The sequence below is a fragment of the Lycorma delicatula genome, chromosome 9 (assembly GCF_047948215.1).
Source record: "Lycorma delicatula isolate Av1 chromosome 9, ASM4794821v1, whole genome shotgun sequence".
In the NCBI taxonomy this organism is placed as follows: Eukaryota; Metazoa; Arthropoda; class Insecta; order Hemiptera; family Fulgoridae; genus Lycorma; species Lycorma delicatula.
Genome location: NC_134463.1, coordinates 43,979,003 through 44,118,593, shown reverse-complemented (window position 1 = coordinate 44,118,593; position 139,591 = coordinate 43,979,003). Strand labels below are relative to the sequence as shown.

At 28.3% G+C, this 139,591-nt stretch overlaps 1 protein-coding gene across 3 annotated transcripts; it reads right to left on the bottom strand.

The window, feature by feature from the left end:
- Window positions 1-34,276: 34,276 nt before the first annotated feature.
- LOC142330110 (casein kinase I-like) lies at window positions 34,277-132,605 on the bottom strand. 3 transcript variants are annotated; one of them, XR_012757686.1, is made up of 12 exons: window positions 132,418-132,604; window positions 132,207-132,284; window positions 131,971-132,081; window positions 91,284-91,432; window positions 88,975-89,203; window positions 81,582-81,752; window positions 79,385-79,533; window positions 76,675-76,843; window positions 69,463-69,495; window positions 44,588-44,852; window positions 40,054-40,178; window positions 34,277-34,891 (listed from the first exon to the last, which is right to left on the bottom strand). XR_012757686.1 is itself a non-coding variant. In XM_075375185.1 (11 exons), the coding sequence occupies exons 2-11, from the start codon at window positions 132,280-132,282 to the stop codon at window positions 34,858-34,860; spliced, it is 1,386 nt and encodes a 461-aa protein (XP_075231300.1). In that variant the 5' UTR covers window positions 132,283-132,284; window positions 132,418-132,605; the 3' UTR covers window positions 34,278-34,857. The 3 variants fall into 3 exon arrangements, 2 of the variants coding, with proteins under 2 accessions (XP_075231300.1, XP_075231301.1); XM_075375185.1 differs by lacking the exon at window positions 40,054-40,178 and having other exon boundaries at window positions 34,278-34,891; window positions 132,418-132,605; XM_075375186.1 differs by lacking the exons at window positions 40,054-40,178; window positions 69,463-69,495 and having other exon boundaries at window positions 34,279-34,891; window positions 132,418-132,605.
- Window positions 132,606-139,591: the final 6,986 nt, after the last annotated feature.

The window sequence follows — 139,591 nt, the reverse complement described above, 5'->3', positions numbered from 1 at the left end:
GCTCTCGCAAGAGAGTCATGACTTCCTCTTCAGTCAATGTCATAAACTATGACCTTTGGGTGCCTCTTCCTTTTTGAGTCAACCATCATGTCAGACTTCCCAGCTTTTAGAATAACAGATATCACCTACATGGTGTAGACACCAAATAGTGACCGTGTAAGTTGTCAAAGCAACTTTTAAGTCAGAATGTCGGTTCTTGTTTAAATGAGGTAGGCATGAGCCAGAGCACTACCACGGTGTATTCAAGGACCTCTCAGAGAGAGGGTGATTCCAAACAGCGGACAGTACTGGTGAGTAGTTATAGGGAGCATAGGTATCACTATTTTCAATTGTTAGGACGGCTAAGAGACTCTTGACGGTCTTTTGTAAAAGAGCATGGGACAATGGTTCATAGGGTGAAGTGTATACGGTTTTGGGACACAAACGGAAAAAGGATGTTCTTCATTCTGCTCTTTCAACCTGGCATGGTGTGGTTTCAGATATGACTGCTTGACGACTTGTTGCCAGATGATTCTGAGATTAGAGAATCTGCTTACCATATGAGAGTGCGGTGGGAGGTTGCCTCGTTTTGCAAAGATGCACTGTCTTTGGAGATTAATGAGGTCAAGTAATTTGGAGTTTTGTGAGGGCTAAAGCCTCTGGTTTGGATGGAATAACAATGGAGCTCCTTATTCGTTCAGTAGGTGTGTGTATGTGTGTGCACGCAGTCACATGTGTTTTTAATAGGCTTTTGTTTGAAGGATATTTCCAGAGGTGTTGTGAAAAGGGCCTTGTCAAGTTATGTGCTGTAGATCGCTGTTGACTGCGGCACTGTGCTGATCAAGTCAGAATGCAGTGTTAATTTGGTCATTCAATTCTGTTTTCTTATAATAAATTTATTTTAATACTTGATACAGGCCCACTCTTGTTTCTTTGGTGAAGGAATGGGAGTGTTATTTTACAATGCTAACAATATAAAATGGCACTGTTAATTGTAAAGAAAGTTAGTAGGCAAGTTTAATGAAAACATTAATGTGTTTTTAAGATCATTTAAAATAATGTTGTCATGAAAAATTCCGTATTAATTATTTAAATTTAGCTGTGTACATATTTGTTTTTTAAGCAATTTAAAAAAAAAAAAAATTTTTTAATAAACATCAATAGTCATTTGACAATTACTTTAATTTTTCTCAGTTGGAAGTAATTATCATTAAAAACTTTACATCTCCCATTAAATTCGTTCCGGTGAGTGCGTATTATCAAGAAAAGTTTCTTTAAAATTTTAATGGACTTATAAAAAAAATCTTTTCAAAAGAAAAAAATTTAATGTATTTCTATTATTAGCATATCCTAGTATTTCTAAATGCCTTATCAACACAACTGGTGAGCCCTTTGTCCTCTTGGAATCCAGATAAGACCTCGCAGTGACACAAGTCCCACCAGAAAGGGTGTGCGTACTTGCCTCCCATCTTCAATACTCCACTTAGTCTCTTCCAGTAACTGACACTCATGTCTACACAACCCAGTCTTAATCCTTTCTCTCGCTTACGCCACTCTTTCCAGCTGGCATCTCTACTTTTATCCATACAAGATTCCAAAACAAACCCAGCTTATTTTCAAGCAGTTCCCCCATCTACTGTCTTTCCTAAATCTATACCTTCACAGAGGTATGACACCAACTACGTTATGGTGCCAAGAAGGTAGGTCAACTTACCTCTGGGAGCATAAAAGAAACAGTTGACCAAGGTTTCCATTTATGGCAGATCAAGTGGAGTGAATTGTCCGGTGGTAATTATACGCATCCTATTTTTCCTGATGTGAGAAGTATGCAGGTAGTTTCCCCAATCGACATATTACACAGTTTCTTTCTGAAGATGGTGATTTTCAAAATAGCTTGGCCAGATTTGGTTTGATTAATTCAGACTTGTATCTGGAGTAAAGAGCCATTGATGATGTGCACCGTGTCATTGTCTGCCCCAGGTATGAAGTGTAATGTACCAAACTAGCTAGAGAGCTTGCAAGTATCAATTTTGATTCTGATCTGTAAGTTAATTGGAAAACTGAAAGGGAATGGAAAGTAGTTGCTGGCTTCCTTAGGTTCTTAGCCCTGTGGTGAGTGGCTGAGGGGGTCTGATGCTGTTGTATATGTATAGAAAGAATAGCAACCAGGGTAGCTAGGAGCCCATTTGGGTGCATACTTTGCCAAGATACGACGTTTTGGCATTGCGCCCCAGTTAGCTGAGACAGTCACTGTTAGGATCAGTGGAGAATTCTGCTGTGATAGAGCTGCGGTATTGGAAGGCATTGACTCCATTAGGTTGGTGTAGGCATTGGTTCTCGAAGGTGGACCAGAGGAGATAGACGTGGGGGTTATGTTTTTATTAGAGGCTTATTAAATCTGTGAATTTTTTTTCTTGTTTTTTAAGTCAATTAAGAGGACTTTGAGTAGATTGAAATGCAAGACAAAATCAACACAGACAAATTAACACTTGTTTTGTCAGTATAAGGGCAGTATTTTTGGTGTTTAAAGACTCAATCAACTAATGATGTGAGTGCATAGTCTAATTGAAGTTAGATGTAGGAAGAGTTTTTCTGTGAAAGAGGAAGGCTTTTGATTGTGCTTCCATAAATCAGTTAAGTTGATAGTTGAGGGTTGTAAGTTTTGGTAGGTGGTCGTTAGAGGCCATACTTAGGCTACAGTAAGTTGTGTAAATACACTGATGGAAATGTCTGCCGAGGCATTTGCATTGGTGGTATCCTGACAAGAGGCCAAACTGATGACTGTGATGTATTATCGGGTTTAGTCTAAAAGACAACCTCCAGTAAAACCCATCAGGGCTATTAACAGTGGGGATAATGTGGCTTCCAGGATCGTCAGAAGTCTTCCCCTATGGGGGGTGTCAAGATTTCAATAGTAGGATATGCTAATTCTGTATTAGTACATGGTGTTACTGCAGGCTTCTACTGAATATTATTCAAACCAAGTTAATGAAATTTTTTAAAGTTTGACTACATTACTTAATTTAAATCAATACAACTAAAATCTACAGACAATTAAAAATACTCATGATACAAAATTATGCATCTACATATATCTAAATCTACTGTTCATAAATTATTTTAAGCATTTATAAAAAACAAATCTTAAAACAAAATATGTCATGAGTATTAAATATTAAAATCTTAAAAACAGTTAAAAGAGATAAAAATGTTAAAACAATAATAAAAACACGTTTGCAAAACATTATTTAACACTTTAATTTTATTTCTTAACAGACTATATTTTTACAAAAATGAACATACGCCCATTATGTTACATTTCATACACATTTAGGTCATCATAAGAAAAAACTACATTCATACAATACCATGCAGAATGCACACATAACATATGCACAACATTATTGTAAAGAGATTGGACAAAAATAATCCATCAAAATTCTTTTTCATACAATAAACACTATAACAAAAGTAATCGCACGGAAAAAATTTATTAACTGCGATACAGAAAAACATTTGCTTATTATTCACAAGTTTAAAATAATTATTTCTATTTTGTAGAATATAAAAAAAACTTATTCTGTTAATACTGAAATCTTATCAAAATTAGTAATATAAAAATTATGTAAGCTACATAATAATTAATAAAGAAAACATTAATAAGACTAAACTGCTGCTTAGAGGGCATTATCTATAAGTTTAATAATTGTAAAATAAAAAATCAGAATCAGATTGAACAAATTTTAAGTGATAAAATGAATTTTTGTAATTACAAGAAAATATAATGAACAAACATATCTCAAATAAAATTATATAATTTTCTTTAAAATAAAAACAAATTACATTTACAAGCATATAGCAAGTTTAAGCCATTACATATATAAGTCAATTCTTAAAAGTACAGCTGCCGTGGCTACAATTATTAACAACCCGAAACAAAATCCCTAATTTTATAAATTCTGTATGAAAAATTATTTGTTTTTCCTAAACTGTTTGGAACTACATAGTCATTATCTAAGCGATAGCTTGCCTTAAAGGCGAATACCTTTAAGGCAAGCTATCCATTAAGCATTAATGGATGCTTAATATAATATTAATGGAGGAGAAATATTCATAAACATAAAAAATAAACTGATAACTACTCAAAAACAGTTGTTAAAAAACATTTTAAAGTGTATTATAATTATAACTAGTATTTAAAGCATAAATGGTAAAAATTATTGCAGTAAACCTTAGCAAATAGTGGACAATTTTTTGTGTTTGATATTTTCATTAACATTGATTTCTGTAAAATATGTATAGTGCAAAAGAAAATAATATTACTGAGTTTTTCTAAAATATTAATAAACTTAAAAAAATAATTATTATAGCTACATTAGAAGCAGACTCCAGGGATCAGGATATTGCATCTCTTTTACACTGAACTACATATGAAGAGGGTAGCAGATCTAAATACTGTGTTCTGATCTTCAGTAAAGTATTGGATTTCAGAGATATGAAAAATGTAATAAACATCTTAAAAGAAGCACAGGGTTTAGGTGGGAAAAATTCAAAACAATCAATCTGTTTTGGTGGAAAGATCAGTATACAAGAAAAAAAGAATTATGTATCTACAAACTTTAAAAAAAATATAGCAAAAATTTACATGAATCAGAAACTTATCACATTCTTTGCAGACTGTTGCAACTGAAAAAATATCTTTAAAAATTTGGGGATGCATGGATAATGTTGGGGGCTCTGTGAAAAGTTTAATATTAAGTAAAACAATTGTGACCCATCTTCAATCTTATGAAAGTTGAAATAAATTGGTAATGATTTTTACATCCTATTATACATAGGCACATAAAATACAAGTAATGACAAGCATCACACAGACAGAGTCGGGCCAACACGGTTGTCTATCTATATATCTATGCAGGTTTAAACAGGAACAGAATCTCACATTTTTAAAATAAAACAAAATATTAATAGTGTTTTTTGCAAAGAAATAATTTGTTTTATTCTCTTATATCTAAAATTTGTGTCCTTTTTTGTACAGTTAAGAGTATAAGTGAGTCAGAGAAAGAATGCAGACAATATAGTGTTAAATATTTAAAATATGACTATTCCATTACCAGCAAATAGTACTTTACTTATGTGGCTTCTATGCAGTAAAGCACTGTCCAACAAATCAATGAAACCTTCTAAGCTTAAGGAACATTTGACAAAAGTACATAGCAACAAAAAAAAAAAAAAAAAAATAAAGATTTAACTTTCTTTGAAGCAGTCAAAGAAAACTATTTGAAAACATCATCATTGTGACATCTGAGCGAGATGATGACGGACTGCGTGCTTCTTATAAATTTTTTTTTTGACTGCAAAGTCCAAAAAGTTGCACATCATTGGTGAAGAACTTATTCTACCAGCTGTAAGTGAGGTAATACACACCATGCTGCATAAACTAGCTTTTGATATTATAAGAATTATACTGAGTAATAATACAGTACAAAGGATTGAAAAAATGGCTCAGTGTGTAGAAAATTCTTTATGTAAGTATTTAAAAACATCTGAATTCTCTACACAGCTTGATGAGTCAACTTTGGCAGAAAATGAACCTTTACTTTTTAGCTTATGTGAGATTTATAAAAAAAAAATAATTTCTCAAGAATTGTTATTTGCTAAATGTTTGGAAATTGATAGAAAAGATGAAACAATATTTAATAAATTTAAAAGATTTTTTGATGTAAAAGCAAGATAGTTGTTTTACCCTTGAGTAATAAATATCCTCTCTGTTAACTGACAGTGCTCCGGCAATGGTAGGATGACACCAACGCTTTCTGGCATAGTTAAAACAAGTTATACCAAACGTATTATCTGTACATTGTGTCATTCATCAACAACATTTAGTCGCCAAAAATCTAAGTGAATGCTTGCATGACTCGGTAGATTATATCAGGGCAGTTAATAGAATCAAAAGGAATGCCTTGAATGAGATTATTTAATCAATTTTGTTTGGAAAATTATGAAGATTACAATTGTTTACTACTTAACATGTAAGTTCATTGGTTATCTAAAAGTAACCCACCGGGTTGGTCTAGTGGTTAACGCGTCTTCCCAAATCAGCGGATTTGGAAGTCGAGAGTTACAGCGTTCAAGTCCTAGTAAAGCCAGATATTTCTACATGGATTTGAATACTAGATCGTGGATACCGGTGTTCTTTGGTGGTTGGGTTTCAATTAACCACACATCTCAGGAATGGTCAAACTGAGAATGTACAAGACTACACTTCATTTACACTCATACATATCATCCTCATTCATCCTCTGAAGAATTATCTAAACGGTAGTTACCGGAGGCTAAACAGGAAAAAGAAAGGTTATCTAAAAGTAGATGTTTTGTATCGATTTTACATTTTTTGATTCCCTGTTGGAGTTCCTGGAAAGTAGAGGCAATGATTTGTGACTCAATTTAATTAATTTAAAAAATGAAATAGCACAAATTCTGGTAACAAAAGCAGATACCAATTTTATATCCTGCATTATGGGCAAATACAGAAACTGTTGACTGCTTTCCTGTCTTCCTGTTTAGTAGAATGTGGATTTAGTGCAGTTATGAGCCTCATCATGAAAAAAAGAAATTGACTGGAAATTAGTGCTCATGGAGACTTATGACTGTTACAAACATAAGAGCCGTTAGTATTTATTATAAATACTAACATAAGAGCTGAACATAAATAATCTCATATCATCCCATCAGGTTCCCCAATCTAATTGAACAAAAATAAAATAAAAAAATGTGGTTTTGTATTTTAAAACAAAAATTATAATTTGAATACACAATACTTTAAATATCACAATATTTTATTTATACTTTATTTTTACATCACCTTCTAGCATTCAAGACATCAAAGTTAAATTTGTATTTCTATTTTGCAGTTATGTGGAGTTATTTCACAAGGGGGTTTATGGTCAGGTTTTTGCTACAAAAGGGTCCATGGGCATATTAAGTTTGGGAACCACTGATCTAGAGTTACTAATGACAAGCTGGGTGGGCAGAAAAAGTACAAGTTCTAGAAGAGAAAGAAAATAAATCACTTTTAAACTTATTGGATAAAGAGGGAAAAATAAATTAGGCATGTGTTGCATTATCATAATCAATTCTTAATAAATGTATCTGAAGGAAAATGTGGTTTAAGAGAAGCAATCAATGAAGTGTCCCGGAGTTCTATTCTTCAAGAACATAGAGGGAGATGGACTTTATATTATGTTGTATAGCAGTTTGAAAATTGCAGCAATGGAAAATGAGATAGGGCAACATCGTTTTAAATGTTGATACAAATATCTTCTTGTTTTTTTGTTTCCAATCATTGGAATATTGTGTACAATTATTGCATTTTGCAAAAGGTAGGCATTCTGCTAGGTCAAAATTAAAAAAAAAAAAAAAAAAAAAAAAAAAATAGGTCAAGATTCAAATCTGGGACATTCTGATAGAAAGGCTGAGATATTACAATTGACTTTTTCAACAGATTTTAATTTAAACACATCTTATCTGATTTTTCTCAAATATGTATATTAATTTAACATGAATGCTAAAACCTTTGTAAGTGATAAGAGATGAGGCACAAAATCCTCATAAAAATAACACCATACATAGTAAAAAGTATTTTTATGCAGACCTATTAGGGAAAGAGAAAACTGAAGTGGTCTTATAGTTTTTTATCTGGAAAATACACTATTCATATTAGCACGCCTAGCCCTTCAAAGTAGTAATAAGCGACACCTTCCCTTTGATCACCACATGGACTAGATGTACAGTTAACACTACTATAATTATAATTATTAGTAAATCAAGTTCTTGCTTGGAAAAGATAGTCTAAATCAAGAAATAAATTTACTTCTTTCTGTAGAAAATAATGTGTAGTTACAATTACTGTCCACAATTGGTAGAAAAGTTTTTTCAGAGATAAAATATAAAAACGAGTAAATTATTGGAAGATACCACCAAAAGAGTCCATTTAGTAGAAGAAAATAATGCAGCAAGAAATGTGGTTGAAGTATTGCAAACTCATATTTCAGTGTACAAAGACACATGAATTAAAAATAGACAAATTGCTCTTAATTTCTCTTTATTACACTCTTATTATTTCAAATAATAATAATTTTTATCAATTATCTATTAATACTTTTACGACCATTGACAGATTGAAATAACATTTTGTTCTGATAAAGGCAAATTTTAAAACAAAACAAACAAAAAAGATAAAAAATATGCAAGGGAAACATTATAAACGAAGAAATTACTGTATTAATTAGAAATAACCAGCCTTCTGTAATTGCTTTTATTTTTTAATTTTACAAATTTTAAATTAATTTTATTTTTACACTTTTTTCAATTACTTAACAAGCATTACACTGTTTTTAAGAAATGTCTATCAGCTTTCCTAAATGACTTATTAGTATAGCTTCTTTGGTATTAATATTCATTGAAATTATAAATAAAAAGCAGAATTTACAACTTCAATAAACCAAAGGTATCATAAGCTGGGTATTTCAATACTAAAAAAAAAAAAAGAAGTAAGGTTTAAAATAATAAGTTTCAATTAAACATTCTTTCCAATGAGGATATGCGACAACTAACCAATATTTAAAATACAGTAAGTTCTGCTACTTCTTGTAAGTTTCTACAAAACAGAAATAAAAATCAAGTGGTCAAAAAAATGTTAAATATATTTTAAAGGTTCCAACAGAATTCATATTAATAAAATATAATCATACTTACAAAAATGTAATTCATATAATTTATGTAGTATACTGAAGAACATTTATATTACACTAAGTAAATAACAATTTTCATTATTTAATACATAAAAATAACTTTAAAAACTTACTGGATCATGTACTGCTTCAAAAATGTTTCCTCTTGCAAAAGCTAACATTTCTTACATTTATCAATCTAACTGAATGTAATTTATGAAAACAATTACAATTAAGCAAGAATCGCGTAGTATCATATAGTGGACAATATATATATTGTTTATTCAGTAAACAATATAAGAGAATCAATGTGTAAATTTTCATTCCACCCAATACATTATATCAATCAAAATTTCAGTTACAGCAAATAAATGATGGAATCCTATTGGTAATGACATACCATATAATGAATAGCAAGTGGATTTTTACATATTAATTTACCTTACTTTCATAGCATCTCCATTTATCTATACAAAAATCCATAATTTCAAAAATATACAAAAAAGGAAACACTTCTTGTTACCCTATTGCTTTTTTTTTAAAAAAAAAAAATACATTTTCATGCTGTAGAGCATAGAAAAACAAAGGTTCAAGTTTACTAACTCCAAATCAACATATTTTGTAAAATGATTCCTATAATGTCTGCTAATTTAACAAAATTATTTTACTATTTCCAATTTAGATATTTAGGCACTGCATCATAAAATTACAGATTTTTTTTATTACTTTTAATATATTTTGCATATTAAACAATTGATAAATCATCAAGAAATTGACATTTAAAAAAGTAAATAAAAAGATTTTTTTTATAATCAGCTGGAGAGACTTTTCATAACACAAGATATTCCTATTTTTTGTTTCTTCTTGCTCCAACCAATAGCAATTAGCAACCAGTAATTTTTTTTCTGCATTATTATATATAAATACATTTATCGCAACATGATCAGTATTATTTTTAAAATCCATCACATTACTCTTACACTACTAAGTCCAGTCCAGTATAAAGAGGCTTAGTAACATGTAATATATATATATATATATATATATATATATATATATATATATATATTTCATGTCATAAATTTATAAAGGAGTAGTCTATAAAGAGTTTGAACATTTAGTGGGAAAAGTTTCTCCTGATAAAGAGCCTTAGATCTTTTTTAACAATTTCTCTCAACTGCTAGTCTAATTAATATACTTTATTAATTAATAAAATTAAAACAGGCCTATAGATTTTTTACACTTCAACAGTTGAATACTCTAAACCTGTTAACTGGATAAATCTTCTCAACCTTCTGCCAAGGAGGATAATTGTTTATCATAGCAATTAAATATCACTAAAGTACATGAACTACTGGCAAATACCAATAAATAATTTTTAAAGAAGTTTGATCTCATTTTGACATTTTAAGTGATTAACAATTTCTGAAAGAGTATTTTTTCACTTTCTATAACTAAAATTATTTTTATTGATTACAAGCAGTAAATTATATTTTTTATTACTCATCATTGGTGTATTTCTAATCTGTTTCATTCAAATAAAAGATTGCACCTATACAAAACTGAAAAATTATAAACCCCTTAGCCATTCATCCTTTTACCTCAATTTAAGTACCAAGGGAATTGTATGAGGTACCTTCTAAATAACTGATAGGACATCTGCTTCTTTATCGGGGCTCATTTAAGTTACTTTAATACTGTTGGAGAATCTGTTTGACAACTTTCTTACTCCTGCCCAAAGGTGGCACAAAAAGACACACTTAATGAATATTAGAAAGTCATGCCTAACATTCCTTCTAAAATTAAAAATGTAAGGAGCATCATCCTGGATCATCATGAATACTGAAGGATTTGGTGGACTAAACATATTTATGTGAATCAATTTAAATATCTTTCATGATAAATAGACGACTAACATGTTTTTTAATGATGTGTAAAAAAGATGTTCAGATTATTGTTATTTGTAATTCAATTATTTATTAAGAAATATTTATTGCTATTTTCAGAAAACTATGTACTTCCAATTTTTATTTTAAACTTTATTAATCACTTAGTTTCAAAATTTTTCCATTACATACAATGTTTATTACTGTTATCGATGTAAAATAATAGAAAATTGTTTATTAATCATGTGTAAATAAATAAAAAATAACACATCTGTTAAGCATACTTTTTATGACAAATTAAGATTTTATTCATTTAATAATCAATCATTTTGGTAGTTCATGGTATATTATAAGAGTTAAAATATAATCTAACTGAACACATACAATAAAAGAGACTTCACCCCTCATTATAAAACTATCTCTCTCTAGAATAACATAAACAAGATTCAACCTACATCCTCAAGTGAATTAGCACTGCTGGACTATACAAGTACAGTTTCTTTTAATTGGATATAAAAGGTTCTTTTACAGATATACTGACGTCGTTAGTTTAAATTAATGATACTGTTCTAGTCCTGTCCTCCAATAAGTAGTTTAAATGAATCGCTAAACTATAATCAGATTGACAGTCATGTGAATAGTATTAAACAAATTTGAAGCAGCACCCGACTTTTTTCTATTGAAGTTTTATACAAAAACATAAAACTCAATTCACACTTAAACATAATAGTATTAAAACTGATTAATAAGCAAATAATTATCATTATTGTTTTTTATTTTTATTTTAATTACTAACAACATTAACCATACAATTAATAAATTTTGCATACTTAATACTATTATCATTTATAATAAAGTTTTTAATAAAATTACTTATTTTTAAGTTATCGTCACTATTTATATATATGTATTTATTTATATAACTTACTTATAAATGTTAAAATTACACATTATAATTACAGTAATAATAATAATAATAATAATAATACATTATTACTTGTTTAAAAATATATATTACAGTCTATCATGTATTTTTAAAGGCGATACAGTTTTTTTTCTTTTATATATTAAAAATTTTTTACATATAGTCTACATAAAATATTAATAGGATCTTTTTTTTTTAATTAAAGCAATTAATTTTATTTGAAATAAAAATTATTTATTTATGTTATTACTTAGTTCCTATAGTAAACTATTAAAGTACATCTGAGTACTAAATCATCTGACCAAAACAGGTAAAAAAGAATAAAGATTAATAAAATATAAGGTTAAGTGGAAATGTAACAAGATGATATCAATACAAATAATATAAAATAAACAAAGATTAGTGTAATAAATTGATATACATAAGAATGTGTATGATTAGGATGAAGAGAGAAAAATATATATATATACTACAAAATTAAAAACTAAAATATTACGAATAAGGAAGTATTTAAAACTTATTGCTGGTGACTATATATTTTTTTATTTGTGTCTTGCTTTTATACTAATGTTATATGGAGTGATGTAGGAACATAATATTGGTGGTGATAACACTCACTGACTGACTGACTGGTGTAAGCTAATACTATCCACAAACATGATTGATCACTTTGCTATAATTGTTTTTTTTTTTTTAATTTTTTATTATTCGAATTCCAACATGTATGACTAATGTACTGATAGTAATGCATTAATAATTTTGATGTGCACAAGTATGAAATAAAATAGATCACTTATTAAGTTGAATTAAAAGGAATACTGAATTTTTACAGGTCAGATAATTAGAACTCTACTGCATTACAGAAAATTAACTATTTCAGAAATACTTTATGACAGATAAGTATAGGTAAATAATACATACACATATGCACGAGCATCACATTAATATATTTTAACACATTCTGTTTACAACATCGATAACGACTATAATAATAAAAATAACCGAGTATAAGGTTTATTCAGAAAGTAACAGCTGTTTGTATGCAGCAACAGAAGAGATCAATATTGTAAGAACCTCTTAGGTCATTTAATTTCCGTTTTCACACTAATAAAATCAATAGATTTTCTTTTACATTTTAAAAAATGAATAAAAGGAAATTTTTTAAAATTATTACCAACTAATTTATATTACTTTTCAAACAACAGTAAAATATAACGTTTTTATATCCATTTTTCCATACACTGATAGTTTACGATTTCTGAAAGAGTCAGAGTATCTAAAATTGCTTCAAATTTAAAATGTTTACTTTTTCATTCAGTAAAGTGGGATTTATAATAAACACAATAACTCTTTAAGATGTGATGTTATATGTGGTTCTATTTAGGCTTGAGCTTACGCAACTCTTATAGATAGCAACATTAAAAAACAAGATGATCAGTGTTCAAATTTTACTGTAATACTGAAGAGGGTAAAAATGCAAATCATCTTATCTGATCACACAATTAAGCCAACGTAAGGATATGCAGAAAGCTTCTCATTAACGTTTTTTTTATAAGGTATGTCTCATCTACAAGATCTGAAATGATTACTGCTGTAATTTAATGATTAAATGTAAGTTAAATTATATTATTTTACTGTGAGAATTGAATGACAAATTGTTCAATTTTTATTTTTATTTTCAGTAAACAATCTTACTGCACACAGTCAACTTGCACAGGATAAGGATTACAGGTGATTTTGAATATCAGCTGTCGTCAATGATGCACACAAACCGGTATAACTTTCTATATGTTCCTTATAAGAATAATTCTTACATGTATTAATTAAAAAACGTTTACTGAAAAACCTAGGTATATAATAATTGTTATATACTAAAAATAAATTAATCACTAAAATAAAATAAATTGTAACTATTCTAACTAAAACCATTATACACACAAAGAGTGTCCCACACTGAATGTTACTGTGAGCTTAAACTTTTGTACAAAACAAGTTAGATTTTAATATAAAATAAAAAAACGACCATATAAAAAAAGGCAGTACAACACATTTTTACAATATTATGTGAATATAACCTAAGAGGGAGAAAACTTATATATAAAACGATTTAAAAAATAATTTCTATTTACACAACACCTACAATTATCTATACACATATATAAGAACAAAAATAAACACCGATCCACTACAGAAACATATCATGAACCACGTTACTGAGATTAGCACTTTTCTGTGACCACTGGCCTAACATTTGCAGCAGGGCAATATTTGTATTAGGTGGTGGTGATGTATATATAAGGAGGTAAGTCTTAACCCTAACAATGTAAACCCAATTCAGATGACCAAAGAACATCATTAATGTAGACATTAAGTCTGTGTTAACAGTATAATTAAGTAATTATTTTAAATAGGTCTAAATTTTAAAATAGGAGCATTATTATAATAGCTGATGATAACGATACTGTCAAAATGCTGATATAGTAACAGCAGTTTATACAAGCATCTTGCTTTTTTTTTAACTTGCAACAACCCTGTTCATAAACAGGCAAATATAATCCTTTCTATTATTTAGTGAAGTCGCACCCAGCTTTGAAATTTCAGTAATTTATTTATGAAAATAATGTTAAATAATTCTACAAATTATTGGATTACAGCAATATTTTTAATTTCTAAATGAATACATTTTTAACATTATAATAATATATTGTTTGGTGGATACTGTCAATCATAATTATTTATGTAGATCCTAGTAACAATTTTGTATTTAATTTTATAGCAGTTTATCACATAATATAACACTTCTATAATCTGAATTTTTAAAGGATTAAAACAATGACCAGTTTCCTGTATATTAGATACATTAAATAAAATCTCGCATATTAAGTGATGCAGATATCATATAATATAAGCTGGAAGAATAATGGAAAGAGCAATGGCAGGCAGATACTTAACAAGAAGTAAAATATCTTTGGTAAAAGACAAATAGTCTGAACTAGCTTGGAAAAACTGGACAGTGTTAAATAGAATACAAACTGGTTAACCCAGATGGAAAGACTATTAACGTATAGGTGGAATAATCTGAAACCTACGTTTTATTGTACTCATACAGATTTTTTTGTTATACCGACAAAATGATGCATTTCTTTAGAATGAAGATTTAACCCTTTCCTCCGTCAACTATGTTTTAACAAGGTAAAATACAATAAATTTAAGAACGATAAATAATTAGTATATCATACATGGGAACTGAATGTAGGATATTCTTTATATTACTTAGTATCTTAATAAATTGATCAACAATTAACAGAAGCAGCTGCTTGATAAAAATCATCAATATAAAATGAAAGCAATAAAATATTTTGCTTATAATATCCATGAGTGTAGTGTCTTTATCTTTGTTCAAGTTCAAATCCTGGTCTAGTTGACTTTTTCATATATTAAATGAAAAATGTTAAAAATTAAGTTCCCACATACAAGCCTTAAATCTTGAGCTAACATATCAACCAAATTATCTCAAATTATCATTAAAAAAAATTGTTTAAGTTAAAAAGTATCATGACCTTTATACCAAAATAAATGGAAACCAATATAGGACAAAACAATCTGTTGTCAAGGACTTATTTACAGAATTTACAAACTACAACGCTTAATGATGTATTGTATTACAATACTGCTCTTTCTTTATATATATAGAAAGAGAACAAATTAGCCTTTACAAAGAATTTTTCAGTACTTAATGGAGTTATTATTACATTAAGAGAAAAACAAATCTTACAAAGAGAATAAATTGAATTCGGTTATAGAAAGATGAGAAACATGCTTAAACAATTAGTTATATCTCATTGATAATATTCGTTATAAAATACTTAGCTGTATTTTCTGTGGGACACACTTTACACATGAGTATCTGCATGTTTATTAGTTTATACAATCTTCTGAAAACAGTACATTCAAATAATAAATTTTATGATAATTGGTAAAATTAACATCATTTTGTGATCATGAATTTATAACATTTAACATACACAATAAGCCGATAAAAGTATTCTCCTTTCTTATATTTTTAATTCATTTCAAAATTACATTTATAATTATGATTTTATTAACAAAGTTTAAACAAATTAAAAAAAAATAACAACATAAAATTACTTAACTTTTAAATTGAATTTTAACTTGCACACACATAAGTATTTCAAGAAAAAAATTAACAATACTATACAAAAAGAAAGATGTACACTTATTATTTTTTAAATTTAAAAAACCTATACAAAAATTATCGACTTATAATTATTTATCTACAAATTACTGTAATTTTAATTCTGCATAATAAAAAAAGAAACTAACAAAATGTAAAAAAAGCAAAATCAGAATAAAAATTAAACAATTTATAATCAACATTGATTAATAATAAATATAACACATTTCTGCAAAAAAATTTAATTCAATTTTTATTCGCCAACAAATAAACTACAAAATTGTGAAAAAACTGAACCCTATAAAAAAATAAACTCTCAAATATTAAGTGAAAAACTAAAGTTTTATACAATTAACTTAAAAAAATGCGGTTATTCATAATTAAAACTTATTTATATATACATGCAAACTAACATACCTATAAATGCCATTCAAAAGATCTTACAAACATCAACCTACATTCAGTTAAATGTGCGTCTTATGGTAAGATTAGAATAAAATGTAATAATATGTGTGTCTGTGTTATTTTATTATGCTCCAGTAAACACAGTATTAATTGCTTCACACATAGTATTATGCTTTATAATATTTTTATTAAGAATAATATACACTTAATGAAAAAATGTTAATTATTTTAAAAAGAAAATATTACATAATATAATCTACTATTAAAATAGGCAAGCACAATGGTTTGTAATTCAGTCCAATCAGCTACATTTGGAAAAACCTACCTTAATTGTAAATATAAAATGAAAAGAATATAGCATATATGTTACTCTATCAATAAATTCATAAAGTGATAAAAATTTTAATTTATTATCTATGACTTAATAATTTTTTATTAGAAATGAAATTTAATAAGCTTTGCTGGCTTATGTAAAAATAGTAAAACTTTCAGTTCTCATAGTATTGTTTAAATAAAATTCCTCCAATATCATTTTATATTTGTTAATAACTATAAATGAGATCAGATTAAATCATGAAAAAAACTTTGTCAGTATATTTGTCCTGTGTTTCTTGTCACATCAAGAAGCATCTGTATCACCCCCTCTCTCTCGTAATTACTCTCTAATATAAATCTCTCTTACATTTGGAAAACTGACATAAATGCTGCACATATTCAGATTAACAAAAGACAATAGCTACAATATAGTACACCTATCATGGAATGAACATTGGAGGGTGACCTAAAGCACTGGCTTACACAGGCATTTGATTAAGAGAGAACAAAGTTGCACTTCATAAGTGATTTGTGTATAACACGTACGTGGGTAGTTATTAGTTCTTCCCCCTCCCCATAGAGATGTCTCCAAAGTCAATTTTGGATTCATGAAAGGGCTTATTGTTAAGGGCAGGCAGGATGGTTGTTCTTTTATATCTGAGAAAAAATTTGCTCTGCATGGGCACTAACTCATGTCCCTCTCAACTTGACCTTGCTGAAGGTAACTTCTGCCTTGTGATTCCAAAGATTAGAGGTGGATTCATACACTGCACAACAGGTGGTCTCAGGCTAGCCAGGTCTCTACAATTAGCTGCTTACATATAGTAATTCTTTATAAAGCAAGCAGACTGTGGTCGTTCCAAGGTAGAGTTGGCATACATGATATCAGTAGTAGGCTTATCAACAGAAAAAATATATTGCTATCAATGAAACCACCACTGAATCCAGAAGTTTGACTTTCTTGTTACTTGGGTAAATGAGAAGGATGCCTAGTGGATTTGGATTTGGAAAAACCACTCAGGTGAGTAGCAGTATGTATTATTCTAGCCTGTTTTCCAACCTGCTGGTGTATATTTCTTTTATAAGTAAATGTTAATTTTTTTTTTTAATTTAGTTTTATAAAGCATTGCAATTTTCTCAACATGGTGCAAAAGTTATGTTAGCTCTTTTTTTAGACTAACTGTGTTTTATTATATATATCTTATATATATAAAAATCTTGTGTCACGATGTATGTTGGGGATAAACTCCGAAACTACTGAACCAATTTTGATCAAATTTTATAACTATCCGTAATTTGGTCCAACTTAAAAGATAGGATAGTTTTTATCTCAAACTCTGAAACTACTGAACCGATTTTGATCAAATTTTGGTAATTTGGTCCAACTTAAAAGATGGATAGTTTTTATCTCAATTATTGACCTCAATATTTGTTATTGCAAATTAAATGTTTATTATACGACAATAGTGTGTATTTATTGGTTAGTTCTATGAATTTCTAATAGATGGCGGTGTAAGTTAATTCATCGATACAACTCTCTAACATCATTTGACATCTAGGTTGGATAGACATCTGGTAGATGGCATTGTTTTGATTTCTAGATAATAGATTCTATTCCACGTCATATTTGTTTATGTTCATGACATAACCGTACTATTTTAATTTTTCGTGAATGATTTTTATAATTATACTGTGTATTGTGTTATAATTGTGCAGTGTATCGTTTGGATATTATTATCATTTTTAATAGAAAAATAATAATAATAGCATAAAACTTTATAGATAACTTTTTTGTCTATTAATCTCATACCACCTCAAAAACGTGTAAGTATTTCTTGCTTGCTTTTTATTATATTTTTTTTGTATTTTATTTTAATTTTTTAATCTGTTAATTGTTAATTAATTCATTCATTAATTTTGATCTAATTTATTTATTTAAATAATAAATATTATCAATTTTTTTTCAATTTCAATGCCGTGGAAAAAATCTAACCTTAACAATGCATGTAGCAAAGATGCACGATGCATGTGTGTTAAGAGAACTCATAAATCGGAAGAACAAATTGCAGCAAGAAACACAGCTCAACGAATCAGAACAGCAGAAATTCGTAGACAAGAATCTCGAGAACTGCGTGATGAACGTCTGCAACAAAATATCTAAAAACCGTGTTTGGGTTTTACAGGGTTTTAATTTTTTAAGAAGTGCGACAATGACTCTACCAACACAGCCCCTGCCATTATTACTATATATGTGACACGACTGGCTACACCAACCTCTGGGTTACGTAACTAAAAAACATAAAATAAAAAAGCAATTGACTGCAACGGGAAAGACAAGCAAACATATTTAGCGAGCAAAGCCGCGACAAGGATGCTAGTATATATATATATATACACAAGAAAATAAAATAAAGGACTTTGTAAGAGAACACTATAACAAATAACAAACTGGACTTCTGTTAGGTTGAGTAGCTGTCTTTAACTTTGCTATCGAATAAACATTTAAAAACTGAAATAAAACTTATCACTAACTATTCTTCAAGACTTACGTTAATTCCTGAACTGAGTTACATAATACATACTAATTAATGTAGAACTTAAAATCAGTTAAGTAATTTTTTTTTTACAAAACTCAAAATTAGTAATTTTTAGTTAATTTTTCAATTTAATACAGTAAAAGCATATTGATGTAATAAATAAAACTAAGATAAATTTCCTTTAATTAGTAAATAATGATGTTAAAACTAAAAATGTCTAAATATTACATATTTCTTCAAGCCTCAATTAAACAAAAAAAATATCTCTAACATGATACTGAAAGTTATAGTGTAAGTTTATACTGACAAAAAAGAAAGAATGCAAGATCTTTTGATCACATTACAGGTTAACATCATTTACAATATCAATAAGTAAAAGAAAACTTAACATTAAAATAACAGCAAAAGTATAACAAAACCAACAGGAAAACTTAACAAAACATAAAAAAAATATGGCTAACTGAATTTAACTCCAAATAATATTAACTCAGATAAGCAATATTATTTACAAAAATTTTTATAATTATTTTTTAATCTTTTTAAAGCACCCGCATTCTTTTAAATATATAAAAACAAAATGTGTAAACTCATTTTAACAAATGATCAGACATTCCTTATACAAATAGAAAAAAATATAAGCATTAAATACTTGATGCTGAATATAATTTTAAAGTGCAAGAGAAAATTGAACATAGCAAATTTTTTCAAAATAATTCCAGCAATTAAATATGTGGGTTCTTTAACTATAATGACAAACTAAATACACAGATATTTTCTGAAAACAGCAATGATTCATCCTATGTTTTTTATATTGTTCATGTAAATTGATTTAAAAACTTCTCTTAATCATTTGTAACACTGCAATTTCAAATTGAATGTAGCATCCCAATAATCCATAGCCTAGCACTGACAGATTTACAATAATCATAATTATGTAAATCAACAATCAAAATGCTGAAAACTAAAAAATAAAAACACAACATGTAAATTGTCACAAATACAAAAATTAAGCATAAAAGTAGACACAAAAAGAAACAAAACTGGAACAATTTCTTGGTAATTTCTTTGCTTCAATTATAGCTAAAAAATTGTTTATTTACTGTTCTTTATTTGATTAATAGTAATGTATTTTTCAAAAATTCAGAATTTAAAAAACTAATACAAGCAGGCACAATACACAAGGAACTATCTAAACCACAGAATGCATATTTATCAACCGATTAGTCAAAATTCGTATAATCTAACAATAAACTAAAAGCACCTTTTTCATTTTCATTTTGCTAATATCAGTAAAATTAATAAGCAACACCTATTGTTACTATTAATAATAAAAATTTATAAAATAATTCAAAACTCAAAATTTAATTCTTTAAACAATACAAGATATACACTAAATCAAATTTATGATGAGAAAATCCTTTATAAGAAAAATCATTACATTAAATAAAGCAAAGTAGGCTAATTAAGCAAATTATAAATACATTAGTTAAACGATCGATCACTCCAATCAGACCATGTTTGTCCATTAATGATGCAAGAATAACAGGACTTAACTTTGTTAAGTTATTGAAATGTAGGTTATGATTAAAAATTAACTTCTAACTACCCAAGCGATTTCAAGAAATTTAGTTTGTCTATATAATAAGAAACCCTTAAAAACATTTATTGATTTAATAAAATCATTAAAATAAATAAATAAAACTGGTACCTTTCCTTCTTCTTTTTACTGCACAAAACAAATTTTGAATTCAATTTGATCTTACATTCGTTACCGCTGTCAAAGATTACTCTGTGTAATGTACAGCAATTCAATTTTTTGTTTATAAAAAAGACAAACTCAATACATTAAACCATAAAACATCAGTAAAAAAATGTTCTATAACAATCATAAATGTAAAATAAAGTTTAATACAACTGTGCATATAAAAATTCACTTATAATAAAAATAATAACATAAACACACAATAAAATTAATACATCTTTAAAATAGTTATAACTATTAAGAAAAAACAAACAAAAAACTAATAATAAGTAATATTTTGTACAGGAGCAAAAATAAATTTCACTATCATAGCTCTGTTTATTTCTGCATCTAAATTTTCTTAATTAATAAATTATTAATTGGACTGTATGCTTAAAATAATTAGATTCCGAAGAATAAAACAGAGCAAAATGTTTGAGTATCTACTTTAAGATCAAATTACACATTAAACATAAAGAGCAAATGTCTACAACAGCCTTATCATAGACCAACTATCCGATAATAATTCTATAAACTAAAAACAAAGCTACAGTATAATTATGTTAGTCCAAAATATTTGAGGAGCCTGAAATCTGTTCAAACAGTTAATAATTCTGATTCAGCAGATACATAGAGAAAAATCTGTACAACACAAAATCGATGTTTTAAATTTGCCCACACTATGAACACCACTACAGTGACAATCACTATTCTCAGGAACAATGGCTACTCTATGACCGACATCAATGCAGTACCCATAAATCATGAACATGAAGAACCACTAATGAGATACTTCATTTTCTAAGTTACTGACTGAATTTTTTTTTCAGTTTTTGAAAGTATGAATATTATACTCTAGCAATTTACATATTAAAAAAAAAACCATAGTTTTCATAAATATTTAAAATACAGTTCTATCTTTAATTAAGCACATTAATTAGAAATTAACAAAAGTTCACAAAAAAGGAGAAAACGGAGAAGGTGGCAGGTCACACTTTCATCATGCCTAAATTCCTAACACTCTATTAATCTACTGATATTAATTTCCTGCAGTTTATACATGTGTCAGCATTCATTACCATCAAATTAATTTTTTTATATATATTTTTGACAATATTTGAAAACTAGTATGAATTATTAGAAATTGTGATCCAAGGTAAATTATTATTTAATTTGTTATTGTGGTGTATTAAAAATCTACAATAATTCTAATTTTGATTTATTTAATATTTCTAAAACATTGTTTAGTCTATCCAGGATTTTGGACTAACAGGTTCATACTGCTTTCTAAACAGACTCAAGAAAAAAATTACTTTTTATTTATAAAATTTAATTCCTTAACATATTTTCCTCAATAAATTTATTAAATGATATCAGTATATTAAATACAATTAATAATGTCCTACACAGACTTATGAACAAATAATATAAAACATTGTTTTGAACAAATACTCTATATTCAACTAATTTTAAATACACGTGTAATAAAAACTATATGATATTACATACATTACTGTTATAAAATGACATATTTAAATACGTAATATACAAAATGTTTTTTTGTTGGTTTTAAAATTTTTTTTTTAATTTTTATTTTTATAATTAATACTTTTTTATTTTATACAAAATTCACTTCATAATCTTTTAATTTATTGATTTAAAACTAATATCAATATAATTTATAGTTAAAATTGTATAAAATATTTTTTGCTTTGATAATTTACAATAAAAATTTTCTAGTATTTTCGCATTATCTTTTAGTAATTAAATTTATTGAAGCATTGATTTCAAACAATTTTTGTTAATTATTACTATTATTTTTAAAAGTATAAGCAATTTTAATATGATGTACAGATATTTCAAATTGGGTACTCATCATAAAGTTTTACATTGAGTTTTTTTTTCTAATAAATTACCATCATATAAAATAGTCATATATTTTACACTTAATAAAAATCAATTAAATAGTTAACCATTTTACCTTCCTGATTCCCCTGTATTTATATTAAAAAATTATGCATTTTGATTGCATAAGTCAAAATATAATTCAGTTATTTAGTTTTGGCCAGGAAACACAATCCCTGGTTAATCTCCAGGCAACTCTATACCAGATACTAAGAATGTAGTGCGATTTTTCATGACCTAAAATCCAGAGAAAAACTAACTGGATCACATCTACGGCAACAGAATTGATAATAGAAACAGGATTAAGGATAAACCACCCCTCCTTTCTTGGGAAATCAGTACATTTTTACTTAAATAAGAGCAGCACATTTTGTGATAAATATGTGATTTAATAAAAAATGTATTTTTCTTCAGGAACTAAAAAGCCACCAAAAATGAAGTACAGGGTTCCTAAATGAACAACTGCACCCATCCCCAGAATTTGTTGTGTAAGGAATTATCCAATTTGTCTATAAACTTTCAGCCACTCTCATAGTAGCATTAATACGTTCGTTGTATAATAATGATGTATTGTTTGACACATCACTGACAAAATCATCAACGTCCAAGGATTTAATACTACCATTTGCCATGGTATTATAAAGTTATAGAAATATTTACAGTTTTCATCATTTTAATACAATCTCGGTAATACAAGCTTTTTTCCAACATTTAATGGCAAAAAAAGCTAATATCTCTATCTGGCTATGAAAGAAGTTGTTACAAGAAGCATATATATATATATATATATATATTTAAATTAGATCATACACTCATGATTAGATGCCAAGAACTTAAGTTTATAAAAGAAATCATGGACAAAGCAACAATTGAGATGAAGAAAAATAGACAGGAAAGGGGTTAATTAAATAAACGAGTAGATACCTCATTTACCAAACATTATTTTTTTGGAAATTCTAAACGCCAGATAAGATAAATTGAACAGGAGTATAGTAGAGCTTCTTAATGTTTACTTACTCCAAAACATTTACAGTTTAATTTTTATTGATTTTAACATCTTATTACCTTTATTTTTGCTTAATATTATATTGTTACTAATGAACACATACAATGGCTTCTGGCAAGTAAAAGAAATTCACTCTCTCCCCCCCAAAAAAAGGAAGAAACATATTTATTTCATAAAAAAATAAATTATAATATTACAATTACCGCTGAACACATTTCAATTAAACTGCTTAATCTCAGTGTATCATCCAGAGTTCCCAGGTTCGAATCCCGGTCAAGCATGGAAAATTTTTCATACGCTACAAAAATGATACTTCGTATTCCTATGCACAAGCTTCAAGTTTCTGTAGTGAATTTCATCAAGCAAAGAAAAGTGTCTTTTAATGAAAAATCCCCTACTTTCCAAAAATTGAACCCAACACCAGCTGATTTAGAAGCCAGAAATTTAACTGCATTTTATAAAAAACAAAAGACTACAAAAAAGCAACATTTAAAAAACTATAATCAATTAAATAAATAACATAAATGTACATATAACTACTAGAGTTCAAGATAATGCGAAACTACCTTCAATATATCTTTTAGTATATTAGTTTTAACACTTTAAAGATATAATCACGTACACCCACACACATATACACACAAAAAGAAAATTAAGGAACTTACTGTATATATATATAATACAAAGGACATACAATAAATCTCTGATTCCTAAATTTCTTTCTTTCTAAAGATTCATAAATTAGATTGAGTTTCCTTCAGGTTCAATTTTAATCCAATACAATTTATATTCTCCGAACTCTAAATCATCCTTGACTCTCTGCATATTTTTCTTTTATTAATTTTTACGATTTTTTTTAAAGATTTTTCCTAAGACAAACATTTTAAAGTTTTTCTTATATTATAGAAACGATTTAATAAACAGAATCCACCGAAGTACAACGCTACAATCACTAACCTATTAATGTACAACAATATCCACTAAAAAATTAAACTAAATTAGTGTTGAATGTTAAGCATTGTTATGTAAAAACATAAATAATTTCTATACGTGCTTTGTATTGAAGTAGATAACTAAGTTCTGAAAATATTTTGTAATGTAGAAAATTTAAACTTCAATCCATTAAAATCAAGTGCTGAAGAAAACTCTAAACCAGGATCTCAGTCTTTAGAAAGTAAAAATATAAGATGACAGTTCTCCAAAAAGTGGAATTACCATTAAAAAAAATAACATATATTAGTGAGTTGACCTCAGGAGGTCAAAGTGATATAAGCAAATGAAAAGATTCTTATAACAGATAGGAAACATTCATAAAAAAGAACTGAACAGCATATGCTAGGCCATATTAGGAAAAATGAACTTACTAAGCTGTACAACAAAAGTATTGGCAGCACAGTTCAATATTATTTATCAAATAGTCAAATTAACAATGAAACCATGATTTAATTAAAACAACACCAAACTAGATATTGTATTATCGTTCAGTAAATAAAGCCATACTAGGATATATAATAGCAGTTAAAACATTGAATTAAAAGTGGTACGATCAGGTGGGTGTGATTATTCTACAATTAAGCACATCAGTTTAGTTTATGCACAAATTAAACCTCATGGGGACTATTTCCGTTTGTCTACATGTAGGATAATGCATTACAACTGATAATAAATAATTTAATTATTTTAGTTTATAATACAATTATAAAATACATACTGGTAATTATTAAACATACAATTTGTCTAAAGAAAATTATAAAATGCTTATATTTAGAGCTATGTAGAAGACAAATAAATTAAATGAATGCAAGAAAACAGTTGATAAGACAATAAATTAATGGATAGACTGTATAAGAATTAGAAAGAAAACTACAAGTCTAATTACATTTAAAAAATATACAAACTATCAATTAATTTATAGTCATTACATATTTCTCTATATGGAGTATGTAAGTAAGTTCATAAATCTATGCCTTATGGATTTTCTTTACTCTTATAAAGTTCCTGTATAAATTAATTTCTCAAGAATTTCATTGTCATATATGTGCGCATGCTCGCTCGCGCGCACACACACACACATGTTATTTCCACTAACCTTTCTTACATTTCATTTCAAATGCACAATAATTAATATATTATTCTTAAAGTGGATAACATTTTAAATAAAAAAAAAGCTCTTAATTTTTACTGTACATCAAATGCTACCTCAGATGTGATCAGAATACAATCATGAATAACATTTCAACCGGTAAAATTTAAATTGCTTTCATTAATTGTTTTTATGTTTATGAAGTTGGAAGTACATTTATACTGCATCTCTATTAGTTAATTTATTGTTTTTCTTTACCAAAATATGTTAATAAAACCATGAATTAAATTAATTTCTGAGCAATAAGAAAGAATTATAATATAAAATTCATGAGTCTTAATCTTTTTTTATAATACATTAGGAATAAAAAAAAAATTAGTAATGATTAACCACTACCTAAATATGTAATAATCAAGAAGAATCGTAATTTTGTTATCTGCATGATGATTTTTATGAGAAATAGTCACAGTGAGAATAAGACATAAATTGAAATGGTAAAAAACAGATGATTTTAATTTGACTATATTAATTTATGTTTTGCAAATACCTGTCATATAGAACAAAAAAAGATTAACTCTATACATAATTTTATGCACTAGAAACAAATATTTTTATATAAGAGGTGTGACAATTTAATTCCAAGCAGACATTTGTAAAAAAAAAAACATTTCAGAACTGTATGCTAGTTTCATTTTCAAAATGCATTCTGTGTATTCATACACTAATTTAGGCAGGATTTCATTTCTGAGAAAATCATAAGGAACTAAAACAAGGGAATAAGCAGCAGATGATAAAATTCGAAAGATTTTTTTAAAAAAAGAAACTCTCTCACTGTTAGCACATCTTGACACATTAATATTATTAACAATTCGCCTGTCATGCCAGAACTCGGGTATTTTCCATTAAACTTATAATCTTTTCACTACCATTAATTTTTTCATTGACATCAATTGCACATTTAATCAAAATATACTAAATTTTTTACTATATTCATATTTTTTACTGACTTTTTTTTTTGCTTACTTTTGGGATCATATCATTGACATCTTATCCATTTTTGAATGTAATTATCACTCAGACATTTGACTTTGAGCATATATCATATGCTGCTTTCAATAAATAGTTCCAACAAATCAGAAACAGTTTTGCTGAATTTTACACAAAATTTGGTGTAAATAAACTACTCTAAATTCTTCTCATTCATTTTTACATTTAAGCTCACGTATATTTCTTTATCCTGTTTTCATGACAGCCAACTGACAATTGGCTCTATCACCTAAAATCATGTATAAATTAGTTAAAATATCCACAAACACAACTACCCATATGATTCAAAGTAAATCAACACAAAATATGGCTGTTCTGGAAATTAAATTGTCACATGCTCATATAAAAATATATATATATATATGTGTGTATAAATTTGTGCAGGAGTGATACTATGCTGGCCTTATGGGAGATTACTCAGATCAGTGTAAGCATGAATCTCTTTGCACGTTTGGTTCTAATGATGACGTTATGCATTTTGTTGGGGTCTTGGTAACAGAAAATAAAGCAATATTCTGTTTCTTTTGTAACATTTTTCTAAATTTTTTTAGCAAGTAAGTAATTTTTAAAGTACATTTTTTTTAATCTTATAACATTTAAAATAGTAATAAAACCTGACTTTACTTTGAATTTTCTGCACTAATTTTTACAAACAAACAAAAATCTCACATAAAAATTCCTTTATTTTTTTCATCACTTTTATTGTCTTTAAATTTTTTAATTATCTTTATTTTTGTAATTATTTCTGGAGATTGATTTGTTTACATAATCTTGTTTAGTAATTACACAGTAATCATAATTTTTTTTTGTTACACTTTTTAAATCTGGCTTCCAAATACAATAACTAGTCTAATTTTTATTTTTCACACTTCTTTTTATAATTTTGCCTTTGATTATACGTCAACGTCCAGTAACTGATGTCCTGTTTTGTATACAAATTAGAAATGTAGTTCTACAAGTATTTTCGATAAATAATATTGTTAAAAAATTATTGGGCTTAGGCAACTCAACTTTGATTTTAAGAAGTAATTATAATATTGCTTTAAAAAATCCCTACTGAAGTAAAACACTATTTTTTCTTTTGCAAATTATTAAACTAACATTTTAGTTTATCACATGGATTTGCATGTTGTAGGATCATATGGTGAACACAGTACCTTCCTGTGGTTCTTATGAGCACATCAACATGAATCCATGATTTTATTATTTTCCTCTGATCAGATCAGTATAATACAATCACTGTTCAGATTCAGAAAAAAATTATTCAGATTGATAAGTTAAATAAATTGAAAATCTCCATAGTAAATTTGTTAAATGAAACAATTTTAGATTTAATTCTTTAATTATTTATCATTAATGTATGCTATTTAATAGACAAGAAGATTTAAGAAACAAAAGGCACCTCTTTTGGTAGGTCCAATTAATTACTATGTTTAGAGGTTAATTTATCACTAATAGTGATAACAAAATAAAAAGATCTACGAAAAAACCTAAGAAATTGAAAAACCTATTATTTATCTTTAAATGGACTGCTGAACACTGATTTTAATTTCTGGAGTAGTTTCTAGAATGTAAAAATACAAAAATTGTTTTTATCAAATTATACAAAACTACTTATTACTTAATTACATCTCTATTAATATTATAATGTCTCCTCCATCCTGCTGCTATTAATTATAACACTTACTGGTTTTTATTACTACAATAAAATAAAATTCTTGAGACAACTCTGACACTATCCGTATAAGAACAGCTGTGGTAGTTGTAGCTTGAAAATAACTACTAGAATAATCTGACAAATAATTTTCATAAGATAAAACAATCTTTCTTCAAATAAATTTATATTTTTCCATTTTTTTATAATTATTAGCTAAAAAAATATCTTTTAGGATGATTATAAGTTAAATTATTCAAGAAAAACTTTAATTTTGCTTATATCAATTTATTTTGATTTTAAGTTCTTTAATTAAAAATAGTGTCACTTTTACATTATAAAAACATTTTGGATTCCACATGCAGTTATGTTATTAATAATTTAGTTATAAATAATATTTCAGTATATGCTGCAGAGTATTATTCCTCAGTTTTAACATACATGCTAACTTCATGAGGAAATACTTCAATTATGTCATAAAAACAGAATATGTGATAAGATTCAATATATATTTTTTAAACCTATATTTTTATTATATTATATTAATAACATAATTAAAAACAAAAAACTCAAAAAATCTGACTATTTTTTGTGATTAAATTTATGAAATCTAACTTAATTAAACAAGAATATATTTAATATATGCATGGCGAGCTCACGCAGTCAGTAGCAACTGTCTTTCTGTTAGCTACAAGGTCTATATCTATGGCCATAACATACGAATCAAAAAAAAAAAATATGCCCCATTGAAAAGTAAGTATACTTTTCAGACAGTACCTAAATACTGTCAGCAAGAATTTAAATATGCACATTTAATTTATAGCTGTGGATATTAGACAACTTAACAAAACTACAATAAAAGCTGAGATAACCAAAATAATGTGGACGATTTCTTTCAAGTACATAATGTTAATAGTTTTAAAATCTATAATTTATTTTGGGAAGTTATTTCACATCTCAAGACTAAAAATGTTATAAAAAAGAAATGTGTTATCATCATTACTCTAAAAGAAACAGAAAAGATTAAAACGAGACTCCTGAATTATACATTAACAATAAAAACTATGTTTTTTATACTTTATAAACATATTTCTTCAGAAACATCAGGTTGATGCTCGATTACATTAATTTAATGTCAATAAATGTTGTAACGTATGAAAACGAGATGAGAAGATAGACTTTTCATTGAAAAGTCTAACAGAATTTTAAATCAGAACCTATGTGATGAAAGGCGTAGAAGCTAACACTCCACCCAAGTGATGGCAATCGCTGTCTTTAAATAAACTGTTATTTAATAAGACAATATTTAAATCAACTATTATTTAATGAGACAAACTACAAATACTACATAAACTGATGTAATCTGAGAATGCACACGTTATGTTTATTAATTAGAACTAACTATATATTATTAATTATAAATAAAGGTAATCCTCCAATCAATCAACTCTGAAGGAAAATAGATATTGACAACAAAGAAAGGAAAACATGATAAAACTAGTAATATATATATATATATTGCAAAGAGGAACATAAAACGATAAAAAGATAACATGATCAAAAAATTATTTTTTAAAAAAATTGGCCACTGCTGTGCTGCTCATTCACAACACACAAAACTCATATATTAAACCTAAAAATAACAAACATAGTGAATTCAATGTTAGTAATGGCTAATATTAGCAGCTACAATTAATGTTAGTTACTAAGATTTGATCCGATCACCTTTTTATTCTTAATATTTGTTTATCACTGGCGCTCATCTCTATACAATACTAGAAGATTCTAATTTTCCTTTTAGAACACTCGCACACTAGTTTAGTAACAAACACTCCCTTTTACATGTATATTAAAATGAAATAACAATCAAACAATTTTTAAGGTTATTTTTACAGTAATTAGCAGTGTTTTTCTTTCACCTTTCAGGGTTTACTTTGGTGTTTATTAATAGTTTAATTTAGTGAACAATTGACAATGAATAGAAAATTACAAATAATAACCAGAAAAATTAGACTAATGCTGATCATGGGCCAAGTAATTTTAATTTCTGAACTTTTTGCTTAAGTAACACAATGGACTATTTTTTACATTATTATAAATAAAGTATAGAATAATTTTTATTTCATAAAATCACTGTTGTAACTGAAAAATTTTAAAAAGATATGAATCATGTCCTTTAAATTTTTTTTTGTATGAAAATATTGAAGAAATATAACAAAAAACTTTAAGGAATATAAATATAATGTAAGTCTTATTAAAATTTAGAAATTTATATTTAATTTGAAATGCTAAAACGAAATATTCTACGATTTAAAAAAATTATTCACGACCTTAAAAATATAACCACAAATTCTTGGTGATATCATTGCCACTAACAGGTTTACAGAAACTAACACTATTTAAGAAGCATCCTCAGGAAAATAACCTATACATCGATTTATTCTCAACTGAATCCATAAAAAAAGAAAACAAAAAGTAAATAAACAATTCTTTCTGAATAGAAATTATTACACCTGATATGCATATGTACATATAAAACCCATAAAAATATAACAATATTTAGGAATAAAGAACAATAAAAATACAAATTTACTTATAACTTATAGTGCAGCTCTAGCCAAATAGAAAAAAGAACTATCCCACTTTATCACATGAATTTTCTTGAATAACAGATTCAGAAACAATACAGGCATGATTTTATGCTATGAGAAAAACAACCAGTTAAATATTTCTCTATTTTGCATAGCACGTTACTTGGATAACTATAGAAAACAAGTGAGCCTGACCAACCGATATTAAGATTATTCGCTTTGTTTTACATCTACTTTAACTTCTTTTGGACCCAAACACACAAAAATCACAGATTATACGATTATATAATTATGAGAAAACACTCCTGACAGTATATTAATAATAGTATTAATTTTTTTTTTTTGTTTATGTCATTATAATTAACAAACACTACATTAGCTTGAAGAACGCATATGGGAATAAGGAATGGGAAATTTTGTAGTATATAAAGTATGAAATTCTTGATCAGAATTCAAACTCAGGACCTTCTAGATAAACGGCTGAGAAATGTTACCGATCTCCACTATGGAGGCCAACATGTGAGAGGAAATTATGTGATGGTATGTAACATTTCCATCCTACACAATTATACAATTCAAACACAGTCGTTAAGACTAATCTGTAGATAGTAAATATCTGAATGGAAATGTTTAAATTCTAAAAAACATTTTTCAGTACTAACTTGAAAATAACATGTCATGTACATATACTCTTGTACCAAACATCATCACTAATAACAAATATGAAAACATGAATGGATGTGCATTTATATATATATAAATATGTGTGCATGGACATATACAAACAGTAAGTTCAATTATTAATGGATAACTGCTCCATATAAATATTATAAGTAGATTCTGAAAAATGATTTAATATTAATACTAATATATTTTTGCAGTCTTAAATTAAACACATTGATTTTATCTTTAAATTCTTTGTTTCTAACAGTTCCATTCTTTTTTTTTTTAATTGTTCTTAGTATGTTGTGCAATACTAGAAGCAAAAATAAAACCTTATAGAAAATAGCATTTTTATAATCATTTTGTTTAAAGAAAAAATGTACATAAGGACCAGAAGACCCCAAAATTAGAATTTTCAAATTTTAGATTTATAAAAAAAATATTTACAAATTTATAGATTTCACACATTAATGTCATCTTCAAATCATATATTTTAAATGATACAAAGAATAAATGAAGAAAGAAGTAAATATATGTATAATTTTTTATTTTCATCTTTTTAATTTTTAGACAATTATCTGATGATGGCAATAATGTATAAAGAATAAGAACTGGTACAGAAAAATATTATTATACTAGAAAAATTTGCCATTTTTATTAGAAATTAGTATATAAGAAAGAAAGATTTGCTTCATGAGAGGCTATTTATTGTTAGTTATGACAAACATAAAAACCTCAGTATAATCAATACTGCAAAAATATCTATAAACAGCCACCAGTTTTTACTTAAATCACTAGACTGCTATTTCCAACATCAAGTAAAAGACTAACACCAATGGCAAGTTTTAAAATTACATTTGCCATTTTTCAACTGTTCATAATACAGAATTAGATTGAATATGTCAAAGTAATAAATCCATCTCACTCAATGACTTACCAGTCCATTAAGTTGCTTTTTTTGCCTGTGGTGTATGCGAGTGTCTCTGTTTTGGAGAGTAGAAAAAACCAGAAACTTCTGGGAAGGGGTGATGACTGTGTATATTTTTAAATGCAGTTTAAAAATATACACCCTAGCAGCAGAATATATTAATTAAATTTATAAAAAAGATTTTTACTTTTTTTTTGTGTCTTCATTGAATGCTTCCAGAAATCTCTGTTTCTTAATTTAAATTGTAGAGAGATAGGTGTTTATCAAGAGTCGCTGAAATAAAAAAAAAAAGTTGAAAAAATAATTTAATGATTGTAGTTTAACTAAAATTATTATAGTTTACTACATCAATCATCAAATTATTATTTTTTAATTATTAAAAATCAAAGTATCTTTTTAATTAATTTATTATAGTAAAAAACATTCATTCTGAAGAAGCAGAGATATTTACAAAGTATTCAAAAAAAAAGAAAAAGCAGAAGTAGAAACATTTTGAAACATTTTCTAACTTTAATAAATTAACATATTACACACATGACTGTGCGACTTTAAAACGATAAAACTACTATGAAGTAAAAGAAAAAAAATAGTTTTGATTGCAATATAGTGTTATAAAATTACAATAAGTTTTACAAATCATAACACCAAACAAGACAAAATTTATTTAATTTAAATGTCATTATAAATTGTTCATTAAAATTTAAAACTTACTTGAAACCACAACACTATTATACTGAAAATACTTTAAGCAGGACAAAAAATTAATTTTTTAAATTTAAATTCCTATTTTTTTCTTTTGTTTAATGCTCCCTCACATTTCACCTTTTTAGTGAAATTACTTTTTTCCATTAATATTCTTTCATTAAAGTGCCTTCAATTATATAAATTCCAGTTACCTACCAAGAACATATTCTCATGCTGAGTAGTGAGTTAAGCAACCATATATTCCTACAATTTTAATAAATGAATTGTGTTTTATTAATATGGAACAAAGCCTATTTGTGAACAGAACTGTACATTTCAAATCTTTCTCCCAATTTCTGATGAATAGTTTAATTTATGACTTTTGAATCTTATCATAATGGACACAGTAAAAATAAGAAATAACAAGTCTGCATGTTAACTTTGTGATGAGTTCTGCTGTTGAAAAATCTGCTAATAAAATCATAGCAATTCAAAAAATGTTAAACTAAAATAAAATGTTTTTATAACCACAAAATAAAATTTCAAATAAGGTAAAATCAAAATTGTTCAAGAAATAACTATAAATCTTTAATAATTAAAATTAAAACGTTGATTTTCCTTCCTAAACATAAACATTATTCACTAAATAAATATGTAATTAAATTATACCAAAAAACAAATGAACATCTGTTAAAATGTTATTAAAACAAAACCCATATATTTTCTATTATTAAATAATAATATATAAAATATATTACAAAATGATCAATTAACAAGTAAAATGCAAAAAAAAAAATTTAAGTAAAAGAGGCATTCGGTCATAATATAATTATTTATTATTACAATATATAATTGTATATTTGCAGTCTTATTTATTCACATAATATTTATTAAATTAATTATTTATGACATATTGTTACAACATTATATACTATAAAATAATATTAATAAAAACATGGGCATAAATATACAATAATAATATAAATAAGCAAAGTGAATAATAGTTCTGTAACTAAATTATTGATTAATATCAGTATGAATAATATTGTACAAATAATAATAATGATTTGTATAAATGATGCAATGAATCAATCATACACAAATTATTAATAATTAACAATGACAATAACTATTTTGCACCTAATAACGTTTATTACTTTTATATATATATATATAAAATAATGTTTATTACTTTTATATGTATATGACCATACACATATGTGGTGAAGAAAGCGATTAAAAATTAATTAATTATTATAATTTGATAATATAAAGACAGTTTATAACTTAGTTATTATTATATTTAATAATATAGCAGTCCCTCTGTGTTAATGATGTGTCCTTCGATACAACGCACGAAGCAGCAGCGAATATAATAGCAGTATTATTTATTGTAATACTACTACTAGCACTGTAGTGTATAGCATATCATTTTATTTACCTTTTACAATTGTTTTCTTGACTTAAAAAAAACTGCTACTGTTACAACACCACGATCACAAAAACACTGTGTGTGTGTGTGTATATATATATATATATATATATATATATATATATATACATACATAAATAGTCTTGTTTCTAAACTACAGGATCATTGCTTGAACGCAATTGTCTAAAATAAACAAAAGAAACAAAGAAATAGAAATAATTTATTCTAAACAGAAAATTTATAAATTTAATTACATTAAGACTCTCTCTCTCTCTCTCTCCCTCTCTCTCTCACACTCTATCTATCTATCTCTCTCTCTCACTGTATGTATGTATACATACAATATATATATGTATGTGTGTATGTGTGTGTGTGTGTGACCAACCATTAAAAATTAATTTTAAGGAAAATGATATGACCTAAAACAAGGATAAGTTCAATAGAACAGCATAAACCTTAGTATGTTGCAGTAAAAGAAACACATATAGTATCAAATAATATAATAATGATAACAAACATTACAAACAAAATTAAAGTTCAAAGTTAAGGTTCAATCCTAAAAATCTATATACAGACTAAGTTATTACAATATGCAAGTAGTTGCTGTGTGCAACAACATTTACAGAATCTGGAAGTTATAGATTTAACTTATTTTGCATCTTGCTAAAGGGATAAAAGAAGGCTGGCTGCTATATCCAAAGAAATAAACAATTTTTCTTGGATCTAATGTAAGGCACTCGAATACCAATATTATATATTCCAAGTAGAAGACATCCTTTGAATACTTTACTAACAAATATAACATCTAAAATAAGTGTCCATCACTAAGGAAGTTAAGACCCCAGAAACTGTACTGTAGTATAACCAAAACTGAGTCTTTGAAAAGCCTCAATTAGTTTACAAGTGCAGTCTCTAGTATAGTTACATATTGGGACATAGTATTCAAGCACTGGCCTAACTGCTGGCTTACACAGATGAAGGATTGATTAAACATCTTCAAACAAGTGACAAACCCATAAAAGCTGCCCAAGGTTTCTCCTTGCTTCGGATGCTGTTCAAAAAAAGACGTTAAATAAAAATTTAGTTGAGTACAAAAAATTCTGTAATTACTTCTCTATGTATTCAACATTAATTCTGTTAACCTCTTAGAAATAACATTTAACTTTCAATTTATTTTTAGAATATGTGAAGACAATGGTTTTTCCTAAACTGACAGTCATTTTATTATCAGTAGACAACGAAAATATTCTAGTACTGTCGCTCTGTAAAATCAACTGATTGTCTTTATAATTCACTTTAGGACAAATTTTGACATCATTATAACAGAAGAATCTAAGAAACACAAGTACTGATGCCATTTATGTAATGCTTGAATACCAGGGGCTCAAGCTAGATCTAGAATTAGAATAATAATAATAATAAAAATAGGCAACAGATATCTCTTCTGCAATATAAATTAAACTCCTTTTCAGAGTGTTGGTTTTCACATATTATTAAGAGATTGATGCAAATGAAAATTACACAGAATTCTTAAAAGGATGGAAAATCCAAATTTGTTCTCGATTTGGAAAGTTATTTTTAGTTAATTTTTATTTTGAGAATTCTGTGGATAAAATAATTACTAAAAAAAAGTTACAGATTGATTTAGATTATGCTTTAAAAGCATCAGTAAATACAACTTAACTTGAGAAAAAAAATTTCTGTAATAAAGAGGAATATTTATCAGCGATTGTGTATTAAATTTATGAAATTAATATACCCAATATTTTCACTTTTTTAACAATAACTTTTAATAAATGCCTTACAAGTAAACAAACAATTTTTAATGTGAAAATTTTGACAAACATTTTCGCTGTACTAATCAGGCCAGACAAACTATTTTTTAACTCTATAGCTCTCAGATATATTAAGAATTTGAATGGAAATAAATATAACTCCCAAATCAAATTTTTCTACTTTTAACATTGTTTGAACTTACAACTGAATAGTTTTCAAATCCTTCAATGTATTTACTTTACTGGTTTTTTAACATTTTTTTATTACTTTATTTTTTTATTTACATATTAAAGAAAAATAAACAATTATATTTATATAAATCCTAATTTCTATTTTTTTTTTTTCTAGTATAAAAATACATGGTTGGCAATAATGATGAATTTTTACTGTTATATGTAAATTCAAAATAGGGGGAAAATTTTAAATATGAAACTATTAAATAATTTAACACGATAAACTATAATGGATGGAAAATGATAAGAGTGGAAGTGGTTGGTGATGTCAGATACCAAATTATAAGGGACATATTGTAAACTTCATATTAAAATCAGAATTGTATTCTGCTACTTGAAATTGACCTATTTAGTATATTATAAGTTACTTAAAGAGTGAATAAATTATATCTGTAAGAATTTTTATGCTTGTTAAACCATAAACGCATGATAATAGATTAACATCATCAGGTATGGGTAGGTGTAGCAATCTAAGTGTAAAAAAAAAAAATAATTGCCTCAGCATTTATCTAGAGGGATCAAAGTCATTGTAAAACTTTGATCAGCACTGTGTCACCAAACACAAAATTAATTACAAAATAAAAACGTTTACATTACATTATATAAGTTTATATTAATTATTAAAATCATAAACATAAGAAAATAATAAATAAAATATATAGATAATAAATTAATAAAATAACTAAAAAATACATAATACAATAAGCATTAATAAAAATTGTTTGAGCATTTTATCATATATGTTTTTTACAGATGAGAAAAAATTTTTTTTATTTTATATTATAAAAAAAAATTCATCAACAGAGTAACATTACATCAATAAAAGAGAATCTTTTGAATGTTCAACCATCTGAAATCAATGGGGAGATTTTATAAATAATCATGAATTTTTTAAGAATAAAAACAATAGTATCATGATAAGGCCCTTCTTGTAAGCCAATGCATTATGTTGATTTATATCAAGACAGTTTTGTTGTCTGGTTTGGTACAGATAGATACTGTTTTTTCCTTTGTTTTATCAAACAAAGGTTATAAATATTATTCATAAATATATACACTTAGGTAAGAAAAGGCACAAAGTTATTCATAATTTGAAACAACACAAGATGTGTATATTTATATCAGAAATTTAAACTGGGAGCTAACATTCCAGATATTCTAGGAAACAATATAAAGTTGTTTTCAAATATCTTGTTTCTTAAACCATACATCAGTATTCGATTATTTAAATAATCACTATAAATTTATTTATATAATCATTATATTAATAATAATATTTATTTATAAATGGGAATTAAAATGAAAATAAAATTTAAAATTATTAAGTTTATGGTTGTCAATAGTTAAAATACGTCAACGTTAAAAAAAGTCTTATCAGGAAGACGTTACAACTGTTATAAAAACATTTACAAAAATTTATATGCACTATTATAAAATTCATTATTAATCAGTAATCCCTGATGATGGAGGAATAATCTGAAAGCTTTTGCGTAGTCAATACTCACAATTGTTGGTAAGTGGAATACTTTATTTTTATATAAATTGTATAATACCAATGGTACCAGATGTTAAGAAAATTGAACCTTATTAATTTCATATTATTCAATACTGATGAGATTATTCACAAGTAGTTCATACCTCCTGGTCAGATGATTAATGAAAAAAATGTTCTATCACGAGGCAACTACGAGAGAATATGTGAAAGAATGATCCAGGGACGACTGAATCCTTCACGACAACACAAGGCCACATACTCCATTCACTGAACATTTTTGTTTAAAAAAACAGCACGGTAATTGTTACACCTCCATAATCCTCCAACATGGCTCCATGCATCATCTTTCTCCTTCTCAATTTAAAGGGATCAAAGTTTAATATGAGTGAGGAGATTCACGTGGAATTGCAGTGAACATACACACCAAAAAAAGGCTTTCTAGATCCATTCTGTTTGTAGCAAAAGTGTTGGGATCGGTGTACAATTTTCCAAGGGGACTTGTTTGAAGGTGAATAGGATCCAAATATGATGTGATCATATTTAATGTATTTTAGATTGTACTTAGTGCATTTATTGTGTTTTTAGACTGTATTTTGGGAAAACCTCACATTTTTGTTTGAGTGAGGATAAATTATTTGATATGCTACTGCTGAAGTTAAAGCAGCCCAGGTGAATAAAAGGTGAATATTAGACTGACCCGACTGTTTAAACACCTCATGAATTGCACTTAGTACAATAAACAAAGCTTAAAATTAATGAATTAATTTTGAACATAATTTTAAAGTTGAACATAACTATCGTCATCTCTTCATCGGCTGCAAATGATTAATTGAGGTACAACAGCTGCATACAATAATTTTATTCTTTCAAATTTACCTTACGATAGAGCACCTAAGCGAAAAAACATTGTTAATAGTCTTTTCTGTAACATGACTATTAATGACATCAAGCACTACAAAACTTTTTTGTTGGGAATTACAATGTCCATGTAAAAAAACAATAAAGGTTTTGTACTCGGTTACAGAAATTAATTTTTTAAATTAAAAGGAATTCATGATTAATTAAAAAAATTAATTTAAATAATTAACGTTAATATGATTTCTTACTATTAAAAAGAACATGTTAAAAAAGAATGTTACTGAAACATGGCGACTGTCTCTTATTATAGTGTCTTAACTATGCACTGTAATAATGTATACACAACTAACGATACCAGCTAAATCTGATTTCCTATTCAACACACTTTAATAAGGACATACAGATCTGTGCAAATGGTGGTTTTTATCAGTTTGAACATTTTTTATAGCTAAAACAACCAACTGTAACAAACATTATTGAACCGGTAAAATTCAATGTAATTTTAAATTATGTCCCGTTTATTTAAATTTCTGATTACACATTATATTCTAAATACATAAAGTGGGCAACAATTTTCAAAATTTTTGGATCTACAAACAAGAAAAGAATAGTTAAGCTATTCTGAACATAATTCAGTATTTTGTACATTATTTTAGTTTAAATTTACATTGTATTTCAATTTTTTTTTAGGGCAGCTGTTTGGCATTACAAGATTTTCGACACAATTTTTGTTTTTTTAAGCACCTACACATTCGTTATAATCATAATTCCAGGTTGTAAATTTTGAAATTAAAAATTAGTAGGCATTATACTGTATATCAAGTATCCCTGTAGATAAGAATTGCAAATTGGTAATGAGAATTACCAATGAACTAATTACAAAGTCCATTTATTCTTGAACTAATTGATTAATTAATATTAAATAACAAGCATGAAATATAAACAGAAAAAAAAACTGTGATTACTACGCGTGCAGTTTATACCTTTGCCAAGCCACATGTTGTACGCCAAGTATTACTGCTGCCATCAATAGCCGAATTGTTAAACAACTTGTACCCTCGCGGAAGTGTAATTTATAACTTGACTCTTTTAGTTCTCCTTTTCTTTCCTGGAATTGAAAAATTCAACATGGTCATCGAGAATTGTCGAAAATTACCTGGTACAAACTTTTCACCAACGGGTAAAAATTACTGTACATGCAAGAAAATATACTATTGCAGTTGTGAATTCTAACACTGTTATGGTTTTTGGCAACTGGCAAAAAAAATGTCATTACAAGGAAAAAATCAACAGAACCAATAACACTAGAAATTACATTTAATACATACACAGTTTAAGTGATTCAGCCCTGACCTACTAATACTATTAGAAACTAATCTAGATTGTATTCATCCACATAAAAAGCACGCAAAGTTTATCAGGAAATGGAACTAAAGTGGCAAGTAAGACTTGTTAAAGAAGTGGTGAGTTCGAACACTTTAACAGCTAGCTAAGCTCATCAAGGAAGGCAAATGGTTAAAATCTATATACGTATAAATAAATGAATAAACACAGCTTGTAAACAAACTGGCAAACCTTCTCTGTTTTCTCACTATAAACATAATGTGATTATCATTTCATCTTTGTTGGTATTTTTAACAGTTAGCCTTATGTAGTATTCAATACAGAGTCAATCTATTTTAATTTTAACAATGGTAATACCTATGAAATCCTTCGACTTAATAAGATCACATTTAAATAACTTAGTAACTAATATTATAACCGATCAATAAAATAAAAGTTTAAAAAATAATACTTTTTCAATTTCCATTTTTGATGTTTAATAAATTAAAAGTCACTCCAACCTAAATTTGATGTCAACATCAAAATTCAAACACAAATTGAAATAATATTTTTTGTAAGAGTTCAAAATTGAGAAAGCATAAACACATAAATCAATGCACAGGGTGGGGATGGATCAGTATATACCGGTGGGAGGAACAGAGGATCGACCACACTCATACACATTAAAGTATGTATTGTGTGCGTATACTCAACAGCACACTGAATGCTCACGACAGATACATAACGTCTGACTGTTTCTGTTTTGTTACATTTATTTATACTTACTGTTTGTTTAATCTGATAAGTAATTTTTTTGTTTAATTTTGTTTCTTAATCTTTTTGTTTGTTTAAACTGCTAAAATATTTAATTTTTTTAGTTTTACAATTACAATTTTTATTACTTTTTGAAATTTCATTTATTCTTTACAAGTTTTTTTTATTTATTTAATTAACAGAAAGAGAGAGTAAAATAGGATGGATAAGGGTTTTTTATTCAAGCGGCTTAATCCCATCCATATCATTAGATTTCGCATCATCCTTGTTTGATGACAGATTCATTCTCATCACTGCTTTCACTGCCTCCACTATTAACGCGAACTGTAAACCTTTAATTTAGATGTTGGCAACTTGATCTGTTTTTCATAATTTTTTTCTATTATTGGTGCGTGTTCACAACACTGCAATATTCCGCTGCAAAACCCTAAATTTTATTTCAGAAAATATTTTCTTGGCAATTTCTTTTATATCATTTATATTTTACCAACTAGATATTTATATCTGCCGATTTTTTATTTTTGCCTAAATCAATTCAATCGGATTAATCTCAGGATGGTATGGTGGAATCTTATTATGTTGTGACCGTGATCCTGCATATTTTATCAAAGTAGTACCTTCATATCGGGGCTTATTAATTTGCACTAATTCATACAGTTCTGTTTTTAATATATCTGCTGAGCATGAAATATTTCCGTCTCAAAGCCATTCTAACAGTTCATATTTTTTGCCGTTTGAATTTGACAGGTTGTGTAACAGTATGTTGTGGTACTGAGCATTATAGATTACCAAAACCAATCGACATGGAAGATTTGAGATTAGAGCTTTGTTCTCAGCCATTTTTCTTAATTATCAGCATTCATATTGTTCTGGTAATCTCCTTTTTTTGGCCTGGCCCGATGTAAAAATTAAAAGAACATTTTGAATTTCTCCTGCTTCACTGCCAGCGTGAAACAATATCAGCTTCGATCCTTTGGATACCTTTTATACAGTTTTATAGCCTTTATTTGAGCCATTGGTCCAACCATAACTTTTCCTGTGTATCAAATGAATATAAAATTCATTAAAAAATTATTGGTCTTCCTTCCAGTCTGTAAATGCTCATATTCTTTACATAATTTACTCATTTAATTTGTATATTTTGTTTTTCTACTAAATTTTTTTTTTATTTTCAGTTTTGTTCCATCTAAAATCCATACTCCTCAGAATTTTCCTAAGTTTCATGACTGCAATTCTTCTGCAGATTTGGGTGTTTGGTTTTTAAAATGAATAACTTTTTCAATGTCAACAGGGCTTTATGTTGTATATGAAAATTGTATATATTTCATAACGCGCATCTTTGGAAGTTATTGATGTTAAATTTCACTTTCATTCCATTATAAGTTTTTTCCCGCCGTATTAAAATTCTCATTTTCTCCCAGTTTATTTGATTCCATTATCACTTTACGCACAATATTAACAGTTACCCCACAAAGGTTTGCTACACAAGCACCATAACATTCAATTTATGATGCAAAAAGAGAAAGACAAAACTAATAATTTTTTTAGACCTAACAGTAAAAAGAAACAATAATTTAGATTTTGAAATACACAGAAAATAACTTAATACAGATAGCATTATAGGTTATGATTCAAATCACCCAATAGAGCGTAAATTATTGGCTTTTAGATACATGATAGATGGACTACATAAATTGCCATTAAAGAAACCAGCATATAAAAGAGTTAAACACTGTTTTTCATATAGCAGAAAATAACAGACATACAAAAAGAATGATCAGAAAAATGAATAGAAATAGAAAGAAAAAAATTAAATAAAAACAACAAATGATAAAGAAACCTTTAAATGAAGTAAATTAACATTTATAGAAAAAGAAGTTTATCCAATTAAACAATTCTTTAGTAAATGTAATATACAAATGGCTACAAATACAAATAATATACTAAAAAAGACTTTTAACTGTAATATAGAAGAAAAATATATTTATAACAGTAATGGTATAAACAAAATAGAATGTAAAAGCATTACAACATTCACATAGACAAATACGAAGAAAAAAAACTAAAATTAGGATGTGCGAACCCACGAAATCTTTTAAAAATCAAAAACAAAATCAAAATTGTCACAAAAATCAGTAAATTTATATTAAATGATTGTCAACTGAAGGTATGTAAGATTAGTCTGTCTGATTGGCAGACAAAGTAGACATCTCAGTAAGTTGTGTCCACACATTTTACACTCCAATAAAAATGGACAAATCAATGAAATTAATTCCCAATTGTATTAAAGGAAGAATGTACATTTTAGAAAATTTAGAAATCTTTAAATTAAAAAGTAACAATAAAACAACCTTAAATGAACACATTAACAACAAGCGGATGCCTTTTTCAAGAACCTCAATTTACTGAAAACAGGAAATAGATAAATAAATAAAAAATAGGTATAACTGTTATCCAGAGAAGGCCAGATAAGGCATGACATCAAATAAAGGGAGGGACATTGACTAAACATTATATAAAGACTAACAGAAATATAAAAGTACCAGTACAATAGGTTTTGACAATGGAGTTAATCCGAAACATGTCAATGTATAAGAGAGTAAAGCTAAGAAAGATAAACAGTACTCAACATAGAAATCATAGTGTTCTTAGCAGAAAATATAATAATATCTTAATAATAACAATTTTTTTTTCAGTAACAAGGTGGGGTGATACAGTACTTTAGATTTACTTTTAATTTTAATCAAAGATGTATTGTAAAATTAATGAAATACATCTCTTTGTCTTTAATAGTTACCCTAACCTTTTCAAAGAATAGAACATTTTTTAAGGTATTTAAATATATTCAAAGTAACAAAGATTTGTTTCTTTTAACAAAAATAGAAATTTTTTAAGAAGAAAAGGACATTACTAAGGCAATATGACAAATTTATGCAAAGACAAAAAAATCAGCTTTTTAAAATTTTTATATCTAATTAGAAATTGCAATTTTTAATAATGAAATGAAAACTAAATGGTTTTTGTTAAACAGATTAGACTTCTTATCTTGTAGCAGTATGTAGATTTTCTTTTACATAATTGTATGTTATTTATTTTACGTTCTGTCAGTAACAGTTACCGTGTTTCAATCTTATATTGCCAATCAGTGATAAGAAATATTATTTTAACTGCAATTCAAAATGTTACATGAGATATTTTGATATTTTTATATGAGTGTATGTATGTAATTTTTTTTTAATATTTAAAAACTATACAAATTTAAATCTCTCTTTGCTGTATTATGTGAATACACCTTGTGTACGTGAATGAAATGTTAGGTAAAAGGAGGAAATTTTTATTCTTTTTATTTTAACATAAAATGCACAAACAGTATTAATGAAAACAATAAAAATATAATACACTGACATAAAGATAACTCACTTGGTCTGTCTGGTAATTATAGATGGTGGTGGCAGTGTCGGGGTGGAGGCATTATTCCGCGGTACAGATAAATCTAGGGTCGATGAGTTAGCAGCAGACGTACTGCCAGCACTGCGATGTAATCGCATCGAAACCTGTGGCTGTGTTTGAACCGATGCCGCCTGGCTAACCGCTTGCTGGTTTAATGTAGATTGGTTCTGGTTCTGTTGGTTTCTTTCTCTTTCATTCGATTCGGTAGTTGCACCTGTTGCAGCACGCCGTGATGCTAAAACAAAAATTAAAGCAATATTAAAACAATTTGACTTCCAATAGAAGTTCTTTTCAAATAAAAATTAACAAAAATACAATTCAATTTAATCTATTGTAAATATAATTCAGGAAGGGAATGTAAAGCCTTTGAGATTAAAAGTTAAGTACAAGAAAGGAACAGACAATAAATATCAAACTGACACAACAATTGAACTGGAAAAATTATTCCGAAAGAAAATGCTAGATATCCCTGGGATTATATCTAGTATTAAAAATACTAGATATGATCCCTGGTAAAGCATATCTTTGATATAGCTAACAATAGCTACGGTGCATTCAATTTTTATGAAAATTTATCGTTTAAGATTTTAACATTTTTAACGTTTAAGATTTTAGTTGATTATTAGATTTACCATAGCAAAATAAAAATTATAATATTTACAGAAAAAATAAATAGGAGCACTATCATTGAGTCATTATAAATGTTTTGTTTCTCCTTTTTAATTTTGATTAATATGATAAAAGTACTTTCTAGTTAGATAAGATTCACATATGTTTAGAAATGCCACGGTTGTTTGGAAAGTTCTCATCTGATATAGAGTTGGTGTAAGTATGACTAAATGAAAACTATATTTGTTAAGGATGATCCTTTAGATGGTGTTCTACAGTTTCAGATGCATGCATTTAGTTGCTTAGTTGTGAAGAAGATAGGACATTTTCTGAAAAATGAATATAATCGAAGTTCAAGTTTAAAGTACATTGTTTTGAAAGGTTTAATCCTGATCGACGTAAAAAAAAAGAGTTTCATTTCACTTCAAATGATTCTTTCCCTTCATTTTAGTAGAAAAACTGAATTTATATGTGATCATACATCCCTTCAAGATGATGAATGCTCAAAAAATTCAAAAACGATTAACAAAATTGCCACAAAAATCAGTAAATTTATATTAAATGATTGTCAACTGAAGGTATGTTATCTGATTGGTAGACAAAGTAGACATCTCGGTAGGTTGTGTCCACACATTTTACATGATGTTTTGGATACAAAAAAACTTTCCCTGGATGGGTGTTGCGTTGTGTAATAGTCAATACAAACTTCATTTGATTGAAAACTTCTCAAGGGTGCTTAGACTTATTTAAAGACAATTCTGTTTAGTTTCTTTTTATATAACAGTACATAAAGCACGGATTCACCATTACAAATAGAAATCAAACAGTGGGTGGGAGCATGTGAAAGTACAGCAAAGAAAGGAAAAATGGTTCCATCTGGAAGGAAAAGTCATGGGCATTTTTTTTTTTAGATTCTTATGATGTGGTGCTCGACTATCTGGGAAAAGGAAGGACCATTACTGGATAGTATTACACTTCACTATTAGATCAATTAAATTGAGTATTAGACTAAATGTCCACATCTAACCAAAACAAAAATGCTCTTTCACCACAATAATGTACCTGCACACACATCTCGGGTTGTTCTTGCAAAAATTAATGACCTATGCTTCTATGTAATTCTACAGCCAATCCATCTGGCTCCCAGCAATTATTTCCCGTTCTCAAACCTGAAGAAATGGCTTGCTAGAAGAAGATTCAGTTCAAATGCTGAGACAACTGCTTAATTTGTAAAATTGTACAATGACATTATACTGAGGATATTAAAAATCCGGAAAGTTTTTGGACTAAATGTATCAGATTGTAACAGAAAGATAGAAAAAAGACATTTCTGAAAAATCTTGTTTTCTCTGTCAGGCTGAAAACTATGTGAAGGACCCTAACAGACTATGAAATTTGCTTGGGAGAAAATAAAAATTTTAAAATAGCACACCAACATAATGATACTTAATATTTCATTAGTGTCACTGCAAAATGAAATTTTTTAGAAATAATATTCTTTTTATCTACCATGGTCACTGCATAATTTCATTTTCAGCATATAAGCTAAATGCTTGTAATACAACCTCTCTCAAAGAATAAGTTTGTTTTATGTGCTTGCAGTAATTTTCTGATATAGAGAGTATGAAGATGCTTAAAAAGCAACATGTTTGTATAAAATTTTATTTCAAATCGGTTAAGACTTTTACGTAGAACTTTGGAAATTTTGCACGAAGATTACAAGGAAGAATATATGGCACATTATGATGAATTGAGTGTGAAGGGGATTATAGTTCTTTTCATTGGAACAGTGTTTTTCATACATGATTACATCTCATGGTCACAACAATACGTTTTATTTGAAAATGATGGGAGTATTTGAGGGAATGAATGATAAAGAAATATCCTAAAATGGATAACAATAAATTGATGCTGCAACAGAACAATGCTCTCATGCATTCAGAATTCATGAGGTTTTGACAATACAAAACACTACTATTGAACTCCAGCCCTAATATTCATCAGATTTAGCAACCATGAAGTTCTTTCTGGTTACAAAAATGAAAACAGTCCTGAAAGCGCCAGATTCAGAAAAAATTTAAGAAAACTCACTATGGAAATTGTGGGGTAGTCCACAAAAAAATTCTAACAGAAATAATGCTGATAGTGGTTGTTTATTAATAGTGGTGGAAACCACTATCTTTGAAAGAGGATAAAAATCATACATTTAACAATAGGTTAATTTATATTTAATAGATCAACCCTAAGTACAGAACAAGTGAAATAGAGTGACTTACCTTATTTCATTACATAACAGAAGCATTTTCGCTGAATTTGATTCACATCAGCAGCTGCATGCATTATATATATATATATATTACAAAACCACCAAAAAATTGCCAATCTGTGTTATAATTTTATGTTAAAATATTTTTTAAATTATTTTTTTTTAAATTTTTTAATTAAATTTTATTTATCATACTTTAAAACCATACAATTTAAAACCTTTTAATTAAATTAAAAAATTTTAAATTATAATCTCAAAGAGATAAAATCTTAATTGATATTTGTAATTTTAAACAAAGTCAAAATTAAAATGTAAAATGTAATTAAAACAAAAATAAAAATTACAAAATAAAAATTTATATTTTCAAAAAAAAAAAACTTAAGCAAAGCATAATCTTGTGCTAGCCATTTTACTTTACTAAACATACTGAAAGATCATTTACTGAACACTACTACCTAAACAGATAGTGGTACTATCTACTGCAACCTTTATAATACTGTCATCCTCATATTCTTTCTGAAGGTTGATCATATTAAATTTATTCTTATTTGTATTATATATATATATATATATATATATATATACAATAACTTACTAAAATGTCAAAACCCTTATTATTTCTATCCATATCGCATTTTTTAATTTCTAATATTTTTAAGTTTGTCTGAATATCTGATGTTGTGTGTTTATTTTTAATCAAATGATCTGATACATTCGAAAAATCAAGTTTACCTTTTTTTATAACTTCTAAAATGTTCATGAATCTGGTTTTAAAGGATCTAGTGGTCTTGCCAATATAATTATGATCACAATTATTACACACGATTTTATAAAAACCACTCAAATTGTATACATCATAAGTATTACTTATGATATTATGTTATTCGTCTGGTATGCAGGTTTGAATTCATTTCATACACCTTTGTAATGTGTTCGACTATTTTAAAAGTATATAATTATTTTAAATATACATTGTCAATTTTTTGTGTGCTACTTATTGGTATTAAATTTGAGTTATTTTTAATTTTTACCATTTGTTTCTTATAAATATTATTTACCAACTTACTATCATAACCATTACATATAGCAATCTGTTTTATAATACTTAATTCTTTGTTTAATTCATTTTTCATATAATTAATAGCAACTCGGTCTATGATACATTAATATGTACCATATTTGTATAAGTACTAATCTTATATGATCGTGGGTGATTTGAAGCTCGATGTGTAGTGGTTTTGTTAGATGTTGATTTCATATATACTGAAATTATACATTAATTACTTTTACTAAACTCAATAACAACATCTAAATAATTTATTTGTCTATTGTTATCAATTTCAAACATTAATTTCAAATCACTACAGTATGATATCAATTTATTCAAGATTATTAAATGTTTGTCATTTATCACCGGATTATAGACCACAAAAATATCGTCAATATATCTAGTCCACTTTAAATATCATGTCTATGTGTTATTCCATAAACTATTTTATCTTCAAACTCCCGTAAATAAATGTTAAAAAATATGGATGACAACGGAAAACCCATTGGTAGCATACTTTCTTGGATGTAATATTTGTTTCTTTTTTTTTTTGTCTTCAGTCATTTGACTGGTTTGATGCAGCTCTCCAAGATTCCCTATCTAGTGCTAGTCGTTTCATTTCAGTATACCCTCTACATCCTACATCCCTAACAATTTGTTTTACATATTCCAAACGTGGCCTGCCTACACAATTTTTCCCTTCTACCTGTCCTTCCAATACTAAAGCGACTATTCCAGGATGCCTTAGTAAGTGGCCTATAAGTCTGTCTCTTCTTTTAACTATATTTTTCCAAATGCTTCTTTCTTCATCTATTTGCCACAATACCTCTTCATTTGTCACTTTATCCACCCATCTGATTTTTAACATTCTCCTATAGCACCACATTTCAAAAGCTTCTAATCTTTTCTTCTCAGATACTCCGATTGTCCAAGTTTCACTTCCATATAAAGCGACACTTCAAACATACACTTTCAAAAATCTTTTCCTGACATTTAAATTAATTTTTGATGTAAACAAATTATATTTCTTATTGAAGGCTCATTTAGCTTGTGCTATTCAGCATTTTATATCGCTCCTGCTTCGTCCATCTTTAGTAATTCTACTTCCCAAATAACAAAATTCTTCTACCTCCATAATCTTTTCTCCTCCATTTTCACATTCAGTGGTCCATCTTTGTTATTTCTACTACATTTCATTACTTTTGTTTTGTTCTTGTTTATTTTCATGCGATAGTTATCAAAACTAAAATAATTTTGTTTGCATATGTTACTTATAATAAGAACGATTATTTCAATAAATAAGGGATCTTCATGATTTTGTGTTAATTTTTTCTTTAATATATTAGTTACTTCTACAGGTATACTAGGATATATATTACAGATATCATATAAAAGATTTTTAATTTTTGTATGGTTTAAAAGTATAAGTTAATTTAATAATAATTTTTTTTTTTAAATTTAAATATATTTTTAACATAAAGTTATAATTGAATGGGCGGTTGTCATGGAGTACAAGTTTTTGATAGTGTAAATCAAATTCATGAAAGCGCTTCTGTTATGTAATGAAATAAGGTAAGTCATCTTATTTCAATTGTTCTGTACTTAGTGTTGATCTATTAAATAAAAATTAATTTGTATTGGTACAGAGGAGTATGGTTATTAAAGGAATTGCTTTTAAAAAAATAATTAATAATAAGAATATAAAATAATTTTTAAAAAGTTCAGATTTTTGTGGCAAACTTCATAATTAAGGCAAGACAAACAATTTCAAACCTAAGCCCCACTAACCACTCAAAGTCAAAAAAGATATGTAATATACTTAAAATAAAGTAAGCAAGTCAAAACAAAGAGTTTTTAAAAATAGTTTATTTATTTTATAATTTAATTAACCATAGAAAACTGAAGTTATGTGGAAATACAGGTTAAAAATTTTAAATGCATACAAAATGTGATAAAAGATTATCTATTTTTGTTTTTATAAAATTGAACAACCACAATAGTAGATATTACACTAATTTCTACCAAGCAAACACAAAGATGTTTTTTTATTAAATACAAAAACCATCACTATTAGCAGTAGAAATTTATTAACAAGTTTTTATAAAATAAAGCAACATAAATAAATTAAATAACAGAAAACATAATCTTCAATGTTACTGGATGAAAGCATAATAAATAAATAAAAAGAGCAATTGCACAAAGCGCAATTTAGAAACTGTTTTTGTATAACTCAACACAATTCTACTTCTGTTTACAAGAAAGGATCTTATTATATGCCTCTGTTGCAATTTGAGTCAATTCATATCAAGTGATCCAACCAAAATCATTTCTGGCTGCTTCACTATTTTTTTATATGATATTTCCATATATATATTGACAGTTCAAAACATGTCTATTTTATCCCAGCTGCTTGTGAGTAGTGGCCATTTCTGTTTAGCAGTACATGATAATTTTTGACTTTGCAGATATAAGCGTAAACTTTAATACCTTTGCACTGGATTATGCTAAAACATTGTTAACATACAACATTCTTCTTTTCACCAAATTCTCTTTTATTTCGGTCCTTTAAGTTAAAAATCTTAACAAGGCTAACAAGTGAAAATTACCTTTAAAGTTTGTTATCAAATTTAACAAATTCCACTATTTAGAGCTTAAATTTATAAGGAAGGAGTGAAATACCAAAGTAGATTTTTTTATTAATACACGACGCCCCATACTCACTATATCTAAAATAAGAACATTGATTAGTATTTCTTCTTTTCTTTTATGAATTCTTGAATATTAAAATTTTTGAAAGTCTGAGGCTTGGAATAAAAATCTAATTTTTCTACTTAATATATAACTATATAAAAGCAAACAACAGTAAAAATTTCAACTTTAATATCTGATTTTGAAACATGTTATGGATTTTAAAAATATACACAAATAATGTACATCTACACATCAATTAACCACTCTGAAATTTAAGAAATATCTAATTTATCTACTGAAATCATATAACGGTTTGTTCCTGAAATGTGATACTTCATTTTTAGTATTGAGAAGGCTTTAGAATTAAGACTCAACATATTTAATTTAACCAATAAAAATTATAAGTTAATTTTATAATGAAATATAATTGAAAAGTTAATTAACCCAACAAAAACTAAAAGTTTTACGCCCTCTGCAAAGAAAACATTAACGGTATTACTCATTTTCTCATTAAACAAGATGAAATTGTTACTCATAATGAAATGTCTAAAACCAGATTTGAAAATTGTTTGAGAATCAAAGGAATAAGAAACTTTCATAAATTTCATGGAGTTGCAGAGAACATAACATAACATCAAAAACAGACACTAACAAAGATTACTCCATAGTAAAATTGTGTTCTTAAGTTACAGACAGTCATGGTTAGCAGATACTGAGGAAAATAAGTTCAAAAAACAATGATGTATATGTACACTTTTATCATCTTGCAGGTCCTAGTACGTCTTTCAAGAAGTGATAAGAATTTGAATTCCAATTAAAAAAATTCCAAGGACTCTATTAGCGCTTCAACTACTCTCAACAACAGGGAGACTCAATCTCTTTCACATAAACCGTCAGAAGAAATGAGCATACTCCTAAACAGTCATTCAGATTAGAAGAACCTAAAAAGTTAGTTATCTTAATTTTGTAACTTCTATATAATTTCAAGAAATAAATTTCCTGCATAAGTTTAAGTTAGTTTCATTAGAACATTCATAACAAATTTAATTTATTTCTTGTAAAATCTGAATACACATTAAAAAAAGTAAACCTCTCTCTCTCTCTCTCTCTCTCTCTCTCTCTCTATATATATATATATATATATATATGACATCTGTAGCACATAATAATACTGTAATACAATTATTTCTCTTAAACTGATAACACATTTAAAAATAAAAATATACAGGATTGTTCAAAAGAAGCTACTGAGTATAGATTTCCTTCTTACACAAAAAAAGGGAGGAAAATTCTTGCAAATGTATATGTAGAAGAAACAAAAAGAAAAACAGAGAAATCCTAAGATTTGCCTGTGCGGGAGTTACCAGCACTTTCAAATGTAAATACCTACATTACCTCTAATCAAATACAATTAATTAACAATTCATAAACTCTCTGCGCTTGCATATGCTAAGATAGTGTTTTCCATTTTCCCTAAATTGCAAACTATTGGGCCATTAAAACACTTGCTCTATGAGGCTTGACATGAGGTTTCTATTTCTAGTTGAGATAAAGATAAGAATACAGAAATGTTTAGTCTATGGTTAAGATCTCGTTTCTTTCAAAATATCTTAACACATATAAAGAATAAGAGCAATGCATTATTTTTTTTTTAGCAGTCATTGCATTAATTCTTTCCAAAATTTACCAACCTTGCTAACAAATTTGATCACAGCAGGTAGTACTCCAAATGTACAGGGAGTAAAATAAAGATAAAATTTACTTAAATTTTGTAAAAATATAAATAGGTCAGTGGAAAGATATTCTGCTCTCTGAACAAAGAGAGTGAAGGATAAATACAAGGTTTATGTGCCACTGTTCGAATTATAAATTTCTGTCCTATTATCAATAGTTTAATTTTTATGAGGTATGTTCCCTTCCCATATCTCAATTACATATTGAATATTACTTTGTATAAACACATAATGTAGCATATTCATTACATAGCTTGGTTACAAGCTACACACAAAATATAATTTACAGCATATTATCAACAGTTGCTTCTTAAATTTGCAATATGCTTATACAAACTCAAACATGAATTTATTGTTATGCTAAGGTACTAGGCATAGATGGTTTCTTTAATCTCTCTCCACAACTACACATACAGTTGAGCAATTTACAAGTGCATTTTTAGAGCTACTGGCTGATCAGTGTTGATTCTTAATTTGTAACAAATTAATTTGGTTTTCCCTATATATAAGAGCTTAACGCATTCACATGAAACCATACACCGATTTGGAGATCACTGCATACTAGACGGACAAGTAGATCCCTACTGCCAGCAGCATAACTTAGTGCTGTATCATAGACAAAAACGGTAAGTTTCTCATTTCATGCTCCCTCACACAGATCACTAATAAATATTATGAAAGGCTCCATGGATAGCACTGAACCCTGGGAAAACCCACACATTACTAATCTAGCCACACTTATGGTGTACAATATCTGTTACTTGTATTCTGTTTGACAAGAAACTGACAAACCAACAGTTGGTTACACACTCCTCATATACCCACATTCATAAGATTATTTAACAAGATACCATGTCTTACTGCATCAAATGCCTTTTTAATATCAAGGAAAAGGCTCCTCGCAACCTTTCCCTTAAGTGTTCATTAACTCACTATCATTTCTAAAAGATTTAACATAGCATTTTCTTTAGCCCCTTCCCGAATCCAAATTGATTTTTACCTAGAAAATTAATTTTAATTATATAGCTTGATAACCTAATCCTAACTAGTTTATCAAAAATCTTGGCAAAAATAGATAAGAGCAGTAGGCCTGTAGTTGTTGGGACAGCCTTTGCTTCTTCCTTTGTACATGAGAACAACAATGGCATTTTTCAATTGCTGAGGGTAAACACCAATGACCATGCTAAGATTATAAATAAATGCTAAAACTTCTGAAATATGCTCGTCTACAATTTTTATCAATTCAATTTTAAATACATAAATACCCAGGGCTTTCTAGAGATCTAATTATATATTCTATTTTAGAAGATGAAGTTGAGAAGAAGAGCATTGAACAATAACTATTGCGTTGCTGAAATAATAAATTATAACAAAGTGGATTAATTATTATCTATATTTATACTGCTACTTTGAGAGTCATTAGACAAATTTACAAAGTGATCATTAAATTTATTTGGTATTTCTAGGTTATCAGTTAGTTATAATTCCTCATTTTCCATTTCCAACATTCTAATTCCCTTGTAAACTTTGTTTTCATTGATAAGATTATCAATTAACCCATCCTTCCCTACAATTCCCTTTTACATTACTAAATGTTTCTTGGCAATAGTTGGCTATGGTGCATGATATATCCTGTTTAATTTATGTAGTAATTATAAAGTCTTTCATTACATGATTGTTTTAAAACCTTTTCGTACAATGCATTTTTTTCCTGAACACTTAAGCAAATTGTTGTTCAACTAATTTTTCATGTTTTTTCCTACAATATTTTTTTTTTGTCACTGTTAACAAAATTTTTAAAGATATTCAAGAAAGTATCATATGCTAGCTACATCAATGTCTTTACAGGCATAGACACTATCCTAGCTTGTCTAAGATAGCACATTTTTAAGGACATCATTATTAATCTGGTTATAATGTGATATTTTATTTATGGAAGTAGGAGAGAGTGATAAATGCAGTGTGGTCACTGAATTATCCATATATTGTTATAACTTTCAACAGCTAGACGACAATGCAAATTTATACTAAACAAACAAAACATTAGTTTTCAATAAGTCGATGTTTAAATCTTTGTATAAATGAGAATCCTATCTTTTATAGAAGACAGATATCATTAAGTTCACTAATTAACACATTGACTGGTAGATTATGGAATCTGTAGAAAGCAATGAGGCAGAACTTACAATCATTGACTTTAAAGTTAATTTTTACGCCATCCGTTGAAATTAGTGTAATTTGAGAAATATTTGTAAATATGAGATTGTGCACAGATTCCTGATTTTAGATAGTTCACAATGCTCCCAGCTCTACAATTACCAATACCGTTAGGATAACAGTAATAATTATCAATGGGATAATGAACTCAGTATAATAATAATTAGTAAACTATCTATCTATTCAATTCAAGTAACAATAAATCAAAAATTTTCCTCATATTACAAATGCTCTAAATTTAATATAGAAAAGTTTCACTTGTATCCATTATCTGTTAAGAATAATAAACGACGAAAATAATTTGTAGATAATGGAGGAAAAATTTACTTAAATGCAATTAAGTAGATCAATATCAAACCAAGAATAATGAAGAATATATTAGTATTAATTATTTACGTAACCAGCTTGAAGCACTTCGTACAGTAAATCAATTATGAGATAAGAGTAAAACAAAATAATTACATAGAAACTAAAGCAAATGAATAACAGGCAAAATTTTTTTTTTATAAATTTTATATATATATATATATATATATATACACACACACACACACACACAAGATCTGTAAATAAAGTAATGAAACTGGTTAAGAAAAACTTTTTATTTACAATCTAATTATACATGATGGACTCTTATCACCTCTGAAATAGTTCCGTTGGGAAGCCACACAAAACTTCAAACAGTTTTCCCACGTTTCATAGCAGTGATGGAACTCAGAAACTAGATAATCCATCAGATGGTCAGTTACATTTTTTTACGTTTTCATTGTTCCAAAATGGTGTCCTTTAAAGTCAAGAACAGAAAAAAGTCGCAGAGACTCAAGTGAGGTGAATAAGGTGGTTGAGAAACTACAGGAATGTTTTTCTTTGCCAAAAACTCATTAATTGAGAGTGCAGCGTGACAAGGTGCATTGTCATGATGCAGCATCCATTTATCGATCTTTGATGGCTGGTCTCACGCAGGCAATTCTTTTCCACAGTCTTTCAGGAATTTCTCGGTTAACATTGACTTATGTCTGTCCTGTAAGCAAAAACTGTTTACGGACAATGCCATTACTATCCAAACAAACAGATTAGCATGGTTTTGATTTGCTCATTTTTGCTTTTTTAGGACGTTGTGAGTTTGAAGTGTACCACTCCTTGCTCTGGCATTTTGTTTCTGGGTCATACTCAAATATCCAAGATTTATCACCAGTAATAACATTTTTTTAGAAAATCAGGATCAATTTCAATTTGCCCTAGAAGATTGCGGCACACTTCCACCCTGCTGTTTTTCTGTTCAACAGTGAGGTTTTTTGGGACCAATTTTGCACAAACTTTTTTCATGTCCAATTCGTTTGTCGATGGACTGTGGTATGGTTCAAATTCAACTGTTCTGTAATCATTCTGACAGTTAATCACTGGTCGCACCACATCAAGTCTCTGATTAATTTAACACTGTCATCACTTTTTGATGTTAACGGTCTTCGAGAGTGAGGATCGTCCATAACTGATTCCTTGACATCTAAAAATGTTTTAAACTACCTAAAAACTTGGGCTCATGACAGAGCGTCATTTCCAGACAACTTTTTCAATTTTGAAAAGGTTTCAATAGCATTCTCACCGAATTTAACAACTTGATTGCACAATGTTGTTCATAGTATCACTCATTTTTGTAATGCACAACAAAAACTCGTTTCACAAAAAGTTTGTTTACGTCTCATGTGGCAACAACAGACTAAAAATATTAATACCTAATATAAATCAGTCGTTCATATAACCATATGTTTGCTAGTAACTTTAGTGTTGCCACTTTGGCAGCCAAATAAAAGAAATAGTCTCATTATTTTATTTTTACAGATTTTGTATATCGTACAATTTTACTTAGATGCATTTTCCAAAACAATCACTGGTTGACGGTCAATTTTCCTCATTAGAATTTTTCCGTTTCATATCCATAAGTATATATAGCCTTTATCCAATTTAACTTGCCTCACCATAACCAAAAACTCTTCTCCCTGTTTCAGGTAGAGGAGATGACAGACAAGAGACCTAAATGACAGGTCAAAAGATCCCACTAGACTCTTCATTTCCCCAAAAATTCCTCCTTGTCAATCCTTCATGTAAATTTTATAATAAGCGATTCATCTCCACTGAAGGTTAAATGGCGATGACAACTTTCAGTTTGCTCCTTTGATATTGGATGTTCCAAAGCATTGCCAATGGATGTAACTACCCCTAGTAGATTTTCAATTTTTATCCAACAGGTAATCATGGAATTCCACTCAATTGGTCCTAGAATATTTTTGTAAGTTGGAGACCACACAATGCAGAGTTTCAATTTCTTTTTTTAAAGGCAGTTATCTTCAAAGACTGATCTTTAATTTTTTGAGGCACAGCTCTACTTGTTCTTGAACCCTCATTTTTTTAAAGAATATCTTTAATATTGAAATGGCATCGTTCAGTTGATTTCCCAAGTTCTTCCTCCATTTTCTGTTATCTTCTCTTAATTTCTTTAATTTCAAATTCTTACTACTTCCACTAAGGCGATTTCATCTCAATCCACAGATGTTTCCGATGCCAGATTCTTTCTTTTTTCCTTTGTACATGGGTCACATCTCCATTTATTTCTTCCTACTCTCGGTGAGAAATTTTTATTTCTTCTGCTTTTAAATTCACACAACTATTGTGAAACATGTAATGACAGTTGACAGTTTAAGATTTCAAGGTAGTTAGCAAACCTGAGTGACTAATTAGATACGTTGGAAGACATAATTTTACAGTAAACAAAACCTTACGAGAAGTAATTACTTCTTAACAGTCTCAATAGTTTAAATACAAAATTAAATATTACTAATTTATAGACTTTAATTAATCATAGCAGAATAAAACTGTAATCGGAAAACTTTGAACTCTATAAGGCACAAACAGCAGACGTCCAATCAATTTGGCTGCCAGCATAATAATCAATCTATTTCACATAAATCTATAGCCTAGCTACATTTTTGAGGTTATACCTTTAATTTTTGTAGGAAGTAATTAAGTATCATGAAAACTAGTAATATTTTTAAATTCTAAATATTTAATATCTAAATCCTATATTTAATTTTTAGGACATGAGAAATTTTGTCGATATACACATGAAGATTAGGCTAATATTTTTTTATGAATGATAAATAATGGATTTTTTTTGTGAAAACTCGCAGAACTATAGTTTTGAAATTTGGTTCATATCACAACTGAAATTTTTACTCTAGTTCAGTCTTATAAATATATATATTACTTGGAAAAATTAGATTTTTATCCCAAGCTCCACCAGAGATATCAAACCACAAACTTTCAAAAATTTAATAATTTTAATTTTCAAAGATTTATTAAAAAAGAAGGAAACTCTTATCAATGTTCTTTCTCTAGCTATGCGAGTATAGAAGCATATGAAATAAAAATAAATCTTTTGATATTTCACTACTTTATTGTAAATTTAAACTCTAAATAGTGGAATTTATTACAAGTTTGATAAACTTGAAAATGACCTCCAGGTCATTTTTACTTATTTACTTAAGGCTTTTAATGAAAAGAATCCAAATTAAAGCGGAAATTTGATGAAAAAATGGTGTATGTTGCAATGTTTTAACATAACCCATCTAAAGATGTTAAGTTTACGCTAATGTCTGCAACAAAAATGGCTGCCACTTGGGTTAAAAATAAAAGTCTTGTTTTGGACTGCCAATGTATATGGGAATAAGATAAAAAACAATTAAAAATGGTCAAGCTCCCTCATTGGGTCACTTGAATTGGATTGATTCATTCATTTTCAATAAATTGTCGAACAATTGAAGCTCTTTCCACAAAATTATTTAAAATACAATTAAAAAAGTTTCTTTTATGGAAACAATATTACTCTGTTGATGAATTTTAAAATAAGACTAATTAAAAACAACAAAAAAAAATCATGATTTATCTCAATCATCCCATTCAATGTGTAGATAAATAAATATGTACTCAAAATAATTTTAATGGTGACTTCTGAATTATTTCGTAGTAATTTTTATCTTTATCTACTTACCTTAACATTATTTCATGTGTCTGTAATTAAATGATTAATAAGGACTTGAAACTCATCTACTTTTTATCTTATAATTTCTCTAATACTGACACTATCTATATATTATGATCTCATCGAAATAAAGACTTTAACAGATTTAAAGATATTTAATAAACAGCTTTGTCCAGTTTTTAGCATAATCTAATTAACCAAATACCTGAATGTGTGAGAATTTACAGAGGAAATTTAATCCTGACCAACTAAGTTTCAATTCAGAAATTGTTTAAAAAGTAGTAAGAAATAAAAATATATCACTGAACAAAATGCTGTCTTTGGATCTACAATATTTTCTGTGTATATACCTCACTACTATATAAAGGGAGAACAATGTCTTTTCATTCGTTCCTAATAACCAAGAACTAAACCAATTATTAAACATTTTAACTGAAGCTTTCTTATGATTCCCAGAATGTTTACCACAATTAAAATCTCATCAATCTCACTACTGTATAATGCATTAACAAAAAAAAGTATAAATAAATAACCTAGACCTTCTTCTACTAAATTTAATGTAATTGTCAATATTAAGATATACTCTACATCAACATTAAACTCTACATAACTTCTTCAGACAGTTATTATGTGATTTACTTAATTTAATGTGATTGTTTATAAAAGATCAATTTGAATTATTATCATAAAGTATATAAAAACAAATTAGTTTGAAATAAAATTAAAGAGAATGAACACTATTTATACATTTAGTAAAGTTTTGATGTTTGAGGAATACTGAATTTTGATATCAATATCAACTTCATCAGAAAGTTACTACGTTTTACTAAATTTAATGTCATTGTTTAATCTAGAGGCAACCCATTACAGCTCATCTTCATGCAAGCAAAGTAGCACCACTCTGTATATTTTTATATCCTAAATTAAGACGTTTCATCAGGGTAAGCCATACACATAACTGGCATAGATTTGACTTTCAATTAGGTATTAATATTTTCATAACGCCATGGTCAGCAAGGTCACAGACAGGACAAACTTCTTGGGCTATTAGAATTTATGACTGTAGATAACGTGAATCTATACCATAATGTTCTAACAGGCCTGAATAGTAATGTATATGCTTGGCTCAAAATTGAGTTCAATCTTTAGGAAATATATCTCAAATCAACATACATATCTTTTCATGTACATCAAAACATAAAATTATTCATTAGGTAATGTCTTTTGATTAACGTTCTGAAATTGACTATCTAAATTTGAAAAATATTCAAAATACGTTTAAAATATGTAACCAATGTAATATCAAAAAAAGAAATGACAAAACTCCTGAACTTTGTTGTGCAGGGGGCAAAATAATTTTTACACACCTTTAATATCCTCCTGATTTCATTAAAAATTTGATTTTTGGAATGCAACCTCTATCTAAACCTGTTATTTTATCCAGTAGATTGTGAACAGCGATAACTATGAAAATAACAGCCCACACAAACACACATAATTACTAAAAAAAATATTTCAAAAATTTTTACCTTTTATATGCATATCTGGAGTGAACCGAACAGAGGATATGCTTAATGTATGTGTCTACATATATGTACGTGTATATACAATCCTAAGTTTTGGTATCAAAGAATAATGCTTTTCAAGTTCTATAGATCAGAAATACTTCCTACACGTACTAGTTTCATTAGCATTAAGAAAAAAAGATAAAAATGAAAGAACCTGTATATAAAACCATTATTAATCTGGGTCAAAAAATATTTCCTAGTGAATGTATTATATGTAAGAGATATTTTCTGTTTCTAATAATGAACACCTCTCATGTACACAACTAGCATAGGAAATGTTTTGTTTCTAACTGATAAATGGCAAACATTTTGTTTATATTTTAGCAAATTAGCTGAAGATACTGATTGAAGTTAGATAGGTTTTTTCTCCCATACAAAGTGAAAATTTATACATATTAATTTTATCTTAAAATTCTTTAAACCATTTTAACAAAATCATCAACATTCATATAACCCAGTAACTTAATAATGCTTAATTATTTATTAAGTTGGCTTGTGCCCATTTTTAGGCAAAAATACCTAAAAAAAAATTGGATGTAAGCCTGTTGTTGCTTAGATAAATTAACAAATAAATAAATAGTGGATTTTTCTTTATGTGAAATGTTTTGGCTCCTTACTTTACCTTTGATAGAATTCCAAATATAAAAATCATTTGGCACATAAATATTGTATGATACAATTACTTTACTTTAAGATTATGATCTTAAAGTCATTTCAAAGCATTTATTAAATATTGCCATTAGTATTAAGTGAATACTATTTCATCTTAATCATTAATTTGGTATAACATTAACTCATGCAAAGGTTTCCTATGCTGTGGTTTTGCATGCTAAGATACTGTTGGCTTTGGGCTTTTTAGAACATATCAATCATTATAATTGATTAGAATTTCGATGAAAAATTGTCATGGGAGAATTTTTAGTAGCTTTCAGCTTGCATAAATACACTTCCATTTTTATGCCATACACTGCCACTTTGAGTAGCATGGCTAACATCTTTATAGCCTATATTATCAGCAATATCATATCTTTTCAACCTGAATTCTTTAATACCATCTAATTTTATGATAATAAAAGTGTATCATTCTAAAGCAGGAGCTCTAATGAAAAGTTTAAATTGTTTGTAAATAAAAGATATGATGAGATTTAAAGAATAAAGAAAAATTTCAATTGTACTTATATAATAAGAACTACGTGAATGGCATGACTGAATACTAATGTACTTACATACAGCTGTTGATAAGAAGGTTCCTTCCCAAAAAACATATTACATGTTACAATTTATATTGATCAGTGTTTACGAAACATGAAAAATTAATAGTAAAAGTAAGCTTATGTAGTTCATATTAAAATGTGTTTAATAATTTGATTAAGAAATTATAAGGAAGGAAAATTAGGTTACTGTACTACTATAAAAACTGTTAAAAGCTATTCATTTATCCTAAAAACAAATATTATAACTTATTTTTTACTAACAGTAGACACGTTAATTTATTAAAAAAAGAAAATTCTGTGTCCTGCTAATGTATTTGACCATTTTTTTAAATTGATGTTTTTTACCGAACAGTATAAAGTTCTAATTCATTAGTTGCAATTTCACATGAGTAATGGTATATCAAAAGAAATAAATGTTTATTTCAAAGAAAAACAAGATTTTACATATTTTTCAACAGTATGAAACTGAAATAATTAAATTACTAGGAGTTCAAATAATGGAAAAAAGTGTCCAATAGTAACAGTGTTACAGGTGACACTCAAATAACTGCAGTTCAAGCCGACTCAATATTGTTTAAGTAGCTCATGTGATATCCAAATACCAGAAAAATGTTCATTTAGAAAAACAACATACAAATAAATTTATAAAAATAATATAAAAATCAAATGAAATAATATAATGGCAGTGGTTACGAATATCTGATATAAAAATATTCTAGAATAATGATAATTTAAAAATCACAAAAAAATGCTGAAATTTGTATGAAAATTAAATGTTTACAAAGATCTTTATTAAAACTTAGTTCTATTTTGTTTTACTGGCCTAGAAATTACCATGTCTTAAAAGGATTTCTAAGAACTTGAATTTAAGTCTTTATAAAAAAAATTAATTCTATTCTACTTCTTCTGATACAGAATTATATATATAAAAAAAAGTCAGTTGGTTGGATTCTTTATATTTTTCATGTGACATTTCTTACTTCTATCTTCTTGAAATATACAAATGGAGACCTTGTTATGTTCTCATTCATGATCCAAGCAATTTTAAACAACCAATCCTTGAACTATTCCTGTTTATTTCCTTAAAATCTTAATTATCTTTTATTTTAAGAACATTTTTACTGTCATCATCGATAATAATGGTGTATTGGCATGAATTCTGCTGTTTCCTATTTAATTTTAATTTTTCTTTTTGTAACTGTTTGTTTAACTGGGCAATTTGTAGTCACTTTTGTTACTTCATAATCAACTACAGAATTAATGTTTTTTTAAGTGAACTGATTTTTGTTACAGATTTTATTTTATTTAATGCATTACTACTATTTAAGATGTGTATACCTTCATTTAACTCGGTTAATAATTCAGATTCGTTAAAAAGATAAGGGATGATGAAACATCATTTTGAAAGTAATGTAACACTTGGTTCATTAATAGTACTACTCTCATTCCAAATAGTTACACTAATGTATACATTAAAAACAATATTATTTTAGTTCTTAAGCAGTCTAAAATTATGTTTTTCTATTAGTAAAAGAAACATTTTCAAAATTGTACATGTTTTTGATGTTTCAAACTGATATGTAATAAATAAGAGGAACGTATGAAATACAACACATACTGTAACATAATGAGAGAACAAAATATCACACAAAGCAACAGGTGCTGCCATCTTGTAGTTTTATTTCCCTACTACTACTAACATTTTAAAACTTTTTCATTCATGCCCTCTCAATCTCTTGTCAGGCACCATTGTTAAGGTGTTGAGTATGACTATTACATCAACATCTCAAAAAAAAGTGCATGATTAAATTTTTAACAGTGGAAAAAGTGAACACTAAGTGACATTCATCATCGTCTAAAAGCCATTTTTGATGCTGAAACTGTTGATCAAAGTACTGTCAATAAGTGGGCAATAAAATTTTGTGCTCAGATGAACCTAACGTCATTGATCAGTTTGGTGCGACTGATGAGAAGTATCAAAATAAGGTGGATGAATCAATTTAAATGACAGTCGCATCATACAACAATGTACCTACCTACCTATATAACGAATGAACAAGTAGGACACATTATTACATTACAACTGGACTACCATAAAGTTTCTTTGCGATGGGAAAAGGATAAACAAAAACAAAAGGAATATTGTGAACAGTTTCTGATAAGTTACCGAGAGAAGGGAGACTTCTTTTCATCATTGTGAAGGGTGACAAAACTTGTGTTCATCATTATGACTCAGAAGAAAAATGACAGAGCATGGAATACCAGCACTTTGGTTCACCGCAATCAAAAAAATTCAAAATACAACCGTCTTAAAAAAAAGTCACTTGTCAGTGATATGGGATTCCAATCACATGAACGTGACTTGACTATGTAGAAGAAAGTTGGCTTGAATGTAAATTCTGTGTGATATATCTTAAGAAAGTTATGTGTCACGTTTGACAATCCACAGAGTTGATAATTCTACAATATGATAATGCTCGTACACACATCGCCTGCAACCACTAAGTCTCATGAGAAATCAAAATCTGAACCTATTCCACAATCTACATGCTAATCAGATTTTTTTAGGACCCTATGATTTTCACTTCTTTCCCCAATTAAGAAGCGATATTAAAGGTCACAAAGGATGATGAACTGAAAAACACAGCGAGGTCATAGATCACAAAAAGACCACAAAAACTCTTCACTGATGGAATGAGAAAACTGGTTCACCACCAGGAGAAATGTGTAGATATAAATGATGATTACATGGAAAAATAAATGTAAGATTTTGTAGCAAATATAATGTGCTCTTTTGCCACATTTGTTTTATTTGACTCTCTTTTCATTTGCAAGTTATGAGCGACTGACGGTCCACTGCATTTTAACCACCCTTTATAATATTTACTACGTATTTATTCTCTTTTTTGAAAAGCAAAAAATAAATAATGAATAATATTAGGTATAAAAATTTGCTTCCAATAAATATCTTTAAATTAAACAGTATTAAACTTTGTAGATAAAAATCTTATTAAAATCAAAATATTATTCTTAATAATATTAAAGAGCTGTTTTTAAGGACAAGTTTCTAATCAGTAAACAAAATGCACCACGCCTAAAATTTCTCTTATAATACTGATAGGATAAAAAAGCAGATCGACAACCACTCTAGATTGATAATTATGAATGAATTCTTTTTACTATTTTGAGTAATCTTTTTTTATTTTAATATTACTATGTATCTATATGTTTCTAAATTTCATGAATCATCACTACCTTCAACAATCTGACATTACAGTTCATTTATAATTTTTTACAATGATCACTTAACTCTAACAGATTTCATATGCAAACCTATCATTTAAAAAAAATATATAATATATAAACTACAATAAATAACACATAAATAATCTGAAAAATAAACTGCAATTTCAAAAATTATTGTTAACCAAAACAAAAATTTGCATGATAACTACATGTTTCCAATAGTAAATATATCAAAACTTAGCTATCAAGGTGCAACTAGGTAAAAAATAAAATAAAAAACTCTAAATATTAAGAAGAAACAGCAATGATTTGATGTGAAAAATCTTAGTCAAATGTATTAAAAGAACAAATACAGTTTTGCAAATGGATGAATCTCATGCTTGTACAAACCTAACAAATGTGAAACAACAACACTCACTGATATTAATTCAGACAAATTTTCATTCAAACACAATATACAGAGTATACCATATAAGATACAACCTGTCAAACAGCCTTCTCTAAAATTTTAATTGATGATCCTACGCCGCCACATTTTACTGAAATGGACTCATCCAACATCTGACTAACCTACCAACGCAGTACACAGCGATCTGAACGCTTGGTGCACTGTTAATGAGAAGATGGTGTTTTCACATGAAGTAAAAACAAGCTTTTTTTTATAACACAGCTGTATCTTAGTACACAACTTGCAACTGCAGTGCAAAAGACTTTTCACCAAAAGTGCTGACACCAATTTGTAATAAGACATCAGTATTAAGGTCACTCATTAAATTCAGAGACAGATTGTGTTAACAAAAGGAACACTAAAGATCAAGGAATGCAGACACAATTCTTGAAATCAATGACCAATTAACTGCTAATCAAAAAAAAATTAGATGCTTGTCAGATGAAATTAATTTACCGAAATCAAACATTTCATTGGACTATACAGTTAAACCTAAGACCAAATAGAGTTCAAACAGGATCAACTCGAGTCAAATAAGTAGGATTTGGAATGCTGAAAATCCCCACATATGTAATGAAAAATTATTTTCATGATATACACACAAAAGATGACGGTCTGGTTTGCAAAATTCACAAAAAAGATTGGTTTATTTTCTTTGAGTACACCATTAACACAGAACGATATCAGAATGTTTTATTGCAGCAATTCATTACATTCTTGAAAGAGGAAGATCAATATTATCAGTTACAAAATAATGGTATAACAACACAGTACGCAAATTCAACAACAGCTTTCATTAACAAATTCTTTGGTAATCTCATCTGTTGTGCATATGGTTACCAACATCTCATAGAAAAGGTAACAAACCACAAACACTACTGACAACTAAAGGTCAATAACAAAGAAGCTCTATTAATCTATTAAATGTTCACAAAAGTAGCTGGAAGAACAGTGAAAAGAGTGGAAGCATGGTAGGTGATAGCTAATCTTAACATTTACTCTAGAATTAAAAATTTGATAACAACATATATTTAATAACTAACTCATCCCTTTTTTGCTTAAACATACCTACTGAGATAAGGCTTTAAAAGATTGGATTGCGTTTTACATGAGACAACATATAAAATACATTTACTACTATAAAGTGTGTTTTATGTAAGACACAATTTGTTTGATTTATTAAACCGATTAACAGCAATGATTTTGCTTAGAAATTCAGAGTACTTTTTTTTAGAGTAAGAGCCCCTGTAGCTTTAAAAAAATTCAATTTTCATCCTACAGATAACATGAAGCACATCAAATTAAAATTAAAATTCAAAACTGTGTTATTACATTATATTTAATAAAAATATTAACTTATACTATCAGATGTTTCTTCAAATTTTGCAAAAAAACACAAGCTGACAACCTGAAGTTTGTAATACATTAAAAATTGTATAGAATACTGAACCAGTATGATTATACACAAATTTCCTGAACTTCATTTTGATAAAAATAAAAACCAGTCTTCCATTTTTAAAAAATATTTGATTTTCTTATTATGTGGGATCCACACAAGTCTAATTTTTCAAGTTATTGTTGACAAATATTTTCAATTTATTTTCCCTCACATCATTGTCATTCTTAACTAAAAAAGAAAAACCGTTTCTGATAAAAAAAAAACAACATGCAAAAAAAAATCTCAAAATACACTATTATAATGAACTCTAAAAGAAAATAAATAACAAAAAAATTAAACGTAATACAAGTGTTGGAGGTAAACAATATTAAAAATAAAATAGATAAGCTGTTTAATCGAGCCTTCATGTAATTTCAAATTTTAAAAATAGTTTAAGAGGAGAATAGTAAAAATTTTGGTTCTTATAACAAAAATTGAGGTCACTAAAAATTTAAGCTAACTTAAAAAAATTAACTGGCTGTCTCTTTATAAACATCTACCATATGAAAAACCAAGGAAAAAATAAACTTATCAAAGCCATGTTCTACTTTCAGATTTTGGTTCATAAATGTAAATTAAATAAGTTTGAAAGATATCTGCAAGCAGAGTGGATTAATGTATGAATAGTATAATATTATATTCCAATAACATTGACATATCACAGACAGGTAATCCAGACAGGTAATCACCAGTATTTTGGTTAATTTAAGAGTGTTACTATCTGTAAATGTTTTAGTAGTTTTAATACACTGCTACAAGAATATTATAATTTGAATTAAAGTGACCAACAAAAATTAAATTTCTCATCTGAATCAGCAAAAGAGAATGAAATTATAGAGAAGTTAAGTTAAAGGAGATAATGCTATGAATAAATAATTAAATTAATAGAGATAATGCATTAATTATGGTACTGGTGAATCAACTCGATTGAATTATATCACCCTGAACTGAAGTAACAAACTGCACAATGGAAAAATCGCTATCCTGAAACATTTCAGTGTAAATCAATAATGGAAACGATGCTCCTTACCTTTTTTAATATTAAAGGAATTGTTCACGATGAAATGGGTACACAGTGCCCAGAGGGTACGGATTCCATTGAAATAAAAATTTTTGTTGTTAATATAAATGGTTTATCCTGAAGACTGATACTAGTGGATAATTTAAATGTTGTGAATTAATTTTAATATTCATAAGTGCATGTAAACTCCAGAAAATTCATCAAAAATATATCCACAAATAAAATGCTCAAAAGGTCTATTACAGCATTTATAAATTCACAAAATACAGATCACAGGAGATTGAAATCACCAATTTACATGCCAAATAAACAGCAGTGATTGTAGTTTAAAAAATCTGCCTATTTGAATAACTGTTATTAACTAGATGAGATGTGGGCAATTAATATTGATTAATAAAATTTTACATTACATAAGTAAATTAACATTTGAGAGTTCTACTGGTATTTAAATAAAACGGAAATTAATTAAAATAACTAATTTAAGAAATAAAAATGAAAATATAAACTCATACAATTCAGAAAAACATATCAATAAATTTTTCCAGATACTTCAGTACATACACAGCCTACTAAGGGCAATTAAGTAATTCTTAAGAGCAAACAAAAATAGCAGAAAAAAGCAAGAAATGGGTAGAAGTGATTATTTAGTAGATTAATAATTTTCAAGACCCACCTACTTTACCCATAAAATGTTTTTTTTTAAAATTTAATATACAATTACCTTGAAACTAGATATTCTCTTGGTGGAGACCAGTGTACAAGGGAAACGCAAAAACTGGCAGAAATAAACAGAAACTAAAATATGTATTTTGATAATAAAAACTCACATAATGTAATAATACACGAATGGCACACAATTTTTAGAAAATCCAACAACTTTCAGCAAAATAAAATTTCTTATAGAAAAATATAATCAAATTATATTTACAGAAATTTTAACACAGACTTTAAATTATTATTACCTGTAAATAATTTTATAATCCGACAAATGATTTAAGAATTTTTACACAATGTCTGTTATGACAAACGTAATAAATATACACATTATTTTTTAAAAATTAGGTCTTCGAAACGGTTTTTTTTCAACTATTTTTGAGAAAAAAGTCTAGTTTATTTTTATTAAAAACGAAAATTTTTAAAGACTAATTAAGCAGAATAATTAACTATTTAGCATAGAAAAGAGTATTACAAAATCTATAGACAAAAAAAAGGAAAAAACAAATTAAACAAAAGCAATTTATTAATACAACAAATAAATGTTATAAAATGAATTTAAAAAAAGTTTTCCGCATAATTAATTTATTTCCTACCTGATTTCTTTGAATTTTCATGAACAGTGGGCCCTGCAACGAAAACATTAATCTATTAAAAACAATTTTCACTGTTAACCCTTTTAAGACGATAGGACAATATACAAGCAATTTGTAATGACAAAATAAAAATTAACAGCATACTACTGAAAAACATTTCCATTTATTTTATTTATTCTGTATAAAATCAGCGAAAATGTAATGATTTTTTTATAGATAACCCACATTTTACTAGAGTAGATACATTAAGAAGATGTAATTCAGTTTATGGAGAAATGGAATTCTATTAAAACACACAACATACCATAAGCGACTTAAAAAGAATTACATCATAGCAACTTTTTTACATAAGGTCTTCGAATCATTGGTTAGAAAATATTATATCAGATAAATAAATGCATTATCACCATTACACATACAAACTGATAGTTGCCAGGTGAATTAAATATCATTTACAATTAATAATACCTATTAGTTTTACCAATGTACAATCATTTATATTTATTACAAAAAAATGCCAGTACAATTAAAATTTATCTTAAGATGCAATTTTATTACAGTCTAAATATTTTATTAAATTATTTATTGTTTTAAAAGACATCGTACAATCTTCACTCACATAAACATTAACTAAATTATCTGTATTATTAACACTTCGCTACAACAGATAACCATCTTGCTGTACGGGCAACTATGATGCCGTATAATAATTACCTACTATGCATTACGACGCATACTGGCCCATACTGAGGTTTTATACTGTGCGTGTTGTTTTTATACAGATTTAATCTATATGCTAAACTGTTTGATCTTGGATTTTTGTTCGGTATACATCTGTGCCGTACTGCATACCACATTGTTTTTTAATCTCTTTCTGACAATTTTATTTCCTTTTCATATATTTTTATCACAAGTTGTTCAATAAATTATTCAATAAAACATTAATAAATTAGATTAATTACATTATGTCACCTAATCCATTACTCACTGTTTTGATTTGTCCATCTTATTATTTCTAAATGAAATATATGTTTAAATATTTTTCTTTAAAAAAACATCCATTCAAATGTATATTTTAATAATATAAACACTGGATAAAATATAAAATTAATTTCCAGATTATTGTGTCTGAATCGCTTCACATAAAATGTTTAACGCTTACTTGTAAACATCATCCAAATTATTAAATAATTAATAAATTGATTTATTTTTGACTTGATTAATTATTTTTCTTAACATAATATTACTTTGTGAAGTCACTATGAAAAAAGTTTTTTTAAATTCATAAATATCGAATGTATTTTATCATTTATATAGTCTGAAATTCTTAATTTTATTTTTCCTTTATTGAATTAATACTATAAATTAATTATATATCATTATAGATTACAATAAAACAATTTTTTTATAGAAAATTTGTAATATTTTAATAAAAGAAATGATGTGGTGCTGGCATGGAACAATCCAGCAAAATTACCCCTAATAATTATTATGAATAGACAGAATATGTATAAAAGAACTGTTTCAACAAGTTAGTTCATGTTTCGGAGAGATATTGTAGACTATAAAATTATTTTAAAAAATATTTTCAGTTATAAAGAGAAATAAAATATTCATTATATACAGTACATTATGTGCCATAATGCACAGTCAAGTACAATATGGCAACAATGAGGCCTGTACAGCACAAGAGTTAAGTTAAATACCATTCAGCACTGTACTGAAATCATATAAACGATAACAAGCATACAGCAACTCTCAATTACGGCCATACTGCAGTGAACGTGTTAATAATAATGACAGATTTGAGAGAATTTGTTTTATTTTACAATAAAACAGAAAAGGTTTTCAAATTTAAAATTGAAAAAAATTTCAAATGTAGCTAGCTGACCATCTCATTATACGTGATCATTTTATTATACAAGAAAACAAATGTAGAAAATATTCTAAAAATAAGTAATACTCAACTAAAACTAAAAAACTTAGAAAAATATATTTACAAGTATAAATATACATACTAATTAACAGAGTCAATTTTGAACATGATGAATTTAAATTACTTGACATCATTAAATGATTATTTAAATTGGCACAATTCAATAGCTAGCTTAACTACAACAAAAATTTACTTCGGTTGATCAAAACAGCAGTCAGTTTTTACATGTAACAGTGTTAATTTATTCATTATCTGATAAAGTATTTCATTGATGAATCCGTGGATTTAAAAGGCAACTATAAAAATCTGCAAATTTATATTAAACTTGCTATTTTGGGATGTTCATAGACAATTTTTATTAATATTAATTATGGCACAGTAGTCTATACATTCAATAAAAAAAATTTACATAATAATTGAAATGATAATTTTTATAAGCTAATAGCTATTCTTTTTCCTGTAAAAATCAGATTAACTCAAAAATACACATGCATAGCATCATCTATTTTCAAGATTTTTACTCACCAAATAACAATGTACAAGGGATATCTTTAAAGTAAAGACTGCTGGGAAATTTCTCTCCATAAGGTTGGCAAACCTATGTTGTTCCTGACCATGCTAGCAATGTACACATTGCATTGTAAGTTGTCACCTTGTATTATCTTTGATTATGTTATAAAATGAATAGGAAAATGGATGTTGCTGTCGACTGTGAAATACATGGAGTCATACTTTATTAAACCATTAAAATGTTACGCCGGCAGAAATTTATAGGCAGTTGGTTGCTGAGTACAGTGATAATGTAATGAATGAAAGAAATGTCCGAAAATGGTGTGAAAAGTTTAGAAATGTCAGAATTAATGTGCATGATGAAGAATGTTCAGGGAGGCCCTCAATAATCACTGAGGACTTGTTGAAACACATCGATAGTGAAATCAGAAACTATGTCGCTCAACGATTTCCGACCTGACCCTTCTTTTTCCTGATATTTCAAGACCTGTTATTGGTCACATTGTTAATGACCATTTAGGCTTCAGAAAGGTTTGTGCAAGCTGGTTACAGCATGTCTTAACGGAACATCACAAAAAAATCCAAATGGGATCTGCTTTGGAATTTTTGATGCACTACACAGAAAAAGGTGATGAGTTCTTTAATTTAATTGTTACTGGAGATGAAAATGTGGATTTCGTATTAAATGACAAAGAGAAAATGGCAGTCAAGTAAATGGCATCATCCTCAATCACCAGAACAACAAAGGTCAAACCACAGCCATTTGGACAGAAACTGATGGCCACAGTCTTTTGGAATTGGTTTGGCATACTGCTGATTGATTTCATGCCACGTGGAACAACTATAAATGCAGAAGCCTACAGCAAAACTCTATGTAAGTTACGGTGCGCCATTCAAAATCGGCAACAAAGGTGACTGACCGACAGCGTCGTCCTGCTGCATGATGGCACGTCCACATGTTAAGGGTCTGACATGTGATTTTTTGAGAACATTTGGATGGGAAATTTACGATCACCCACTGTATAGCCCAGAGTTAGCTCCTTCTGATTACCATTTGTTTGGGAAATTGAAAGAATTTTTGAGTGGTAAGCAATTCACAATGAACTTAAAATGCTGTTTATCAGTGACTAAATGGACAGGTGGCAGAAAAATTTTATGAGGGTATATTGAAGCTGGTGTATCGCTATGATAAATGTCTTAATTTATGTGAAAATTATATAGAGAAGTGTGTAGTTTTAAGGTGTGTAGTTTTAAGAGAAATAAAGAAAATTTATAAAGTTTTCAGAATAATTTTTTTTTACATGAAATGGTCTTTACTTCAGATATAACCTCTCATTTTTGGTAGGTAAGCTTTTAGTGAAACATTTCCAAACAGAAACACAGATCAAATCGGGTCCTACTGCCTCTCAGTTTCTGGTCTACAACCTTATGAATTCTTCCAAAGTGAACATATTAAAAAAATTATTTATTCAAGATTCTACACAACTTAAAATCACTCATTCAATGCATATGAATGAAAATTAATTATTTCACAAAAAAAAAGTATCACTAAATTAATTATTAATAGCTTATTAATTCACATAATTAATCAATCTTTTTTTAAGTAAATATTAGTTTCCAAGTAATAATTACTTTAGTTATTATCTCTTTTTAAATATATCTTTTGTCAAAAGGTAAAGTAAACAAATTTTTATAGTTATAGTACTAATAACTCTGCTTGCCTTTATAATTTTAAGCGAATGAAGATAAAAATTTTCTAATTAAATAAATTTATGTTTAATATATTAAATTTTCAAATTAAAATTTTTACGTTGAGTTTGCCATCTTCAGTCTTTATATTCTTCACCAAACATCTGAGAAACAAGAGTGCACACACCATTTCAATTATATAATAACTTTAATTTGTTATTTTATTTATTTACTGTTTAGAAGAGAAAAGACCCAGTACTGTTCAAAGCGTATGTTAAAGAAAAAAACTCCTTTTTTTAACCCGACTACGTCCACAGAAGTGGTAATGTATTAACCTGTTATGTTTTTTGTTTGTTTGTTCCCTTCTGTAAGCTTCACTAGTCCAATCAATTACAAAGAACTTTTGGGTGGTAACAGGTCTTCAGTCTAGAAGTAACATAGTCTATCTTAAACTGTCTTACCTAGAAAGGGGGTGGCACTACACTGTGGGACAAAATTAAAAAATTATGCTATTTTCAAATTTTTACGATGACACAATTTTTGCCTCTTGTGGTTTGTTTGAAAAATTCATCGTTCTTGAATTATAAGTGAAAGATGTGCTCATCAAAAGAAAGCAGGAATGTATCACGGCTTGCACCCTCCTGTAAGCTATATGTTGCCTATATGCACTGCTGTTAATGAAGAAATATGACAGATCAGAACCTGTGTGCGATCTCTAACTATTATCATTATAAAAGTTAGAACTTGTGCAATATCTACCACTCATCAAATGTTTAATTTAATTAAAATAATAGTTTTAATGAAGTGATACGTATATACATTACACGCACATACACTATCATTTATTAACATTCAAATCTCTATTTAAACAGCACTTTTCAACAAAAAAAAACTGCTAAAAATAATTATTAAAAAACAAAAACCCAACTCTACTAACTGGACATGTCTACCTAGAATAATTAATGAACAAAAGATTGTTTAAAAGTTTTTCTTTCTTTTCTTACAAGCATTTTTTCAGGATACAGTAAGTTAGTCTGCAATGTGAAATTTAAATTACTTCTACAAACACAGATGCCTGTGTAAGGTATATGACATGGTGAATTTAATGGCCTCCAATTTGTTAAGACTACAAGGCACCTGATACAATATAAAATGTAGAAGTAAAATTAAATTTCACATCTCAGACTAACTTACTGTATCCAGAAAAAATAAGAGAAAATAAAGAAAATCCTGTTGTTTTTTTTGGTTTTTCTTACCTATTCTAGGTGTATGTGTACATTATTAGTCAGCATTTGTTTTTTAATAATTATTTTATGTTCTGAACAATTTTATGTTTGAGATAAAAACTTCAATAAGAGAATGTAACTGGTGTTTTTTTTTTTTTTTTTTTTTTTTTTTCATCTAATTAATGTCAAAAACCCATCATTATTCATGATTACAAACAACTAAAGTAATCTGTTTTGAAAAAAACACACCACAAGCAATTATAAATGTTATTTATGATCATGTAATTAATATAAATAATATTAATTAATAGAACGTAATTAATGTTGTGTTCTATAATTATAATATACTTAAATAGAAAAAAAATTATAAATATATAACTTCATTATTTATTATAATTTATAAAATATAATTAATCTGTTTACAAATCCCTCTTTTTTATGCAACATAATCACAACAAACTCTTGAATTACAAGTTATATTGAACCAAAACACAAGTACGTATGTAAAATTTATATGCATATCATCCCTTTCAAAACAAATTTCTTAATTATTCATGACTATCACACTTAACCAATTTGTGCTGATCATTTAATATTTTTCCTTTATTGCAATCCTTTTAAGTACATAAAATGTTTTTTTACCTATTCATATAATAATCTGAATATCTTCATATATCCAGTTGGGCCTTCAACCTTTGTTTAAGTAATGAATGTATCTGTAGCTTGTTACATCTACAGATCACCATGCCAAAGTAGGCTTTTAATTAGAACTCAATATGAGAATGGTAACCAGGAATAGTACTGCGGAATCAACATTAAAAAAAAACGGGTTCCGTCAGGTCTCAAATTATCAGACATTCTGCACAGGAAGTCAGAGCTTTAAGTATCTGCATTATTCAACACGCTATATAAAATATTTCTATAACAAATGCTCATTTAAAACAAACATTAATAATAAACTTCTATCTAAAACAAGACTCTGTAAAATCTTAAAACTCTATAAAACAAGATATTTTTGTCAAAAAAATAAAATAAAATAAACTTTTTACATTTCAAACTAAAAAAATGAATGAAGTTACAAATATCTTTAAAAAAAATTGAATAAAAAAAGTGGTACTCGAAAAAAAAATTTAATAAGTAATCTTTTCACTATGTGTAAGAAAAACAAATTTTATTAAAATGTTGCTGTAGTTAAGAAATGATGTCTTATAGTTATTATTTAACCAAAAATTTTATTCAAAATCAATAAGATTTCAATCACTATAAATAAAATTAAAAAACTCTACACAACATAACTCCTTTCAAAAATATTCGACCATGCAAAGAATCAACATACACAAGCTAAACCATTTCTTCATATCTAAGGATGGTGAATTATATATGATGTGATCTTAGTTTAAAAACTTTCTACAGAATCTAAGAACTTTCATTTCCTTTAAAACATAAAGATCAAAGTGTGTCTTTTTCCCTGTTTAGTATATTAGTGAGGTCTTAAAAGGGTTAAATAATTAAAATTTACAGTCTAATCAATAATGATTATTACTATGTTAAATTGTTTTTTACTAAAATTTAAATGTTTCTCACCGAAAGGTTTTATAAATAAGATAAAATCAAGTTTGATAAAATTGCTAATCAAAATCAATAAATTGAAACTAAGATAACTATTTTTAGTCTAACTGTGAAGGGTTGAGCTCAGAAGGGAAACTGCACATTTGACTACAGTACATAATTTTAAACACTTCCTTTCAAAGTGATAAAACACAGACTCTACATTAAAAGACTCTACATAAAACACAGATTTAACATTAAAGAATTATATACGCTATTATAACACAATTATTATCTAAATACCTGATGTAGGTGTTGTTGTAATAATTACGGGCGGAGGAGGTGAATTGAACATTACAAAATTTCTAGTTCTACGTCCTCCAGTTCCTCCTTCAGGTCTTATTGCATATGACTTCATATTTCTCTGGTCGTCCTGAGGAGCTTCTTTTAATTCCCTATGCCTTGTACCTCCCTTAAGACACAAAAAAATAAACTTATAACATTTTAACTACAGAATTTAGCTTATTTAACTAAATTATCCAAGTATATACTAAGCAGTCAATCAGGACTGCAAGCAGCAAGTAGGAAAACCATATTGGTTATGATTTCACATTCCATTTATAGTTCCAGCAAACAGTTCCTGTTATTACCTTATGTGAAGCAATTACAAGTTACAAAAGCCTGATAAGTACATGTAATTAGATTACATAAGAATTATCTGTTATTATAAGTTTTAGTTATAATGTCACACTACAAGTTTCTGTTACAACATCTAACTATTTTACAACATGCTCGTACATTCCACAAGTTGTAAGGGAGACAGTGACATAACTTATTTAAAACAGCTCTATGAGTTTGCTATGACATGAGCCAGCACATGCGACTCCCTTTAGAAAGGGAAACACATTGCTTCCCCTAAACAATAGGGCCCCTGAAAGGTGTATTCTTCTTAGTTCAAAAGGTGCTACCACCGAAAGGACTTCAGGGGATGGACTGAAGGGGAGTCACGCCAGGAATACAAAGCTCATACGCGCCTAGTCTTCTACAATCAGCCCCAGTCAATTATTTCTTATTGATTTAAAGGACCAGAATGCAAATAACAACTCCGTCCATAAATGAAAAACAAAAATCTATAACCGCCACTAAATAAATAATGACCCACCCGATAAACGAAAGACACAGCAGCAAAGGACATTCATCCAGGCTCTGCGATTAGTAGGGAGATAAACTCCCGCTATCCTTGCAGTCCATTCAGAGTTTGCTGTAACAGGAGACAAAATATTATTCACTTAACGCTGTTCTGCAAGTTTGTTGTAACAGGAGACAAAGTAACATTATTCATTTATAAAAATGTATGCTAGATTCTTTTTGTAAACATTAAAAGTAAATAAGTCTTGTATAAAGTAGGTTGCTGATTTTGTGATTATTATGCTGCTATAATCTCTTGTTAATTTTGTATTAATTTCTATTAGCTACTGTAAGGTTTATAGAAAAACTCGAATTGTATTTTGCTATTTATTTATAATTTATTTCGTACATAGTGATTCTAGAGTAAATAAATTGGTAAGAATTTTTAAGTGTGCTATCTCAACATCCTTGTTGAATCACCAACATGCAACAATAAATATACAGAATACATAAAACAACAAACAGAAAACACACAAAACAACAAAGCATACAATAAACACATAACAATTTTTAAACATAACTTAAAATATTGAAAATTTTTAGTTTTATATCTAGTAACAATCTGCCGCTTTAATCTTTTGCGTTTAAGAAATTCAAAATTCTTAATTTGTATTGATTTCTGTAGACTTTATTTATACTATTTTACTCAGAATCAAATTCACTAAAGTTTTTTTAAAACTTTTATGTGTTTATTACCCAATAACTAAGTTATTTTATGCCAAACATAAAAAGGTGTATTTTTTTACCTAAATCTTTTTCCCAAGATTTTTTTCTTTCAGTCAGATTTCATAAAAATAAGTAAATTTATCTCTTAATTTGGGTCCCAAGAATTACAGTCTACTGAGTGCACAGAAATTGGGTGAAATCTTTCATCAGCTGACACTAACTAACAAACCATTTCCGAACCTATATTTAAATGAACTTTCCTTTATTTTCACCAGTGGTCTTAAAAGTTTATTATAATTTTCATGAATATATCAGCCTGTATATATACAAACTAATCAACTAAGGCGTTCAAAGAAATAACTTTCTCAATAGTGCCCTTTGACACAATTTTGGTTGTTTTATTAAAAGAATTTGTCAACACAGGATGATTGATTTTTCTTCAACTGACTACTGAACTTTAAAGAGCATTTCAAAATGCCAGCCAAATTTAGAAAATTCCTTCCTATGGGTGCTCTATACCCAACCAGACTGTCTCTTCATGAATCAGTGCTTTGAATCTATTACAATTGTATCAGAAAATCTTGTATCTGAACATGAGCTACAACTTTCTGAACACATTGATGGCTACACCTGCCATTCAGCAACAGTGGTGTAAGAGTGAGAGTCCACTAGCATAAAAGGGAATGCTACAACACTTTTGTATAGAACTATTATTGACTTACTTTGATAATATTAAGGCTCCAATTTTGGTACATCAATTATAAACTAATCATACTATTTAACGGCTTAAAGTAAAGGTACTTTGATGACTGTTGGCTACATGATATAATGAAGTGTGTGTGTAGTTATTCTTGTACTTTATTCTCCTAAATTTGTCATCCAACAACATCCATATCCCATTTGGAATGCATTAATTTCTTATTAAAATATAGAACTTTAATTAGTATAATAGACTTTTAACCCAATCAGTAATTATTCATGATACATTCATTCACTGTTCACTATCACTTTTGCCTCTAGCATTCTAATTCTGAAAATGTATAGTTGAAAAAAACAGCTTTGTATGCTATGATCTACAACAAATGAATTCCTGTTTTTCAGTGAACTATTTTATTTACTTTTCTGTAAAATATGTAAATAAAATGCAAAATATACTCACAAATTTAAGCATATTCCAATCAAATACATAATCATATGTGAAACCTTGACGAATGAATATAGCTCGAAATAGATGCCTTAAATATGAATAATCTGGACGCTCCTCAAAACGTAACATTCTACAATAGTTTAAATATGCTGGGAATTCAGCTGAAACAAACAATAAAAAAAAAAATTATAACACTAATTTTTATCAAATCAGTCAAAGTATAGATATCCTTTTAAATTTGTTATCATCCAACAACAATCAATATCTAACAAATTTACTTTAAAATTAGTAACCTGAATGATAAGATTATTAGTTACCTGAATAATAAAATAGAAATCGACTCAGAATTATCTCCCATTCTTGTTTTATTATGTTTAATATATCACTTTCTAGACAATGCTAAATAACAGCCAAAAAAATGTGTAATAACTTGCTTTTAAACTCTAACAAAATCTTTACAAAGCTAACTATGAAGATCTTTTTTCATATTAATTAAATACATACAAAAATTATATCTTATCTCACAAGGGAGTTATAATATCACCTCCAAAAAGGTCTGTTGGGCAGCTTTTTTACAAACTAACGACCAGGTGTAAATGATTTTTTTTACTATTAAAAGCATATTTCATTATGATAATAATGAACCAAATTTGTGAAATATAACTGTTCAAGTCCACACAATAAGAATATAACCTTCTCACATAGTATTGGCTTTCATCAGATATTTTTTTGTTCATATTATATGGACATGAGCAGTTATATTTTACAAATTTGATTTATTGATATTGATTAATGTGATGGAATATGATGCTTTGTGAATTTAAAAATCCTACATGTAATATATCATTTTTTTTTACTGTAAATAAATATATATATATCAAATTTTTAAATTTACAAACATCAATTTCATCATACTATATATATATATATATATATATATATAAATACATGGATCTAGTAAAAAAAAAAGCTGTGGACAGAATGGAACCAGCTGGTTCAAAACACTCTTTAGACTGGATTCTTCATCTGTTTTGTAGTCCAATGGACTGAATACCTTTCTCTCTGTCTACTATTTCATTTTCATACTTCTTTCCTGCCACATTTAGAAGGTTTGATGTTCTCCAGACTGACCTACACGGCGAATACAAGATGTTTCCTTCAGTTCCCAAAAACTGAAGAAGGATCCTGGAGTTTCCTTTGTTACTTGATTTTATTTCATTTATCACTCAGACTTAACTCCTACAGATAGCCATAAAGTAAAATCCATTATTTTTCAGTCAAAAAAATAATAAACAGATAAAAATTTAATTATCTAGATAAGACTAAATTTTATATAGATAAATTTTTATATAGATAAAAATTCATAAATAGATAAAAATAAATAAGCAATATGAAATTTACAATTTAAATACAATGAAATTATTTAAAAAAAATTAATTATACAACAATAATAAAAGAAGAGAAAAATGATATCCCATATAAAGGAATCCTTGTATCCTAACACGACCAAATTGATTGGCAGATACTTAACACAATACATGCTATCACAGCAAACAATTCATTGTATACTGCAGTTCAGTAAAGAGCTTGTCTTGTAAAACATACTTATGCGTTCTCTTATCCCTCAAATGGTACTGCAGACCCAAATTAAAAAGATTCATTGAATAAGGTGGCTGTGCATCTTCTAACAAGTCTTATAAAGTTACCACCCCAAAATATTCTATTTTTTTCTTTCAATTTTTATAACTTAGTCTACTTAAAATAAGGAGTAAGACATTTGAATGGTTTGTTAGGAAAGGACTGCTTGTAGACCTTTTAGGGATTCTGTTCTGTTACCTGCTTGGCCATGGCATTGGAGTACTTTTTGAATAAAGCCAACCCTTTTAATATTACTCTACAAATCACATATGCAAACAACACAATCAAAAACAGTAACTTTTAAAAAGCTTGCATCAAAACTATAAACAAAACCCTCCATTTATTTAACTTCCTTTTATCATAACTACTTCTTTTTCTCAAGTTTTCAGGGTTTAGATGGAAAGACATTTAGCAGAATTTTTATGCCCTGTTATCAACTTACTAAGGGATCGGCTTAGAAAAATGAAAACTACAGGCAAGTAATAACATATGCATACACTAGGTCGGCCTTTTTTTTCTTTTTTTATGAAAAATTAATAAAAAGACAAATAATGTTATCAGTTATTATTACCTGGATATCCTTTACACAATTCTTCTATTGGTGTTGACATTTTCTTTTCACTAATTCTTTCATATTTCTGCCGTTTAGTAGCTGCTTTTAACCCTTGCCAAGGTAATGAACCTCGATTAAAATACATTAAAACATAACCTAATGATTCTAAATCATCCCTTCTACTTTGTTCTGTAAAAACAACAAAAACAAATAATTCATGACTAATTCAATCAATTTTGTTATGTAAACTCAACAATAACAATTTAGTTATCAATATCAAAGAGTTCCTCTGAAAATAACAACTCTAGTACAACATACATAGAGTTAACCAAAACACACATTTAAGATGACAATCAAATTTATTGCTTTACTTTGTAAACACACATGGTGTGTTTACAAAGTAAAGCAATACCTTTTTCACTTATTTTAGCAGAACTTTTTCACTTATTATTAATTAAAAATTATATCAATTATTTATCAAAACTTTACTATATAAAATAATACTCTTTGCATGTTACTTCATAAATATGTACAAATTCATACCATGTAATTTAATACTAATATGTTACATAAAGAAAATTTATTGAAAGAAAAATTTAATCAATTATTTAAAAAAAATTATATAACTTAAAAGTTCAAATTATTTCAGATAGAACAGGAGTTAAAAAAAAAAATATACATTTTAAAATCCCGATCTACCCTGATAAATAGCCTACCACCCATCCCGTCTCTTTGATCTCTTATTTCCTATTACTTATTCTGTGACTGCTAGTTTTTCTGTACTATGTTCTCCTTTGTGAGGATACCAGTACCTGAAGAGAGAAAATCCTTGGTGCCTGGTAGAGGAGGGGGTCTGTCTGTGGACCAATTTAAGGAACTATGTTATCTGTCTGGAGTTTGCGCACAATATATCTAACTGCTGATTGCTAAACTCTTATCAAGTAAAACCAGGCTTCCTAATTTTCCTTTCCAACAATCTAACACCTTTTTTTATCCTTCAGGACCACTGTTAGGTAGTGCTCCAGAGGACGAGATGAAATGACAATTTTGTAGCATGTGAAAATGCCATGCCTGACCAGAATTCAACCCAGGACCTCCGGATAAAAGGCCGAGACAGTACCACTTGCATCATAGAGGCCAGCTATCTAACAACACCTAAACTTGTTCAAAATACAAAAAGAATAGAGAAAAATCTAATAACATCTAAACTTGTTCAAAATATAACTAAGGATACAAAAAGCATACAGACTAAGCTTATAAAAAATATAATTTTGTATTAAATCCAGTGTCTTTATTAATCCCTTTAGGGTAAGACTATTTTATATAAAATACTAAATATCTAAAAGGTCAAGTTGCTTTTTACGAAAAATTTAATTTTTTACATATTTCTAATTTAATTTTCATTCCAAAATTACTTTTTTGAAGAAAGAAAAAATGAGTTATAGCACTATTTTTTTTTTGTCTCAGATTCACATCTGGAATTTCAGTATCAGGGGCCATTGGGCCATACCTCATTCAATGCTGTGAAGCATTTAAGACAGTACATACAATCCTGCACGTATCTAAAATTACAGATTTTTGGGCTTTTGGAATTATGACTTAGGATCCAGGCCAACCTTTTCTATGTATTTCTTTAAATTTTTGTTAATTAATCTGTTTGCTGTTATCACAATAGGAATAACTTCTATCGAGTTCAGTATATACATTTCTTTACATTCTATTGCCAGAGGGTTGTATTTGGTTATTTAACGTGTTTCAGCCTTATTAATATTGTGATCTGATGGTGAGTGACATCAATGAGAAGAGCAGTTTTTTCTGTAATGTTGTGTAGAACCATGTTTGGCCTATTTGCAGCAACAAATTTGTCAGTATGTATGAATAGATCATAATACAGTCTATAATGCTCATTTTCCAATGTAGGTTTGGTCTTATATTCATAATAAGGACAATGCTCCCTGTCATCTACAAGTCCTAATTTTAATGCCAATGCCTGATGAACAATGTTTACTGTAAGATTGATGCAGATATTCCTTGTTAGCAAAGTTGGAGCATCCAGTTATCAAATGATCAATTGTTTCTGATGATTGATGGCATACTCTGCACTCATCACTGATGTCCTGATTTTCTTTGAACTATTTGTAATTGTTTGTCGCAATGACCTAGTCCTAGATGGCATGGATAAACACCTCAGTTTCTCCAAATAGAGACCCATCCTTTAGCCAACATGAAGATGTGGTCCTTATCAACATTTTCAAGAGAATGGGGAAATCTACCGTGAAGTGCCTTAGATTTCCATGCTTGGATCCTATCATTGGTTGTAATGACATTTGGGTAGAAATTGTCAATTCTGTTTTAGAGGGGAGTAGCCTTTGTCAGATGTAACTATTGCTTTGTGCATTGACAATGTTTCAGAAGTGTAGAGAAAATATCTCTTCATTGATGCAATCTGTCTGTTACAAAGCGACTTCAGATCAAGGAGGCTTCTACCAACTTCTTACGAGATATACAAATGTTCTACTGCGGATTTAGGGTGATGCATCCTGTATTTTGTTAATGTTGTGGGAACCAAGGTGTTCAGGTTTTCAAGATCTGTCTGGGAACAATGAACAACTCCAAATGAGTATGTAAGAACTGACACACACCCAAGAGTTAATGACTTTCATTTTGTTTTTTATTATTATTTTAGCTAATTATAAGACGACGAAAAAAAAATTATCAAGTTACATTGTTAACCCTTTAAGTGCAAACTTTTTTATGTTTACCTTGTAAAATTTCCAGGAGTATTTTTATATGAAATACATGCTTAGTCAAGAATAATCATACCTTGAGTAAATTTTAGGATATGATTAAACTTCATATTAATTTATTCAGAATAGATCAACAAATTAAAGATTTATGAAATCAGTCAATAATCAAAATTCAACAAATTTACTTTAAAATTAGTAATCTGAATGATTGTTTAATAAAGTAGAAACTGACTTAGAATTCTCTCCCATTCTTGTTTTATTATGTTTAATACATCACTTTCTTGACAATGTTAAATAACAGCCAAAATTTATAAAATTTTTAATAACTCACTTTTAAACTCTTCCAAAGCCAATTATGTAGATCTTTTTTCATATTAATTATATACTCCTTACAAAGATTACATCTAATCATACAAAGGAGTTATAATACCACCTCCAAAAAAGAGGACATGCAACTATTTTCAAAGAAAAATTTATAAAAAATTAAAAATATTTTACTTATGGAAAAATTAGTTTTTTTTTCATTTTCAGCCCCTTCAGGGCGATAGAAAAAAATTATTTACACATTATCAACAGTCCGCTAGGAAAAAATATGTTTTTTACTTACACCCAATTTTTCAGTTTGATATATATTATAAATAAACTGTTTAAAATTTTTTTTAAATCCTAAACAAAACACTCAATTAACGATCTGAAGTGCAGAGATTTTGCAAATTTTCTAAAGTTCATATGAATGCACTATTTAACTGAATTCTATTGTCCTGTCTTACCTCTGAATAAATTATATTGTTTTTATATAAATAGAATGTACAGTTAAAAATAAACAGAACACAAATGACACCACGACTATAAACAACCAAGTAAAGTCAACACAACAGGTTGGCCAACATGGGATTTAATTATGTTTTATTTAACTAAACTGAGTATATATATGCTTTTGAAATTAAATTTATCTTTAACAGAAAATATTTTCCTGTAACATAAGATATTTCTAAACAGTCAGTTTATATTTTTAATTTAACAAAAGGACGTTGGCAATTTTCGTATAATTTACAGACGTTCATTTGATCAGATGTTGACACTAAAAATGTTAATATTTTCAGAAGCAATTGCCTACTAACTGCACCAGTGTGATCTAGGTAAGTGTTGGCTGGTAGGTCATATAAAAAAAATAAAAAACCTAAGAGAATAAAAACATGTATTACTCATTACATATTCATAAACCCATTTTATTTTTTATATAGCCATCATTGTTTTCTAAGCATTTCTGGTATCTAGAACAAGCTTTGTAACACCTTGTTCTTAAAAGTCTACTAAGATTTCAGCCAGTTCAAAATGCTGTTTTCAACTCACCAGTGTACTGAAACCATTTAGTTCTAAATTACATGCCTATCCTGAAAGTGTTTTACAACATACCTTGTGATTGTTACAACTACACAAAATATGCCCAGTCAGATACCTTTTTGTCCCAGAAACAGCCACCATGATTTTCCAAGCTTACCGAGTTTGGTTGAATATTTTTGGCTTGAGTGAGTTTGAATGGCAGCACTGCACTGCACTGCACAGCATGAGCTGTTGTTTGCACATAAAAATTGTTGAGTGCAAGGTTTTTTGTTATACAAATACTCAATATAATTAAGCTGATGTGAGAAATATACCACAAATGAAAAAATATGGTTATCCATATCAACACTTTGTTATGATATTACTTGGCATTAGTTGATAACTGAATACCAATCAAATCCTGAAAAACGTTTATTCAGTTTGTAAAACAGTAACTTTATATTATTTTTTTACAATTAATGTAAAAATCTTTATTTGTGTCTTTAATCACTATAAAAATTTTTTCTGCATTAAAAACCAAAAATCTTTTAGTCTCATAAATTTCTCTTGTAAATAACTCTTACTCTGTTAATGTTATTACCAATAAAACCTAGAAGCACCTAATAGTTCTAGGTAAATTCTAAAAGTAAGTTTTTTTATGTCTTTTTACCTTCATTGCCCTTTAAAATGGTGCATCATAACCCTACCATTCCATTTAAAATTTTTAAGTTGTCCTCCCATGAGTGCTTAGGACAGTGGTTCCCAACCTTTTTTAACCACTAACAAACTTACCTACAATATCACAACACATTTGTTTTTTATTAATAATGATAACGATAATAATAGTATGTAGTATTTAATTCTAAGTATCAGATATCCAGAGCACGTAGATCGGTGTTAACATGCAAGTGGGCACATTCCTCTAAATACAAGCAGCATGTCGAATGGCGTCAGAGAAATACAGAGGTAAGAAGTGCCTGTAATACTGACCTACCTATACCAGTAGTCTGATTAAAAAAATATATTATTGTTTTTCTAAAAACTCATCCCTAAAATTAACGTGAAGTCTGCGTTCGCCATGTTCCACAAAGTTCGTCAACATGTTGCCTTGTGGTTGACAGGCCAACATGCAATATCATCTTCAAAATGTACCAGTCAATTCCTCTGTTCAGATTTCATTATCTTCACTGTGGAAAATGCTGATTCACACAAGAACGATGTTGAAAACAACAGTAAAACATTTATGGCCCTCTTTGTAGTTACAGGATACTGACCATCATGCATAAATTCAAAAAGGACTATACTGAGGTATCTAGAAATTTTGTTTTCATGGTAGAATGGCATGACAAGTTTAACAATTAATTTTTTACTGACTGTTAGGTAAGTGGCATTTTGTGTACATTGATCACATTAGATGTATCAAAAGGAGAAATTTCTTATTCTAACTTTGAAACATACAAGGTAGGCAAGTATTTTGTTACTGAAATTTGTAACACATTTAAATGTTCTTTTATTAAATTATTCAGGCATTCTTTCTTACTTTGTGTAAGCTGATTTTCAAAACTTTTCTCTCAGACTTGAAAAATTCCTAGTGTTCTGAGAGGATCTGATGGTCTGGATTTCGTAGTGATTAAGAAAGAGAGAAAAAAAATCAAACAGCACATCAACTATATTTAAAGTTTGTTTAATTTATAAATATACCAGAAAAGCAAGAAGATTTTATGCATCAACTGTAATAAAGGAAAACAATATGGTAAATAACATTTGTGTTACAAGAACAGAAGACTTAACTGAGAATAATTGAATAAACATTACATTCACAAGATAAAAAAAAACAAGAATTCAAACACATAATTAACTTACAGTATGAAAACACATAGCACGACCAGTCTTACCGAGCACAACATTTCACTTAAAAAATAATCTAATTCTAGCTTTTCCGACAATACAGAAACAGCCGTGAGCAGGAAGTAAAAATTAAATAAAGTCTTTAGATAACTTAAATCACGTAAAGAGCTTGAAGCGACGATTTATTGACAACAAAAGAACAATGTACACAGCACCGAAGCTAACACACCCAACGCACACAGAGAACAGACCGACAAACAGCTGACAGCATTCGCACACAGGTCAGAATTGTAATAATAAACAACCTTGGGTTATGTTGTTTATAACACCATTCATTGATTTGTTGACAAACCCTAGCCCATTATTGCGAAATCAGCAAAACTGTGGTTTCTCGAACAACGTTGTGTCTGCTACCTTGACCAAAAACTGAACACCTAGGCTGAGGGATAAATCTTACAACGTAACAGTTTGTTACCAAGTGGAAAGAGTAAACTAAGCATTGCTGCAAGTGTTCACCTTCACTCAAAATTATCAGCAGGAAGAAAAATTAAACTCAGCATTGTTGTATGTATTGACTGTTTCAGAATTCAGTCTGTTTCAGAATAAATTTTACTCTATTAAAGATTTTATTTTAAATGTAAATTACACTGTTCAGAGAGACTTTCTGAATGGCATAAAATTTATTTTTAAATTCTAAACTTTTACAACACCCACAGGGACTGAGTCACACCAGTGTGTCACGACACTGGTTTGGAACCACTGGCTTAGGGTATGGTGGTCTTATAGTGAAAAAATCATTTTGAGGTTGTTGATTTTATTTTTCTATGTTTAACAGTTGTAAAGTTATTTAAGGGTCACCATATTTTATGAACATTTTATTTTGTGTGAGTGTGTTAGTTTTTGTGTGTGTGGGGGGGACTCCCCCCCCACACACACACATGTACACTCGTACATGCATGCACGCGTGTCATGTTAATCATATTGTTGTACTTACTTCAATATAACAATAAAATCATATTGTTGTATTTACTTTAATACTTCTTTACATCAATGGGTGTTGTGAATTTTTGTCTATAGTGATACAACTGGTTTTTATAATACTAGTGCATATTGTGTTATCTATAAAAAAAGATTTTTACATTAACAAATTTTTCTATTGCTTTCTTATTCAATTATGAATTTTTAGTTTATCATTGTACATTTGTAAATTGTTTAACATTACTAAGTCTACTACCTATGATTGGATTATAGATTACTAATATCTACCAACGTTTTTAATAAGTATTACATACAGGAAGATGAAGTTACCTGCATATGTAGTAATTTATATACTAAATGAATATTTAGTATTGGATATAAAGATATTTCCTGCATTTACACATTGTGATAGTTTATTAAATATAATTAAATTATAAAGCGATGGAAATAAGGACAAGTGAAGGGAAAACATAATCGATAAAATAATATAAATAAATGTTTTAATTAGTACTCACCGATTCCAAGATGTGTATTGATACTGGCATATCGTGCTGTACCCGTAAGGTTTTTATTTTCTCTATACTCAATGTGTGAATGTGTCCTTGCATCTCGATATTTTTTAGCTAAACCAAAGTCAATTATATAAACTAAATTACCTCTTTTACCAAGACCCATAAGGAAATTATCAGGTTTTATGTCACGATGAATAAAACTTCGACTATGAATATAATCTACTCTAGTTATCTGAAAATAAAAAAATATCAAATTATTAATTGTATGTATGTGCACAAATATGCATAATGTTACACTTTCTAATTATCTATTAGAATTGAGAATCCACAGGAAATCACACTACAAAAGTATTTAAAATCTTACCGCACTGCTTTAATCAATGAATATATAAATAAGTAATAGTAGATGGTTCTGGATACAGCTAATTATACTGCTTTAGAGTTTATAATGGAACTGTGTCTTTACAGATTGTCATATTTGTAATTGTGTTATTATGTAATTTGATTATTTTAAATAACAAGTAATACGAAAAATTTAAGTTACTTATTTTCTGAACTTCACTTTCTTATTCATCGAACAACAAACTGCTTCGTTAAACCCGACATTACAGTAAATAACATTATCAGTAATCACAACGTTCTGTCAATGACCATTACCATGTAACTTCTGTGGTATTATTATTTCAGATTGTTTTTTTTTGTTTTTTTAAATTAAGCACTATACAGAACATGGCATGTAATTTTTTTCACCGATTAATTAAGATATTTAAAAAAGTAACTAAGCTAAATAAACTATGTCAAATGACAAGTACTTTTTAAAATCAGAAAATCTAACAGTTATAGTCACTTACACTGTTACTAATGATATGATGTAGAATACAATGTAGGGTCAATCCATTTAAAGTGTCCCAAAAGAAAACATAAGCTGGTTGCTTGACCAATTAAAAAAAAAAATGAAACTTATCCAGTTGCTTCCTATATGAATCAGGACCTTAACACTAGAGAGGTTTGGACCAAATCCTGACTACAAGACAGGTTTGGCAAATAATTCTCCAATTGATTACATCAAATGTAGAATCCGTAGCTCTATTTCAGATCCTGCTCTTTTCGTAATGTTTATAAATGATTTTCCTTTGATATAAAATAATGTTCCATGGTGCTGCTGATGGTTAACATTTTTTTAGTGAATTAGCATTTTTATTTCCTGTATTTGATTTTTTTTAACTATGGTAAACTAGAATATTAGAGATTTCTGTCATTTTAAAAAGTTTTTACCTTCTGTATTCTTAATAGATCACAGCTGATAATGGTATGCTTCTAAAAACAATGAATATATTATTTCCATCAACACTAGTAACTGAATTTGAACTGTTAGGGAAAAATTTTCTTCACTTCTTTAAAGGCAACGTTAACAATGCCCAGTAGTTATATTTTTTAATTCTTCATTGGCTTTTGTTTCAATTGGATCTACATTAATTGAACAATTACAATTACTTTTTTTTTCATCAAACAGCTAGCCATTAAACGTAACTTACAACTTAATAATACAATGTTAAACCTCTACAAACCTTGGACATAAAGAACAGCAACAGATTATATAAATGAACATTAAAAAAACCATTCTAGTTGTAATGAAGCAGGTAAATAGAATTGAAATTTAACCACAAATAGATTGACAAACATGTTTTAATTTTTCTTTATGCTAGAATATGTACAGAACTAGGCACCTGACAAAATTTGAGGGGAAAAGAAATTGATCGGTGAAGACAAGTGATTCACTTCAATAAAAAATGTAATTACCACTTAGAAGTATTTAATGAAACAAAAGATCTAAAGGATGAATTTTTGTATTTGTTGTGCTTGCAAACATACACATGTAGAAGTAATAATTTATGTGGGTTAGTGATGCACATTTCTTGAACGATGTAAAGGTTACACTTCACGTATGTTCAAAAACTTAACACATATTTCTTGTTATCACCTAATGTAATTTTCATAGTGGCAATATTACAACCAATTTTCTAAGTGAATTTAATGATTTAAATTTCCTGATTTTCATGACCCTGTTTTAGTAAATACAGCAGCATTATTTTTAGCACAAATTCAGGACAAAGGAACTTATTTTTTATAGACCAAATTACTTTTCCAATCATCGAAACTCATTAAACTGCTTCCGGAAAAAAAAATCAGTAGGTATTTTGCCTACACCTGAGCAACATTATTTTTTAGGCAAAGAAAATTATTAGTTATGTGGTGTATTTATTTTAAAACAAAATTTTAAAATTTAAAAAAGTAAAATTAATGTAACTTACAAGTTGGTCGGCTAGTAGAAGTACGGTTTTCAAGGAAAATCGTCGAGAACAAAAGTTAAACAGATCTTCTAACGAGGGTCCCAGGAGTTCCATAACCATAACATTATAATCACCTTCCGATCCACACCATTTTATTGTCGGTATCCCCACTGAAAAAAATCATTTTTATAGGATTCATTTCACATTACTGCGCAAAATACTTAATTTCTACTAGGTACATTGCTTATATGATCACTACACTGAATTGAAGAAAAGATTATAAACGTGAATATGCAATACAATGTAGTAATGAGGAAAACTGAATCGAATATTTTTTTTTAATTCTCTTAACTTGAATTTATACAGACAATCGAAATAAAAGTTACAATATTTTTCATATGTTGTACACCACACTAAAATAAAAACATACTTTCTTTTTATTTTTTTTTCAATGTAACTACCCAAGGAGTTATTACTGCTTGAAAAAAATTTTTAGAAAAATATAAATATAATACAATGAAAATCGGCAAACAAAAAAAAATCATAATACATACATCATGAAAAAAACCACAAAACAATATAATAGTCTACAGAGCCCTCAATCATAACAAATTATTAAATAAAACATAACTGAATATAAAATACAACCAACATAAAAAATTAGAAAAGAAATATCTTTATTCCAGGTAAGCATCCTCATTCCTATAAATCAAAAATGTGTCATAACAAAAAAAAAACTTAAATCATATAAAGTTTATTTGTTTATTCATTAATAAAATAAAAAGACTACATAAAAATGACCAATGTATAACATCGAGAAGATTAAAAAACAGTCAACAGTGTAATTGACTTTACCACAATACCTAGATAGTTCAAACATATAACAAAAAAAACATAAATAAATAAAACTAAATCAAATAAATAACAGCTGATAACCACATTTCCTATTGATGTAAGAATAAAAACAGCATAAACAGATTAACAGTAAAATAAATGCTGAACACACACGCACATGTGAAAACTCGCAAAATAATTTACCTGCCTATAAAAACTAAATAGAAAAATACTTTAAGAGTATAATTCACTTAGTTGTACACAAAATGTAATATAACAGGGTCTGGACGACAGGGGATGCCCAAATTTTAAAACAGTATGCCCAAAAAATCTGAAGCAATTATATAATTTGTAAAAAGTGAATTTCTGTTGGCTTCATTCTTGCATTCAATGGCTGTAATTTGTGTGTAGTAAGCAAATACTGACAAAAAATTAATTAAGTGCATATAATATCTATATATGGCACATACAACTCTTTGAAGACTTCTAGATAAATGACAGAAATTACATCCCAGTTTTGGTATTAAAATTCAAATGAGTAATGTATAGTCTAAATGTACTACAAGTGTGGTAGTGCGTGTATATATAGCACACTAATGAACGCGCCGAGCTGTTCTAACTACCGGATGTTTATAAAAAAATATCGTTGTTTATAATCAGCTTCAAAATTGCAGTATAAATTCTCTTATTCCATACTAGATATTTTTAATTTTCTTTTAACTGTAGTTCTGTGTTTCAATACTTTTTTTATGTGTGCGTGCGTGAGTGTATTCAGTTATTGTGTGATTATTACTGATTATTGTGAGATTTGATAGTGTGATTAGCCTATATATGTGTGTATTCGAATAGTTTATTGATATGACTTATAATTCAGGAACATCTTTTAATAAGCATAGAAAAGGGAAAGATTTGCAAAGTGGTGAAAAAAAAAATCTAAATGTATTCAATCAACTGCTGGAGAAAAATCTTACATTAGTTAAAAAGGAGATAGTGAAACTTGCTTCCGAATTACTGGTGTGTCAGTTAATAGTATTAATAGATTACGGACTGAAATAAATAGGAAAGGAAAGGTAGAAACTCCTGTTAAAAATAGAAAATGTGAAAAACCTGTTCAAGGAAAATGGGGATGAATTTGACAAAAATGTAATAAAAATTACTGTACATAATTTCTTTTATCAAAATGAAATAACCTTAAAAAAATTGTTGGCTGTGATAAACTCTGTCAAGAGTTTACTAAAGATTGGACTCACTAGTTTATACAAATTACTGTTGTCGATCAATTTTTAATTTATTAAAAGAAATAACGTGTAATTGTTGATCAAGAGGAGATCATAATTTGGTGGCATAATTATTTTAAAAAAATAGCAAATTATAGAAAAGCGGGTAGAAATATATTTTATTTGGATGAGACGTGGGTAAATGAAGGCCACACCACTTCTAGAATTTGGTGTGATACGACAGTTACATTAGTAAAAACAGCATTTCTGCCAAGATTAAGCAGAGGTTGCAACCTCCAAAAAATAAAGGAAAGCGATTAACTGTGGTACATATTGGCAATGAGAAGGGATTTTAAGATGGGGGATTACACTTTGAATCCAAAAAAATCAGGAGACTAGCACGATAACACGAATGGAGATATTATTATAGGAAGTGATTTGAAAAAGTATTGTCATTACCTAAAAATAGTACTGTTGTAATGGACAATGCTCCGTACCATAGTGTAAAACTGGAAAATATTCCAAACAGTTCATAGAGGAAATAAGAAATTGCTTTATGGTTTTGATCAAAAAAATCCACTTTGAAGAAACAGTTTAAAAGCAGAACTCCTTGAACATGTAAAACACAATCGTGACAAATTTAATAAATTTTTAATCTATGTTTGGCTGAAACAAAAGGTCATACAGTGTTAAGGTTCCCCATCATCACTATAACCTTAATCCAATTGAATTAGTGTGGAGTCAAGTAAAAGGTTATGTTGACGAAATAATAATTCATATAAAATGAAAAACATTAAAATCCTGCTTGAAAAAGGCGTGAACAAGTTATCAACTGATAAGTGGAAACAGTGCGTGAAGCACGTTACAGAAGAAAAGAAAATGTGGGACTTAGATAATTTTCTCGATGTTTTGGTTGATGAACTAATAATTAATATTAGAGATGATTCGTCATCAACGCCAACTTCTGGAATTGATGGACAATTTGATATAATAAGGGAATCCAGTGTTGGACACTGACAGAGAATACAATAAGCAATTTTCTTAATGTTTCGAAGTGGTAAGGTTCAAGTTATATATTTTAACTATTAAATTATTTTTAATAATATGGTAGTTATTGTTTGGAATATTATTGATTTAGTAGGTTTTATCATATTAAAAATTTTGTGAGGAATTACAAAAAATTGTAAGTTTAGTATGCATTATTTTTTAGGCACACTGTTCCACAACACTGTCGTCTGCAGTGTGTTTATGTGATATCTCCTTAGAATGAACAGAGAGTAGATCTATCATTGAACACATCATTTGGATCGATTAGATGGGGAATGTTATTTTTGTAGCAATTCCATCAGATAGGTAAAAGAGTATTTGAAATGTAGCAGATTCAAAATAGAAAATCAACTGATAGCTAATTACAGATGAAAACTATATTGCAAATATTGAATGTAAAGATAAACATACAATATTTTGATACAAAAGAGAGTTCATCTGACTCAAATACTTAGAAATACAACACAATGAAAATACACAAGAAAACAGATATCAATTGAGATCAGATTTTTTTATTGAGCATTATCCAGCGGAGAGGACATAGCATTCATAAATTTAACACAATTATTATTAAATCACAGTGATCTTAACAAGGTAAACAATAGGCCTACTGTATATGATAAAATGAGTCTAATAGATTAAGATGGCTGTTACACCAATTGCCATAAGCCAGCAACTCCTGAATACATTAACACTACTATGAAGATAGAACATCAGTTATATTTGTTCAACCTGCCTTCTTAATATATTTTTAACTGCTCAGGACCTTACTCAGAACAAATATAAAATCATACTATTCCTGTAGAATAAAAGCACTAATTTTTTTATAACCCATCAATATATTTTTGTAATTTTTATTTTGCCTATTAAAATAATAAATTTACATTGTTAAAGTATTTTCTGACATTCCTTTATACATATTTTATATATCAAAATCATTTAATTTCAAACACAGAAGAAAGGATTAAGAATTAATTTCATCTAATCATCCATCATCAAAACATTTTAATTCATAAATTTGCTTTTATATATATATATATATATAAAACACATCTGTATCTATTAAGCAATTTTTCCTGACTGACTGATTCATTGACGCCCAACAAAAACTACTGAATATAAATTAATGAAAAATCTTATATATGTTCTTCTAACATTGAACTCTAAGAACTAAGTGAACACTAAGAAAAGAATTTTTGAAATTCTGAGTTTAAAGGATTAAAATGAGTAACAATGAAATTTACTATGTTTTTAATTTATCTGTAACAAATGAAGGTATCAATTTGTTACAATCTTAACTAGGTAAACGATAGGCTTAATGTATACAATAAAATGAGTCTGATAGATTATAATGGCTGTTACACGAACTACCATAAAGCAGCAACTCCTGAATACATTAGCACTACTATGAAGAAAGAACATCACACCTATGTTTGTTAAACCTGCCTTCCTAATATACCAGGAGAGTAGATGAAAAAAATAACCTTTTTTTTTTGTATATGTAATCTTCATACAACTAAAAATCAATTTCTAGATTTTTTTTGAAATTCGACCTTGAATGGGGTGAAAAATGGTAAAAACAATTTTGAACACTGATTACAAATTTTCCCCATTTAAAATTATACTAAACAAGATATTCACTAGTTTTGGACTCACAAATACTCTTCAGATATAAATATCTAAAATCAATTTTGGGTTTTTTTAATTTTAATATTTTAAGGAATAAAAAAATAAAAATTTTTTTTAGATTTTTGGAATTTTATGCTACCATTATTGCATTATTAATCAATATTTATGAAATTTGGCAACACTGTTACGGTAATTTATGTTTGTAATTCTGATCGTGTACTTTGTAAGCAAAGCAGCAATAGAAAATGTAAAAACCAATTAATGGTCCTGTATTCTCAAACTGTTCCTCTGAAGAAATTGTAATACACTAATAGTTTTTATAAATTGAACAGGCTTTAATTTTCATTTATCATTATTATTCTCACAAGAATAGTTTAACAAATACAGGGAGGTTCAGCACGGAAGAACCCCCTGACAGCAAGGGTTCACTCACCCTGAACAGCTAAATATCCCCTGACCTTGATGGAAAATGCAAGCTTCTATATAGTATGAGCAAAGTCGTGACAAAGGATATATATATATATATATATATATATATATATATATATATATATATATAATTCCATAAAAGAAGATATAATAATTTATGATCTAGTGTTTTGTGTAATAGTTAAGTTCTGTTACAGTCACTAAATACAATATAAAACTAATTGATCAACATCATTCCATAAAAAGAGAATTATGAAAGATTAAATACTGTAATCAAAGTATATTAATGTATGATTGATGGTCTCACTTTTGTTAATATTATTAGACACCAAAACATTTAGAGAAACAAGACAAATTAGACTTCACAAAGATAATTTTATGAGCAGAAAACTGATAATTTATCTGAATAAATATTTATTTATTTATGTAACTGATAATTTAGAATAAGGATGGCACAACATACTAAAACTATCTAAAAAATTTAACAACTGTCAAAAAAGTGAGGATAAAAACATACAGTTAACAAATAAAACTGTAAAAATAGAACACTGATATGACCAATGCACAACTTTCAGCTAACTAAAAGAAAAAAGTATGATTTCTTAACTACTTTTCTCCAAATGAGTTTTTTTTTATTAATTATTATTTTAAGAACAAAAAGTAATATACTCATCTCAAAAAGTTCAACAACAAAATATACAAAAACATAAAAATCAATTTCCAATCTGAACCACAATAAAATAAATTAATTAATGAACCATACATAACCAATAATAACACTACTATTATTAATAGTGTTTCTATTAGCTGGGTAATCTGGTACAGGAGGCAAATTTAACCCACAAATGAGAAAAAATAAAGTTCAATAAATAATTTTTGTTTGATTTGATCCCCTTGTCCAAATGACACTTTTATCATCAAAATTGCACTGTATTTTGGATATAATTACAGCTTAAAAATCAATTTTTTAGTAAAATATTTCTTGATCACAGATGACCCCTTGACCAAATGATGTTTTACCAAAATTTTACTACATTTAGAGTATAATTCATTAAAAAAAAACCAAAATTTTTAAAGTTTGAATCCCACCTGACTCTCTTACATGATAATTACCTCATAAAGTTTTTAATAACAGGCAAAACTTGAAAAACAGACTGAATATCAGAAATTATTAAAAAAAAATAACTTAAAAAATTATTAAAAAATAAGAGACAGATAATGGAAAAAATTTAAGAGTTCAAAAAGTACACACATATTTTTATTATTAGTTTTAAAGCTCAATAACCAAACACAAAGTTTTAGACCATATGTAAATATAAATCTCTGATTTTGGTATTTCTTACACTTATAAATGAAAAATGTTTCAGATATGAGAGTTTGAAAAAGTTTATCTGAATATCAGTCAATATTTCATAGAATGTGAATTGTAATTAGTATTATGCATGAAAGCACTTTTATGATGTGTTTCTAGTGCCACCTAGATTTTGTTAAATGGACTTCATGGTTCTTCGACGGCGCGCCTGTGCTACTCACAGACTATATCAACAGGCAGCTTGGAGAAGGGTAGTTGATGACAAAACTGCAGCCCATTTGAGGTATGTGGACGCAAGAAATAGGTACTGCTTCTAAATAAAGATAGAAAAGAGCAGGACTTAGAAAGAGCTGGAAAAGGAAGTAGATAATGACCCTTGAGGAAAAGGTTACAGAGGGGCCACCAAGCAAGTTCGGGTGCTGCTTACCGGTGCTTTCAGAGGAGAAGGTATGGACTTGTGTGGTGACCCTGTATCCAGTCTATCCAGCCCTGCTACGGAACATGGTGGAAGTGAAAGTAATAAAGCCTTTCCAGATGGAGGAACTACTAGCGTTAGGGCGGCAAATAAGGTTGAGAAAGAGTCCAGGGCTGAACGGACTACCAGTGGAAGTAGTTAAGATTATGCTGGAGGTGGTTCCAGTGGCAGTGCTAGATATCATGAATGCCAATTTTGTTCAGTGGGCAAATCGCTCCTTCCTGGAAGGAGGAGAGCTTAGTATTGCTTCATAAACTGGACACACCTGATGAACCTGAAATCCAATAGGACCATCTCATTAACAATTTTGGTAAATTACTAGAGGATGCTGGTGAGATGCATACTAGAGAACATCGGGTCAACAGTAGGATTTTACGAAAATCAGTTCGGCTTTCAGGAAAAGAAGTCCATGGTGCATGCAGTTAGGGTTATCATCGAACGAGCTGATTGGGTGGCAACCAACACTTGAAGGACGAAGCTGATCCCATTGCTGGTTACACTCGATGTCAAAAATGCGTTCGGTTCCCTAAAATGGTCATCAATATTACAGTTCATGACCGAGGAATACAAGGTTCATTGTAGGAGGCTTCTCCAAGACTACCTTTTTATATTTTTTTCTTGTTTAGCCTCCAGGAATCACTGTCAGGTATTACTTCAGAAGATTAATGAGGATAGTATGTATGAATGTAAGTGAAGTGTAGTCTTGTACAGTCTCAGGTAGACCATTTCTGAGATGTGTGATTAATTGAAACCCAAACAGCAAAGAATACCGGTATCCACGATCTAGTATTCAAATCTGTATAAAAGTAACTGCCTTTACTAGAATTTGAAAACTCTCCACTTCAAAATCAGCTGATTTGCGAAGATACGGTCACTACTAGACCAACCCGATGGGTTCTCCAAGACCTAGCTAATAGATTCCTAATATACACAGTAGGAGAAAGAAGGTTAAGATTCAGTATCACGAGCAGCGTACCGCAGATGTCCATCCTGGATCCCATTTTATGGAATTTGGTGTATGATGGGATGCTCAGTGCAGATTTCCCTCTGAGGAGTCACCGTTGTTGTGTTGCATTCGCCGATGACCTCGCCATGTTGGTCATGGTGAGGACGGAGGAAGATGTAACCGAGATTGCTAGAGAGGCCATTAGAACAGTGCAAGACTGATTAGAGGAGAGGGGCCTTAGATTGTGACCAAAAAAACAAGAGTTGTCACAATGATGGGAGGAGGCTTTCATCGGGTGGATCTATGGGTGGGAGAATACTGGATGGATGTTCCGAATGCTATCAAATACCTGGATATCTGGATGGACATCTGGAAGGCGTTCATCAGAACGGAAGTAATTTCAATACTATGTTTAAAAAAACTGCGATCAAGTTCAACCACACTAAATGTATGTAGTAACTCTACATTTAATTTCCATAATACACATGTTACATTGACAAGTATGAATGAATGAAATGACATTATGACATTCAGAAAAGTCCAAATATAACTTTTGAATGTCATAGTTGATTAATATATATTTCTACGGAAAAAAAAAGAAAAACAGACAAACCATACATCAGGCAAACAACAAAAGGGCATTACAGCAGCTCTTACAACAACAATTGTTAATGGAGTTGTACTTTTACTATCACCACCATGCTACTTTTACTACTATTAATAATATTATTATTGCACTACATATTTTAAAACTCATTCAAAAAAATTACTTAAGTACACAAACACAAAAAAGATTTAATACTGACATTTACTATTTTTAAATGATTTACATATTCTAGATCACATATAATTTTAGCTTCATATGATTAAATATTACAAAGATAATCAAAAGACATGAAAATTGTGCAACAAAAAAAAAATCACATGTTCATAAGGATTAACTAGTAAAAAAAATTGCAAAGCCTAAGAGAAACAGTCATTTAAAAAAAAAAACAACACCTTACTATGTTATTATTTATTACCTTAAGTACTCCCCAAAATACAAATAATAAACAGCAATGAAAATATATTTAATGAACAAGTAAAATTTGAACATGATGAATACATTTAAGTTAAAGAATTTGTATTCAAGGTATAGCACACCAAAAACAATAAAACAACAGTTCTATTTCTACCGTATATATAAACAGATTTGTATTATTCCGACTGATCTATCTGTTATTAGGAATATCATTTAATTATTTTTTTACAAACTTGCCAAATAAATTGAGACACTTATTTAGCTATATATCCTTATTAAGTTCAATAAATACCCTTAATTGCTGGACTAAAAATCCAAATATGTAGTTTATTGCAAAACATACATGATTCTATGAATAACCATAATAGGAATGGAAATTGCAAAATACTCATTAAGAAATCTACATTTTAATTTAGAAGCTATAAAATAATCCAGGTTTAGTAATAAAATTTAACAAATATGATGGCAATATAAAATAGATTTTAATTAGTATTTATCACATTCAAAGAATTTAAATTTTAAGAAAAAAAATACTCAGACTACAATGAGCAAAAATCTAAAAATAAAATTAGTATTTTAATATAAAATATACTGCTCAAAGAAAGATTCATTACTGCTATTTTTTAAAAAGCTTTCCGTATTCAATAAAATTCATAAAGTTAAAAATGAGGAGGATAGTTATAACATTTTTCTAAGAAACTTTTTTTTTTGTTTCGAAATTAAAAAATCATTTCATTCAAAAAAAAAGAAAAGAAATTTATCTTTACTACAAGTATAGACATTATTTTATTGGAATGAAAAAAAAAACAAATTAATTGAATATGAACTCAAGGACACTGCCCACCAACAACTGAATAAACCATTAGTTTACTACAGTACAAACATAAGAGAAATGCTATAATCAGATAAAAAAATGCTATAATCTTATAAAATATATAATCAATTCAAATATCATAAAAAAAGAATTGTATACTATATTTGTATTTTAAATATTTTTTATTTAAGTAAATAATTTTATCATATATAATAATTTTTTTTTTATGTATAGTTTTGTGTTCAAAAGTTACTATTAAAATAATTCTTGGCACCGACTGAACATACTAGCTCACTGATTGCTAAAATGACAAATGTTATAGAAGTCAATAAACAATACTAGATGAAGCCGTATATAGATTGTTACAAGCAATAATTCACCTAATAATCTCCAATTCAATTACTTCATATTTTGTGGTAATACTGTAAATATAACCTACATTTTTAATATTGTCTCCATAACATAAAATTACAAAAATATTACTACTATACATCATAGGAATGAAAAAGATAAAACTTATATTTATTATGAACAGTCGATATCAAGTATACTCATTCGATACACAAATCTATAGAAGCTTGAATATAGACTGAACATACTAGCTCACTGATTGCTAAAATGACAAATGTTATAGAAGTCAATAAACAATACTAGATGAAGCCGTATATAGATTGTTACAAGCAATAATTCACCTAATAATCTCCAATTCAATTACTTCATATTTTGTGGTAATACTGTAAATATAACCTACATTTTTAATATTGTCTCCATAACATAAAATTACAAAAATATTACTACTATACATCATAGGAATGAAAAAGATAAAACTTATATTTATTATGAACAGTCGATATCAAGTATACTCATTCGATACACAAATCTATAGAAGCTTGAATGCATATCTGTGGTTAAAAAATAAATTCTATTGCATAGGCACATTGGTACAGTTTAGACCATCGCACTAGCACAGTTAAGACCAACCGAATGCTTATTACTATTAGTCATTCTTTAAGAAAATTTAAGAACTTTAATATATGCCTAATTTGAAAAAATAAGATGATTGATTAATTAATAAACTGTGTTGATCTAAAAGAACCCAGTTTAATAAATACAGCTTTGACCACAGCACGTTAATCTTACTTCAAAGTCTTCAATTTTCCCACATATTTCCAGAAGTTTCATGTCGTAAGAGAACTAGAATACTATTATTAATATAAATAATAATAAAATAGGAGGCAGAATAATATGTATTAGGTTAGTAATACAAATGAAGTTTTTTAATCCACCTTTTACCTTGTTTAAATTATAATTTTAAATATAATATATATAGTTTATACTTAAAATTATATTAATTTTATTATTGTTTATTTTTTAAATTTTAATTTATTTATTTTAATCTATATAAATATATTTCTCTTTGATTGAATATAACGTACTAAGTAAATAAATATTTTATTCTGATCTGTACACAATAACCATAATTCAGATCACATCACGACCAGGTAAGTATGCAACTACATCAATAAAAAAAAACTCCCCCAGCATTTGTCTGAATGGAAAAATCAAAGGAAAACATGGTAAGAACTTTTCAGAACACTGTTACGAATATTGCAATTAATTATAAAATAATAAATGGAAATGGTCTATACTACTAAAGTGTATATACTACTTAACAAGCTTTCTATATTCAATAAAATTCTAACAGTTAAAAATGAGGATTGGTTACAAAAGAAATAAATTTAACAATTCAGAATATATTACTTAAAATTATTTGAGCGTTTACTTATGCATGCAATAAATGGATGCTAAAAAATAATTAATTTTATTAAAATCACCATCGAATGAGAAATATTGTTTTTGTAAAAAATAATCTATTAATTTTAAAGTAAATTAATTGGTGGGAAGATTTCTTAATTTTTTTTTTTTTTTTTTTGCTTGATATTGTCACATAAGCCTGAAGCTTGTGCATGGGATATGGAAATGCAGTGTATTAAAAATGCTGTTCCTGACCAGGTTTGAACCCAGGACCGCTGGATGACGGGCCGAGACACTACAACTCGTGCCACAGAGGCCGGAATTTGATAAATATAGTATCATTATATTGAGTTACATGAAAAAAAGTTCTGCAGTATATTGTGTTCAAAAATATGATGTGGTGTTTGATATATAATTTACTAACATGATAATGAATATGGTTTTGGTTAACTATTTTATTTTTATTTATTTATTTTTTGTTAAAGTATTTTTATTTGTATAATTTACATGTATTTAAATTGTTTAAAAAACCTCTAGTGGGCTTTAAATAGCTTGGAGAGGAGGCTATATACTAATACACTTTTTAACTTTTGCAAGAAAAAATACATTCAAATTATTAGTACTGACACAATACAGATAACTGCCCATCTTTAAATACATTTTTTCTACTGATTACAAGGAAACATGAAAAATATCATTTCTACAAAATACAATAAAAACAATTCTTACGAGATTTTTTTAGGTTTTTCCATTAAAAAAAAGAATATTTACTTAAAATATAAACAAAATTTAGCCATACAAGAGATGTTTACATCATATAAAAAGAAGCTAACAAAAATATTACCTATCTTAAAAGTTTTAAAATAACATTTTTAAATAAAAACTATCACAGCACATTCTAAAATCCAGTTAAACAAAAAAGAAAACAGTACCAGATAAGCAGTAATAAATAACCCCCCCCCCCCTAAGACTACATGATGACAAATAATTAAACCTTTAATAAATAAATAAAACCTTTAATAAATAAAATTTAAAAAAAATGTTAATTGTAAAAATAAATTTAGCATAAGTCACACACTAAAGAAATAATGAGTAAACCATCATGATCTGAACAGAAAGATTTATGAATGACGATAAAAATACATGTATGAAATTAACCATATAATAATAGTGAAAAGTTGAAGCTAACTAAAGGGTAGAATTTAATCAATTTTAAATTTTTCATCAAACAGATTCAGTTATTGCCAATTCACAGAATCATGAGAAAAAATACATTATTGCACAATATCTAACACATCAACTGATTCATAAATGTTAAGACAGTTTTATTTAAGTGTAAACAACAAATAATAAAGACTACATTACCAGTACGGGGATTTTACAATTTAAATTTTACATTATCCTACTGTGAATTGCATTTTAAACCATCCTGTGGTAGATCTTTAGATCTACCACATCTATTATACATTCAATAAAATTCAAATAGTACATTATGTTTACAAACTACTGTTCAATTGAAATAGTACACATGATATGACGCAAAACTACCATTTTTTTTTAATTTCAAAGCAAAGCAATGCCAAAATATTTAATATTTATTATTAGTAAAAATAAAACACATCATTGAGAAATAATTATTACATTAAATAACAATAAAAAAAATATCATACAGACAATTATGCAGACATGAAGAGTTTAAAATATAAATATATTTTTCTACACAACTTATAGATTCCTTAATACCTCATTTCATTTTGATCACAAAATAATAAAATAAATGGCCTTACACAACTGAGCATGCACCTTTTTAGAAAAATAAGGTCATAAAGATTAATGCGCAAATAATTTTCAAACAATCTTTCCTGCAAAAAAAGTACTATTTCAATTTTTAATATTGGAATAGTACATTACAAGTACATTACATTCAGAACACTTAACACATTCTACAATGATTGATTAATTAAAACAAGAAAATGTAAAAAAAAATGACTATCAAATCAAGATAATCTTGTTTCAAGGTATTATAAAATTATTTTAAAACAGATCAAATTATAAAATTTAGGAACATTTGAATACAAAAAGTATCAAAAAGTTATTTGAATAAAAAAACAGTTATCAATGATAAAGATTGAAAAATATTTCCCACACCTAATTCTACAATCAGAATTTTACTATAAATCAGAAATCTAGCTGTTAAGAGGGCACATTCCCTAGTTATAGATAGGAGAAAGGCATAGATTGTTGAATAGCCACAAGTAAGGACTATCCAAAAAGTAACTGCTAACATCTGGGGTATGATGGTAGGTTACTAAGAGGGAAGAACAATGAACCTTAAACAAGGAGGTAACTAAGTCAATAAGAATACTGTACTATATAATAATGTATAATCATCAGTCACATGTAAATAAACTCCATTACTCCTTTAATAGAATAATCTTGCAGTAAATCCCTTTTTATATATTTCTGACAAACAGTAAGACTTAACAAAGATGCTAACAAAATGAACATGGAAAATGGAAACTTTGACAAAGAAATAAGTCCTGATATAAGGCAACAGATTTACAGTGGTCACTAAGTTTCTAAATGACAGGAATTACAACTAATCTCAATGACTTGAAGTAGAGTAATTTCAGCCTTTTGACTCTACAATGCAAAACTAAAGCTATTATTGTCTACAAAAATGATTTTCCTTATTACTTTCCTTTTTAAATTAAAATTATATCTTCTTACAAAAAAAATTGCCATAAACATATCTTCAAGTTCAGAACACTTAACACAAGATAATCAGAAAAACAGAAACCTGACTCTGTTCAAGGTGAACTGTGGGATGTTAGAAGTCTAAATAAGAACGACAGGCTGGAAAGTTTAAAACAAGTGAATAAGTTAAGTTTGATATAAAAGGAAATGATAAAACCTTTTGGCTGGAGAATATGAACAACAAAATACTTAAAGAATATTTAAAAACAGAAATAAAGGAGATAGGAATAAGAATGCTAAGAAATAAGACAGTTATTATATTCAATTGTTACTAAAAGTGACAAAAATGAAAACAGCCCAGAAAAAAAGTGATTTTAATCAGGATAACTTCAAAACTAAAACTTATAAAACTAGTGAAGATTTATTTTATTTATTTATTCATTATTTCTCTTCTCCTCCTTTTTACATAATTTCATAGCTACATTATATTTTCATACAAAAAAAAATTCTTACATCAACTTAATTGTTAATTGTAATTAAAAATTAGTAACCTTATTAAAGTTTCTAATACATCATCTAGTTCTGACACAATTCTTCTTCTAAAGGCGAATAGAAATTAAAGGTTTCTTTTAAAGGTGAAGATAAATTAGATATTAACTCCTGAGAAAAAACCTGAATGTGAGTTATCACATTATTTTAATTGCATTAAATGAATAAAAACTTTTTTTAAATATATAACAAAGACCCTATGCTGCCTATGACGAAATTAAATGAATTCTCATACTTATTATTTACAATAAGAATTAACATCTGACCTATGCCAATAAACCTTGTTACCATCAGAATTCCATGACTATCAAAGAAGTTTCAAGTGAGTATTTTTAACATCCCAAAATACCAACATAAATTTCATTTATTCTATTTGTTTAAATACCTGTAGATAAAAAAGAAGATAAAGTAAAATATTCATTTTTGTTTAATGTTTTTTTGTGTTTTTTTTTTCAATGAGGACAACTGTTACCTACAGACCAAGGGGTTACCTATGGGTTCATCTTTATCTGCAATCATTTCCAAAATTTTCTTATAACATTTTGAAAACATCATAATTAATGATATTTTGAATAATCAAATATTGTTTTGGCTTAGGTATGTGGACAATATGTTGGTCAATCCAACTACAAATGACAGACATATACCTATTTTAAATATACATAATAACTATAATAATGACTTAAAATTCATGTTTGAAATGGAAATTAACAGAAAAATACACTTCTTGGACATTGAAATTGAAATAAACTGAAACATTAAAGAAACATCCATTTATAGAAAACAAACCATAAATCACACCACTATACACAAAGAATCTATCATCTATGGTCACAAAAAATTGATACATATAAAAATTTAATTTTTAGAGTTTTACAATACACAAACAAAATTCAGATAAACTCAAAAACAAAATAAATATGATAAAATAAACAGCAGTTTCCAATGGTTTTGATAATCAAATCGAAAGAGATTTTTAAAAACAAACAACCAAACACCAAAACAGTTTTACATTACAGCAGAATAATAATTAAAAAACTTAGTAATAACTATTTCATACAATACCCATATACAAATAAGATCATAGAAAAAAATTATTGATGTTAACAATAAAGATAAACATAAAAAATATATAAACCTAATAACTATGTTTTAAAATATTTAAGGGATATTAGAAATAATAATATTATTGGAGAACATTTAAGTGAAATATTTAAGATTAAACATAATGATTGTAATGGTATAAACATCAGTAAAACCAACAATCTTTTAAAAAAAGGTTCGCACAGCATTATAATGCAAACAGGAACAAGAAGAGAGGCATTTCTAATATAGCTAACCATCTGCTACAACAAAAACATACTATTACCGATTACAAACACAACTTAGAAATTTTAGAAACATGTAAAATAATAAAAAAACTTTTGAAAGCAATATTTTGATTAGATACAATAAATTATAACTATTCATTATTATATAACTTCTGCAAAAGAAAAAGACAAAATATACAAAAATAAATAAATTACTTGCTCAAATGTATTGGAAAGAAATTTCACAATTAAGGGAAACATTGAATGCCATAATGTTATAAAGAGAAAAGAAGTAGTCTGGGGTATAAGCCGAGTCAAATTAATGAAGCACAGTTAAGTTTTTTTATTTCATCACAATATAATCAGCAGTTCTGAACATCAATAAAAACTATCTTAACCATGTTAAGATAGTTTTTATTAAGCTAATGAAAACATTTTGAAAAACACTGTAACAGGAAATGAGACTTGGATTTGTAGGCAAGATGTACAAATCAAGCTGCAAACATCTCAATGAGTGAGAAAGCAACCAATAAAGCCTGCCTGAGTCAGCCTAAATGAATGTGATGAAAGTTTTTTTTGATTGGAAAAGATTGGTCTGTTAAGAATATATACATGTGATCAAACAGTAAAGGAGTTCAACATGGAAATTTGGCAATATTTGAAGGATGCTATATGCAGAAAGGAGCCTGCCTGAGCTCTGGGAAAACCAGAAATTGATGTTGTACCGTGAGAAGCCAGCTCACATGTCATTCTCATCCACTTATATCTGACACAGCACAAGACAAAAGAATTGTCTTTTGTCTTGTGCTGAGTAGGATGGATGGGGCACAATCCAATGATTGTGCCCCATCCATCCTACTCTCCAGACTTGGCTTCCGCAGACTTTTTCTTGTTTCCAAAATTAGAGGTAACCTTGAAAGGATGGTTTTTAAACCACAAACAAACTGAGGAAAGTATGATATAACAATTGTCTGCCATTCTCAATACCATATTCCAGGAAATATAAATATAAAAATCATTAAATTAGTTTATATAATTTTTTATTTTATTAATATGTTCATATTAATTTTTTTTAACTTCATTAAAGTTAAATAGTTATCGATAAGTAATGATAAAAGACATGTTAGGACAATGTTTAAAAAATTACAAATTTTCTTATACTCTTGTGTGACTGCCCTAATAAGTGATTAAAACAATATTTTTTCATGTATTTAAGTGTGCGAATAGCTTGAGATCGTTATGTATAATATGTTCATTATACAATTACTTAGAAAAAATATTACACCTTTCATTAAAAAAAATTTAAATCATATACAATTAGAATGTAAAATATACGATTCAGATAACACATGAACTCCTAGTAATATATGCCGACCTGTGTAGTTATTTAAAAGGGAAGTGAATACAAACATAAAGGCCAAATCATTTGGTATTCCTCTCATTTGAGGTAAAACCAAATATTTCTTTAAACAACTGTTATTTCTGTACAAAGTGTCTGGAATTTCCAATAAGGCTTAACTTTTTTTTATTCACTGCTACATACAATCAAACCTGATCTTTCAGTGAAATTCTTATTTCCAAAGTTCCTAAAAAATTGTCTAATCTACACAGTAGCAAATAAAACAATAGCAAATCAAATTTCAAATAAGAGTACTATCAGCCCCATTTTTTATCCCAATGTAAATAAGATTTTCTCAATGACTTAACAAATTAAAGAACCGATCTTCTACATGATTTACAAAATTATTTATTTTTTTAAAGTACATTAGATTTCAAAGCAGAAAAGTAAGATTTATTTTACAGAAGAATATTACCTAGTTTATGGCACAAGATATTAATGTGACTAATGTTTCATACAAGTGAATTTATTCTATATGATGGTAATCTGTTACATGGTGGCTAATATGCTAGCAGATTACTGCTGCATTTTAATCTAACATGTGCCTAAGGCTATTTAAAAGCAAAAAGCACTGGCTAAGAATTTCTAATATAACTACTAATAGATAAAATAAAATTGATTTATGGATTTTTAATGTGTCATTTCTTTTAAACAAAACTTGATAGAAAAATTCTGTTTACAAATTTGTATTCTAAGCTTTATAATTTTTGTAATCAGTGCAGAGAAAGTAACTACCATACACAGTAAAGCATAGAAAGTCATTTATTAGTAGAAACAGAAATAGTATCAGGTGAGGTTTTGGAGTAAGAAAAAAGAGTAACAACCTCAGAGGAAAATAGCAATATCAGAGGGCAATCCGAATCTAAAAATGAGATTACAGTTAACATTAACTAGACTTAATCAAAAATAAGGAAGTAGAGGTACAGAATGTACGAATTATAATGTTACACTATATTGTTCATATTATAAAGTAATTAAATTAATTATTATAATAAAAATTATTATATTAATTATGTTTTAAAATAATTTTCATAAGTTATTAAAAATTTGTAATAATCAAACTCTGAAATTGATGTATCCTTATGTTCAATCTAAATCTATTTTACTGACAAAGACTTAAATAAAATTTTATTATTGTAGAAAATACTTTAAAAATATAAACTGTAAAAGGAGATAATCAATACTTTAAGGAACTTGAAATACAATAAACTGGCTATTAGAAAAACACCTAACTGAGCTATAATAACAAATTTATTTATAAACTTTCTTTTTCTATATTTTTTTATTGAGGAATTGCATTATTTATTGTTTTATGGCTGAATAGTTTTTTGTTAATTACCACTATTGTGATTGGTGAAATAAAGATTGTTATTATTGTTAAAAACTCTTTGTTTGGGCTTTTGCTCGTCATTAAAGAAATTGTAATTGAAGCTAGTAAGTCGTTACCAAGGATTACAACAGATTTAAATGACATCCTTCTATTTGTTGTAAAAGAAGCAATCTTCCATCAGTTCACCTTCCACTGTTCTAGTTAGAACAGGAAAATGGCTAAAGCCAGAAGAGAACACCATTAGATACAAAAAAAATTACTGACCTACCTCTGTTCTCAACATCCTCCCAAAGATTCTTTTAAACTTTTTCACAGACCCTTTTTAATGATATGATTAAATCAGTTGCACTTTTTTCGGCATGTATTTCTTAAAAGTAGATTAAATAAATAAACCTTTTATTTGGTTTTAATTTTAAATTTGACAATAGATGTGTATATAAATGACACCAAAGAACAAAATTACACAAAACTTTTAAGTACTTAATTTCAATCAATTCAGTCAAGATGTCTTTTGTTGCCTCAAAAGGCAAAAAGGTAAAATTTCCAACGTGTTTTTCTACAAACCATTTTACTTATGACTATTTTATTGGTATGTGATACAAGACATTATCTGCTACTTCACTAACAAAACCAGCTCATCACAGTTCCCACTGTGACATTATGAGGGAAAAATCAGCCATTTAAATGAAATGCTAGGAAAAACCCACTAAAGTCAGTTCTCTATTACATCATTATCATTTCACATAGTATTTCTTTAATTCATTTAGTTTTTGAAATTAATTAATATATCAAGTATTCTACAACTACAACAAGACAATTCTGTAAATGTATAGTTTACATATGTTGGAACTTCATATCTACTGTCAAATTTCAAACTGTTTCAATAATTAGTGATTAATTATTTCAAATATAGTTAGTCTTTTACAATCTTGTCATTAATAAAATCCAAATGATTTTTTAACTGTATTACTTTCAAAACTCAGGTGTCAACATTTGTAATGGGTAATTTAAAAAACCAAATTAATTTATGAAAAATGAAATTTATTTAAAAACTTACACAACATCTCACTGTGTTGTATCATTGTCGTCCATCCTCCTACTTGCACAGAAAGTAGTCACAGTCAAGTAACAAAATATTAGAAACTGCTTTCATTTGTCTGCTTGACTTTTTTATGAATGATTTGATTATTAAAATTATATATATATATATGGAGGTTCCGGTTTCAAATCTGATCAGGCATGGCATTTTCATGCAACAAAATTCCATTCTATATCCCACGCACAAGCTTCAAGTTTATGTGGCAATATCAAGCAAAAAAAAAGTGTGTGTGTGTGCACATGTGTACACACATGCATTCACACAATACACAGATAGTGGATATAACAATATTATTTTACATAAACCTACCTTGATTTATTTTAAATTATTTCGTTACGAAAGCTTAATATTTGGTTAAAATTTATATGGAAATTTATTCACTATAAAAGAATAAGACTTATATTTTTACACTTATATTTCAGATAGTTTATTGGTTTTCAACATATAAAAAATGAATCCCGTTTTATCAAATACTACAACAGTCCCTTCATAAAAGTTCATGTCATATAAAGGATAATATTACAGATACATTATTGCTATAATAACATTAGCAGTTTACAATACACAATGTTCTGCTTGTTTATCAATGACTCATCGCAATACTGAAGAAATCAAACCAAAAAAATTGGTTTTCAAGTAACATTTTACTTAACAAATATAAGTTATGAAAAAAATAATTAACTTATTATATTAAAGCAAACAGATCATGGCACTAATATCAACAGACATTTACATCTCAGTATTACACACAGTAATGATAGTGATAGTGTCCATACCCACTATCACTTAAATAACATGAAAATAAAGGTTTTGAAAATTTAATTGATTATTTCTTGTTTAGTTTATCATGTTTATTTAAAAACAAATTTTTAATAAAATAATACAAACCAAAACTTGCATTAATTTGGAACAAATGCATTTTATATCTTAAATATATCTTATTTTATATATGAAGTAAGATATGAGATATATATATTATTTAATAATTAACTTATTACATAATATCACATAATAAAAAAAATGTTTAATTTTTTAAATATTTATTACTACATATTTTTATATGTTATAATTTTAATGGTTTGAATTTAATGTGTGATTTGGAAGAAAAAGTTTAACTGGTGAAGGAAAACCTCAAAAGTGCTATTAGAAAAAAATAACAAGCAAAAAGGTAAGAAGCATTATCAAATTCTGTACTCTTGGTAGTAAACGGTTTTTATACTTTTGTCTTTGAAATATTAGTACAGAGGGGAATATGGACAAATATAATAACAAAAGAATTTTTTTTGAAGTTAATTATGTAACAATATATTAATACTTATAAATATGTAATTAACTAGAATTATTGTTTTGTAACAATAAAATTAAATTTTTGTTAGTCATCTACTGCTAGAATAAAATTCCTTTAAACACTCCTATTATGTGCAAATTAGATTTTTTTTGGAAATCTTTTAATAATAATCTATATCAGAAACCTGTAGTACTTACTTGACCAAAATATATTTTTTATCACAATCATTGTATACATTTTATTTTCATATCGATTTTTTTTTTTTTTTTTTTTTTTTTTAACTATATGTTTTATTTTCATCAAATACTGAAATGTAGTGTAATATCAACAACACAATTTTTTTCAACTTTTTTTTACCTTAATGATACAATTATCTTAAGAATTCAATTTTCGACTATATTATTCATTTTTATCTGAATAATGACCTTAAGTAAATATAGTTATTATATTATATTTGATATAATATATATATATATATATATTATAACATGATTTATATATATATATATTATACATGTACTGCATTGCTTAAAATTTAAGACACTTTTTTACTGATTAAAAGGTTAAAATTTTAGGTGTGTCTTCAATTGGAGGTCTAATGCCATTTAACATAAACATATTGTTAATAGGTGTAAAGCTGAAGTTTTTGAATCCGTATGCCTGTTCAACAGTGAATGGAGTCCAGACAGGAATTGTGAAAGAACATTTGTCATTATATATAGAACATATACAAATTTCTGGACAGATAACTCATCTCAAACAGCTTCAAATCTCAACAGTTTTATCGCGGTTGACATCAAAATTTAGTGATGAGTCATAATTCTAGTGGAATTTGTTGTGCATGATGACAAATGTTCTTTCACATTTCATGTCTAACCTCCATTCAATGTTGAACAACAGGCATACGTTATAATACCTAAGTAAATCGGTCTGGTTTTTTTATAACTATTCGTTCTTCCTATTTGTTGTGTTTCTTTAACCATTTCATCATTATAGAAAAGCGTTCACATATGACGCAGACTTTAAACGATCAGAAATCATACCAACAGTAAACAGGTCAGTAAACAAAGAGAATGTATGTCAGTGGAGTAGCATGAAACAGAAATTATTTCTATGTAAACGAATGAAGAAATCTTTTTTGAGACCAAAGCAAAGAAAATATCCAAGATCGATGCTGCTATTTTGGCCTATTTCAAGGAACTCTGCAAAGAAGGTCTTCCAGTAACAAGAGATGGACTGATGTTAAAGGCCAGAGAAATTGCCAGGAATAATGGTCTTCAATTTAACAGTCTCCCGGTTATGAGCACGAAATTGCACGGCACCCTATGCCGACCTCCTGATCAAAGCGTGCGAAGTCACACATCAGTTATTGCTGCTATCTAATTAGTTTATTTTTATGAACTAAACCTTAAAATATTCACAGTACTGTTGTTTTAATTTGTTTATACAGTACAATGTTTTTAACAATCTGATTTGAACGTGAACAACTGTGTTTTTATTTTGAAACTTCGTTGCTGATTTACAATGAACATGAAAATGGCTTCTACAAGTGCCAATTGTATTTCTGACAGTGATATTGAACATTTAGTGTTTTAAGTGATAGTGACTCTTCTGTTAGTCTTAGTAATGTTTCTGATGACAGTGATTTTAGAAATAATGACAAAAAGTTACATGATGGAGCCAGAGGTAATAGACTATTCGAAGCTGTTGACTGGATAAATCAAAATAATTTTACAGAACTTAATTTATATGTGCATGACTAAGGCCCTAATCATGATTTACTACAAAGCTCTAATGAGTTAGATTTTTTTTAATGCTCTTAGGTGGTGATAAGCTTTTTAACATGATTGCCACAATAGCAAACAATTATGTGCAGCAAACCAAAAATATCACTGATCTGAGAACCTGTAACACCTGTTGAAATGAAGGCCTTTACTGGGACAAAGATAAACATGGGAGTTTATGATCTTATGAGTTTATAATCTTCAATCAAATGTAAACCGTGCAATCTCCCATTTTGTAGAGTTGGATTTCCTTGAGTATCATCAAGAGAAAGGTGTTGAAGGGTCCCAATAAAAAAAATTTTTCTTAGTTTTAGTTTTTTTTATATTAATTAATGGTAGTTTTGTTAAGTATAGACCAAATTCTATTGCTGTAGTGATAGATATTAATAAAATAAACATTATCCACGTTTCTTCAAATTAATAAGGTAAGTTACCACCAAATAGACAGTTGAAATAATGACCAGGAGAGGGTTAAAGCTAGCTGTGGATGGTGTGAGAAATTCGTGAAGAAGCAATGTCTGTCACTGCATCAGAAACTCCATTTGCCAGAAGTTACAATCAAATTAAAAGCATAAATTAGTGCAACATCAACATTACGTAATCTATCTACGATTAAAGAAACAATACTGTCTCTAACTTGTAATGCTGATGAAATTGCTGTTCTTTGATATGCCACCAAATTACACCATAAGTGAGAAGAGACAAAAACAAGTGACGGTAAAAACAACTGGATATGAGAAGTAAGAGTAACTGTTATGTTGTGTGCTACTGCCAACAGAAATAAATTATAGCCATATGAAATTCCAAACAGGAAAACCATGCCAAAATAAAAGTTCTGTGATGGTGCAATTGTTCGAGTTTTACAGATTGCCCAGATGACTAGTGATCTAATGCAAAATTGGTTAGGATGTGTATGGGAATGTTGAGGGGATGGACTTCTGAAATGAAACAGTATGTTAATGTTGGATGCTTTCCATAGTCATTTGTCTGACAAATTAAAGAAAACTGACAAATGGAAAATCTGATTAGTTTAATTCTTGGAAGTATGAAAGTTAATTACAACCACTGGTAGTTGGGGTTAATAAATCTTTTAAATATTGTATTTGCGCACAATACAATCAGTTATTGACTTACAATGAACATCCCCTTACACTGAGCAGCAAAATTAAACAAGCGTCAGCAGCTACGATTTGAGAATGGACTTTGAAAGCTTGGAATGATTTGCCAGCAGAAACAGTTAAAAAAGTCATTCTTGAAGTGCTGCTTGTCAAATGCAATGGATGGTTCTGAAGACGATGTACACTGGAACCACAGTGATGCAAATGAATCCAACTCAGATGAAATTGATGATGACAACTCGACAACATAGAAAGCTAATGAGATACACTGTTTAGCCATGAAAAATTACCGTGATTAGTGATAAAATACCATACTTATAAAGCTAACTACGTATGTAACTAATTACATTACATTTGAGGTACTATAATACAAAATATAGTTTTAAGTGCTTTCGAATTAGGTGTTTAACTGCATATTTGGATTATTCAATAAATTGTTGAAAAAATCTACTATTTAACTTTTCATATTCATTTTTCAAAATAGAATAATGAAAAATACTGATATATAAATAACAAATATAACTTACTGTAATTTATAATAAATAAATTATACAGTATTTTAATATTTCTATTGAATATTTTTATTTTTTCCACAAAATGTCTATTAAATTTAGGGCGCGTCTTAAATTCAAAGAACTATGATATTCATATTTTATACAACCACTGTATTAAATAATTATTGTATAATAATATTTACAGTAACAGATACAGCCCATAAAATGTAAGAACACTTATCTATTTGTATTAAGTGCTTTCAGAGCATCAGTTACATCATCAGCGGACTTGATTAAATACATATAATTAAAATATGAAAATTAAAATTATATGTAATCAAGAGATATTAAATTCTTTATCGTACCATGGTGGATATAGGATGTTTTTATTTGACAACAGTATATACAATGGTCATTCAAATATAAAATGGAATTATGACGCGTGGATTGAAGAAGAGCACTAAACATGATGGGGCACTATGGGTAGTAAGTTAGGTATGTGTGAAAGGGAGCAATCAGTCAGCCACAAACATAGGTCAAATTCCCAAGTCAGTGGCAGAATGTGTGAGCAGGAGGTACTACTGTCTGTTGCTCAATGAATTATAATCCAGTTTATCGACAGCAAAGGTGTCAAATCCTCTAAAATTCTGACTCTACTTCACGTACAGTTTGGATATACTAACATGTCAAAAACAAGAGTATTTGATTGGGCCAAAAAATAGGCCATGATGCAGTGGAGAATGAGTCACGAACGTCATCTGCAGACCGGCATCAATGATAACATTCAGGTCATTCTTGGCCTTGTGGAGTCACCACCGCATAACCATCCCTAAACTTGCATAAATGTTGAGAAAGTGCATACAATGTTGTTAGACATTCTTGGATACACTAAAGTTTATTAGACACCTCTTGAATACACACAATATAGTCCAGACTTGTCATTGCGTTATTTCCACACGATTGATTTACTGACAGAAGCTTTAGGAGGGGAACGATTCGAAGACGATGCCACAGTCGAGTATTATATGTGCAATTGGTTGTTGGGGCAGCCATCTTATTTTTTGATGAGGGGATCAGGAAGCAACGTACCTGATGGAGAAAATGTATTTCTGTTAAAAAACTATCTAGAGAAATAAGGTAACTTGTTTGTAATTTTATCTAACATCAATAATAATTTACAATAATTATTACATCAGTAATAATGTACAATTTTAATTCTCCCTCTATGAATCTATGAATTTTTATTTTCCTCTAGGAATCATGTGCTCTTGCCAATGGTGAGGGGGTTTGAGTCCTCAGTTATTACTGAGCATTTAACGAGTAGCTGGACCAAAGGTGCAACCATATCGAAGAGGTATCTGTTGAGAACCAGACTAAGGAATGATTCCTGAAAGAGAGCAGCAGCTCTTTCAGTAATTGTTAAGGGCGTAGGTCAGGATGACTTAAATGGCCATATCAACATCACTCAATCCTCTTGAGTACTGCGCAGCTGAAAGCAATGGAAAACTACAGCTGCTTTTTTTCCCAAGAAAATGTAACTCTCTGCATTTTCATATAACAAAGATGGAGGCGGCTTCCTTTGTAAAATATTCCGGAGGTAAACTAGTCCCCCATTCGGATCTCTGGGTGAGGATTACTAAGGAAGGGATCGCAAGAAAATTAAAAAATAACATTCTACCAGTCGAAGTGTGGAATGTTAGAAGTCTAAAAAAGATTGGTAGGTTAGAAAATTGAAGGAGGGGAAATGGATAGGGTAAATTTAGATGCAGTAGGAATTAGCAAGGCTCGATGGGAAGAGGAAAATGACTTTTAGTCAGGTGATTTTAGAATAATTAACTCAGCTTCAAATAATGGGCAGGCAGGAGTAGGTTTCATAATGAACAAGACGTCTATAGTGTCTATACTGTAGGCGAACATTGGTAAAATAGATGGAGGTACAGGAAGGTTAAGGAAAATTTTGGGATACATAAATTAAAATATAATAATGTGTTTAAAAAAGACGGTACACCAATTTATAATACAAAAGGCAAAGTTCGACAGGTGGATGGAATACATTGAAGAGTTATATGGGGGAAATGGATTAGAAAATGGTGTTATAGAAAAAGAAGAGGAAGTCAATGAGAATGAAAGGGGAGAAACAAAACTGAGATCTAAATTTAAGAGAGCATTAAAAGATTTGAATGGCAAAAAGGCTCCTGGAATAGACGGAATACCTGTAGAATTACTGTACAGTGCAGGTGAGGAAACGATTGATAGATTAGACAAACTGGTATGTAATATTTATGAAAAAGGGGAAGTTCCGTCAGACATCAAAAAGAATGCCATTCAAAAATAGCGTTAGTCATGATACCAAAGAAAGTAGGAGCAGATAAATGTGTTAGGAGAAGACCAATTTGGTTTCAGGAAAAGTATAGTGACAAAGGAAGCAATTTTAGGACTCAGATTAATAGTAGAAGGAAGATTAAAGAAAAACAAATTACTTGGCATTAATAGACTTAAATAAGTCATTTGACAACATAGACTGGAATAAAATGTTCAGCATTTTAAAAAAGTTAGGGTTCAAATACAGAGATACAAGAACAATTGCTAACATTTACAGGAACCAAACAGCAACAGTAATAATTGAAGAACATAAGAAAGAAGTCGTAATAAGAAAGAGAGTCTGACAAGTATGTTCCCTATCTCCATAACTTTTTAAATTTACATAGAAGTAGCAGCTAATGATGTTAAAGAACAATTTAGATCCAAAGTAACAGTACAAGGTGAAAAGATAAAGATGCTATCATTTGCTGATGATATAGTAATTCTAGCTGAGAGTAAAAAGGATTTAGAAGGAACAATGAACGGCATGGATGAAGTCCTACACAAGAATTACCGCATGAAAATAAACAAGAACAAAACGAAAGTAATGAAATGTAGTAGAAATAACAAAGATGGACCACTGAATGGAAAAATAGGAAGAGAAAAGATTATGGAGGTAGAAGAATTTTGTTATTTTGGAAGTAGAATTACTAAAGATGAACGAAGCAGGAGCAATATAAAATGCCGAATAGCACATGCGAAATGAGCCTTCAGTCAGAAATATAATTTGTTTACATCAAAAATTAATTTAAATGTCAGGAAAACATTTTTCAAAGTATATGTTTGGAGCGTAGCTTTATATAGAAATGAAACTTGGATGATCGAAGTACCTGAGAAGAGAAGATTAGAAGCTTTTGAAATGTAGTGCTGTAGGAGACCGTTCAAAATCAGATGGGTGGATGGTGTGACAAATGAAGAGGTATTGCAGCAAATCGATGATGGAAGAAGCATTTGGAAAAATATAGTTAAAAGAAGAGACAGACTTATAGGCCATATATTAAAGCATCCTGGAATAGTCGCTTTAATATTGGAGACAGGTAGAAGGAAAAACTGTGCAGGCAGGCAACGTTTGGAATATGTAAAACAAACTGTTATGGATGTAGGATGTAGGGAGTATACCGAATGAAATGACTAGCACTAGAAAGGGAATCTTGGAGAGTTTCATCAAACCAGTCAAATGACTGAAGACAAAAAAAAGAAAAAAAACTATTTTAAAAATAATATTTTCAATTTTCATATTTTAATTAGGTATATTTTATAAATTAAGTTTACTGATGATGGAACTAATACTCTGAAAGTACTTCAGAAAAATAGGTAAGTGTTTTTACTTTTAAGAACTGTATCTGGTAATATAAATATTATTATATAACATATGTGAGGTATTTTTGTTTTTGGAAAGAATTTTATTTATTCATCTACATTAATGTTATCTCCTTAAAAATAGTTTCCATTAGATATTACAAACATACGCCAGCCATTTTCCAATCTCTGAAATATTTCTGGACCTCGATTTGGAATAGTGTTTAGCTCTTTCGGCTATTCGCTTTTAATCTCATCTATGCTTACAAAACAACAACCTTTTAAGAACCTCTTTATTTTTGGGAATAGAAAAAAGTCACACAGAGCCATGTCTGGTGAATATACACGTATATACTACTTACAAGTAATATACTCGTAATTACAGTGTTGTTTTTGGCTAAAAATTGGCAAACAAGTAATGAAGTGTGAGCAGGCACATTATTGTGGTGCAAAAACCATTAATTGTTTCCCCAAAAATCTGTGCATTTTTTCAGATTGCTTCACGCAAACAATATTGAATTTGTAGGTATGTAATACTCCTTATTGATTGTTTGACCTTGTGGCAAGAACTCATGATGCACTATGCTTAAAAATCAAAGAACACTGTGAGCATAACCTTCACATTCAACTATATTTGTCAAGCTTTTTTCAGTCTTGGTGATCCAGAATACCTACACTGGAACGACTGAGCCTTAGTTTTGACATCATACCTGTAAACCCATGTTTCATCACCTGTTAAGACATGTTTCAGTAGTTCTGCATCATTGTTGACTTCATTTAGTAACTTCCATTCATCGCTGTTTTTGTTCAAAATTCAACAATTTTGGAACAAATTTTGCTGTCACACGTTTCATACCCAAAACATCCAAAAACATTTCTCTCAATTCTCGTTACTTTTGAACACACCTTGTATACCCAACAATTGCATAATTGTAATATATCCTGGTACAATTGTATAACTGTTACCACATCAAGCCAAACAAATCCAGTTAAATGTAACTAGCACACTCTCAGATTTTCTCATTCATCAAAGATACTATTGTTTATGACAGTCTACAGAGAAATGTATGTTAGACCAATTTAATTTCAGAAAAACATTGGAATCAATAATTAAATTTTTTAAGGTAAATCATACTAAAAATATAGGGAAACAAAATTTATACACAACTGAAAGGCTTGAAATGAAGATGAGGAAGAAAGGCTACCTCTGATTTAGAAAGACATGAGGCAAGGATTTCATCTTGCAAGAAAAAGAAACAATACAGGAATTAAGATCCATCTGACAGTGGAGTAAACATTAAAGGAGAAAAAAATTGAGATGTTAAGATTTGCTGTCGACACTGTTCTTTTAGTGAAAACCAAAAAAATGGAATCAAATATATTTATGACTATAACTTATTCATTAGCTTGAAGTAAACAAACTGCGTGCACAAGTGTTCAGGCGGCTAATTTACAAGCATCTCCTGTAAATCTGGTGCATATAAAAGAAAACTATGCGCAGAAAACATGTGCTATTATATTTTAAATTATTATATATATTTTAAATTTAAATAAATTAAAACTTTTTTTATGTTTATAAGACAGTCTATTTGAGTTTTTAAGCGTTATGAAATTGTCAATTGTCTACAAACAGTAAAATTTCACTAATATCGTAGATTAAATTTTTATGATAATTCAATTTAGTTTTTGTCATGAGACTGCAAGAAATTCGTAGTGCAGTCAGTATTAAGAGATACAAGAGGAGGCTCAATTTTGTTTTCTATTATACTATCCAATTACCAATAATTGGTTCAGTAGAATCAGTCACAGGTTTTATAGTTTTTCCATTCATGCTGGCCGGTTTTATCAATGGCTTTTAGGCATAAATTTTTAACATCATATATTTTAAAAGCAATATTTTCTGATACTACGTAACTTTTGAATTGTTCCCAAATTAACTCAATTGGATTAAGTTCACAATGATAAGGAGGTAAATGAAGCACGGTTTTTCCACTGGATCTCATCAACTCATCAATTTTATATACATTAAAATTTATTTTTAATACGTGAAACCCTTTGCAATAATTGGACCTTAAGTTCATCCTCTTCAAAAATCTTTCCTTTTGAACTAAGCCACATTTTGATATCATTTTTTTTTTCAAAGACATGGCTGGATTTCTTTCCTTTTTACATGAATGATAAGGGGCATTGTCTAAGATAATAACCGAATTATCTTCCAGAGGAGGTAGCACATTGCTAAACCATTACTCAATAAACTTTTTTAAAAATCACATTTTTATCAAAATGATCAGCTTTTTCTTCAATTGATCTGCAGGGTTTTGATTTTTACGAAACCGTAAATCATTGGTAGATTCATACTTGCCAATCACACTGTACACTGAAGAAGCACAACTTCCACTTATGTTAGCAGTTTATTAATGAGATCTGAAATCAATACCATTGGATTACTCTGTAATTCGCTTTCCTAAGCATTTAAAATGACATGTTATTCCGCACAACCGAAAGGCTTTTTTCACAGCCTTTATCCAGAGGAGATATCAGTAAATAATATTCAACTGATTCAACTGATAATAGTGCATGCACTATTATGCACTATTATCAGTTGAATCACTACCAAACATGGTGTCAAAACAGTGATCATATGAAAAGATCACTGAGAAGGTTTTAACAGAACTGAGAAGACATAACTTTATACAAACTTTTGACTACTATATGACAAATAATTAAACGATGACTATATTAGTAATGACTGTAGTGTTGCATAGTGTTGGCTGTTATGAATCAGCAGAAACATGATGAAATTGCTAACACAAACACGTTTGCTTATTCTTCAGTCTACAAGTTAACTGAATACAGTAGTTACAGAATTTAAAATTTAAATTTAGTTTGAAAAAAAAGGTAATGAAATATCACAGAGAGGGTGTAACAAGAAATTAAATATGATCATAATGAAACATAACATACTCAAAGTTGAAGAATTTCAGAATTTAGGGAATGAAACAGCAGAAGCATAAACAAAGTTATGCTTCAAAAGTAAGATTGGCACTAGCAAGGAAAGATTTCACAAAACAAACAAAAAGGTCACAAACAAAAGGTCCGCTAGTACCACCTAAAGAATTAAGAATAATTTTTTCCAATATTTATATGATAAACACAATAGGGCAGCAAAACACAAGTAACAAGAAAAACAGGAAGGAACAAAATATCCCAGAAAAGTGATATTACAGGACATTAAAAATTAGTGCGTGTGCTAATTATAACTTTGGAAAAAAGTTATAATATAAAGATGAATAAGATATTTGTAGCAGAAATCTTACAAACTACGTTAAAAGGGCAACAATATATTAACGCATCTAGGTTCAGTATGTCTGGTATTAAAGAAGAAATGGATAGGGGAAAAGCAGCACAAAGACTGAAACACAAAACAAATAACTGAAGATATAGGTGTAGTAAATAAACTCAAGTTAACTGTAAGAAAAAAGAACACCACAGCAAAACCAATTAAATATCTTAATAAAAATAATAATAATAAATACCCAATTTAGACAAAAATATTGTTTTATTTTCAAGTCACTATATTGAAGAGTAAAAGTTTAAAGAAGAATTATATATACAAGGTGTGATCAAAAAATACGGTGAATAATTTTTTATTAAAAAAATAATAAGGTTACATAGAATTCGATTTAATCTCCTTCAAAGTACTGTCCTTGGCTAGCAATGCACTTATCCCAACATTGACTCCATGAATGGAGGCATTTCTGGAAGGCGTCTTTCGGAAGAGCTTTTTCAGCTGCTCGGTTGTGGCCCTCTCAATGTCAGCAATGGTGTCAAAACGTTTTCCTTTAAGCAGTTTTAATTTTTGGGAAGAGCCAAAAGTCGCATGGTGCTAAATCCGGTGAGTATGGCGGATGTGGACAGATAGGAACACTTTTTTCGGCCAAAAATTCGCGAATAAGAAGTGAGGTGTGACACGGCACGTTGTCGTGGTGAAGATGAAAGCCATTGGTCCATTTTTCTGGTTGCTTTCTTCGTACATCGTTTCGCAAACGTTGCAGTACACCCTTATAAAATTCAGAGTTTACAGTTGTTCCCCTTGGAATAAACTCTGATCGCACTATGCCCTCACTAACAAAAAAAACAACGAGCATGACCTTGATGTTGGATTTTGACTGACGTGCCTTTTTAGGGCGAGGAGATGAACTGGTTTTCCATTGGGAACTCTGCATTTTGGTCTCAGAGTCTTAGCCATAGACCCAACTTTCATCTCTAGTTACAATTTTGGCCATGAAGTCCGGATCTGCATGAAGACGACCCTTCAACCGTGCAAATTGACACATGATTTTCAAAATCCATGTTGCACGACAGACACGATAAACACAACCTCACTCTAGCAGCTGACTGGCAAGCTCGAACGTGTTACAACTTGTCCCTGCCTGTCTCAGTTGATCACGCTATTGGACAAATTACAGCATATGGATGTAGCGTCGGCAGTTGCCGCTATAAAAATTCATTCACCATATTTTTTGATCACACCTCGTATATAACTGCTTTTAGCTTGGATTATTATCTCCAAATTATCTCTAATAATGGTAAAACTATTTTGAATTAGATACTAACGTTTAGAAATAAATGAGATAAAAATTTCAAATTTGATTTGATTGAAACAATGATTTGTTAAAAAAAATTTATAAAAATAAAATTTTAAGAGAGATATTTATGTAATATGGGGAAAAAGTTATTTAAACAAAGCTGTAATCCAACTCGACTGCATCGTAAGAAATGGGATTATTGGGAAAATTTGAAAGTAATGTAATAACTGACAGAAGGAAAAGTGTTCAAGATTCACTAATGTTAATGTACGAATGTACAGGAGAAATAAAAAACCAGTCTCACAACAATACTACACCACAGTATATACTCTTTCTTTTTCAAGGACATAAATTCAACTTGAAAATAAACAAAAATTCAGTAGAAACAAATTGATAAATTATATATTGTGAAAGAGCATAATACAGTACATATCAACTTCAATTTTTCTTACTTATAAAAATTAATGTATGGCGTTTGTAATATTGTTTTAGCACAACAAATGCTATGTTACAAATATAATAACAGAATTAATTTATAAAGTTTAGAGAGCGTGCCTACTGTATAGCAATATAGTGGTACAGTATATTAGTGCATGTGCATCCCAGCAAGTGAAGTGAGGCACACCTGAGTCAGTGACCTAAGATGTTGACCAGCCTAAACTAAGAACCACACATCTCAGGAATGGTCGAACTGAGAATGTACAAGACTACACTTCATTTACACTCATACATATCATCCTCTGAAGAATTATCTAAACGGTAGTTACCGGAGGCTAAACAGGAAAAAGAAAGCCTAAACTAAGAATGTGGAACTCACTGAAGCAAAAATGAAAATTCTCAAAGAAATTTCAGAAAACTTTCTAGTACATTTAATATTAATGAACAAACCATACAGTTACATCTTTACTGGCTAGAAAAGAATAGGAATTAAGCAAATAAATGTACCATAGTTTGATACCCAAGAACAAACTACAATGTCTCACGATATAGATTTCTCATCTCACTCAGTCAAAAAGTGAAACTTTATTCCACTTAATTTTAATGAACTAGAAAAATGAATTGTGCACTTAAATCATAAGAGGTCTCACCATCAGTTATCTCCAAACAATTGTTTACCACTGACAGAAAGGTACAACTGGTTCCAAGAAAATATTCTATTGTATGCTCAGAGAATTCCATAGAAATCATTCAACATGAGTTTTTAGAAGCAAGAAAAAATATAAAATCTATTTTGATCAGTGGAAGGAACTCATGAATTGCAAACATAATAGCTGGCATCCAAAAACTTGTTTCTTCAGGATAATGCCAAAGACAAGATAATGGAACTTGACAGGGAGATTATGTTCAAACCACTACATTTGACCGGTACAAGACCTCTCACAGAGTTCTATTTGTTCCTGAATATGGATAACTAAATGAGGAAAGCAATTCAACACATCAATCAAGATTTTTCCCTCGGTAAAAGAAACAATTTTCATAAAAATAGTATTTATAAGAAATTAAATTGCTGGGAAAGTTATAGAATTTGAAAGATCATATTTTAATGGTAAAATTCTTTCTAAAAAAAAAGAACATTACTTTAATTTTTCAAAAACTTTATACCTAATATTACTTAAATTTTATAAGTTTTATATTTTAGAACCTGTTTTTTTCATTTCGAATGCCAACTGAAAACTGCTATTAAAAAAGGTGGTATTAAAAAAGGTGGTTTTAAAAAATACAGCATGAACATTTCTATTTTTAAATTTTAGATGAATCTTTTTTCAAATAAACAATAACTTAAAATTCTTATCTAAATAAACAATAACAATATTTTCAATTGCAAAAGTTATGCCTCAATATCTATTAAAGTAAAATTATACATTTAAACCTAATCATTGTTTATTTTATATAATTGCAATAATATTTATTCATTCTCATACCAAATATGGGTTGCAACCAAAGGTTGTATGTTGGCACAGCCAACCTAGCATTAGCAGGATTGACAAGATCTATCTTTAAACTGAACTGCCACTAGTAGAACAAATTATAACACAACTTTACAGAAAGATAGTTTCCCAGAAATTAAATCATTTTTTTCAGTTAGGATGCAAAATTACAAAGGATGAAGTGTCAAACAAAAAACTACTATAAATAAAAAGATTTCTTGCAGAAAAATAAGTTAATATCAAACATAATTAAAAATAAGGAAAAATCCATAAAAATAACAAAAATAAATAAAGAAGAAGAGAATCTGAAAGATGGTGTTCATAAAGACTATATTAGTTAAGTCTAAAATACATCTAATTATAAGTAGTAAATTATTTGTAACATTTGGAGGTGAAGTACAGAACAACCAAGAGAATTAGACTTGGCGTAGACAAAATTAATTTACATTAGGGGCCATAACAAAAAAATTGTTATACACTTATTAAAGGTCACTTATTAAATTAGCTTGTTTGCTAATTAAGAGAATAAAAAAAAATTAAAAAAGGATGAAAATTTGCCTAGCCAAACATAAATGATGTTTTAAAAAGTTCACCTCACAAAACAATACCTGAATTATGTATTATACAATTTATCTTTATTAAATGAAATTTGAATAGATTTTCACTTGTTAATTGCCTCAACAAAAGAGGTTAACAGAAGTACAAGTCACTCCTGAACCTAGCACAGCAATTCTCAAAAGTAATAAGTATCCTTGTGTCAGTGTTACAAGGCATGCTGTTCTGCAAATGCATACAAGTGACCTTTAATTCCATTCACTAAAGGGATTAACTGCACATTACTCTTAAGAGAGAGCAACTCCTGATTAGTGCCTCTTATGCCTCTGGTGCTCTTTATACACATTACAGCCATAAGAAAAGCTGAGGCAAATAGTGTAAAGCAAGAAATTATTGCACCACTTCTTTGAAAACCATTATGTATTACACAAATTACTTATATTTTGTTGAAAATAACTTTACAAGAGACATTTATGTTACTACGGAATGTTTTTATAAAACAGTAGTTAATAAAAAATAATTACTTATAATTTCTTTGAAAAATATACCTTACTTTTGAAGTGCTTCTGCATTCAATCACTAAATTCACAGTCACATCAGGTAACTTTAAAATGGATTTAATAATATATAGAGTATTGATTTCATCTGCAAATAAACTTATGTTTCAACCACGTTAGATAACTGATAAACTCTGCATTTGCAATAACACATAATGGCAGGTTTGACCACTGCAAGTGCCATAACATCAGACTAAAAAAAGATTTTTTTTTGATCTGTCATACACCTCATAATTTAGTGGTTGATATTTTCTTAAATAAAAAAGTATCTGTTTTTCACACAGTCATTTAAACAATGAATTTGTAAGACCATATACTAATAATTTAGTTAAATTTAGTACTCAATAACAAAAATGTTGGGTTAAAGTTGACACCCATATTTCATGTATAAGAGAAGAGCTCTACAAACAAATTAAATACTTAATGATATTGTTTTTAAGATATATGTTGCGGATTAAAAAGTAATTTTTCCTAAATAAATTTATTAACTTCACTAAATTAAATGAACATCAAGTCAATATAAACACACACATAACAAAATAAAAACTGTGTAGAACATAGTAAAGAGACATATTGCAAAAAACTAAAATGAAATATTAAAGTTGAATTTCCAGCTAAGACCTGTAAAGAAATCTCTTTGGTAGTTTTTTGCAAAACATTTTTATGGCATTAAATATAGTCCCTTAATCAATACAGCAATTAAATCTTTAGATAAATTTTAATTGAATAATATCTTACATCATTTGAATGATTGCTAAAGAAAGGAAGATAAAAATCATTTAACGATTAAATTCTTCGAGGACTTTTAAGTTACAAAAAACATTGTTTAAAATATATATTTCATACACATAAGATAAATTATATCTTGAATCATAATATTTATTTCACAGCAGGTGTTTGCTCAGGTTAAGCAGTAATGAACAAACTTTCAAAACAGAACATCCAACTGGTCTGTTTTATAGTCTGGAATATAATTAAGCTACACACCAATTTTAATTTTATGCTTTTTCCTCAAAAATATTTGAAAGAGCCAGTATTTATGTATTAACGCCACCGCAACTACAGCTTTATTTAAAAACAAAGTAGTCAATCGGATTTCGATGGAAAATGGGCCGATATAGAGTTTAACATAGATTCAAAACAGTCTCTTTATTAATTTTAATAAATGGTTATTTATATTTATTTATTTTATAAATATAATTTAACCAAACTTAACCTACGCTCGTTAACCTTGACTAATTAACAGAAGTGTTTTGATTATTTAAATAATAAATATTGCAATAATTACTGAATTTATTAAATAAATACTCAAAAAATTACGGTGTTAATTAGTCAAGGTTAGCGAACGAAGCAAGCGTAGGTTAAGTTTGGTTAAATTATATTTATAAAATAAATAAATATAAATAACCATTTATTAAAATTAATAAAGAGACTGTTCATTTTCCACCGAAATCCAATTGACTACTTTGTTTTTAAATAAAGCTGTAGCTGCGGTGGCGTTAATACGTAAGTACCAAAGAGCCATAGTAAATCATTCAATAGATTTTAACAGAAATAATCATAAGCAATTCAAAATTAATGCTTTGAAAACATACAAATTCAACAGAGGGTTATTAATGAAATTTTAACAAATATTATGACATTTTTGTTAGCACAAACTCTGCACCCAATGATTTTTCAGATTGGAGTCATTTGACTGTGTCAACCATTTCTTATCACATAACTTTTTAATAGGCTGGAATAATATGGAACTGGAGGAAAAGCATTCTATTGGAAAAATTCTTATCTTACCAATCAAACACAAAATATTAAATTTGTCTACCTAGTGCCAAGATCAAATAAAACTAGTAAATAGCATTCCATAAAATTGTTTAAGATCCATTTTTGTTTCTGCTAATATAAATGACCATGTTTCATTAAGAGATCTAAGACAGGTAATGAAACTACAACAGATTCACATTCATGGAACTTACCAAGGTGAACAGTAACATTGTTCAAAATACTAATCAATTTAAAGTTAATTATTTATTATTAAATAAAGAGGAAATATAAGCAATTAAATGTTAATTAAGGAATAGTACTAGCAGATTTGTTTCTAGCAGAGAACTGAAATATCAGACAAATTTTATTCTTCCTAGGTATTATTGCAGATGAAACACTTCACACAGTAGAGACATATTATACAACTATCAAAAACATTCAATGCGCACATTTTGTTATGTTAACATTATTAAACTCTTAACGAATCTTTATTTTAGCAGAAAATCACATTATTATGCCCCCTTTTTCATTTAACCTTAGTTATTTTGGCCATTTTTTTTTACATATTTTTTATGTATGCAATGAAATATGACCAAACAAATAATAATTTAAGGACCTACTTATGTGTTTTTCATATCACGCAATGTAAAAAATAATATTAAAATTTAAATTATATCACATGTGATGAACGGGCCATTTTGTACTAATAAATATCACCTCCACCACCTAATTGTCATATCAATCATGTTGTAAAACACCAGTAAGTAATTCAAATAATAACATGAAGATTGCTTTAATACATTAAAAAAAATCACTAAAAGTTAGGTTATAGTAAACAACTGTTGTTATTTCTTATTTACGTACAATCACATCCACAGACAGTTAGAAATAAGACTGAAAATTACATGAAAATAATATTAAAATTATGAAAACGATAAATAACACAAAGAAATAATAAAACTTATACATATGTAACTTAAGGAACAATCAAAACAAAAGCATTGTAACAGCTGTTCAGAAGGATACAAAACAAGACACAGAATATAGAACCAATATGCAACTAGTGCTTCATCATCAAATTGGAGTAAAAATGGAACTAGACATTCCAGTAACTTGTCAATATAACAGGTCAATTCAGAATGGCATATTATTTCATCAGAGACACTTTTCAGCAAAAAAAAAAGTGGATGATGAGTTATTTCGTCAAGGGTAATTTTTATCAACACAGTAAATGACAAGCTATCTCGTCAAAAACCGGTACAGGGTTGAGTTGCAAATATTGAAGTATTTTTTTATGAGTTACAAAATTCAGGTAGGCTGAATTGGGTCGTAAATGGGGAGAGATAGAAGACGAAGGTCTACAATTCATTACCCAATTCAGGATATTGATAAGGGGAAGAAAAAGAACTGATGGAAAAATATTTAACATAAATTAATTTTATGTAATATATTTATTTTTAACAAAAAATGATTATGCCATATTTTAATATTTCATCATTCAAATCACAAAAACAAAGAAAACTTAATACTGTAAGTAATACCACCTATTAATAGTGAAGTCAAATATAAGAATAAATAACTGACCTGAGCAGCAAGACAATAATGTAATAATATATCCAACAAAGAATATTAAATAAAACCTTAAATTATAATATGTAGGCCTAAACAAAAATATGAGATAGGGACACAAACCAACAAATAGCATGGTTTTTGTTTAATTTCCTATAACTGTTAATACCTTATATATATATATATTTTTTATTTGTTAAAAATATTCACTGTAAGAAATTAACTAAATTAGTTAACCAATATATAAATAATGTGAAATGGCTGCTGGTAAATAAATAAATCATTTTAAAGGAAATCTAACACTAATTATAAATAATCACTTAATCTTTAATTTATTACTTTAGAAAAATGACTTGATAAAAAAATCTCATGAAATATATTAGAATACAACATACTAGATTGAATGTTAAAAATTTGAATTATAACAAGTAAATTATATCAGGGAGCAAATCATATGGAGAGAAAAATAAGTACACATACAAAAAATAAAGTTATAAAGTACACCAACAGTTGGAACAGAAGAAATAGAATCAGATAAAAAAGACAAAAGAAAACATTAATTACAAAACACTATTAAACAGTACAGGTACCCAAATTTAAGATAACTAACTGATTTACTTAGTTTACAAACCAAGAAAGACAAAGAACCAAATTGCTTAATAAAGTAAATGCAAGTAAGGATATACATTCTACATTTCAAAACAATACAAAATCGAAGCTACCATGGCCCAAAATTGAATAAAAACAGTAAGATACAAAGTAAAAACTCACTTTTTTATAATAAAAATAAATTTGTTAATACTTTTATAGTTCATAAACAAAAGATCAGCACTCCATTCATCCTTTTCTTTATTAATCATTTATTTCAATTTACATCAACATTGTTTGTAGCTACTTTTTAACATTTCACGACTTAAAAAAACTGTTTAATTAAAAAAATTAATGATTTTCAGTGAAATCCACTACAAACTGTTTTAGATTAATAAATGTTGAATAAAATTTTGATGTGTTATAAAAATTCAATGCAATGCAACCTCCAAAAACTATAATTTCATAGTAACACCTAATTCTACCAGCCAACATTTTGGTAAAATAAAATCCAAGAAAATATTTTTGTACTCACTGAAAAATCACAGAATTTAGTGTATCTACATTGTCCAACTTGTACAACCCACCAATTACACAACAGCTTGAGCAATACATTCAAAATCCGGCATGGAATCTTGAAATAAATACAAGTAATTTAACCACTAAAATTAAAACCGTTCACTACCTAATTGAATGCATAAACAAGATACTGCACTGAACTAATTGAAAGGGAGTAATCTGAAATTTATAAAAATTTAGGATCTAAGTTCTCATCAGACTACCCCAATGCTTGTACATATAAGAGGATGCTACAACAATTATTAATTTACAATGTGCTTAAAGTGTTAAAAAAATATTGTATAGATATTTTACATAATTCTTCTATACATAAAATCGTTATGTTTCAAAAGTTTGTAAAATATAACTACAAAAAAGTTTGGTTATTTTACTCACCACCTCCCTGCATCATTTTGTAAAACCTTGATTCTATATGTAACTGAGGGTGCCTTGTTTTCAAACATTCTAATTTAATTGCTACTTCTTCTCCAGTAGAAATATTAGTACCTGAAAATAAAAAATTTCGTATAATATTCAACAAACAAATATATGTCCGCACAGTAGGCCAAGCAAAGTTAAGGCTAAAAAAATACGTCACAAAAACAATAAAAAAATTCCATTTTTTAACTTACCCAGATAAATATCTCCGAATGACCCGCTGCCTATTTTACGTCCTAGTCTGTATTTGTTCCCTACTCTGAGCTCCATTTCTGCAACACCATCACAACAAAATGTTAGACAATGAAAAACATAAGCACCTTACTCTATGTCAGCCATGTTTAAAAATTCATCGGACACCAGAAACAACAAAACGTTAATTTTAGATGCAAAGCACAAATATACCTGGTGCTCGAGCGCTAACCGACGTTCGTGAAATATTTGTACGACTTTAAAATAACGCTATAACTTCATCAAGAAGAACAAAGTCGAAGCTTAAACTGCGAATTTAACGAAAACTTCATGGTACACTTCTCTCCTCACGATGACATACAGGTGATCCAGCACTACTAGTTCTACCACTGACCGTTTCTTGGCGGCGGCGCCACAACTTATAAACAAGATGGTGAGTGGGAGCCAGTTTTGAATGCTATCGATTTGTAATAACTACGAAGCGTTTTGATTAAACGCAATTCATTACGAACTTTCTTTCAGATACATTCTAATTAAAAGTGACTAAATTTTTAGTTTATATAATTTAAATTTTTATACACTTAAATATAGATTTAATGCTGAAAAAAGAAATAGATATATAAAATTTAGGTTATTCATTAATTAAAAGAACAATTGTTTTCTTAACGTCCGATTACATTGTTTTCTATTTTGTTGAAATGACGGAAAAATGCTAAGTCAGTCAGACTCAAAACCAATTGAATTAAGATTCATCATAATTATTATGGCATTAACTGGCTAATTACATTTTTATTTTGGTTTTATGATCTCAAATGTGCTACACAGTTTTAATGGAGACAATGAAATAATGATGGGTGGAGAAAATCTTGCTGGAAACTGAACTGAAGATTTGCTTATCTAAAAGTGTAGTGCGAAATACTGTAGTGAACAAACTCCTTGTAATAAAGCTAATATATTATTGTTTTTAAAAATTGGATGGCATTTATTGAAGTTACCTTTTCAAACTAGGATGCTTTACCTTTTCAAGTAATGGATGAAAATAAGCTTGGAGATACAAAAATTAATTAATACATTACATAAAGATGCTATTTTACAAAATTATTTCAAGCTGTTAGCAACATCACCTGTTAACTATTCTGTGATGCTGCGGCACACATTTTAATCTGATTAAAGGTATCTTCAGTTAAAACTAGAATCAGATTACTTAAGTCAAAGTGGAATAATGTTCAAATTGAACACTATTCTACTTTGTTCATCAAGATTCAATTAATGTCACTGTCATACAACTTGTTAGCCTAATGGACAACACCAATTTCAAATTGCAATTTGATTTACTTACAGCCTGCTGTGCTCATAAACAAAAACATCATTATAAATCCTGCAAAATCAAGATTAAACCGTTTCCATACTTAACTTTCTTCTATTAAAAAGTTCTGATTTATAAAAATATTTTGTAATGTTTTCCTGTGTAACTCAGTTCCTCTTTTTTTCATTTTCAATCCTAAAATATAATCATATACATAGTATTCTGTCAGGTTGTTCTTAATCTGCAATCTGCTAATATCACATGTCCTCATGCTGAGCATATTGAGAAAGAAGCCACCTGGTCATGAAAAATTATAATTTTGAAACAATTTCATAGTAGACAGTAATATCAAACTGTTTTGAACTTGGAAAAATCATGACAAGCCTAATGTGTAAGAGTTTACGTATGATTTTTAAACTAACAGTTCACCAAATATTAACCAAAAATTTAAACATTAAGAAAGTTACTTCCCAGTTTGTGCTGCATTCCTTGCCAAATGACAGAGAACATGATCATGTGCATGTGCAGTATGCAACAGAAATCCTTCAAACTGCTTGTAGAAATAAAAAATTCTATAATTCAATTATAGAAAAGGATGAAACTTCAAGAATCTACTGTAATCTTATAATGAAAAAAAAAAATCAGTACAAAAGTAACCGATAGGGAAGAAAATTTGTCTTTAAAAGAAATATTTTAGAAGAATTAGTTTGAAAATAAAGAAAACATTTCTGTGTTTCTAGGACAAAAAAGGAATTATTCATCATGAATTTATCCCTAAGAACAAACTGTCCTTGAAATTGTTACTGGAATGTTCTAGAAAGTTTATGAGGAAATATTTGACATATCTGACTCGAGTTCTTGGCACAATCTTCATAACATTGTACTGCTCACCAGGCAGGATTTTTTATGTATATTTGTCCCAAACACAAGTAAATATTTCCAATCGTCTACTATTCTTCAGTTTTGTCTCGCTTATTACTTCTTGTTTCCAAAATTAAGATTATTGAAAAAGGCATCATTTTGATATCATTTTTTTTTTCATTTTTGTCAACAAAATAACACTAAATTTTAAGCCCTTGCCAAAGTATTACTTGCATAGGAAATTTTGGTAAATGTGGAAATTATTATAACAAAGCAGATCGAATGTTCTTTGAGTAAAATAAACAAAATATTCCAGTTATTCTGAAACAATCTCATCCATTATTTAATTCTCAGATTGTAGGTTATGTCAACCAGAATGAATAACAGAAAAATAAAGCCAAAATACTAAATAGTCAAGTAAAATTGTGGACTTTATTTAATATCGTCAATGTTAAGCTCTGTTTCAGTTAAAAGAAAAAAAGTACTTTATAATTTGATATACGAATAATTATGTTTATATGAACACTTTTATATCACTTTCAATTCTTATTTTGTCAACTATTAAATATTATTTTCCTCTTCTATAAAAAGGCATTTTCACAATCTTGTATAATGTACTCTTACACTGTGATTACATCATTGAACAACATGATGTAAAAATGAAAAAAAAATGATTTTGTTATGTGGAATTGTGTTTCAAGAACTTCCAGGATGGTTTTACTTAAAAATATCCATCTTCTTCTTCAGTGGTGCTGAAGTTCCATCAACACTTGCTAATCGTACTTTACTCCTCTGATTTGGCAAATGGTAATAATTGACTGTTATGAAACAGAGAAAAATCCACTTAACTTTACCGGTTTAGTGCATAAACATTTTGCTTAAAGTATAAAATTACTGTTTAAATTACTTTACAAAATGTATAAAATTAATTCAAAGCTAACTGGGTATTAACTGGAATTAGCATTATTTTATTGCAATGTCACTTACTGCTTTTTGCCAAAATATGAGTATTGTAATCTAGGGATCTATTCCTGGAATATGTTTTATGAAATAGTGTAATGAAGGTGTAAGAAATACTAAAAAGTTAATTATTATAATGTTACAAAAATATAGAAATATTCTCAAGATATCATATTAAAAATTGTAACAATTTTCATTAAGTTATAATCCAAATAGTTTCTAAAAATTGCAATATTATAGTTTTGTGCTGGGATGGCAAACAGTCTTTTTAATCTATTGAATAATTATTTTTCCCTCATGTGTCATTTATGTCTCAAACAGATGTTCCTAGTGATTAAATTGTAAACAGTACAGAGGTAGTGGCAGCAAGCAGTACTTTGAACAGTAAACAGACATGCCATGAACAGTATTTTACAAAAGAAAAAATGGCACATACATAAACAGTTTCATCTGATACAAGAACCTGATGCACCAATATTGGGATGCATTCAATTTCACCTGATTCCAGTATCTGGTGCACTGATATTGAAATGCAGTATTGCAGTGGTTACAAAAAAAAATTGTTTAAGACTCTCAGAATTATAAAATATTTAGGTTATAGAAATCCACATCTAGTGATAGTAATTAATATAACTGAAGAATGGAAGTGTATCTGGGAATCTCTAATGTCTATTTAGTACACCTCCATGAGATACCATTCAAGTTTATATTCTTTGATGAAACATTCTAAAGAACCAGAAGCCATTAAATTTATGTGCCAGGTCAATGAAATCATTATGAAAGACTGCAATATACGACAGTGAAAAACAAAATATGTGATCTCAGTAGACAGTGGATAACTGTTAACCAACCCCTGATTGAATTCAGATAACAACAATGTCACAGCCAATCAGATTTCTGAACAAGCGACGCATTTCTTTAAACAAGTAAGACAAAATATGGTGAGCAAGAGAAGAATCAGTGGTGTCATGTCAGTTGGCTGATACAGTCAGGACATTATAGTTAAACTGCAACAAAATAATCTTCTACATTAAAATAAATAATCTACACATTAAATTACATAAGCTACATTCATTAAAAATCCTTGAACTGAATAACAGTGGATGTGACAATCATTCAATGACAGTGTTGTTTATTTATAAACCATGAAGAAATTGTAGAAGATAAAGCCAAGCACCAGAAAATGATTCAGAAACCAAGCAAGCAGAACAACGTAAATGTTTTGATCTGTCTGAAAAGATTCCCTAAAAGAGAGACAGTTATCACTAATGTGGCCAAAATTCATAGATAATGTGAACAGTAATTAACTGGTTAGTTTCACAAGGTAAATAATTCACAACCATTCATGTATATTTTCTATATGACAAACTTTCTGCCATCATGCCACAAAATCATAGTCATAATAATAAAAAATTACATAATACAAATAAGTTGAATTGGATAGTAAATAGATTATTTCTAATTAAACTTTTTCCTTTTAATAATTTTATTATTAAAGATGATTAATTAAGTCATCATTCTTATCTTCTGGCAAATTTATACTCATCTGCTTTCTTGTTTGCAGCATAATGAGTCAAAAATTGAGAAACAGTTTCTTTACATTTGTAATGATAAATATCTCTAGCATTATCAAGTAATTACTTGAAAATTCCAGTTTAAATTAACTTCTTAAAAGCTGTACTCTTGAAAATCTGAATTGCTAATTTTATTTTTGAAGTACATAGATTTTGATCCTTTTCTAAATTGTACAACAGAAATATTAGTAAGCTGAAGTTATTTTTAAATTTCCAGCTGCCCATTTAAAATAATCACTTTGTAAACATAGACTTTTGAAAAATTAGGTAACTCCTTTACGTTTTTCCTTTTGCAGTGAATCTGTTCACTGTCAAATTATGTTATAAATGGTGAGGAACATGTATAAAATATTAAAGTACACACAGACTACTCTGGGTGATGACATAACCATCATTATGTTAAAATTTCTGGGACATTTTATCAAAAACAAAAAAGGCATGTTAATGTACGTTTTTTCATGTTCTTTAGTTTAACAATTCTACAAGTTTTACAAAATTAGCAGTCATACAAGTTCTTCATCCGTATGTTTTTATAGTCTTCTCAACTTCATATTAAACAAAACTGGCACTCATGAATGTATTCCCAGTGCTAAATTATTTAATAGTAATATGTATCTTCAGCAGGTAGAACACCAAAATTAATTACTGTTACCAACATTGTATAATAGGTTCAAATATTTATAAAGTCAAAAATTATTATGCAATTTACTGTTCTCATCCATTACACATCCATACTAAGATGCTATTTATTGCTTTTTACCAATGAATTTTACAGCTTTATAAGATGAATTTCTTCATTCTGACCAAACAAACAGTATCAGCAGATACTGCTTAATCTGAAAAAACCCCAAATTTTTGTTGTAGAAATCTTTTTTACAAACCCAAAATCTGTTGTAGGTTTGTTTACTTAGCATATATTTTTCCAAATTTAGTTTGACTTCATATTAGTTGCTATATGCTAATATTGCATGATGTTATTAATATATTGTATGGGTTTCCTATTTCTTGAAATAATTTTATTTATTTCTTTCACTTTTACAGAATTAATAATTAATGGAGTAATCCTAATACTAATTATAATATTACTTAATATCATACTCAATTTAACATTGTTTTATAATACAATTTAATATTTATTACTTAAGTTAATTATACTTAATTTATATTATTTGTAAAAGATGAAAGATTAGGTGTCCACAAGTGTCTTGCCCGTTTTGTGGCGTCATCCCTTTTCTATTAATCTTTTTAGTTAGAGTAAGGAGAAAAAGTAAACAGTTTTATCTTATATAGGAGGATTAGTTTTGGTTCAATTCATGATTTACGCTGGTGGAAACTTATCTTTTCTGCAGTTAAGTATAGAGAAGATTTATGTTTATATTTATGTTTATGTATGTCGTCAAATATTTATGTTTACTAATAAACCTTTCATCCAGTGCTACCCGCTAAGTTATATATGTAAAAAATCTCTTACTATGTTAAGACTAATAGTATAAAGCATTATAATTAATTATATATGTAATCATAAATCATGTAATTACATGGAACATACTTTCAGCGTCATCAATATTAATTAGCCATCGTCTTAGTAGCTTTAAGAAAGTGTTTAGGTTCCTACTGGTCTTTATATGATTAGGAAGTATGTTATACAATGCTAGGAGCAGTACTTGAAAAGAACTTCATATAACTCGTTTTATTTGCTCTGGGTACATATACATTCCTTTTACTTCTAAGTTCGTACTCTGTTATCATACTATCTCTATGACCACTTCTGATAAAGAAAATTTTCATTACTATATAAACATATAAATAACGTAGCGGTAATATAGACAATTCCCTAAATATTGGCAAAGAATGATCCGTAGTTCTTTTTTTACTTATCATTCTAACGAATCTTTTTTGGATTTTGATTATGGAATCTAAATTTGTAACATAAGTTCCTCCCCAACAGCTGATGCCGTAGTCAGCTTGTTATAATTTTGCAAAGATTGATTTTTCTGTGGGTGGATGAGCACTTAGTCAACCCACAAAACAAAATAGACTTAACCTTCACAAATCATCTTGTAGAAACAAGATAAACATATATAAACACAATTTAAAAATATTGCACAGAACACATAAAAGACACAATTAAATATTAAACTTACAAACATACTAAATTCAACACATAAAAATTTAATATATGACCAAAAAGTAAAGGAGTTACCTAACTTATAAGGTTGCAATATCCATGTTAAACTATTAACATTTACTACAGTTTATCAAACTAAGAATTAATCATTCAGACTGGTGTCAGGAAGTGATCTAGAAATTCAAATTTAATCAAATCATTTCCAAACCCCAGAAAAGCAGGCAATAAAAAGAAATCGACTGATTATTAACAATAAATCAAATTTAAATCACAGATACTGATCACATAATAATTAATTTATCTTCAATAAACAAATAATTTTTGTATCTGACCACAGACAGAGTGGTATATCATTCTGTTTTCAAATTTAGACTTGAAAGTGTAATATCAATATATCTAACTTAAGTAATCGTTTTTCAATGAACAAATGCAATCAAACCAAAACAATTTTTGACCATATTCTAAGTACATGTCTGCCAACCTAAAAAAAAACTGGAACCAACATCAGCAGATCTCAGTATCAGAACCGCAATCTCAGTTACTGAAAATTCTCACAAA

Coding starts and splice junctions, on each gene's coding strand:
- LOC142330110 (XM_075375185.1), bottom strand. CDS start 132,282: ATGGAGCTCAGAGTAGGGAACAAATACAGACTAGGACGTAAAATAGGC. Junction 79,534..81,581: donor ATTGTGTAAAGGATATCCAG/GTAATAATAACT, acceptor TGTTTGTTTCAG/CTGAATTCCCAGCATATTTA. Junction 44,853..69,462: donor TGAAAATTCAAAGAAATCAG/GTAGGAAATAAA, acceptor TTTTTGTTTTAG/CATCACGGCGTGCTGCAACA.